The sequence below is a fragment of the Prinia subflava genome, chromosome 1 (assembly GCF_021018805.1).
Source record: "Prinia subflava isolate CZ2003 ecotype Zambia chromosome 1, Cam_Psub_1.2, whole genome shotgun sequence".
NCBI lineage: Eukaryota > Metazoa > Chordata > Aves > Passeriformes > Cisticolidae > Prinia > Prinia subflava.
This window is the reverse complement of record NC_086247.1, coordinates 67,085,958-67,200,634: the sequence shown is the minus strand read 5'-3', so window position 1 is coordinate 67,200,634 and position 114,677 is coordinate 67,085,958. Positions and strand designations below refer to the sequence as shown.

Here is a 114,677-nt window from a genome sequence, read left to right as displayed (position 1 = left end):
GAACAGGTTTGAAACAGCAAAGAGAAAGCATTTTTGCACATGATCTTGTCAGTGAATAGTGGAATTCTGTCACATGATAGCGTTAATGCCAGAAATCAAAAATAAAAGAGACAGCTTTTAGAAATGACACCAGACACTTTTGTGGTGTATGTGTCTACCTGCAAATATGAAATACCATACACCCAGTGTCACAGTAAGGGCCTAGGAGAAACAACCCCAAGTACCAGCACTGGAGAGCAGCTCTGCTGGGAAGGACCTGGGAGTCTTGGTGGGTGGCAGGTTGATAAGGCAGCACCAAAGCACCAGTGGTGTCCTGGGCTGCACTGGGAAGAGTGTGACCAGCAGGTCAAGGGAGGGGATCCTGCCCCTCTACTTGGCCCTAGTGAGCCACCTCTGGAGTGCTGTGTCCAGTTTTGGGCTCCTCAAGCACAAGGAAGATGAGGAGCTGGAGAGGGTGCAGTGGAAGCTACAAAGATGATTTGGGGCCTGGAGCATCTCTCTAACAAGGAGAGACTGACGGAGCTGGGGATGTTTAGACTGGACAAGAGAAGACTGAGAGGGGATTGCATTAATACATATAAATATTTCAAAAGCAGGCACAAAGAGGATGGTGTCAAATCCTTTTTGGTGGCCCTAAGTGACAGGACAAGGAGCAATGGCCATAAACTAAAACACAAGAAGTTCCACCCCAACCTCAGAGGAACTGCCTTTTGTTGAGCGTGACAGACCACTGCAACAGGCTGCCCCAGGAGATTTCTGGAGACATTCCAAACCCACCTGGCCACATCCCTGTCTAACTTGCTCCAGGTGGCCCTGCCTGGGCAGGGGGGGTTGGACTGGATGATCTCCAGAGGCCTTTTCCAACCATAACGATTCTGTTTGTCCCAGCTTGCCGGGTGGAAGAAACCCATAGGCCTGGGTTGTTTTGTGGAGGGGGCTCTTATTTGCGTGTGCGTTTTCGTGCTATTTCCCAGGGCACGATGCTGACGGACTGATCACATCCCCCAAGGGACGCCATCCCCGAGAGACCCCATCCCCCGAGGAATCCCACCTCCGACGGATCCCCTCCCTGACGGATCCCTGACGGATCCCTGACGGATCCCTGACGGATCCCCTCCCCTGCCCTCCCCTGCCCTCCCCTGCCCTCCCCTCCCCGCGCGGCCCCGCCCCGCGGCTCGCGCCGGCCGGAAGTGAGGGCAGGCGGGGAGAGGGGCGGGGCCGCGCGGCACCCACGGGCCTCGGCCGCCGCCATTTTGTTGGCGCCGGGCGCTGCCGCCGAGGCGGGAAGGGCTGGGAATCGTTCGTCGGCTCCTCCCTCGTCGAGGCCGAGAGGCGGAGACTGAGCGCGGCCGGCCGGGACCGAGCGGCGGGGCCCAACGCGGCGCAGCGATGTCGGCATTCTCGGAGGCGGCGCTGGAGCGGAAGCTGTCGGAGCTGAGCAACTCGCAGCAGAGCGTGCAGACCCTGAGCCTGTGGCTCATCCACCACCGCAAGCACTCGGCGCTCATCGTCAGCGTGTGGGAGCGGGAGCTGCGCAAAGGTGAGGCCGGGGCCGGGCAGGGCCCGCCGGAGGGTCCGGGGGGGAGGCGGAGGCGGCCGCTGCGGAGTGCGGCTGCCCGGGGAGGGAGGGAGGGCGGCGGGGCGGCTCGGCCTGCGGGGCCGGGGAGCGGGCGGGGAGAGAGGGAGGGTAGGCCTGAGCGCCGGGGGAGCGGAGCTGTTGGGCCAGCGTTAAACGTCGGGTCTCCGTTTCTCGATGGCCGTGCACTAGCAGGTGCTTCTTCTTCCTCTTTTCTTCTTTCATTCCGCTCCCTCCTCTGTTTTCCTTCCCATTCTCCTTTCTCCCCATAATGAGATGTCTCTGATAAGGCCGCCCCTTGTGTTTTGTCTCTCTTTTTTTAAGGAGAAAGGAAGGTGGGAAACCGGAAGGAATCCGGCGATGCAGGGGATAGGGCTTTTTGTTGTTAATATTATTTACAGGTCTTTCAAGACGGAACCTTTTTAGGTACTATTTTTCATCGTCTGTAGTGATGGTTAGATATAATACCATTCGAATTCCTTGTCCACTCAGGTTTTCTTGCCAGAAACTGTTCTTGAAGTGGGCATACGCGGAGGGAAGAGCAGTGTAATGTGTCCAAAGTGGTTTTTGCTTCCTGGTTTTGCCAGGTGGTTAATACCAATGTTAGCATATTAAAAATGTGAGTTTCTTTACCTGTGTTCAGTGTGCAGACTTAAATGCTAACGGGGCTTTCCTTTTAACAGGAAGGAACTTGCAGTTATAGGCAGTAGTTCAGGGAGTGAAAGGGAGAAATGGCATATGAAGGTTTATTTGACCCGACTGGATAATAACTTGACCTTAAGATGGTTAATTTAAGAAAAAGAAAACTCACTTGCTAGAACTCTGCTTTGGTCTGTGAAATGATGCTGTTTTCCAGTAGCTTCCTTTGGAGCCTCACTAATATGTGAATCTTTAATGGGAAAAATAGAAGATTCAATCTTTCAGACTGAGAAGAAAAACAGCACTAAGCCATTACAGGACTTATGAAAGAGTGAGGAACCACAGAGTTTCGTGTAATATGGCTGCTGTGGTTTAGTTAAAATACTCTTTTTGTGGGATTTATTAATTTTAACTTTGAGGCATGAGTTCAATTCTTTTCTGTATTGACTGAAGAAAGTCTGACTTGGTGGCATATTCCATCTTAGGAAGCAAACACATTTTCACTCTATGTTAGTTGCAGGCTTGCTTTGCTTTTTGTGTTCCAGGAGCAAATGAATGAATCTCCCACCTGTGTCTGAAACATTTCACATTTCTGGGTCTTCTAATCAAGCAACACAAATGTTCAGGATTTTGAATGATACCAGGAAGATATCTTAAACTAATTGAAATAGATGCAGAGTTTTGGTCGCCCTTAATTAACATGCACAATAGTAGTTCATAGTAATCTGTGATGTTAGTGATCAGTCCTTAACTTTAATTTTAATTTTCCTGTTGTGCTGGTTGACTAACTGGAGAAATTAAATCTTTGAAACCTGGGCTACGTATCTGGCATCAAGAGGCAAGGATAACAACCTTCTTTTGAGCTTTTGGTGAGAATAGCTGCCATAATTGGGTCTGTTTTGTTTGTCAAAGTTGTCCTGCTTTTGCTGCTTCATAGTAAGATTTTATTGTGACCTCTCTTTGGATGCCAACCTTCAAGGGTCTGTGGAAGCCCTACATGTGCTAGGAGTAGCTTTGTTGCTTTCAGGGCCCCGACCCTTCTAAGCTTTTAGGCCTATTGAAGTGTTTTGTATTGGAAAATAGGAGGCTTCATTTGAAGCTGCCATAGTTAATATACACAGGGTGTGTTTTAACTTTCCATCTCTTACAGTATCCAAGCTCCATAAATGCTAGCTTGCATTTACGTGATGCTAACTTCTGGCTAATTGCTGCACAGATTTGCGAGATGGTGCCTAATCTCTAAAGGTGGAAGTAGTGATCTAAACAGACAGCATGGGAAAGATGAGAGCAAAACAGCTGTCCTTGGTAAAGTGAGTGCATAAAACACCACGAAGGAGGATATTAGCAATGAGGCTGTAACTGGAGTAAGTTTAGGGTCCTGACTTGCCTGTCATCCAAGCCATAGAAACATGATTTCTCTGCTACCTGAGAGGAAAATTACCTCTCTTTGGGGATAGGTATCAAAATTATTAACATTGTCAGCTGCTATTGCTAGCCAGTAGTGTCCTGGAACTGAAAATTGAACCTTCTCTCTCTAGGTTTTATTTCCTTTCATTGTATCCTCTTATTTATTGTCACCCCCCCATCTCCAGATCTTCCTTCCAGCCTACTGCCTTTCAGGAACATTGTATAACTAGTTGGCTTGAACACAGTACAACGATAACACGTTTTTTCTGGATGCTTTCAGTTTTGGTAAAAGATCACTTGCATCAGATGAGCTTGCATGAGCCTTTCTGAACATGTCTGTAGCTATTCATAAGGACAAGTCCTAAGATCAGAGCTCTTACTTTCCTAATTGTTTGGTTCTGATTCTTTTTATTTTTAAAAGAGTAGAGGTGAAAAGACAGCTTTTCAAATCTACATGTAATTTACACAGCATAAAATGTTAGTGCCTTTCTGTTTAGTTGGATTAATTGGCAGTGGTCAGGTCCCATATTCTGGCATCCCTGTGGATCATCAGTTCATGTACAGGTTTTCTTGAAAAGTGTGTACTGAGGAAAGTGATCCTGCAGCAGCTAGATTTCAGAGGTATGAAATGTAACTCTTGAAGTTAAATAGTTAATTACTTGGTAGTCATAAGCTTAGTGTTTAAGTAGTTAAGTAGTTAATTAACTTGTGGTTACCTCATTTAAAAAGGCAGCCGGTGGGCCCATTTAAACCCATGTAATATTGTGTATCCATAAAGGAAATTACTTACAGGGTTCTTTTTGAACTGAGTAGTGGCATAACAGATACAAATTTGTTGTGTAAGCTTGCAGTCACTGAGTGGCTGCTGGGAAACCCCTTAGGAAGGAACACCTTTGAATGGGCTCTTCTGAGATGGAGTCTGTTGAGAATTATTTTTTGTTATTTGCAAGTCAGGTATGTTCTCTTGCATTCATCTCTTGCTCCCTGATTTCAGGATGCACTGCAACTGTACAGGTTTGCTACTTGTTTGTTCATTTTTTGAAACAAAAAGTTTCAGTTCCGTAATTCAAAGCATCCTCCTAGGGTGAACAATAACTGGTTGTTCAGTAGGCTCCATGTGCAATGGGCTCTACTTGGTTAAAATGTGTTCTTTTTCCAAAATTGCTAAAAGTTTGTATTTTGGGACTTGTTATTCTGAGTTCCAACTAGTTGTTCATAATAAACTTTTCCTGTCATCTCATTTTCTATTAGCTTTTCCAGGTCTAGCTCTGTCACTTGCCAAGTATTTATTTCTTAGTGGTATTTAGTAAGCACAGAATATTCTGAGTTGGAAGGGACCCACAGGGATCATCATGTCCATGTCTTGGCTCTGCATGGGACACTGTTGTGTAGGATCTTTAAACCTAATTTCAGATTCAAGTATCTGTTTCTTCAGAGCCCAACGTGGCATCTCAATGATAAGTCAATAACAAACTGATGCTGATCATCCCACATCCTCCTTAATCACTTGACCTCTTGTTAGGCTGTCATCTGTCACCCACTTGTGTCACACTGATCATTTTCTTCCCTGCACAGCTTATCTAGGTCAGTAGAGCCATTGTGTATTGCCTTTACGACAGCCACAGTTGTTTAGGTACATCTGGGCTGCTGCAGGGAATGGATTTGTAGTGCCTGACTCAGCCACTTCACCTGCTGTTCCAGTTTATTATGCCTGTTTTGTTGTGGTTTTTTGGTTGTAGGTGTTTTTTTTTTTTGTTGTTTTTGTTTTGAGGTTTTTTTAGTATTGAAGTCATTCAGTGGTATAAGAAGCTACTCTTTTTTTTTTGCTTATTTATGATTTGTCTACAGTTTCTGCTAGTGGGACCTATGCTGGTGCTTGGGTCCTCCTCCAGTATAGCTGTGGGCATTGGTGCAATGTGTTTTTCTGAAGCTAGTGGCTGTTGTGGCAGCTGCTGAAATTTGGAAGATAGAGGATTTTAGTAAGCAAATTGAGGAGGCCTAGCAACACTTAAAGCAGATTTGAAAGTTGTACTACATCTGAATTACTCTAATATTTAGCTGCTTTGGAGCACAAATGTAGCCAAAAGTGGTTGCAATGTATTGCCTTGCAGATGGGAAGTGGTTCACAGGAAACAAGTTCCTGGTTTAAAGCAATTATTTCCTGTACCATGTAGTGTAGTTTTTTCTTCCAGGAGAAGGAATCTTTCCTTTCTGCTGGTTGTAGGATTATTTTACTTAGTGGTGGTATGGTGTCATTGGGCAATGTGAGAGTATAAATAATTTTGGATTATTTTATCTAAGAGAAGCAAAACTGTGGCTTTTGGATTTCACTGGTTATGGCCACATGAATCTTCTCATCCACACCAAAAGGTCTGGAGAGCAACAAACAGGCAAAACTTCAGGGGAATGGGCGTTTTTGAGTCTAGTCAGGGAAATTTATTTGCTGTGTACATGATTTACAAAATGATCTGCAGTTAGAAGCAGCACAGTGGCAATATTAGAGCCTTTCATTTAAAACAGTTACGTTTGGGTTGTTTAGTCCAAACATGCGTGCACCTGTAGCTGCCTTTCACCGTTCTGGTTCTGGATAGTTAAGTGTAGGGCCTTTTTCCTGTCCTGAAACTGTTGTTGCTGTCGATTCATATCCATCTTGGCATTTTACCAGCCAGGCAAGGCAATGAAAGGAATTGGTTTGTTTCGTATGTTCAAGTAATTCAGGGTGCACTAAGTGCAGTGGGAAGCTTGTGCAGAGTAATTGTGTTGGAATGGTTTTCTTGGTCTGTGACCAGCTTTCTGGCATTCCCCTCGTAATTTGATGCTGATGACCTTATTACCAGCAGTAGCTATGTGCTGTGTTCCCTTTGTTACTAGTCTCCAAACTCAGTCAGAATACTTGGATCCTCAAACCTTGAACACATTCAGTGGGCAATCCCATTTCCCTCTTTCAGAAAAACCCACAGCAATTATCAGACCTTGATAAAGTTCACCAGGTGACTGCAGGGGGGAACATTTAGTTTAACCTTTTCTTAGTAGAAGGTTAATGAATTTTAAGGTTAAGTGCTTGTTGTAGAGCACGCCTTTTATGGATTATGTTATCTTTGAATTGTCTTTTCTGGTGGCAGCCTCTCAAGTGGCTTTTTAGAGTGATATTGCCAAAGATGCTCTGCTTAATCATCTTGCATAAAACAGGTAGCTCTCTGCAGTGTGAAGGATCAGTGATCATGCACTCAAGTTTCAGTGCTGCCCGACTTAACAATGTTTGGTCTTGTAATAAAAAGCTTGAAAGCTTGTCAGGTATTTACAGAGATGTCATGAACTCCTCTTGCAAAGGTGTGAAGCATGCGATGAGAAAGTGTCCCAGAGATTTTGGGAGAAGTGGTGACACTCATAAACTCTCCTGCATGTGTATAGATTAAAGTAAAAAGCAATTTAGCTAAGTCATGATTTGAATCCATACTATAGAACTTAAATATGCTAATGAAATGTTTAGGGCTGATAACTGTTGTAGGATTTTAACATATTGATGCTTATCTCAAACCCTTCTGTTAGGTGGTTTTTTTCAAGGTCAGTTGACACAGCAGAGCCAGCCTGTAGAAGGTCACAGCCTGATGTAACATTTTCAGATGGCTCAGTCAGTCTATACACTTGTAGTGGGGTGTAAGTGAAATCTCTTATGCTTGTGTGCTTTCCTGTAGTTTCTTCCAGTATATCTAAGACAGCAAATACCTCTTGGCTCTAGGTGTAAAACAGCATGAAACTAATGGACATGTTTCTAGCAATCTTCATGGGAGCCCAATTTCAAATGCAGGAGGTAAACCTGAAGAAGACAAATACAGGTGATTATGCTGACTTTGATTGCCAGGGCTAACCTTGGTGAAAATGACTGGTTTATTGCCTTTTAGGGTAAAATACTGGTTTCTTGCACTAAAGTGGTGGCTTGTCAGTGTTAAGAGTTCTGTGAGTCTTGTGGATTAAAGCTTATAATGTCAGGGCATTGATACTGAACTGAGAAGGATGGATTGCCAAAGACTAACACTTGATAATGTTGTCTCCACTGCAGATATCTCAGTACACTAGTTGTTGGTGAAATATCATTGTTATCTGAAGAATATTCATTGGCATTTGAAGATGTGAAATACATTTTTGGGACAGACAGTTTCATTTGCAAAGTGCCAATCCCATGTAGTCTCACTGTAGATGCTTTAGGAGTAATATGTGCAATATAGCTCTTAGACCAACCAGCACCGTTGACATGTTAAAATACTTCAAAATCCAGTGCTTCAGGGAACTGCTTTGGTGGCTAAATGAGGAATGTAGCTGCAACAAGCAGAGGAGTTCCGTGAACACTGCACAGAGCTTCTGAAAAGATGACTCAGTCCAACACGGGTGATTTCTTGGCAGTTTTGTGTTTGCAGATGCTACTGTTGGTGTACCAGAGATGCTGTGGGTTGGCCACTTCTAACACTCTACATTCTGGCAGCGTTTGCCTTTCTGATCCTTCTTCAGCTTAGGTTCTTACAGGCTTTTTCCCTTCATTTTCTTCTGACGCTAAGAAAGCTTTTGCTATTAGCCTTGCCATATGTTGAGGACCTTCAAAAAGGTTCTGAGGTTTGTCAATGCCCAGGGTTGGAAAGTTAGTGTTACTGCTGCTGAAGAGAGATGCTTTAAACATACTTTGTTCTCCAAACAGATCTGTTTGGTCCTGAATTTAATTTGTGTTTCAGACATCACTAGTTAATTTATACTCATGCTAGTAACAGAATGTTTTCAGCTCAGGTGTCAGCCTCAGTTGCCAGAAGTTGCATTGCACTTCAGTCTCATGTGCAAGGCAGAATGCCAGTAGACCAGTATGTAAGTGTTGAAGATTTGTGAAAGGAAAGGGAGCACTTCTCAATTTATAGACATAAATTTTACCTTTGAAATTTTATGCAGTACAATTCTTACAGCAAGAGGAATTAAATTTTACTTCACAATTTTCCTTGTGAATAATAAGGGTAGAACATTAACTGAATTTTCAGCCCAAGGCACAGATAGCTTAATAGTGGATTTAGGATTTTTGTTCATTCTGGACAGTTTATGTTGAATTGTAGTAGGAAGCTGAGAAGGTAATACTCGGGGAAATAAGCTTGAAAATGACTATCTGGGGTTTAGTATGCTTTACCAAATATGATACATCAATCTTTTACTGTAGTGAATAGATAAAGCCAAGACTTTGTGAGAGTCAGCATTACCTGATTTCCTGTTACTGTGTATCCATCTCATGTCTTTGCCAGCCCAATTGATTTGGCTTTTGTTTTTATTGGAAAGAGGAAGCTGGGGTCTGTCTCAAATGGGTTACAGCACTGAGGATTAAAACATGAGGGTTTTTTCTGGTGAAAGGGATGGACAAGGGCCTATCCTGCATGCAGTTCCAGAGGATATAGCATGGGGAACAGCTTACTTCATTAAATTTTGAGTCCTAATTCTGGGCTTATTTAAGAACTGAGAGAGGGGGCAGGGCCATCTTTCGTAAACACTAGTTACTTTTTGATTATGCTTATGAGACCACATGTGTTTTCTGACATTCGTTGAATAATTCAAAACTTGATAGGTATCAGAACTCTGATTTACATGAAGCATAGGTAGGAGATGTGTTGTTTTTTCATCAGTTGGGTTTTAATATAGAATTTGAGCAGCACAAGTTTATAAAACCTACATTATAGATTAGCCAGATTTTGACTGAAATAGATTAATTTCCTGGGTGCTTGCATGTAGAGGCTTCACTGTTTGGAGCAGAATCTTTACTGCATCCTCCTTGTGTCCAGCACTTCCAAGCTATTTTTTTTTTGTTTCCTACTTTTTAGTTTGCCTTGATTGTAAGAGAAGTGCATTTTTACATTTAACAGAGGGTTTTTCCCCAGTCAGTCCAGAACTCCCAACTTGTTAGAGATCTCTGTTCAAGAGACTGGAAAGAATTTGGTACTTCAAGGAGAAATCCTTCAGAGGAGTCTGTCTGTAGTGCAAAAATTATTCTCAAAAGCATTTCCCTGGAGGGAAAGCATGTTAACATTGAATTTTCTAATTATATGTGAGGGTGGTAGTTCTGCATTTTTGAGAGGATGGAATAGAAAGTAACAAAATCAAATCATATTTGCTTGCACAAATTATAAGAAATCCTGGATTATTGTTACCACAGTGCTACATTCCTCGAGAGAGCAGAAAAAACTTGTCTTTCAAGGGAAACCATTTTAAAATCAGAGTGTACATATTGAGACTATGTGGTAGTACTGGTATTCTACCATGGTGTTAACCAAGGGTAGAAATGTTACAATAAGAGTTTTAGCCCCAAGAAACTTGTAGGCTAATGAAGGTTAGATGAAGTGTAAATGAAAATACCCAGATAGGAGCACTTAGAAAACATGGAATAGATTTTGAGAAGCAACTTGTAAATTGGAAGCTTGTGGTCTAGTGTACATTAAGGGAGGTGGGATAAGATGTTTAAGATGTTTGTAGAAGAGATACACCACAGGAGTTTGCAAGTGGTTTTTGAAAATGTTTTTGAGCCATTACAGCTGCTGGCACATGAGTGTTTTAACAGTTGGGGATAGAGGAAGGGGAGTATCACGGTGATACAGGGACACTGACTAGGGATTGACTGTTCAGTTTGCTTAAATGTGAGAATGAGCAGTGGTTATGTAAGACTGAGTGAAATTCAGACTGAAGAGGAGGAGGTTCTTCACATGAATGATTGTGGATCTGTGAAGTGCCTCATCAGAAGACTTCATGAGTGTAAGAAATTTAAGCAGGCATAAAAGAAAGCTGAAGCACTTGGAAGACATCCACAAAGGCCACCAAACAGACATCATAAAAGGATTAAGAAAACACATAATAGTTTGGAGATGAAGAACACTTTAGAATATCTGGGTATTTTTTGTTTGTTCTTTGATATACCACTAAATGGAAGTCGTGTCATACTATGAGGGAGGAACTTGAATGGAGAGAAAACCCAATGGGTGACTGAAGTCTTTTCTGATGAAAATACTGAAAATATGAAATGGTGTAAACAGTAATGCAAATGGGAAAAACGCACTTGATTTCAGAGTGTGGGGAATTGGGTGTTTGTATTCAGTATAAACCTGGATATAGAGGTATTAGTTGAAGGAAATAAAATTTCTAATTACTCTTTATTTTTCTTTTTATTAGCAAAAGCAAATAGGAAGCTGACATTCCTGTACTTGGCCAATGATGTCATACAGAACAGCAAAAGGAAAGGACCAGAATTTACAAAAGACTTTGCTCCAGTAATAGTGGAGGCTTTTAAGCATGTTTCAAGGTACAGTAAACTTGTATGTGCAGTGTCCTTCATACTGCACTTGAGTCATCAGTTGATGTCTTCTGGCCCAGCTAGTCTTCGTGTGCTATTTCTGTACTTGAAATCTTGTTAGTTTAATTTATTCAGTGTTCTTTTGATCTTGGATAGTCTTACTACTGTTGAATGAAGTTTGATAGTAAATTCATCAGCATTCAGTCCCTTTTTACCTTGGAAGGCTGTTAGCTATTCCTGAAACAGAGACTTGCTTACTGACTGTGTTTATGTGCTAAAACAATTTGGCATTTTTCATTACTGGGTGTTGCATGATTTGTTTTTCCCCAGCAGCCTCTAATCTCATTGCATGAGGAAGCTAGAGTCTTTATACAGGATTACTTTCACGATGATATGCAGCTGCGGTTTATGTTGAAGCAACATAAACCTGTTTGTATTGTTTGCAGATTTATGGGTTGAATAAAAAACAGTTGGGCATTGGCCCTTCTTTTTTTCCTCGTCTGCTTGCTAGGACACATTGAACTGTTCTTTGCCTTCTTTAAAATTTATTTTCTGAGGTTCTTTGATTTCTGATGCTTGGATATTGCTAAGATCTCTGAAGGTGTTTCTGTGAAAAATAATTATACAGCAGTGCTGTACTTGTACCTAGTGCTGATACTTGCTTTTTTTCCTTGTAACAGTGAGTCTGATGAGAGTTGTAAGAAACACCTTGGCCGAGTGCTGTCTATCTGGGAAGAAAGGTCTGTTTATGAAAATGATGTATTAGAACAACTTAGGCAAGCTTTGTGTAAGTATTTTGTGAGTGTATGAAGGTTCAGTCTCCTGTTCAAAATAGTATTTCCCTGAGTGCTGTGTTTATTTTCATTTAGATGGAGACAGAAAGGTGAGGAAGCGCACGTATGAACAGATCAAAGTTGATGAAAATAACTGTTCACCTCGAAGTTCTCCCACTGATCCTCCTCAGGTAAAAGCATGTTATAAAATTCTCTATTTACAGGTGGTTTCATATAGAATTTTTCAGTTAGTCTTTTTTTTTGAATGGTCTCTGTTTTTCAGTGAGGTACTGTCTCTGGGCAAGGGTGGCTGCACCTGAAACTTTTCATAGTTTTCATGCTGTAACTTTATGTATTTGACACTAAACCGAAATGTATGAACTGTATGTCCAGCTTTGTTCATGCCAGGATTTCAGCAATAGTTCCTCCAATGTATTGAGTTCTCATGCAGTTTCCAGGGCTGTAGTGAGTACCATGTGTATTAGAACAAGATTGTTACGGATTTATCGATAAAATATTTCCTAGTTGTGATGGCTGTGAAAATTCTTGTCTACTTTGCACTGTTGCAACTTTTCTAATTCTTGTGGGATTTTGTTGCAATATTGTCCTATCTCAAAAGGATTTTTGTTACAGCAAGAAATGACTGTCCTCAAGTCATGACAATTTAGTATGTTTCTCTGTAGCAGATATCTGGGCTTCTGTGAACATCAGCCCTACTTCCAGAAGAAGTGCACTGATACTGTCTTTTGCAATAGTGAAGCAAAACAACAAGAAAAGTAATTTTAAAAAATGTATAATAAAATGAAAGGTACTGTAAAATAATCACTACTGTCAAGAAGGAAAGATTTATAGGTCTTCTTACACCAAGAATTTAAATGAAAAAGCTCTTGTAGAAAGGTGACCTTTAAAAGTAGAAACACTGCAATGTTGTGCTGAGAATTAAAGGTGTTGTTTTGTTTTGTTTGACTCTAAAGATGATACTGTAAATGCTGTTAAAAATACCATCAAATCAATACTACAAGCTTGTGGTAAAATACTTTTTTGTTCTAGATTCTGTATATTTAAACTAGTTCTCAATCTTGCATGCTTTTTTCAGACCACAGATCTCATTAGAGCATTACAAGAACTAGAAAACGCTGCCTCTGGGGATGCAGCAGTTCACCAGAGAATAGCTTCCTTGCCTATAGAGGTCCAGGATGTGTCCCTGTTAGACAGAATAACAGGTGAGGGTTGGGGGCCTGGTAACCAAAATGCTCCTCTAAGAACATAATGGTACATAACAAAATCACCTTTTATTTGTTTTTCTCTGCTTCCTTTTTAGATAAGGAATCTGGAGAGCAGCTTTCCAAAATGGTAGATGATGCATGTATGTTGCTGGCGGATTACAACGGCAGGTTGGCAGCTGAAATAGATGATAGAAAACAGCTAACTCGAATGTTATCAGACTTTCTCCGATGTCAAAAAGAGTTCCTTGCAGAGAAAGAACATAAACTGGAAGTGCGTAATGTTTTGTTTTAGTCCCTTCTTCACTAAAGCTTATTCTTGCAAATGTTTTTAGTTAGCCTAAACAACTTCTCTCCAAAGATAAATATTTTATTGCCACTGTTAAGTCTTTGTTTCCAGCACATTATTAACACATTGTTTGATTCTAGTGTTCTAAACCTAGTAAATCAACTCTTTCTGCTTTTTTAGCTATTCGGTCTTGGTTATATCTACAGACTTGTTTTAGTAGATAGAAAATCTTATCCCTGGTGTTACAAACTTGATTTTTCATAGTGTCATTTTCTTTCCATGCTCTTCTCAGTCATTGTTGTAAGTCTTAGTTATGTATTTGCTAAAGGATAAGAATTTGATTCCAGGTTTCAGCACAACTTCTTAACCTGGCTCAAACATCCATTAAACCCAGTAAAATGTAGTTGTAGCTTCTACGGCCTCTAACACAGCTGGTTATCAGCACTAGCACCAGTAGACCAGACAGATTATAATAAAAGAAGGATGCAGGGTGAGCAGCTCTTTATTAGCAAATGGTCCCTTAAGTTATTCTGTTCTTTGCTGTTGCCAGTCATCTGTTTTCCTTTTCTACCATGTACAACTGCAAAGCCTCTTAATGAACATTCCACATATTTAGAATATGTGCATAATTTCATGTCAATTGCTTCCCAGTGCTAACTTGGGTATTACAATAATGGAATTGAAGCTGCACCATTTTGCACGGGGAGATGTCTGAGTAATCCCAGTGCCCTGTAATTGCAGCATATGCGTACGTGGTCCCAAAATTAATTACTCTTCAGGTTTCATCATATACACTTACCAAGAACATTTTCTTTCCCTAGAGTTTTCTTTACCTTTTTATAACTTCATAGCTTGGATTCAGATCTTGTTGTGCTTTTGTTCCTGAAAATGCTGTTCATAATGTATTTGAAGTCATCATTCAGATCAGTTGTATTATTCCTAGCGTACTCTTTCTTCTTGACTTACTTCCTTTCCTCTGTGCCTCACAGAAAAGCAATTGATGAAGGTTCTTCCTATCAACCTATCACTGTGTTTATCCTGTGGGAAGAGTATCAACCAACTTCATGTGAGATAGATGGTATGCACGGTAGTGCTGCTTTCAGTAGCAACTGATCCAACTACATAATGGAGCCTGGAAGATTAAAGAACAGGAAGCCTTAAGCTTTTCATCGTATGCCCTACCTTCCCTCTGCCTGTGTCCTTTGAAGGGCAAGTTCCCACAGCTTCAGTGAAGGGCTGGTTGTCTAGAGGCACTGGCTTGTTTATGCAGCTCATTACCAGCAGTTATACCCTGTTCAGTTATAGTAGACTACTGGGATAGTGAGTTGCTCAGAAGGCAGTGACTTAGTCCTTCAGACAGATTTACACTTCTGTAAAACAAGAGAGCTCAGTTTAAAAGAAATGAAAAATGGTAGCTCAGCTGTGAACAGATTCCACCCTTGTTGGTTTTTTTTTGACAAATGTAAAGCAGTGTAATTTCCCAGTATTACTAGATCAGAGAATTCATAATTCTGAGAGAAAGCAATTGCATATTACTGGGCTGTTACGGTCCTTCACTTGGTTTCTTGGTGGCATTATTTAGACTGCTAAAGAATTTAATTCTAATATAGCACAGTTTCATTTCTGGACTAGTTTGAGGTCTTTAAAAAGTAGGAGACAGTCCTCAGTATCTGTAGCAGTCTGTTTTAAACAGGTGAAGTCCTAGGATGTTGAAACACATTGTAAGAATGTTTTTAGGCTGATTAGTGTGGCATAAATATGATTTCCTAATACAGAACTACGAGCCAGGATGGTATGAACCCAGTTACTAATAAAATAAAGGCCTATGAGCCAAGAGATTTCAAAAATCAAGAACCTTAATATGAAGTTTCTAAACTAGTGTTGAGTAAAGTGACTTCATGCTCATTACCAGTAGTGGTTTTTCGTTTGGCAAGTAGAGGCTGATAAACATTCTGAAGTTTTGAAATGTAGGATTAGGATGTCTTAGTGATATTGTCTGTAGGGCTTGCTGACTTAGCACATGTAGGATTTATTTTGGTGATTAAGAAGTGGAGATGAAGCAAGGAGTCTCTGTTTTTACAGATTTGGGAAATTGCATGGCTCAAGTTGACCCTTACTTCTTGGCTTCTCATTTGAAATAGCACTGGGAGAGGGCCTGTCACCTGATTATTTGAGAATGTATTTCCCTGAACTGTCTGTCCCCTAGCTTTTGCTGTTGAAGTTTCATTTCTGGTGAAATTAATTTATTCCAGACAAGCTTGTTTCTTGTGTTAGACTTCTGGCTATTGACTCTTTCCCGAGTATATCATGGTCTCTCAGTTGTAACAGAAAGTCTTTATTTCTTCCTGAATGACTATCACCAATCTGTGAGTATAATGTTGAGATCCTACCTTACTGATTCCTTACCATACCAAACAGGTGCAATAAGGAACAAGTGGATGTATTCTTAGTTGAATCTAAAAATGTTACCTGCTGTTAACCTTGTTTAGCAATTTGAATTGGAATTCCCAAAGAATTGTCTGTAGCTTTCATCATTAGATAGAAGCTTTAGGTCTAAATTTCTAGATCTTTTATCCTATAAAGATAATTTACAGGTAAGTAATTTTAAATAACCAATCTTTCCATGAGTAATTTTTTAAGAATAAGCCTCTCTCTAATAGTTATTTTTGAAACAGAAGTGCATGATTCCTATCAAAAGCAAGGTAATGTATGTGCTATATCTTGACAGGAAATTTTGATAACAGGTAAATAATGTCATGTCTGCATCAAAAGCTAACTGTACTGCTTGGTAGGTGACTTTCCTAAGTGTGTTTGGGGTAAGTAGTGTAATCTTTAACTCTTGAATTGTTTTCTTTAACGTCTGTCTAGCTTCTGTTGCAGGTGATGGACATGGACCTATCTTCTAATGATGTCACCATTCATTAGTATACACATCCTGCTAAAAATAAATTTAAGAATCAAAATCTTGTATTGTCTGTTGTTTTTGAAAACTTGAAGAGGAGGAATTCGTAACTACTCATACCAAAGCTCTATTTTCATCTATATTCTCACAAGCATTACTGAGTTTATGCCTGAGATGGATAAGCATTTATCCAGTGTCATTTCTTTTTCTTGAAGACTAAAATTTTCACATGGTTCCTAAAACTCTCACATTCTTTCAGTGAAATAATTCAAAATTCCCAATGCAGAAGTTTGGGGGTTGCTTGCATTGAAGCTGCCATTTCCAAAAGGAGAAAGCTGTGAAAACAAGACTTTTTCAGCCTTTTGATGCTGTTGAGTTTACGTGATCAGAAATGGGAAGTGATAAATGTAGGACTTTTCCTTCACAAGCACAATAAAAAAACTTTCACTTTATTAGGTAACAGAGAAGGTGTGCTGTATAATTTCACTTAGGCCCCTTTAGAACCCCCCTCAAATTTAGGATTGTGCTAAGGAGTCTTTTCCCTTCACTTTTGGTAGTTTTAAAGGAGTATAAATATTTAAGGTTCAATGTACCATGGCTCCAGCTGGGATTTCTAGCTAGATAGGATTCTGTCTATTAAAGAAAACGGAAATTTTTGCAGAAATATTTTTGTGGAACGCTTTTTTTCTGAAGCCTTTGATGACTAATACCATTCTCTGCTACCGTGGTTAACTCTTCCCCTCTTTCCTTCTGTGTCGTATCTCCCTCCTATCTCCCTGCCATCCCCTAGTTTTTGAACAAAAATATTGGTTGGTCTCTTGGTGTCACTGGAGAATAAAATGAGATTTTTATGTTATACAGGAAGAAGGAATTGGATGTACATAAATTGATACCCAGATGGCTCATGTCCTTTTGATAAGACTGTCCTGTTACTCTAGAAGTAATATGGCCATAGAAATGAAATGAACAAGAGAAGTACTTGATTTACTGTTCTCTGGTGTCTTTCTTTTTACCTCTCCCTCCCACAGACTCCTGGATTATGGAGTGATTAGTCTCTTACTACATTTCAAATAAAGGGCCTGGTAGTTGGAACTGTTATGTGACTCATGAGCAGGTGTGAGTAGGGGGTCACAAGACACCATCTCACCTTCATTTTGAAGTTATGGAAAGATGTAATATTGGTCCACTTGGTGTATAGTAGATACACAGTTTCTTGCACACTCCTTCTATCAATTTACCACTTCAAATTTGGGAATACCTTGTCAGTAGATCCAAAATTTTATGAGGGAAGTGCTACTCTGAGAAACCTGCCTCTGATTCAGCAGCTTGCATATAATTAAAACACTTGATGGTGCTGTCTTGCATTTCTGATTTTCTACAGCTCTCTAAGCAGTGTTCATACTCTTATGCTCTTACATCTGATTTTAACTGAGGTTTCTTAGAGAATACAATATGTTCAATGCACATTTATTTAATGATTGAACTTTTATGGCTTCATATAGTTTGACTTGTCTTCATAAAGGTTTTAGTTTTGTCTTGGAATTTTACAGGTAAATAGCAAGCAGTTAGTCAGCCTTGACTGTAGCTCTGGATTTGAAAGACTTTTTTTTCCTGCTCAGTTCACACTTAATAGTTTCAAACATAGACAAAAATATTAAGCAAACAGTTCAGGGCTGGCAGTGGTACAACAGGCCTCTTACCCATAAGTTTTGTTTTGCAATACCAAACTGGGTTGGTGCTATTTTCTTCTGTTGCCCTTCACCATGGCCTTCATGTTATCACAGGGTGTAGTACTTTCCTTGCTGGCTTTTTTTTTTTTTTTTTTCTTTAAACCCCTTATTCTTAGTGTCTTAGTATGTCAGCTTTTTTTGCTCAGTGACAGAGTACTTAGGGTAATATATTCCATTATGCTTCGTATTTTTCAAGCCCACTACAGATAGTAGGGATTCATTTATTCAAAACCTTGCAGCTGAGTACCTAAATTATTTTACTGAACTTTGGCTGAAGATTGATTTGTAGGATGAGCCCTACATTGCCTTTTGTTATGGGGTGGAGTTTGCAGCATTGAAGGTGATCTACAACCCCATAAATGTGGCAGCAGCACAGTAACTCAAGTTATTTTGAAGTTGGAGCTGAGCAGCTAATGGTGCAGTGATTACAGAACTGGTAACTGGAAGGTATCAGGACGTGGTCAGTAAGGTTCATCCAAACCCACTAGGACTGTTTTGAGTATTTAAGATCTTCTGATTCATGCTTGGTAACAGAAATAGTGGTGCCTAATAGTGGTACAGACAGATCATATTGTGTGATCTCTTGATGTGGTGAACAATTGTATTAATTTTATTCAAAATTGTATCTTCAAAAATTGAAACTGACTTGGCAGCGCTTCCAGTGCAGAAAATATATGACTTTTACTGAAAGAAGTCTTTTGAGTCGAGGCAGATATTCTTGGGCTGTGTGGAACGTGACTGTGGAGCTTTTTTTAATAATAAAGTGAGAAGACCCTTCACCAAAATTACTTTCTTTCTCTAGTGGCCCAGTTTCAAGTAACTTGCACTGTTTTTCAGAGAAATGTATGTAGCTCTTTACCATCAGGAAGGAAATGTAGGGTAAAGATCTCTAATGGGCATGTTCTTTATGTTCTACCTGTCCCCATCCTGCCATGTACGAAATGAAATGTGATTCTGTAACAGGCCACTGTGCTTTGATAATTGTGTATGTTGGTTGAAATCCCTTTCCTATAGGTTGGCCATTGGAATGGCCATTTGAGAGGCTTTGTGTAGTGCAAATGCTTTATTAGAATTGCAACAGTGCAAGTCATTTAGTGAATACCAGCATTGGGGTTGTGTTCTGTAAAGACCAATACTAAATTTCCATAAGACCAGTAGTTTGGATTATCGATCCAAAGGTGACTGGGGAGAATTAAGTGATCACTGAAATAGTAATTCCTCCTTAAGGTTTATTTAGTTAGAAGTTAAGGTGAGGGGATGTTTAAAATAAGACATAGGTTGCATCTCTTACCCGCAGTGAAAGTAGGCTTGCCAAGTGTTTTTACAGATTGCTGACCTGTCTTTTAGAGGTGGTTACTTTGTTTCCATAAGTGATTTTTTCAGTGTCAGGAGACAAACTTGCAGAGTTTTGTAGAAGTAATTGCAATAGTAGAGTGGAGAATAGCAGCCCTTATGTCAAACACAACAAAGCAAAGTCAAATGGTCAGTGCCTTTTGTTCCCTTGTGTTGTACCCATTTTGTGAGAGTAATGCTTATTTGACCCATTTTCATAACAAACTTACAACCTCCCTTGAGCAATAAATATACCTCTTTCATATAGTGACTTACCGACTGCAGCCTCAGATACCATAGTATAGAGTTACTCAGTTTGTACCTGAGAGAAGATCAGACTTCACAGCTCAGTGTTGTCATTTGGAGCAGCAGAAACAGTTGAAGGCTTCCACCTTTTAAATTGACTTATCGGATATTGAATATAAATCCTGGCTTTTCTAACAGGTTGAAAGGGTTGTAGGTTGTGCTTTGCTCATCCTTGTAAAATAAAGATAACCTTTTTCTTCAGTTCATCACATTTTAAAGCACTGTTTGTCATTCAGGATGTTCTGGTTTTGAAACAAGGTAATAAAAATGTTACAGCTGTTACTTTTTTTTTTTAATCCATTTCACCCTTGTTTGTTGTGAAGGGTGAGATTTTTAGCTTTCACTCAATTTACCAGTTAGTTTTTAATGAAAGGGGGGGAAAAAGGTATACATGTATGAGATACTGCAAGTTACCATGTACTTTAATACTCTTGAGATGCATACTCTTTAAATTCCTCATAAAAATACTGAGAGAAGATAACTGGACTTGCCTAGGTAGGACTTGCTGTTGTTTGTGAGACTTCTAGCCATAATGTTCCTGGCTATTGCCAGCCAAAAACTTCATACTGTAAATCAGAATGAATGGATCTATTTGTGTCATCCTCAGAAGAACAAGTTTTGCAGGTATGTAAAACCTTGTGCAAACATCTGAGATGATGAGAAATTGTAAAGGGAATAACTAGTGCTCTAAATTGAGTATTTTGAAGGTTAGCTGTAGATTGCCAAGTGACATTCCTGTACTGCATTCTGTAGTAGATATTTGCTTTGCTTTGATCCAGGAGTTTGCTGGAATAAAAAGAAAACCTGGATATAAGAAATGGATGTACTGATACTGTAGTGAGTGCCTATTTACATCAGTAGTAGCAGTGAGATTTTTCAAGTTCAAACTACCTTTTTTGCAAGCCTTAATTTCCAACAGTAATACTGTTACTATTTCACTTGTTTTTGGTTAAAAATCTGATGTTTGTGTTGCTGGACTTACTAAATTTAAATATTTTTTAAATCTGTATTTTGAATACACAGTCAGCAGAACTGCATACCCTGCTTGTATCCCTCCCACAATTAGAAGCTTTTGGAATTTTGTTGAAGCAGCTATAAACTCTAAATAGGAACATAAGACCACACTGAATGGTAGGTAGTCATTCTAGGCAGACTAAACATCAGTCTTTCTGTATAAGAGTTACTAAGGAAACATTCGTAATCTGCTTTCAAAAAACCCTCAATGTTGGAATGGATGGAAAGGGAGAAGGAAGAGAGGCTGTTGGAAAGCTCTGCTCCACAATTTGAGATGACTTGTATAAAAAAGCTGAATCAATATGTTGCTTTAGCTGATGTCTTCTGGTCATTTAATGTCATAGGAAAATAAGCCTGTGTGAATTTGAAGATAATTCAGTTTACTCAAAAGCTGTGCTCCTTAGAGTTTTCTGTAAGTAGTGTCCACATTAAAGCCTGTGTTGTTAGGCTGATATTTAAAAGTTGTTTTACAACTTCTGCAGTTTTAATTTTTTTTAATTTTAATTTTTCTGCTATCACTAAGATCTAGAAACTTTATTATAAATAAGGGGTTTTTTTGTCTAACAAGCATCTATATGAAGTTGAAGCACCATGCTCAAGTTATATTTTACTATGACCTATAAAAGTAGTTACAGTCTCTTGCTTCAGTTTTGATAATGGCATGCCTGGTTGATTGGAAGGGGTGATGGGAACTGCTTGTAGAAATCTCTGACGGAAGAAAGAAGAGAAATGGCTAGAACATTATCCTGCTTTTTCTCTCAGCCTTGCTGAAACAACACAAACCAGAATTTATTCTATGGCAGACTTCTAATGTTTTCACTCACAACTGCTCCAGTGTTATATAGAAGAAGAAATTTGTGTAAAATCTAATGTAGAACATACTGGCACTCATGGTGTTGTGAACAGAGCTGATACCTTTTGGAAAATTTGAATGTTCAGAGCAAGGAAACAATCTTCAGGTGGACAGCAGGTAGCTGTGAGATGGCATTTAAGGAAAATAGGCATCCATTTCCTGTAGATCTTGGAGACAAGTGCTCCTATTTACCACTGTTCTCACATCTACATAGGAAAATAATTAATCATCTTATATAGTGGTCTGAAGTGGCAAATGTCAGAGCCTGTTAATGAAATAATGTATGACCTTTTATGTTGTATTTAATGGCATAGGGGAAAGTAAGAAGTGTTAATTTGTGCAAAGTGATTAGTAAGTATAGGTGCCATCTTTATGACAAAAACCTGCTTGCATTTAAAAAAACATTATTAGGAGTGAAATATTCCTGGTTTTGAATTGCCATTTTGCAGTGTGTAAGAACATTGCACTTCTCCATGTGTGTGGTTTGGTTTGGTTTTTTTTTTTTTATTTCTTTGTTTCAAGTCCAGAGCTTTAATTGAAGTTTGTCTACTACTAAGCCCATCAGTTATGGGTCAAATATTACTGGAAATACAAACATTCAAGAAGATATGAATCTTTTATGGCAGATTAGAATAATTTTTAGTTCCAGTAATTTCATTGTCAAAATTATGAGCTGATGAATCAAAATGAAGGAGCTAGTAGTCAAATTGCTTTAACCAGGAACCAAAGCTATTCTGTTTTCCTAGTTTAAATTCATTATGATCTTTTGTATTGATGCTACTAAACTAGTCACAAGGTTTGTGATTGTTGCAGACAACATCCATCTCTTAAGCTAAGGCTAAATATAGAGAGCTGAAATACTCTTCAGTAGGACTTACAGTGAAACAGAATTTTACAAATCAAACCACCAAACCACCACAGTTGCGCTAATGTCTTCGTATAGTAAACCTGGAGAATTTACGTCAAAATATCCAGACTTTTAAAATAAAACCAGCTAATCCTCATTCCTCAAAAGCTTAGGGAATAGTTGGCCACTCCATGGTGCAGTAGGTCAAGAGCCTCAGCTGAGAAAAGATGTAAACTGTTAGGTAACATAGCTGAACTGTGCTGAAAAATACAGTTCTTGAAAGCTCTCAGTCTTTCTGTTAAAGCTCGTTGATAGAGAACTTCGGGTAATATTGCCTTCCTTTCAGCTAGTAGCAACAGTAGTTTAGTTAATACTGGCCTGATTCTGAAAATTAATCTCTAAGATTAATGATAGCCTTTTTTCCTAGAGACTTCAGTCTTGAAGGCTTGCCTCCATACTGAAACACATGATGAGGTGTGAATCAAAAGAGAGGGAATGGGAGGAGAACTCCAGAACTTTCACACAATGGTACAGCTATCTGGCAGATGTGTTTATTCTTGGCATTGATTAGAAGCTGAGATTTTATGATCATGTATATGTTTAGACACATGCCCATTGGGGGTTTGTTGTTGTTGTTTTGTTTGTGTTTTTGGAGGGGTTATTTGGGTTTGGTTTGGTTTTTTTCCTTTTTTTCCCCTGACACCTTATTTCAAAACGTTTTAAGCTGGGTTATTTTCTTCTTATCTGGATTTCTCTCATTGACTGAGGTATGGTAGTAAATGTGTCTGCAGAGTGGAGAGAACAGCTTGGAAAGTGTGAGTTGAGGCTGAGGACAGTGTTGAAACTCTTTGTCCTGTGGAGCTGTCTCAGTAGTTGTTCTGGGGGTTGTGGTGTAAAAGCAGTTGATGCTGTTTTAGCAGCAGTGAGGAAACAATATATCCCACAGCTGTTGTGCTTGCTGAGAGTGTTTCTTAACCAGGAAGAAATGGAAGTTGTCAAAGGAGTACTCACCATCATCTGATAAGTGTGTGTAGTGGTTCTTACACTTGCCTTAAAACTTTATTCTAAACTAAAGGAATAGCCAAAGTACATTTACTTTTGCATTCGACTGAAGCAGTTATGATATTTTTCAGTTCTGCCAAAAGTAAAGAATATTGTATTAGTCTAATATGTAGTTGGTAAAGTTTTTTCACTGCCAAAGTTTGAAATGCTGTTGACTAAAACTGATGGAAATAAGGAGAAGCAGAATGCAGGGAAACAACTCAGGATGATGTATAAATCCTGTAAATCAACTCTGTGTTGTGCTGGAATGTCATTTTATTTGTATAGTATGAAGATGTATCTCTGGCATTAAAAGTGCATAAAGTTGACTTTATTAGGGCAAAACAGTTTTGTAATATTTCTCAGTTATTGCTGGCAGTGATTGGCAGAAGAGGAGAGAGTGAATTGCTGTTACATAAGGCTTACAGGTATTGTCCATTTTCCTGGGAGACGGTTGCAGTTATGATGCCAGTCATATCAATTCTTTTGTTTGGCAGGGAAACAGTCCTAATTGAGCTCTTAAAACTTTGGTAAAATTACTTTTGTGAATACGTAAAGAGAAGAGAGGCCCAGAGGAATGCTTCAGTAGTTTTTCTCCCCTTAGTCTATCCTAGGCAGCCTATGGAGCATGGAACTAGCCATAATTTCCACTACTCTTTGCCACAACAATAGTTAGGTGATGTAGAACACATCAAGGAATATTGGAGTGGAAAGGGGAGAGTTAGAGGGCACACACTGGCTTGGAGCTACTGTGGGATGAAGAATTGGACTAACTGGGATGAAGTTAGAACATTTGGCACTACTGTAGGTGTAACATAGTTGTAATAGTAGCATTGAAATGATGTTTCTCTGAAAGTAAGGAATCTAAGGAGCCAGTATTTGAGGTGTTTTTTTCAAATACCACTAGTTTTTTTTTATTTTCTTGCCTGATTCAGTATTAAATTCTTTTCTTCACAAAAAGATATTTATTTCATTTTCTTCATCTGTGAAACTGCCATCACAGCATGTTCTTATATTCTGACTGGGCTGGTAATTTAGAAATGTGTTATGAATTCAAATTGATTATAAACCCCCCCCAACCTTATGCACACTAGGATGATAATAACAACCCTATTATCTAATAGGGTACACCTCTCCATCACAAAAAAAAAAAAGAAAAATCTGCTGTTACAACTTCCTGAAATTGAATAAGATGTTCAGAATTTGAATTTAGATGGTACATATTTAAATGAAAACATTTGAAACATTTCGTTAGTGTCAAAAAGGAATTTTGGTTACTTCTTTTTCCACACTTCTGCACTACCAAACTGAAAAGGATGCACTTTAAGTCAATGCAGTGAGGATGGTATTTTTGAGGACCATAGGTAGGAGAGGAATATATTGTAAAGTTTTAGGCAGAGACAAGTCTTACAGTTCAGTTAGCAGAGAAAATAAGGACTCTAATGAGATAAAGTACTGTTAAGAACATTATCTGGCCCACGCCTTCTCTCTGAATCAGGCTTATTTCTAAGTTCAAAAGAGATGCTCTCTCTATAGTTGAGTTTGTTTTCCATAGTATACACATAATTTTTAAATGGAGGTAAGAGAGGAAGCTGAGAAGTAGGAGAAATGCCACATGCTTTCTAAAATAATTGTAGACGTTACTGTAGCTGTGTTCCAAAGGGGCTGGAATATAAATCAGTATTTTGTGATCCAGCACAAATACTGAAGTATTTAAAACTATTTTGTGAGTCTCTAATTTAAGTGTAGGCTGATGTTAACAAATAGTTAAAAATCACTGCAAAATTTAACTTTTGATCTTCCCAAAAGTTAGACATTTCCCTCTGAATTTTGGTGGGTTTTTTTCCTTCCTCCCCATGAATCCAAACCAGAATTTTTATGTTGCTCTGTGAAGGTGTGGAGAATTGGTTTTGTAGTCAGCACATGCAACAGTTTTAAAGCTTGGCTGCAAGCAGAATTTAGATTAGAAAATGTGTAGTGGCTACTTAATATGTTGAAAGACAGAATTGAAGAACAGAACTTGAAAGTTGGAGATAAGCATTGAGCTTTGAGTTCTGCCCTTCGAAAGACCTTTATTTTAAGGTCAGTTCTGAAAATGGAACTTGAACAACATGTCAGAAGTAGGAATAGAATATGAAGAAGCCTAGAGAATCAAGATTTACATCTGACTCTGGTCCTACAGGTTAAGTAGATGCTTATTGCGCTCTGTTTCCTCAGATGTTAGGTTGTCATGACCATTTTCCATTCCTAATTATGTATTTCTTCCTTTGTTTTTCTTCAGTTAATAGCAAAGGTTCATTTTACTCCAGCCCAAATACTTCCTTGGACAGCAAAGGAGGTAGAAGAACATCATTATTTTTACCACAGTTATTTGTGCCATTAAACAGTTCTCAGATTTTATGTGGAACACTGAGCTCCTTATAACTTCTTTAAAGACAAGCCTCAGAACTGTCATGTTCTCAGTAAATGTGAGCCCTTTGATCCTGAAGAAGGCAGAAAGCCGGAGACAGCAGACGGTGTAACTCCCCCGAGTGTTACACTTGGCAGTGTTTCAAACACAGAAGTTTTGATGTAATTTATTTCTAGGTTGCTAGTAGCTACCAGAGTAGGAGGAATGATTCTGCAAAGACAGTAGATATGAAATCAGTAATTTTCTGTCACATCCCGATTTGCTAGTTGTAACGACCCATTGCTTTATTTCTTCTTTTGCGCACTGTCATTTTTTCTGCATTCTCCTCAAACCATGGTCACCAAACCAGAGACCATTGACAACATTACATTCATAGAGAATTTCCTTTTTCTTTGCATCCCTCCACCTTGTCTTTGCCTTGCTACACATCCAGACTCAACAGTGAAAGCTGGAGCTCTTCAATGCCCAAGATTTCAGAGTATAAAGGTGAAGCCAAGTTTAAATTCTTGATGTGTTCTAGAAATATAACATTTCCCATACTAAGTTACCTGTTTTCTGGTGGAGATAATTGACATCCTTCAGCTGTAGTAAACCATGGGGCAAAAAGGTGTTAGCTGTAGCTCATAAGGCCAGCATATTTGATAGATAAATTTGGTGAGCTGTGCCATCATTGACTTTATTTTGGAGTATTTGTTATCCAGAGAAAATCAGGGGTTTTGTTACAATGATACTCAGCACATAGCTTCCAGACATATCTTTTTAGTCTTACACGTCTATGATTCCATAATAACCAGTGTGAGAGATGCTGGATGAATGCCAGTAGATCATGGTTTCCTCTTCCCTCATTTTCTGTTGTCCACTGACAACTTCTGTAGTGGTGAATTTTTGTCGTGGCAATTTTTGTTGCTGCTGTTGTTTTTTAAAATGGTGGTACATTAAACAGTCTTTAGTTTTACATGATTTAAATCTAGGAGCTGTACCACTGTAATAAGTATTTTATACGCTGACGATTTAAGCAAAACAGTGTAGCATGCCATCTTGAAACCCAGACATTTCTTGTCTTGTGACATCTGCTGTCACAGGTCATGTAGTGAATACAGCGCCATTTCCAGTAGAGAAACACGCCATTTGGCATAGGATGATATTAGATGCAATTTCTGTAAAGAGAAATTGTCTGTGTGTATACCTGTTGTTTGCGTTCTCGGTGATAACACAACTACTATGCTTAGATTATCTGAAAATTTTAGGAATGGAAAGTCCCTATTTTTAATATTCTTACCTATGGAAGAAATCAAGCATTCTTGCTCAAGCAGTGTTATTTCAAAGACGTTTTATCCTCACACTGAAAGACTATGCAATAAAGTAGGTGATCCAGGTGCAAACCCAAAGCAGAAAATAAAATATAGTCACTATGCACAAGTTTGGTTTTGAGAACCTGCCTGAACTTTTTCAGGCAACACATTCTTCTTAAGAACCAGTAATTCCTGGTTTTCTGGATTTCTTCTTGTACAATAGTGTTGTCTTAGAACACAGCAGCAAGAAATTTAACATGCCTAGGCTATCCTTTAGACAATGGTGTTTAAAACACTGCTTCTTTGGTTTCCTGGCTAGCTTCTCACCTGTAATTTGTATGGATTGTTATATGGATTGTTAATGCATTCCGTTGCTGCAGTGCTTGTAAGGGGAGGTCATCCTAATATCATTGAAAATGTAATGGGCAGCCTTCTGCAGCTGTATTATACCCATGTTCTCAACTTCTAGAAAAGAGCACCTTGAAACTTTACCTTCTGGCTGATTCGTATCTTCTGCTTTATGCAAAGAGAAGAATCCAGTTTCCTGGAATACCAAGATCTTCCTTTTTTTCCCAACCAACACTCCAGTAGAGTTGTTGTGTTTGTCCTTACTCCTTGAGTCTCAGATGGATGCTGCTTTATTATTTGGCTAATCAGTGTTACTAATATTGGATCATGCAACTGCTTTTAAGCCAGTTGAAAATTATTGTGTTGATCCCTATGTAAACCACAAAGTTATAATTTGTTAAAATATAATTTTTTTCGACTCTAACAGTTTCAGATAGAGATGATTCCTGTCACTGCTGACTAGGAGCATCTCACTTATTTCATTAGTGTCCTCTGTGCTCTGTATGTGCATACAACTCAGCAAAAATCCCAGCCCCAAATCCTGCTCAACAGTAACTGCTGTAGTCAGTGGAAAATTAATGTCCTCATGCCTCATGATCAGAAAAATTATACATGTTCAATGGCAGCTGTAGGTTTCAACCTTGTGTTTCTGTTAAATAGTAAAAAATAATTCTTAGACTTCTCAGGGTAAGTCCATATGTGGGCTCTAGAATAATCTTGGTAACTTGAACTTCAGGTTTGGATTTACCTGAAAGTATTCATTGTCTTCTGGAGTCTGAATAGCTAACATCCAGTTAGGATATATCTATATAGATATCTATATATCTATATCTATAGATACATAATTAGAAGAGCAAGAGAGTTTACAGGAGCTGCTCTTAAAAATACCAAGAGTAATAAAGACTGGTGTTCATAATGTAGGTTTTACAATCTTCATTTATAAAATGGTGAGTACGCACTCCAGACTTGCATCTTTCAATGTCATTGATAAAGGCTTACCATTTAAATGTATGTTTTCTAATTTTAGAAGTCATAAATGTATTATGTGATTTAAGATTTAGAGCATATTTATTTTCTGCATGCGAGCCAGTGCCAAAATTTCAGTAGGAGGAGGTTGCTGGAAAATACTGAATTTCATTAGAGCTCCAGGAAAAACAAAGCTGCTGGTGGAAAACATACATGCACAGACAGACTGTTGTGAGGGTCAGCAGGCAGGCTTAGTGCTGCAGTGGGAGGGAGGAATACTGTGCAATTCTGAGAATGCTGTGAGGTCCAGAGTCTTACTGAAATAATTTCCTCAGGAGACATGTTCTTCATGTCCCTCAAAATATTTAATTTTAAGGGACGTGAAGACACGCTTTCTCTTACATTGCTGCATACGGACATACTTGTTAAAGCATGTTGCTTCCTTTTTCATGGTGCATGTGTGATTAGCAGTGCTTTTTCTTCCAACATTGGGGTATCTAGCATGCTTTTAGGTAAGACAGCTTTTGCCATGTTGCACCATGAGTTTTCTCCTCCAAACTTCAGTTCATTTGGAAACATAATGAAATATGCCCTACACAGTTGCAGCTTTCTGCCTATAGATGAATGAATGTGGGGGGAGATTTTTTGCTGGTTTTATTTAATCCTGTGGTCTTGACTCTTCTTGATAAAGTAGCTATGAGCAAGTCACTTTCCCTGGACAGCAGCAAAAAGATGATTTTGGGGTTTTTTTTTATAGCTGTGGAAGTGAGAGACAGATGTCCTTTCTGCTCCATCTGCAGGTACTTGCCCTCTTAGCAGGGAATTCTCTTGCTATGATATTGCATAGATAGAGATGTCTGGGACTCACTGAGGGACTCGTTTGAGTCACTGAGGGACTCATGTTGAGCCCTTCAGCCTGTGGTACTTGGCTAGCCTGGATTTGGGGGGGATGTCAGTAGAGAAACTACCTTTTACTTTACAAGGCAAGCCCTTAAAAAAATCATTTAAAACTTTGAAATGCATGATGACTTGTATGGTTACTCTTTAAGGGTATCTTAAGTTTCTGTGCAAGTCTTTATATTTTACTTTAAGTCATAGCCAAAAAGTAAATAGTTTTGTCATGTTTCCCACCCTACCTGGGGAAGTGTTGCCATTTTCCATGACATTGCACTGCAGAGTGACAGAAAAGTGCCACAGCCAGGCCTGATACTCAGTCCTTCTACCTCATGGCGGGCTGGAAACATTCACCCAGATGGCATTTGTGTAGTTCTTCATAAACACTCTAGCCTGCCGCGGATCATGTCCAGCACACCAGAAATCTTAAACAGGTCCTGACAGGTGGGTTTTGCTGTGCCAGCCGGTCAGTCATGCTCTTGGCTGAACATCAGCTGCAGGTTCAGACCTGCTGGTTTTGTTTCCCTTGTCATCAGATGCTGGGTGTACTTTATTTTTCTTTCAACCTTCACATTTACAAGAGATCTGGAAACATGAGTCTATGGAGAGACCAGGCTTAAAGGTCTTAAGAGCAAGTAGGGATAGACAATTAAAAAAAAAAAAGTTTTTAATCTGCTGTACTAGCCATAAATATATATGGATTTGTATTTGTATACTGGATTTGTATTCTATTCAGTTTGCCACCATGGTAAACCCTTCTCTTCAGCAAGACTTCAGGTCTTGTTTTTCTGATGGAATTTGAAGCAGCTCACCAGTGAAATGAGACAGATGTCATTACTTCACAATTTGGACAGCAAATCTACTAAAACCCTGCTTTTCTAAGACATTGTCAGGAAGACCACCTTTTTAAAAGAGAGGTGGTACAGGTTCTTATTTTAGGCTGTACAACTGGAAGCAGAGCTTGAGGTTTTCTCTAGAACCCTTGGTACAAATTTAAAGCACTATCAAGTTTGTGAGAGGAGGTTTAGTGTGAATAAGAGAGATGATTGGAATGTCTGTCATACAAGAAAGCCAGGATAATGAACTTGGTGAAAATATACCGAAGTGACTTGCATTCTGACATGCAAGAAGCACGTGCCAAAGAAGGGAATTAAGGTGATTTACTATTTTGTATAATTCTATTTCTTTTGACACTATGTAAACAGGAAGAATGAAGGAATTTCTTGCATCATTTGCCTTTTTCCCCCCAGTAACAAATCTGAATTACTCATAATTTCGTTTGCAAATATCTTAGTAGTAAATTACTGTAACAACATTTAACTTAGTATGTTTGCCTCATGACCTGATCTTCCAAGGTCGTATCATCCACAAATGGATAGGAATACAGACATACATAATTGAAAACTGCACAGATACTCTCAGAGTATATAAACCAGAATAGCGATTATTTAAGAATTATTTATTATTATTAAAGATTATTTTAGTGAACTATAGGTAGCTTGAATGGATGAAAGGTACTTTAAAAAGCTAAGACATTTTAGATTGAAATTATGTCATAGCACTAAGCCTGACAAGTTCAAGAAGTGTTTGGACAATCTCTCAGGCACAATGGTGTGACTCTTGGGGATGGTCCTGGGCAAGGGCAGGCATTGGACTCAGTGATCCCTGTGGGTCCTTCCCAACTCACCATATTCTGTAATTTGTGATTGCTAACCTCTGATACATGTTTTATCAGTAGAACACAGAAAGATGTGCATTAGTAGGGTTATTGCAATCAGTAGGCTTTTGGGAGCAATATAGTTCATAATGGGAAAGAAGAGTTGCAAGAAACACTGTAAATGTCTTGTTCTTTTTAATGTTGTTTACTTGTTCTATGTTCTGCTTTCTAGACTTCTTTTTTCTTCTGGTTGCTCATAATTTCTTCCCTGACAACCTCTTTTTACACCTTTTTAATTATAAAATAAAATAGCTATTTGAGCAATTTTGAATTGGGTAAATAATGTAAAAAACGTGCCAAATTTGCTGCCTGAAATTGGTTGATTGATAAGGGACTTTTCCATTGTGAATTTTTTTTGGACTTGTTCTGTACTCTCTATTGGTATCACTTTGTTAAGGCAGATTTTTCTAGTCATAATATTTTAATACTAAAGCTTGAGGGCAAGCACTTTCTTTAAAATCCCTTTTTTCCTATGATTTTTAAATTACAGAACTTGATACATCTATGTGCTTTTTTGGAAAATTTAGATTATGATTCTTGTTGGTTGTGGAAGAGATGCAGTTGTTTGCTTGTTTCATGCATTGTAGAGCTTTCACTGGAGATACTCCCACAGGATGTATGAGGGGCAAGTAAATCAGAACATCTATTGCTGCTCTGTAGTTCTCCTTTCCAGCTTTACTTTTCTTATGCTCCCATCCCCATCGCTGAACAGAGCATTTGAAAGATCTATTTCACGCAAAATGAGATAAAAACACAAATATCACTGTGCAACATATCAACAATTTGTCTTAAAGAATTACTCTCATTATTCGCATAAATTATACTTTAATTTACCAGTTGACACTGAGCATATTCAACTGCCATTAAGCAAATCAAGCTTGGGAATGCTTACCTTTGAGCTATAGCTTAATGCTCCTCTTGAGAATCCATGTATCTAAAATTGATAGTTCAACCTACTTAATGAAGCTGTGAGAATGAGTTGACAAGTGTAATATGAAACAGTCTAGCTGATAAAATTAATTAGAATATACACATATTGGATAGCCCATGGCATTTCTTGACTTCTTCTGAGAACTATACTTGAAAAATCTTTAAAAACCACATGCTGTTCAAGTATAAGACTGTTTTGAAATTTAGGGTGGCTGTCTTTCACAGCTCTTTGTTTGGGTTGCATAGCAATAATTTGTGAAGTTAGAAAAGACAGACACGAATCATTAAAAAAAAAAAGTAGTTGGAAGAACTTCTTCAAAATGTCTGAGACCAGTTTTGTGCAGATAGACCCTACACTGATAGATTATTTAAATGAACAAGATCACCAGTGCGGGCTCACCTGTAGCAGAAATTTGAGGTCCTGTGTCTGCATTGCCTTTATTTATTTCACCCTAAATAAAGCTAATACCCAGTCTCAGGTCACTAGAATGCTTTCTCATTTTCTTTCTTGACCACAGGTTAACACTTTGTGATTCTATACTGCAGCTGCAACAGCTATGTATGTTACACTGCTTTAAGTTTGCTGCTTGGATTAGACTGCTACTAGTGCTTAGCCTTGCTGCAATAAAACTAGGTTTTATACTTCTACATTATGTAGATCTATCTTTAATAAAGATCTGAGAGAGTTGTAACCTGGGTAGCAATAGATAAATCCCTACCTAGTGACCTGCAGTGTTAACTTTCATTCTCAGATTCACTTTCATCTTCAAAGGAAGTACATGTAGTCTTAGCTTTATAGCAGTTTCATACTTTAGGATATCTGTATGTGTGTGCTAAATAATGAACTACACAGTCCACGTTTTTGTGGTTCAACACAGCATTAAGTTGAAAGAGTTGCACATGTGAAATCTGAAGTTGGAATTGAGATTGTTGTAATGACCTACAGGCAAGGGATGCATGAACTGAGGAATGGGCATGTGAATTTTTACAGTTCATCTGTTAGGTACAGTAAATATTTGAGCTTGAAGACTACACAATTGTTCTTAAATCCTTTGCTAAAGGCATGCTTTTCTAATAGACCACCAAAATTCTTCACTCATTTTAAATTTTTCTGAAATTAAACACTGATACCCTTTAATTTGAATTTCATGTAGGTCTTCTGTGAGTAGGTGAAACTTCAAGAAGCTATATATAAGCCTCCAGCCATTTAATTTTTTTTAATTTTCTTATTTACAGTACTGTTCTGCTTTATCCTTTGTGTGCCTGTGCAGAATAGCAACTTGAGTATTTGAGCAAAATTGCTTAGTATTGTTCTGAAGTAGTTGATTACTTATCATCAAAAGTTCTCCAGAGCTTCATTCTGTCACCCAGTGTTTGAAACTTAAGAATTCACTATAATTTAAGCATCTCTTGGAAGTATGTAGCTTTGAGTTTATTATAATGGCTAGAGAAATGTTGTATCAAGTAATAAAATACAAGTAGACCAAGTGTAACCTCAGGAAGTATCTTTCATTTCAGCTGCTGCTCATATCTGCCATTCTGGAATGCTTTAAATTAAATCATAGTCCCTTTGAGATTGTCTAATTAAATCAATGTCTTTATATAGTAATTTATTTTATAAATATGATATTCATCACCCTGGACCTTTTATGACTGAGGGGAGATAAATATGAACTAAGCCAGCCTAGTAATTAAGCCAGCCTGCTAATTAAGGTTACTCATAGAATCATCAAGGTTGGAAGAGACTTTCAAGCCAGTCCAGTCCAACGATTCACCCAGCACTACCACTGTAACCCCTAAACCACATCACCCCCTACCAGATCCAGGTGCCTCTTGAACAGCTCTGGGGATGGTGATTCCACCAGCTTCCTGAAGGCTTGCAAGTCTTGTTTTGTTTTCTTCTACTTTTCCAAACACTGAACAACCTTTTGGCAACACAGTCTTTAACAGAAAGGCTAAAGACAAGTTTATAATAAAATAATTTTAAAAATTAGCTCCAAGATTAAGTAAGTTATGTTTTTTTCTCAAATTATTATGAAATGGGGAAATTCTTTTTTTCTGAGGGGGCATGCATTTTGATATACTAATGAAACTGAATCTAAACTGAATGAATTTACAAGTCTTTGGAAAATAAATCTTAATATGCTCATCAGAGATTACTTAAAACATTGCTATCTTCTGTGAAGATCTCTGCCAGGGAGTTTTCCAGCCTGGGCTAAAGAAGACTTTTGCAATTGCAGCCATGTACAACTGTACCATGTGCTGCTTGGCCACTTTCTCTCTGGGATGTGAGAACAAAGAACTTCTTCTATGGGTAGGTTGTCCATGGCTCCCATGAGTCTAAATAATGGGAATATGGGACCTGATGGCTTTGAATGTAAAGCTTGGATAAGTTCATATGGAACTTAGCACCAGAGGCTGTGGAGATTAAGAAGGGATCCAGGACTAGACATTACAGTAAAGAATGGAATAGGAGATCAGCTGGCCGAGAAGGGAGTGACCAGCTAGAAGGATAAAATACCATGTAGGATTGAAATGAACTGGAATTTGTTTGGACTAAGACAATGGAAGCAAAAACTGATACGAGGTAATGGATCTGATGGAGATATCTAGGGGAAGAACAGGGACAGGCCAAGTATAGGACTGGGGAGAAACAGGTGTAACCGGAACCAAAACTGCAGAGAGAATGATAAATGGAGACCAGGATTGGAGAGGGAGAAATTTAGATCAGAATCAGAAAAGCTAGAAGTGTGAAGAGGTAGGCAAAAACCAGTTATGAGTGTTTGTATTATGTCTGAATGCAGCTGTGATAGGAGTCTGAGAGGCATTGAACATCATTCCTTCCAAAAGCTGGTTATAGGAGCAATGTTCCAGGAATGGAGATGGAGATCAGAAACTGAGATACTGTTTAAGGCTGGAAGGAGCTGGACAAAAATTGCATTTTCAAGAAATAGGAAGAATAATTTGTGGCCACGAAGAAGGACTTTGCATTTCTGATAGTCACACTTCAGATGGGAAATGTCCTGACAAAATGCTTTGTTTCCATCTGCTACTATTCCAGACAGGAATTTGTGATTTGAAGGTCTGCAGTGTATTCCAGTCTGTACCAGAGCATAACAGTTGATGGTGGACAAAGTCACATAATCAAGCTTTCCCCAGATGATTACTAATTTAGTTTGTGGGTTTCAAACTTCTGAGTTCATTGCTTCCTATTGCTTCATTTGCAGACAAGCTGAAGAGTCTCTAATACCTTAACTTAGCAAATTTCTTTGAAGTGTTAATTTTTTGGAAATTTTAAGTACTAAAAAACCCCTGATATCCAGAATTAGAGGATGCATTTCATTTTCATCTGTCAGCTCAACGGTTTCTGAAAGATAAATTGTGTTTTGTAATGGTGAAGCTTGCCGTTAGAAAACCTCTGAAAACATTAGTAAATCTATGCACAGAATAAATAATACAGTAAGAAATACATGAGACAGTGCATAGAACAAAATGGAATAAACAAAGCAGTCACCATGTAGTTGCTCATTTCTCCAGTGCTATTTACTGAGTTCAAAATCTGGCAAGACCAAATGCAAAAGAGTTAGATATTAAAACATTTAAAAAGTTGAAGCTTACTTCAGAAAAAGAAATATCTTTTCTAGCAAGTAGGCAATGTGCAATGGAAGGTTAGCCAAGTCTGTCCTTTCCTAAGTTTGTCATAACTGTTCTTAGTTCTTCTACCTTGTGTGTGAAGCTTATGGATGTTGGGTCAGTCTTTTAAAGTAATTTCAGGCTATCATTTATCCTAAATACTGGTAAATAGGTTGAGCTTTTAATCAAACTGCAGATGAGTGTGAGCCATGCCATATTTTTAAAGGCAGCGCAAAATTTAACTATGTTCATCTGTTTTCCAAGGTGATAGTGAGGCTTACCTGAGTCCTGTAAGTCTAGTTGTCAGTCTTCCTTGCAGAAAAAATATCCAGATTGAGAGAGGTAGAGTCTAGCAAGAGTCTGTGATTCTGAACTTTAGAATCTAGATATCAGGGTATCACATTTACTTCCATTTGAACCTTTGAAGAGTCCTAGTAGTTTCTGCACTGTTAGATACAGTACAAAAGAAGCCTTTGTTCTGTGACGCCGCTCTGACATCTGCACCTGAAACTGCAGGTTGGAATGGATCTAGAAAGTCAGAGATCTCAGTTTTAAATACTGTGTACTTAAAAGCCATCAATGCTGATATACACACACACCCTCAACACCTTAAAAGCCTTTTAAACATCTGAGTTTTGCTTTTCTGTGTTGAAGTGTTTATTTCCACCTTATCTTTCTGTAGCTAATGAGGGTGCAGATTAAATACTGCTCTTTCCTGCAAACCTTTTCTTCTCGCTTTGCTATACATGTTCTACCAGACAGTATTTTGGTGCATTCCATAGCCTCATTGATCAGATGAAGGTTCAAAGTCATATCAATGTTATAAAGGGAAAGCATACCCATGATGTTTTTTATCTGTACCACCTTCCTATTGCAGAACATCTATATAGAGATCTGTTTCACCTGGAAGGGAATATATTCTCTGCAGTGCACAGCTTGTTTGACCTGCCCACATTTTTATTATTGATGATGTCTGTAGTGTCTAATCAAAAATTATTTGGCTTTTTTGCCAGTACTTTTTGATAGAAAATCGCTATTAATTTAGATTCTGAATCCATCTGTTGTTAGGACTGCTTTCACAAAATATCCATCTACACTGTCAAATAATGGAAATTGTAGTAATCAGTGGGACTCTAATGAGTAAAATAAGTTCTAATTACCTCATAAACCTGCTTTTATGACTGGAAGTACAAACAAATATTGCCTGAAAGTAGTGTTAGCTTCAGCCACTTGAGAAATTGAAGAGACTTTAATTCCAAATATCAGGTTGCCCATATACCCAAGAGTAAGGTTCTCCATAGGTAGGAAGGAATGCAAATTAAGCTCAGTGTAATAAAAGAAAGCATCATACTTCTGCCTGTCCTTGACTCTTTGAAGTAAATATCTCAAATCTTGCCTCATTTATACATGAGTATAATTTGGGTAATTTGAAGTTTATCTTAAAATCAGCATAGTGACAATCAAATTGAAATTCTCCATGAGGATTTCTGCAGTTAAGAGTCTTAAAAATAGAATTAAATTGTTACTTGGTTGTATAATGTCCAGCATTTCTAATGGATACTAGAAATAACACCTAGATATCCTAGTTCCCACCTCTCTGCTTTCATTATCACACTCTTAACATGCATACTGAAGGAAAAGATTGTAGGTACATGTGCATGCTATTATGATAAAATAGTAAAGGCAGTATATACAGTGAGTATTGTTCATAATGAGTACTTAATACTTGTATTCCAGAAGTCCAGGATTGCTTAGGTCATGCCAGGACAATAATAACAGCTTTAAAAATACATAAGCAAACCTTTCAGAAGAGACTAGTGGTTTTAAATAGAACCAAACTCTGAACAGCAGCTGCATTGAAAATACCTCTAAACTGCCAAGTCACTGTACTTGAAAATCAGTCTTCTTTTGGACTTGCTCAACAGTCATAAAAACTGGATGTCTTCGGTGATTTCTAGAATAGTTTCAGGAGTGTTATGGGAAATTAGGTGCTCTGGATAGGTGAATAATTTTTCTGCTTGTGGAGGATTGCTGTAAACATCTAACCTGCAGTTTCAGATCTCACATATGCTTTGGATTACCAAAATTGGATTAAAATTGCATTCTCTACCTTAAACTGCATCAACAACACGATCAACTATAAAACCTTACTTATTTTTTTTTACTCTAGTTTTGCAGTAAAAACTTCGAGCAAATTTTCTCAGAGTTTCATATTTCTAAGAAGGCTTAAGGAAGAAGTTTTGACTCCCTAGAGTGCATTATGCCAGAGATGTTGGTGAGAGGAATATGACTGTGTTATGTGAGAGACAGAATTTATGAGAACATTTTTCTTAGTGAGGAAAATGAACCTACTGTTAGTAGTATTGATCAAGCTGATAGTCACTAGGCAACAAGTCCCAGGCAGAATTTATATGGAAAATGCTGGATGTCAGAAAGGCAGTGTTGTTATGGAAATGATTTATTATCAGCTAAAGGGAATTTTAAGGGAGTCAAACAACTGACAATCTAATATAAGGCACATTTCAGGTTTTGGAGTAAAGTCTAGCAAGAATATAGCTGCTGAGTCTGTTGCTAAGTGACTGTGTCTATTTGCCTAGCTTCAGGCTTCAAGCTTGTGAAGGGATACCGATTTCTTGCTTTACATTCCTCATTGATAGAGAATAAACTTGGACAGGATTCAGCTCTTTACAAGAATTAACTGCAGGAGGGATTTTATAGTTAATATATTTTATGATTTTTAGGCCGCTTGAGTGTATTGATTCTGCTTACAGTTCTGTTCATCCTGTTCTGTACAGCAGTACATCTTCCACAGTGGAGGCCAGATCACCTAGCTTCCTCAAAACCCGTGTGCCTCAGTGATCAATCTCCAGGCATCCTGCTTCTGAAGATAGGGATTCTAGTTGACTAGTATTCTGTATAGCACCAAATTGATTGTTTTAGTAAACAATGAAACCTGAAGCTGTTCTTGTCCTCTGGCATTAAAATCTATTCCCTACAATAATAGGAGTCTCTGCATCATGGACTAAAATGCATAGGGAGAATGCCTGTGATTGGCCTTTTACATGCTGGCAAAAGACTACGTGTCTTGCACAGTCCTCTTGGTGAGGCCTCTGGGTGCTGCTGTAAAGTCAGGTGTGAAACAGTGAAGTATTTGTAGCCTTTGGGCATTACTGTAGGAATACAATGTCAGGATACAGACCTTCATTTCCACAGCCATGTCCTGAAGTCACTTGCACCGAAGACAACATTCTAGACAAGTGTGAGCAAGTGATAGTTTTCACAGGACCAAGGGACTCACAGTTGTAAGATTTCTTTGGCCACCTGTATCCTAAAATAAATACTTTACCCTGTGTACTGTTACCAGGTGTTTACAGTTCCACTGACTGGGCATATGTAGTATTTTCACTGTGTTTAGTCTCTCATAAGAGTCTGCATGTAATATTTGATTTTAAAATATAAATGATACCAAGGCATTGATGATCGTTATTCTGGGACACATTTTCTTTCTTCTCTGTAAAGATTTGATAACTTTTTTTAGCTACCCATTACTATTTTCATTAAGTATTTAAGGTGTCTCATGGTTCTCTTACTGCCCTTGGTAAGAAGGTCATGCTGCTGTCTTAGTAGTTGTGAACTTTTTTAATGTGTGTTGTACCTGTAATCTTGATCATGTCCCAGTTATCTAACATTTTTTACCACATTTTGGTTCTACTCCCAAAAAGCCTTTTCATTCTTCTTCCTTGTTACTCCATGTTCTTAACAATATAGTAACATATTGAAAATTATGTTTAGAGCTTGTAAAGAAACAGCCCAATTGTTACCTTTTATAAATATTTGCGCAGTGGTTTCATACTTGCTGGAACTCTCAAGTGTTTGTATTTGTCACTGTTGCAGGATCATGTAGAATTTTCCCCTGTTGTTATTTAAAAGTTGTTATAGCCATGAGATCTTGGTTATCCATAGGCTGATTATCCAAGTTGTAGATGATCTATGTCTTGTTACTTACAGCCATTCCCAGGCTGCACCAAAACCTGCAGCCACACTAGAAAGCGTCTGAATTTGATGTGTTCTGAATTGTGCTATTTTTTCATGAAGCACTGCTTTGTCTGCTAGTGGTTAGTTTCTTCTGCTTTCCACAGTTTCCAAGTATTTGAAATTCAGATATTCCTGTGATTTATACATTAATCTTCTTATATTTTTGGAATAACTGTTTTCATTTTATAAAAGCTGTTATTCTTCTCCATGATGTCTCTTGTTCTTAAGAGGTGACCACTGGCTATAGTCTAGTGCACTGATTTACAGTGTTAAACTTCATTTATATAATGTTGTTTCAAGTGAAAAGTTCCTCATAATCATTAAATATATCAATTATGAGTGTCTTAACCTGTAGTCCAACACAATATGAAATACTAAGTTCCCAATTCAAAAAGTTTCTGAAAACCCAGGGTTAAATCCATAAATGTACTGAGGAAATATGTTTTTCATTGTAAAAGTTATTACAAAATACTTATTGTTGATCAGCTCAGTGGAGTCTGTTAGGCCTATTTAGGGAGTATTTGATTGGTTTTTATTATTTCAGCAGTATGAGATGAAAATAACTTCTTTAGCATCAGTAAGTTTATTCTTCCAGCCTCTGTTATTGTTAGTAGAATATATGTAACAACTATCCTTAATTAAATTTTAAGAATAATCCTGTTCTTCTAGTTACATAGAGAAAAGCCTGTGGTTGTGTTAGCTGGGATTGTCTTTGCTGTTTAGCATTTATGTTCTTAGAATTCAAAGCAATATAATCCCATGGCTATGCTTTTGAAGTCCATTGCTGGGAAAATGCTAGAACTGATACCTCTGCCTTCTAAATACCCAGATCTCTGGGTTCCCACCTGTTTACCTAACTTGCAGAAGGAATATTTAGTTTGTAAAATCGCATGTGCAGTAAATAGTAGGGATAGTAATAGCAAGAAAATCTCACATTGAATTCTTCTGCGTTACAGGAGTACAAACGCAAGTTAGCCAGAGTGTCCCAAGTACGGAAAGAACTCAAGTCACGCATCCAGAACCTGCCTGATCTCTCTCGACTTCCCAACGTCACGGGCAGCCACGTACACCTGCCGTTTGCAGGAGACATCTACAGCGATGACTGATTACCAAACATCCCCCATAACCTCTGCTTTTTTGTGAAATGAGGGGTAGGCCAGACCGAGCGGTACTCTTGTAGTATTATTTTTGTATATTGTTGCAGAGTGTCAGTAAAAATACTTTAATAATTTATAAAAAATGGTTTAAAAAGTTGATTTGTTTACTATTTTATTGGCGAGTGAACTTAAGGGTACATTTATAAAAGTGAGATCTGTGTCTGTTACATGGAAGAATGAATAATTATCTTTTGTAAAGATTTTAGTTGGTGCCCTTTAAACAAACATGCTAAGATTTTTCTTATGTACCCTGTATTTAATGTAGATCAACATATAATCAAAACATAATTCTAACTTGAGGCATTTCTGTTGCTAGTGAGAGACTGAAATGTGGAAATCACAAGCTTATGTTTGCAAGAAGGCCGATGCAATTTAATGCAAAGTTAAAAGTGATCTTACTGTCCATTACATTTAAATTACCCACTCCCAAAACAATATGGGGTTTTTTTAAGTAATTGCTAACAACCAGTTTTTTATTGGAAAATACTAATCACGTTACACTGAGCAGATCTTCAAATTACTCAAAATACTTCAATATTTTTGTATCATTTAGAAGTCAGCATGTAGAAACTATAAAATTGGCCAGTTTAATTATGTTTTGAAATTGTAGCTTTTTACAGCTGCTTAGTTTCTAAATCGAGGGACCATTCATTTGTAATCTAAGCCCTTTCTGGAACATCTGTTTCCATCTAAAAAGGTTAATCCCAGAAATGTGAATCCATTTTACAGTTTTAATTAAATTGAAAGGTCATTCTCTAAACTGTCTCAATTGCTAAGTGCCCATTATTAAAATTAGACAATGTACCATCCGTAGATAGAACAAGATGGTGATACAGCTGTACTGTATGTCCTCTTCCACTGAGAAACCCTGAAGGCCAGCATGGGCTACCACCTCCCCACCTTCACTTGCTCCAGCAAATATTTCTAAGTCTTAATTGCCTTTTTCTCACACAACAGGAGGCAACTGTTCAGGCCTGTGTATAAGTCAAACAGCAGATAACTATTGCCCAGTTAAGAAAGTCAGTTGTGTGGCATAAATGTGGTATTTGTCTGAGAACAGCTGAATTTGTGAAGAATCCTTGTTTCCAGACTCTGCATCAGCTTTTAAGTTCACTTAAAGATACAGACAGGCATTTAGCACATTGCCAGAAAGTTCTGTCTCTTCAATCCATCGGAATGAGCTGTGTAACCACTGAGGGATTTTAAAAGTTCCTACCTGTACCTTTGGCATTTCAATGACCTTAAAAACCTGGGCTGCAGGTGTTTTGAGTTGGATATATCATAGGAGTATGTAACGATTGCAGTTTGTTCATGGTTTTCCACTTGTCAGGCATTGTTTTGTACCAGTTAAGTTCACAGTCTACAAGTTTAATACACCTCACATGAAAGCAAATTTTTTTGCAGAAAGCTGTTCTTTCTTTTCAAAATCTACAACAATTTAAAATAGTACTGGAGTGAAATTGTTCAAGGGAGTTATCTGCTGCTTGTTACTGGCTTCTACAGGGCTAATCACTAGAATACTTGTAGGATGAGAATGGGAGAATAATCATTCTCTTTCAGGTAGATACATTTGGACATAAGCATCTCAGTCCAGTTACCTTTTCTCGTGGAAGTTGCCATGAGTTAGACCTCAGTTAAGTAGGGAAAAAACTTGAAAAGATAGAAACACAAGCTGGTGACATAGCAGTCCATAGCAATACGATGTAGAATACTGGTTTCCTAAAAAATTCTGACTGACAAATAGGAGTGCTCAAAATAGTTATGAGAGCTCACTAGGTGTCCAAAAATTTCAAAGTTTTGGGTGACACTTTTCCACTCCATAGGAAAAAAAAGCTCACTATACTGAATCCAGAGGGTTTAGTTTCTTTAGTTTAAGTGTAATATGCAAAATTAAATAACACTTACTGACATTTTTTCAGTGTTGATTCTTGATATGAAAATGTTCTGATACAATTTTAACGTTTTAAATATTTCTGTTCTTGTATGTTAAACTCATCACATAAATTCTTACACACAATGTTAGACACACAATGTTACAATGTGCATTGCAGTTATAGTTAAAGCTCAGTTTTGCTAAAGAATAGCACCAAATTTGTGGTAAATATTAAACCAGCTTAATCTATTAAGAATTCTAAAACGAATTATAAAACAAGAAGCATAAATAATGAGTTAATGGTTGAGTTCCATCCACAGAAAACTTAATTTGTGCCCAGAGGTGATTATAAGTGCAGTGACAAGGCTTATTAGACTGCACTGAAAGATCTGTCTTGGCTATTCAGAATCATAGGGAATTAAGCTTAAACAGTCTTTTGCTGCCTGAATTGAAATTAGTTGTAATATTAAAGTTGACTGCTGAATTTTCTGGATCTCTCACAGGTTTTAAAAAAGACATGACACTTATTTCACTGGATTTGTTTTTCCTGTTCATAACTCCTAGTAATAACACTGCTTATCTACAGGTAACGTAGAACTGATGAAAGAATGAGGAAAAAAACCTCAACTTCTTCTTGATGTATATAAGTTTTAATTTTGAGAGAGTGTTATTTTCTGGATATATTTTTCTTTATTTTACTGTGAAATTGTTTACTGAAAGGAGTTTTTCATAGCTGGGGTTTTGAAAATGATCCCTCAATATTTGTTTGGAAAAGAGGACTTGTGAAAGGCAAACGTCACTCTTAGAGCAAGTGTCATATATTAATGGCTGAGTGGTACGCTGGGATTTTTTTTTATTTATATGGGAAAGGCATCAGGTATCAAGTAGTTAGGAGATTTATATTGTAACTGTAATAGTATAGCAGGAGATAGCATGGTATGGTACAGATGCAGCCCTGTAGTGTCAAAAAATACCTCCAAACTCTCAGGTTCCAAAGCTTAACGTACGTACTTCAGACATCTCAGGAAGAAAGGAGGCTGGGTGGGGAAGGGCAGGGTGCTGAGGAGGCAAAAGGGAGAACATGCCTGGGTGGAAGGTAAAGCAAACCACATGTCAGCTTCCGTCAAAACAGAAATAACTGTGAGACTGGGCAGCACAGTGTTTTATCTGTAGGTGGGATTGTACCACAGAACTGCTTTGGGGTGTTGCCATCCTGGGAAAGAAAATGTGTGGGCATACCCTGCCTACCTCTTCTAACGCAGTCTGGCTCTAGGCAGACCAGAATGCCTGCCCTACAAAAGGCACAATTATAAAATATCTGAAATTTTTTCATCTAATAATAAAAGCATAATAATTAGATTATTTGCTTCACTATATTGCACTTTTATTAAGCATTCTCTGAAAAAAGGCAAAGAGATTCCTGCAGCACTTTGCCATGTAAGAATGCTTATCGTGGAGGTCACTGGGACTGCTTGTATATTCTAGCGTGTGCAGGCTCAAGCTGTGTTTTTTGCAGAATGTTTTGAAAGATATCAGGAATACTACCCCACTTTTGTAGTTTTAAAAATAAATGTGAAGTCCTTAGTTACAAAACTTACCATTCTTAGAAATTATGTTTCATGACTTCTTTTGGAAATTAGACTACAGCCTGCAGTAATATTAGCTTGTCTGATTCACTCTGTTAATGTTTGTATTAATATATTAAAGCACCTCTGTTAATCCCTAGCCAAACAACCCAAACCACATGCCTATTATGTATTTTATCCGAGTAGTCTTCTGCGTGTCAAACTGAGAGCTTTTGTTATGATGAAATTACATTCCTGTTTACCTGAAGTCTAAAAAACCATTGTGTTAGGACTTGCACAGACTAGTTCTGCTCTCACAAGTCAGTGGTAACTCAGTCTAGTGCCTCGATGACGACCCTAAACACGTACGTAGGATGCAGTAGCTGGCAGTGCAGATGACCATGGAGGATATATGTGGAAATCACACCTAGGCTTGGTTGGCCCTCTGCAGAAGAGCCTTTTGAAACGTAAGGAAATAGATCTGTGGGTGTGGGGTTTTTTCAGTGGGAAAATCAGTGAAAATCTGCACGTCTAAAAATTGATGGTTACATTTACAAATATTTAGGCCAGTTCTGCTCATTACATGTAATCACAGTGACTATTCCTGCAAGTAAAGAAAGCAGACTCAAATGTAGTGTCTGAAGTGGAATTTTTTTCTAATGAATGACCAATTTAGTCTCGGCTCCTATTTCAGTGTGTCATTTATCTTAAGTAGTAAATCCCTTTCATCGTGTTATTTAGGAATCTACTTCTGATTTCATATTTACAATAGTTAAAGTATCCTACTAAGCATGATGTTTTTGTGGGAATTTGCCGAAGTTCAATAGCACTCATTACTTGTTTGCAACAGAAATAGACTTATTTGTTAAAAGCTAACAAGAAAAGTTGGAAATGTAAAGTTGTTTCATTATTGTGCTTTTCTGACAGAACCTGTAATCCTGTGTAATTTATGTCCTCAGAATAATACCTGTATGTAAACTCTTTCATATTTAATAAAACATTGTAAAAACATCAATTTATGTCACGGTGCTGTGTTTCGAGACCTCAGCGTCTCCACGCACGGCCAGCCCGGGCACCGTGACACGGGACGAGGATCAGTTCGTACGCCGAGTGACGATCCTGATTCCTGTGGGTTCTTGTTAAGAGAGATCCTTGGCAGCGGTCTTAAAGTGACGAACAGAGGCAGGGTGGGAGGCAGCGAGGTAGCGATGTTTACTGTGCCGCAAGCGCGCTGTCACCTGCCTGCGCCTGCTCTCGCAACTGCCCCGAGGGCGGTTCTGCGTACACTTCTATACAGATGGTGTCAGGGAGGGGTAAAGGTGAAACAACCAATAGAGGGAATCCTAGGGACCGTTAGACAGGTGCAATATTCAACTTTTGCCAACCAGGGGACAGGGAGAAATACAAAAACTCGCGGGCTTTCTGACAGAAAACTGACAGTTATGTCACTTGCCTCAGGGGTACACGTGGATGGGGAGGAGACAAAGGAACATATAACAAACTTAATAAACTAAATTTCACACACGGCCACAAACGTCTTTGAAAATTATTGTTCATTGCTTGCCTTCTCAGTCTCATCGTGGGAAATGGCTTTAATATAAATTGCTCCCTCTGCTCAGGAGTCAGCCAAGATCTCATCTCAGTGATGATGCTGAGGAAATGCTTGATACAAATTTAGAAGTTTATTACTCACAGTATTTTGTGTGACAGTTTTTGGTGAGGAAGCAGTGCATTAAAGGGCCTGAGGTCCTATGTCTAGAACTGTAAATTTAGTTGCACCGGTTATTTTAAGACACACTCCTGTAACATTTTCAACATGCTATGATACAAGTAAAGCCAGTGATACCATTGCCCAGTAGAATTTGTGTGAGCTGGGAAATAACTCTCTCTAATCAAATGCCTCATTGCAGGGCTGTATGCTTAACAGAGACCTTCTTGCTCTTGCTTTACAAAGCATGGCTGAAGTTCTGCCCTCGCTGAAATCACTGAAGGCATTTCCTCTCTCAAGCTGTTCTTCCAGCTCTTCAAACACAAGGCAGTAATGTGGCCTGGCAGTGGTTTGGAGGGGAGCTCAGCAAGTCTCATAGCCAACAGCCTTCAGTGTTTCATCACGTACAGGAAGGTAATGTGTCCTGAAGGGAAGAGTGCATGACATGCATATATGTGTGTGATATATGTCTGCATATAAGCCTCTGATGTGTGGGTATGTATGTATATACCTATATCTATTATGTATAGAGATAGGTTTATACATACATGTGCCTTTCAATACACCAATTCTGTGGAAGACCAGTTAACAGAAAAAAGTCTCTATTAAAGACTTAGGAATAATATAAAAGCACTGGAGATTATTCCAGCATTTTGAAGCACACTTGTAAAACAAGAAAGGACACATACTGAATGACTTTTTTCCCTTTGTTCCCAGAATAAAGTCTAATATCTCACAATAACAATCCCTTTTAACAACACATCTGGACATACCTGACAACTCTGGTAATTCCAAAGAAAAAATGTTGTTTGGAGCATGACAAGGCTCTATCTCTGTTTACAAATAGTGTGCTGCAAAGGTAACACTGTGCAGAATGTCTGTAGCTCAGTGCCTACCACTCAGAACGTTTGGAAATGCAGAGTTTAGACAAGCTCTCCTATGACTGTGGATAGATCACCCATTAGCTTTCTCTGCACACTGGTTGTGTTCCCTCTTTATGTCTTTTATCCCTTATCTGTAGTTTTATCCAAAAGGAATGCACTCTTGAGACTGCAAGGTGTTGTGTAAGAAGCACTGTAAACAGGGATGACAGGGAAACGCGCTTTAATCTAACAAACACAGTGTTGGGGCACCTTGAAACACAGCAGATGCCTGTGCTGGTTTCACGCTGGCCTCATGGGAAGCACAGCAGTACCTAATGTGTGTACTTTTAATAAAAAAATTTATTGCAAAATTTGTATTTTCAAATATTTCTGTGCAACGCACATTTTCCGTCAACAAAATGAAGTCTTTTTCCAGAGACTGGATTGTAAGTACAGCAACAGGTGAATTAATGCCAGGTTCTACACTGGAAAAGGCAACATTTCAAGGTTTGTATTTTGATTAATGAATGGCAGTTCATTTTATCCTACACGTACATAAGAGACAAAGAGCAGTGAACCCTTCAGTTATTGTGCAAGTGTACAGGACATATAAAAAGGTTACATGCCAATCCCTGAGACTCCTAAGTACCGTTTACAACAAACTATTCTCCCCTGCCCTGGATTGCTTCCCAGTCCACCAAGTTATTTGCTGGTCCTATTTCTTAAGCAGTGTTCACTGAGTCTGAAGTCACTTAAAGTAAACTACTCATTAAACTAGCAAAAGAAAAGGAAAACACAGACCTTTAAATCCAAGAAAGTAAATGCTTATAACTGGCTCTGTTTTTCAGGGGGGAAATGTGAAGCACCATGTGTGGAACTATCCCTACAAATAGGCTGTAACCTCAGTCCTGAACAGTGACTTTATACTGTCCTCTCTCATCTCTGTGCCAAACATAAATTGTAACCTTTAATCTTGACAATTAAATGGCCCTCATGGGATCATCATCAGCTTCCTCAAAGGATAAATCCTCGCTTTTAATTCTTGGGGCAACAGAAACATCTTCACGATTCCCAGGCATATTAAACTGGCTATCTTCTCATCTCCCTCTGGCAATCACTCCCCTCAGAAACAGAGCTTCCTGCTGAAAACTATGGTCTATGCTTCCACAAGGTACATGATGTTAGCTTGAGTTTTAAAGAAATCACTTTGCTGATTTACTAAAACTGGAGGAATATTTATTACTGTAATCTTTATTACTTTGAAATAATATATAACTAAAGTGAAGTCAAGAAGGTTTTGAAATCTGCCTTCTGGCTTTTCTCTTGTTCTTCTAGGTCAAGCATCCGTTTTAGCTTAGAGAAGTGAAATTTGGAATTTCGGGGAGTCTTGGAACCAGAGCTGGTTGTTGCCTGTCCAGATTCACGTGTCCTGAAAAACAAAAGATTCAAATGTCTTAGAGGGGAGAAATCAGAACCAGCATAAAGTAACTGTGAAAGCACACATATATAATTTGAGTGAAAAATATCCAAGAGAAATAGTGCATTTCTATGCGCACGTGAGCAGTCAAAAGTGTCACTTTGTTACGCAAATTTTAGGACAGACGTTTTGCTACAAGGACACAAATGTAGCTGGGCATTCTTTGCACACAGAGGCTTTTCATGAGAATCTTTGATTTTAAAGGTTGGAAAGTTAAAATTAATCTCAAGCATACCAGCTGAGAAATACACTAAGTTATCAATTTAAAATTAAATGACTGATCTAAAATCAACAAGATGTATTACACTCTACTTGGCAAAGGGCTGCTTTAAATAGGAAAGGAACAGGTACCTGGAAAGTGATGAGGGACTTTTCCCTTTAGATCCCAACCTACTGCAGCTTACAGGTGTCATTTTCTTTGCAGACTGAATTTTCACATCTGGTGTCTTCAGGCTAGATTTGATACCTGGAGTGCCACAATTTTGTGTTTTGGTTGCCAGAAAATCCCTGCTTTTACCATAGTGTCTTGTTGTTTTGTTGCAAGATTTACAAGTAACCAGCTATGGAGAGAAGAAAGGAAATATCAAGCTGCTTTTCAGTCTTTCCAACTTTATATTACAAGCCATTAGAAGAATTATCCAAACTGTTCTCCAAATACCATTATACAAATTAAGTATTTGCTCAAGTAAAGCATGAGATACTAGAAAGTAACATACACTTTATAAATAGTATTTTAATTCGGGCTTCTTAAGTCGAACACATCCTCTGGGTTTATCTAGAAATTACTCCAATTCCCTACAAACTAATATCAGGAGACCTGTACTGCTGAATCTAATACTGTACAATGAAATACAGATAACAACTCTATCAAGACAGATGAAACAGCACCTGGACTGGGCAAATCATATTTTGAGTGTACAAGATACGCTGAGTACACTAAAATACTCCTATACATTAGGTATTTGGCTAAAAAATGTGATGCCCTGTGTCATCTACAGTCATTAGCATATTCTACCCCCTATAAAGTTATACTGCATACTTTTCAGGGAATCTCGGGATAAAATATTTAAACTACCAAACTCTCAAACCTAGACATCCATTTTACTAAAACCAGCAAGTCTTAATGAACAAAGACAATGCTTTGTATTAGGGCAAAAGTACTTGCTACAATAAGGAGGGTGTTCTAAACAAAGGGCGCTTTCCCCTCTCTCTGTGTACCTCTAGGCTGCAGGGAACTGCAGCAGCACACCAAGCTGAGAGAGGCATCAGAACCGATCATGTCACCCAGTCCCAGAGACTGTCAGGCATGCCTGATATCCCTTACTGCCATGGCAACTACTCACACTAAGAGATACAGAGTAATACAGCCAGACAACTTTCTGAGGCACCAATTAGACTGACAGAAAAACAGTTACGTGATGCTTCTGGTTAAAAATAACATACTCAAAAGACTGTCACAAAAATGTCTAAGCAGTTTTGAAAACATGTACACCAAATCATTCTTCATTTCAAAGTGCGTAAATTTAACTAAATTCAGATTGTTTAGTAAAAATTCTATTTAGAGATGCTGAAATGGAACATTTTTAGTTAAGTGTTTTGACTTCCTCTAGACATTCTATTTTGTCAGCCTAGCGAACAAAAAAAAAACTGCATTACCAATTTTAGCGCTTAGGTGTTGATGTATTTTTAGTTCTTCTAAATGAAATTCAGGTGGAAAACAAACTTAGCATCTCATGGTGACTTAGAACTGCGTGGAATATATATGGAGGTGACCACTTTACAATGCGGGAATTGCAGGATTAATCATAGAACTTCATAGCTAATTTCCATTCCCTGAAACAGATCAGCAGTTAACTCCAAAAATTTTTAAAGCCCTGAAACAGTTCCTATGTTATATGCCTTTTTGTGACAGAAGCAATCTAAAATCAAGTTCCACTTGCTAAGAAAGTTCTCAGAGGTTCAACCTGTCACATTGTTGCTTGCTTTAATTTCCAACCACATTGGCATTTTCATTTGCACAAGACTCAGGTATTGGATTACAGGGATCTAAATTGCTAATTTTGAAAGCTGCCAGTTGCTGACAGCATTTTAAAGACTTAAGACAAGAAACACTTAAATCATAATCCACAGGACAAATTCAAACTGAACAGAACACAAGTACAGCAAACTGCAATTACATGCCGAAATCAAAATATTACCCAGAGCTTAAACTGGACCTATTTAAACTGAATTTTAAACTACTCATATGAATGCACAGTGTGTCCCTACTAACACCCTCCAGCTACACAATAAGTCTAAGAGCCCATCATCATTTCACAGGACACTGCTCTGTTCATCAGTTGCTTAAGGAGATGTTCTTAATGTACCTTCAACATCTGTGATCTGAGAAAAATGAAGCAAAGAATTCAGCTTGCAGAATCACAGAACATCTTGAGTTGGAAGGGACCCACAAAGCATCATCAGATTCCAGCTCCTGGTCCAGCACAGGACATGCCAAGAATCACACCATGTGCCTGAGTGTTGTCCCCAAGGCTTCCTGAACTCTTGTCAGCCTTGGTGCTGTGACCCCTTCCCTGAGGAGCCTGTTCCAGTGCCCAACCACCCTCTGGGGGCAGAACCTCTTCAGATGTCCCTCCTGAAGCTCAACCGTGATCTACAATTTGGGGAGAGTGCCTTTATGAAGCAGCTTATTTTGCTCTGACAGCCAAGAACCTTGGTGGTATTTTCTCAGTTTAAGGTGTTTTTTAATGACTCTTTAATAATTATTGGTTTCCGAAAATTTACTCCTGAAACCACAAGACCCTCATCTAAGAAAATACCAAGTTTGCCAGCAACTCCTGGACCCAATAGGGTGCTGCCTCATTTATTATAAACAACCATTCACATTATCTGTTTTAAAAACAGTACACACCTTGGTAACAGTAGAAAAAATGTATACTATTATTCTTGTGATAGTAATTAAATGTCACATTCCTGAGTACTGTTAGGAAAAATAATTGAGGCCTCAAGAAAAACATCAACTTGTGGAAATTCCCTCCGTGGTTTAGTTTTGAAAGACTTCCTATAAAACAGTATTATTCAGACAAATGTAAAAAATTTTCTATTAACACAGATGGTAATAATAATCGGATGTAGCCAAGAGAGGCTAGTGAAATACATGAAGTAAGCTTGTGTCAGAACATATTTTCTCAACAACTGATGAACTGAAACAAAGGCAGTAAATGAGATGTTTCTGTAGCTTCTCTAACATGTGGGGTCACGAGGGGTTTTTTTTCAGAGAAAAGCTTACTGGTCTTGTCATTGTGTTCATGATCTATCTGTTGTGGAAGGTAGATTTTAAAAATGTCATTTATGCATAGAAGTTATTTCAAAAAGAAAGGATGAGTCTTATGCTCGTGAAAAAGAAATGTGTGGGCTCCTCTTCTAAGAGAAAGGTTTCTGTATCTTCTTTTTTATACCACTGAAATAGGAACATGAAATTTAGGGAAATATCATGTACTTGTCAGTTCCAAATAAATGTCCTTACCAGAATGCTTCTTGACTCCCTGTACTTTCTCAAAAGCTTTGTCTGCTTCATGTTAAGTTTATGATTCTTTGCCTCTCGTTTAAGAACTTTCTCTATCTGTGGAGTCACTTTCATCTTTGGTTTGAGGCGCACCCGGTAGCTGTCAGGAACCAGGAACTGGAAGCAGTAAGGACATATCCTTTCTAATCCATGTCCATCAACTAGAGATAAATAAAGGCAAAAGGATGAAAAAACTATGTTTTATAAGCAAACTTTAAAATGGTGTGTTTCAATTTTAACATTACCTAAGTACATGTGTTTGTGTTTAAGATAACACTAGAACATAAGAGGAAGCTGAGCACCAGAATGTGCTCTGCTTAGCACAATTCAGACTAAGTATGTCACAAGTTTCCACAATATGTAACTGTAGATTTTCTTGAAAAAATGCAATTCCTTGCTAAAAATCTTTAGCAATGGAGGCTCACAATTCTGCAACTAGGTCCATGTAGGCATAATCTTCTACCAGATCAGACACCAAAACCTTGTAAAGCCCTTTGCCCATTTGAAGTGTGAGGAAATGACACGACCTCAGGCTAGAACGAAAAAACGCTTTGAGATAAGTTTCAGACCCAATACAAGGCTCGCTCCTGGCATCTGCCCCATTAGCTCCTGCTGCCGGAGCTGGACTCGGGCACCTCTCCCTAAACCCCCGAGGGACACCTGGACCCGCATTGCTGGCGAGCTCGCCACTGCTGCCGGCAGCCCAAACACAGCCCTGCGGGGGCAGTGCAGGGAGAGGGGGAAAACGGAGCCAAAGGGCGAGCCGGCATTCCTCCCCACGCTCCCGTCCCTCCGCAGCCTCCGCGCTGCTCTCCTGGGCAGGAGCTCCGCTGGAGCCGTGAGCCTGGCTCCGGAGCCCTCGGCCGGCCCCGCTGCACCGCCTGGCCCGGGGCCCCTCACTCGCCTCGGCAGCTGCGGAGCCTCCACCTGCGCGGGAGAGAGGGAAAGCGTCAGGGCGCGCCACCGCCGGCTCCCCACCGCCCGTCCCGCCCCGCCGCCACTCCTTACAGCAGGAACCGCGCCTGGCCCGGGCAGGCCCCCGCCAGCTGCTCCGCCGCCTCCAAGAGCCGCCGCCGCCGCCCCATGCCGCCGAGCGCCCGCCCCGCCGGAAAGGAAGGGAAGGAAGGGAAGGCGGGCGATGTGCAGCGCTCGGCCGAGCCCCGGCGGCTCCGCGGCCGCAGCGCCAGGGTACCGGGCTGGGGCGGGCCCCGGCGAGGGGCAGGGCCGGGGCCGCGCTGGAGGCGGCGGGCCCCGCCTGTGCGCCCGGGGCTGCGGCGCGGGCGGGGGCCGGGCAGCGGCGCCAGCCCCGAGCGCCATGCCCGCCTCGGGGAGCCGCTGGCGGCCCCAGCCGTGCGGAAAGTTTTTTCCCATAGGAAAGGAAAGTTTTACCTTAGGGGAAAAAAAGAAAAGACAGCAAAAACAAAACCACGTGAGGAAGAATTGCTTTAGGTTGAGGTCGGCAGAGAACTTAGGCTGGCCTGGAGAGGTTATGGAATCTCCTTCTCTGGAGACATTCCAAACCCCCGGGGATGCGTTCCTGTGTCACCTGCTCCAGGGGACCCTGCCTTGACAGGAGGGCTGGACCGGATGATTTCCAGAGGTCCTTTCAAACCTTAGCAGGTTTGTGATTCTGTGGAAGAAAAAAGCCCCACAGATTTATTTCTCTGTGAGGGGTTGTAAGGTAAAGATCTGCGGCAGCAGCTCCAGAATACGCCTGATGCTCAGCAGTGCTGAACTTCATCTGTCACCCTCTCTATTTAAGGTGCCTTTTCCGTGGATTTTGGCGACTGCAGACCTTGCTTTATCACTCTGCAAATGTGCTCCCATTAAAAATAAATAAACAACAACAAAGAAAAAACCTTCCTCCCCATCCCCCAAAAAAGCCCCAAAACCAAACCTCAGCTTTTCATCGTTTGATGTGTGTTTTATTAATTCCCTCGGCCCTCTTCATTTGCTAGAAGTTTTTATCCTTTGATCTGTTGGTAATGGTGTTCATTTAGGAGATGTATTCAGCTGAGCAGGCTTCAAAATTCTGTCAAGGAATTTGAGCAAATATAATTATTTTTTATTTTCTGACATGGAATAGCCAATGACTTTGGAAATAGAAAAGCAAGGGGGAAAAGGAATTTCAAGGCTTTCTTTAAGAGACCTTTACTGCACAGTCAGTAAATCTGGACTTGTTAATGAAATGTTCGTAATAGGTACAATTAAGGCCTCTGCTGACTCCATTTTTTAATGAAACTAATTTTTTCAATTAACCTTTCAATATTACAATTTTGTTGCCATGCTGCTGACTTTTTTGATCCTAATTTTTGAGCGAACTCCTACCTTTTCTGAGTGGAAGAGCAGAGATGTCACTTAATATCTATACACAACACAACTAGTGTTCATCGGTCAGCATATTTTTTGGCAAATGAAACATTCCCATTTATTAATATTGGAGGGGGAAAATGAAAGTACTTTTTGAACGCAAGTAAGCAAAGATAATTTCAACACTTTTTTGAATGGTGGATGTGTGTTTATGATTTTTTAAGCACGTTTGTTCCCTGGGGAAGTTGGTTGTGGAGGATGAATGGTGAGGGCAAGATAGTGTCACATTCTCTCCTATCTTCTGCCTAGATAAAGGGAAATGTGCTAGGGATTTCTTCTTCTTCTACCTGGAGCTGGGACCTGACTCCTCCCTGCCCCTGGAGTGGTGCAGGTGGGGCAGAGCATCTGCAGCAACACCGTGGATTAACTTTTTCTTTTGAGAACAAGTGCCTGAGTGACCTGATTAACAGCATGTGCTGTGCTTATTAAGCAGTGACTAACACAATGCAAAGGATTCATTTATATCCCCCCACCTTCACTCTTACACTCTTTATATCCCTGTTTTTTTTCTCCCTCAGTCTCTTCCAGTCTGCCTGAAATACTTACACATTTTTTTTTCCTTCTGCACCCGAGACAACACTGGGTCATTCCTTTTTTATGTTAGTTTGCTGGATTCTCTTTGCACTATAGATCATCTTTGTCTGAAAAGCAAGGCAGACAGCCGCTCCCAGTGCCATCCACACTCAGGGTGATGTGCCCCGTGCCGTGTCCCGTCACACGAGGCTTTCCCATATTAGGTGTGGTGCTGAATGTGCTAAACAAAGCACTAGAGACAAAGGGGAAATGGCCAAAAACCAGGGCCTCAAATTCGTGGCTCTCTATCAGCCCCTTCCTGCAGAACTCCATCAAAAGGCGGTATTTCTGTGCATCCAGTGCTGGCAGGACCAAACCCTTAAACCCAGACAACTCTCAGATCCCTGGCACAGTATTTATAGCATCAGTGGGATGAATTCATCGGCATTTCAAGGCAGAACGCATTCGTCTCTACTTTTTCCTGGCTTTTGTTCACCAAAAAAAGCCCACGTTAGCAGAGCCATGTTACGAACTGCTTCCTGCTTCTGTTGTTCAGCGTTTTGAGCTACCGCGGCTGGCCAACAGGCTGTAAATCTTGCCTGGTGTTTTGTAACAAAGGAAAAAATGGAATGATTTGTGTTGACTTTTGGTCATCGTGTATCATTATCGATCCGGGGGAGGGCGGCGCGGAGCGCGCACCGCGGATCTGTTGCTCGCCACCTCTCCGGGAAGGCGGCGTGAGCCAGCAGTCAGTAGAGGGCAATAGAGAAATACAGTTTGTGATGCCTAAAGGATTTGAAGCCCTGATTATGTGTTTACAGAAAAGAAAAAGAAGAAAAGAAGAGCCAGGAGGATAGGTTGTTCAGTTTACTACCGGAGACCTGACTGTGACAGACCACCAAGAAAACAAAATTTTCAAAGGGAGTAAAGGGGACCTTCTGCAGCATCTGCAAGTCTCTCCTTTTTTCTTCAGAGTTACGTAGGATAACTTAGCCAGAACTTATTGATGTCTGCATGTTCAGTGGACTCGGGAATGGACTGGGAGATGCGGAAACGTACTCTGGAAGAAACAGAAGAGGAGGCATTTCAAAGATCATGCAGGTGACAAAGGTGAGCAAACTCACAGCTTCTCTTTCACGTGAGATAATAAATGTTCAGTCAGCTGTATAAAAGTCATGAACAAACTGAGTGAGTGATAGAAATTATGTGAGAATTTTGCTTTTTCAGGCATGCTTCTGCAAGATTCATTCTCTCATGGAAAAAAAAAAAAAAGAGGATAGTGATGCTACAAGGATAAGCATTTCCAAGCATATGTTATTTCGGAGACATGCTAAAACCAGTGACCTGTTTTATGTGTCATATTTTGTATTGGAACTGTTTGAAATGTGCACATCATTTTACAAGGTTTATATGCTATAGTTCCTAGACTCTAGTTTACAGAGAAATATGTAAAAAAGATGTGACTATTGTTGTTCCTTTTAGAGGGGATTTTTAGACAAATGTGCCTTGAAGGTTTGGAGAAATTTATTAAGAGATTTCTGGATGCATAGTGGGAATGCCCTCAGGTTTTTCAAAGGCTTTTTAATCAGAAAGATATTGAGAAGTGATAACTAAGAATATAGTAATAACAAAAGGCGTTAAGCCGTAGAAATCAAGGGGCTGGCAGAGGGTTGGGAAAGCAGAAAAAACCACAAGAGACTAAGTTAGAAAATAAACATGTTAAACACTTTTCTATTGCCAAGATCTCAGCTGGTGTCACCATAACACTTGGAAAATATCCTCAGGATGCCAGGAACCATTAAAGCAGTACAGATTATCAGAGGATAAACTTCCACTTCAGCTGCCACTGCTACCAGAAGTGACCAATGAGAAATGTTTGGGAAATGAAAGATGAAGAATCAAAGCATTGACATTCTGGGGATATCACAGAGCAAATGCAAGGGTATCTAGAGGTCAGTCAGCACCCATTTGAAACAAGGCAGGCTGATAAGTAAAAGAAATAAATCATATTCTGAAACAAACTATCACCTTTTAAAAGCTAATTAAAGGACAAGTTATCTGGTGTTCCTCCTGAGCCTGGATTTATTTTGTAAGTGGTGTGATAGGTAAGGCTATGACATAGTGATTTATCTATGCTTTGAGTGCCAAAACATGTAAAAGATTAGTGTGGTTTTTGTTAGTTTATGCCTTGTTTAGAGCACAGCTTCCTTGCAGTATGTACCTGAGGGAGGTGAAAGATAACATATACAAAGCATGCCACTATTTCCTGTGGGTTGGCAACATCCATCCAATAGGGAATAGTACCGATGACTATCAGAATTCACCTGATCTTGAAAGCTACAAGTTCCAGTTTCCAGTTTTTTCATCCTTTCATTCAGTTTCCAGTACTCTACATCTTCTTGTATACTTGTAACTCCATTCTCTCAAGCGATAATAGAAATTAAAGATGGTATTGAACAAAAAACTCAGAAATATTCATGCAGCTTAATAGTGTCAACTCTCCTTTAAAGTGGTCTCTGGTAGAAATTATTAAGTCTATATCTAAGATATGAAGCTCTGGAGCAGTAAATATTCTCTTATAGCTGATTCCTGTTTTCAGTGAAATTAGCAGGGTTGCTTTTTGGTGTTATGTCTCTACAAATACAACCAAAGAGATTTTTGTAGTGGGGAGCCTCAGCGGCTGGGGCTGTGGAATGGGAGCTCCTTGAAGTCCAGGCCTTGCTTTGTCCCTATGACTTTGTGGTACATTAGGCTTGTTTATGGTCAGCTCATGAAGTGGCCAGCCTGGCACCTTGCCCATGCCAAGGGCTGGGCTTTGAATGGCAGGGTGCAGGTTGTACAGGAGGAAGGAGGCCCTCCTTCCAAGCAAGTTATGGGAAAGGCCATCACTGGGTTGCAGTGTCCTCCAGCACACAGACAAGGATACTCCTGTGCCAGTTCTGCCTGTAAGTCCTTGTCACCTTGGGTCATAATAAACTGTTCCTTAACTTCCACTCACAGAACAGTTGCCTAAAAATGTTGAAATCTCAAGCCAAAGTTTCACCTGTGAAAAAGATGCTGCTAATTAATGTGTTAATTATCATGTAAACCCCTTTGCTTTCATGTAAACCCCTTTGCTTAATGAGATGTGAAGCAGCCCCTGCTGTTAGGAATATCAGTGTGCCCAGGAGTTTGTCCCGGGCACTTAAAGTAATTTATTGCTGTGCTGCAGCACAACCCAGGGCTGCTATTTCAGCCTCTTGCCAAAATAGAAACGTTTTACTTTCTGATGAGTCATCGGGGTTTCGCTGAGATCTTGCAAGGTTCCCCCACCCTATTCTTCTTTGCTGTGCAGTCCAGGCCCTGCCCTGGAGGCCTTGCTTTCCCAGGAAAAGATGGGGTGGAACCCGCTTCAGCAGCTGTCAGCTCCATTCCTTAATTAACTTGGAGCAGACTGCTAATGAATGATATGGAGCATTTTCCCTGTCACTGGAGCTGAACACGCAGCTTTCCCAGCCTTTTCTGGCCAGCAGTGTGGCAAGGCAGTGCTGGCAACTGAGTCAGAGCTTGCCACACGTTGTGCTAAATGTTACCTGCATCGAGGGAGAAAGGGAACTTGGTCAACCAAAGGTGGCAGCTTTCATCTCTTTTGCCAGGTTGGTCATACTCACAGACAACACAGAACAACTCTATGTTTCAAGAAAATATTTTCTTGCATTTTTTTCCTTCTGATGCAAAAGGGGGTAGAGGAAGACCTATTTTTTTCCTTCTTTTTGCTTTAAATTATTTTCTTTCCCTTTTAATTCTGAATGATCTGTTCTAAGGTGGCACTGGGTTGAGCATGAGGATGAACTAGATGACCTCTAGAGGTTTCCAAACTTACCCTGTAATTTTCAACAGTCATGCCATTATTTTGGATTCCTCCTGACTCTAAATTATCTGTGAGAGAAAAAAACAACCCACCACTATTTAAAGATAGTTTTCTTTCCCCTTAAGTTATTATTTTAATTCATTTGAAAATGCACCAGGGAAAATAAAAGCCTGGTACTTCTAATAAATAACTGTTATGGAATAGTTCTTTGCAGTTGTTGGTTTCTGAGTTTTGTCATAAAATGCTTTAATTACCACGTTCAAGCTGCTTTGCAGAAACGCTGTTAGGCAGAAGTGTAGTCAGCTGGGGGATAAACTGTTTGAGGGCTGTGCTCCCTCCTGCAATCAAAATGTGGCTTTTCACACCTGTTTATTATAAGTTGGTCTTGTGTTTGAGGAGCTGGTGTCATTGCTGATTGTTCCAGTTCTATGCCTGGTGACTCAGACGTTAAGAGAGGGTGAAATATTTACTATTAAAGTATGTGAAATAATATGAATTTGAAAAATCCATATTGCTTTTTCAGTAATCCTTTTTGGCTAAATTCATTCCAAATTAAACTGTTTGCCCAGCTGACATCCCTAATTCATCACCCTGGCTGAAGCCAAGATCTTCAAAGCCATTTACAACAGCTAAACAAACATGTCTTTCATTAGCTTCGATTATAATGCCTGATGAAGTGCACAGAGGATCTGAATCTTTAGAGATGACAGTGATGGATATAATTTAGACCCAGGAGAGGTAACAGAATCAGGCTGATGCTTAGAGTGAGCTTTAATCCAGAGTTTCACAGTCAAATATAGGTGGGTGGTGCAGCGCTTCATATCTGCTTCCAAACTGCTGCTGCTGCTGAGGCACAGTGGTAGCACAACATACTGTAACTGCACTAGAAAGTGAACACTTGGATTTTCATTGCTGGTAATGGGGCCTTGTCCCCAAAACCTACTCCTGTTTTAAAGGATAAACTGGATGTAACTACCTCCTAACTGAAGCAGCTACAGCAAAGAGGAAAAACTCCACGTGACAGCAATTTAATTAGAATGCAGTATCATTGCCTTGATTAGTGATGGAAAACAGGAAACTCCTTCAGCAAGCGTTTTATTATAGCTGCACAATTCCCCAGTACTGAAAGGATTTAACCTTTGTCAAGTTGGCCTGCATGCAAGGCCCTCAGCTTTCCCGTGCCCCTCAGAGACTTTGTAGAGAAAACAAAACAGTGAGAGGTAGATAATTCAACAGACGATTTCTTTTTCTAAAATCCAGAGGCCTCTTCTTAAGCATCACAAGCCAGAAAAAGCTCACACTAGTTGTATGCACACGTTAAACTAACATCATCAGAGTTGTGTTAACTTATTGCTCATTTGCAGTGTGGAGAGGGGCTGATGCAATCTCTGATCTTTTTCAAGAGGGCACATAGCCATATGTTTTTATGTATTCTTTTCATTATTATTAGATAAAACTAACAGTGATGTTCAAGTATGGTCTGCATGAGTCTCTTGAAAGATCATTTCCTTAGTGAGCAAAGACTTGTTTTCTTTCTTCGGAACAGTAATTTTAAAGACTAGGTTGATAGCAGGGCAGACGTAACACAGTTTGTCAATTCATAATCAATTTATGGAAATGAAAATTATTTTTTCCTTACTCTGTGCTTAAACAGTGTTTTCCTGAGGAAAATATTTGTGTATTGGTTTTTGAAGTTTGTTTGTTGGGGGTCCTTCTTTCTCTTAAGCCAGTCAGATCTGTGTATCCCTTAGCACTGTTTGGAAAAAAAGATCTGGTTCTCCTAAGAGCAGGGAAGATAGACAGTGGAAAGCTTGCAGGAGTAGAAGTCTAGACAGAGATGCTGTGGGATACATGAGACCTGTGAAGAGCTTGTCACAGTGCCTTTTGGCTCTCAGCTTCTGTTTCATTTGCTCCGCTGGTTGATCATTGGCTTGAGTGCTCAGGTACCATGGTGATCGCCACACTACCAGTGCCACAAACCCAGCATGATGCATATTCATTGAAACACTATTTTTGAAAGAAAACCAAAAATATATGCAACTTTTGAAAATCCTCAGCATAGCTAACATTGCCGTGTACTTTCCTCTCTAACAACATAAATTAGGATGGTGGGGTATAGGCTTCTTCCTCCCATTTTAGATTTTTCCTTCTGCTGTTGGTATCCACAGATTTCTCATTAAGTGGTTTGAAAGGCTTCAGACTTCTTCCATATGTTGAGTATAGCACATTTGTGCATTGGCCTTTCTGTGCGGCGATTGAGATGTTTGTTCCACTGTCATCAATGTTAATATCAAGGAAAGGGCCTTGGAATAAGAGCCAAATGCATCCTTGGTCTGTTAAGCCCTAACAGTTTGCTAAGTGTGACCTTTGTGAAGCTACGGGCATAAAGTTCAACCTTGAAAATCTTGGCCAGCAACTAACTGCTGGAATGCCAATTGGCAAGCTCTTCTTGCTTCTCCAAATGTGGAGCCTTCTGCCTGAATAGCTCCAGTGCAGCATCTCTTCCGCAGTGTCACGTTTCGAGGTCTGATCGTCACACAGACCTCTGGTGCTGTTGTTAATTTTTATAACACTGTGCTATCTATCTCTCTTCTTGAATATGTAAGGTGGCCAACACTGGGAAGTCAGCACTGAGCAGTAGTTTCCCACTGAGGACATTACTGTGCCAGCATCCCTCCAAGATAACTGCAGGGAATACAGAAAAAAATGTTACCTCTTTATCATGAGTACCTTAGGAGTTTGCTCCTGGTTTTGGTATCTTAAATTGCTTCACAGCACTGCTCTCTGAGCACCGATGCCTGGAGCAGATTGATAGCATGCTGTCAGTTGAGGAGCCCCCAGCACGTGGCATGCCCACGAGGCAAATAACCCATGGAGGAGGGAATTAGATGGAGCTAGATGCAAGGTATGCATCCACTGGAACTAGGTAATTATTCCTCAAACTCTGCTGATCATAAAAGCTTGCTTTAACTTTTGTTTCAGCCCTTGGAAAATGGAAAAGACATAATTTTCCTCTTACATTCCCCTCACATGAAATAAAGATGCCAAATATTTTTTTCAGGCATGTTTTACCAGCTGCTTTGACAGCAATTAGCTCACCAATTGGTGTGGGACAAGTTCCATTAATATATGGTGAAAACATGCAAAAACCCTCAAAACTTAAGGAGCGGTGCAGGGATGCTGTTTATGTTTCCCTAGCAAGAGGTAGGAAGGGCCTGTGATGCACTGCTTTGCAGGAGCTAGAGACACTTAAAAGAAGTATGAAGACAAACCAACATACTGAATCCCCCATATTACTTTTTTTTTTTTCTTTAAGTATGGTAAAGACACTAAATATGGCAATTGTATTAATATTCCTGAGCCAAAGAGTGAGTAGGATTTATACGACTTGTGGGTCAGGACAGTGGTCTCCTCCCTAGCCTGCTTCCTGTGAGATCTGAGCTGATGTTGCAGGGGTGGTAAGAAAGAAGCCAGGACTCACCCTCTAGGGATTTAATTTGAAAGGCATTGTAGTTGGGATCTCCTCCTCTCTATCTATTCTTCTGCAGTATGGGACTTTCCAGCTTGGCTCTAACCAGTCCTTGAACTCACTATGATCCACAAATCCTTGTACAGGTACAGCTGCTCTGCTCTGGTGTTTTGTTGCTGAGAAAGAACAGACCTTGAGGAAAGTGGAAAATAAGCACTGCTTGCTTCCTCTGCCTCTCCAGACTCCAGGGCTAATGCAGGTAGAAAGTGCAAGGTGGAAGATGGGCCAGACTACAGAGAAAGGCACCAAACAGGGTGTGGACTAGTATTGTGGGATGTGGGTGCAGTACCTGAACAATCCTGGTGCCTGTAGCACGATTGCAAAACTGGGCTGTGGCGTCAGAACACGAGTTTTCCCGTAAAATGATTTTGTTGCCATCATATTGCCAGTCTTACAGACAACCCTTCCTACCAACCATTTCCTTCTTTTCATTGATCAGTCATTTTTTGGTTACTTTTTTGATTACTTTGAATACTTTTGGGTTTTTTGCTTACTTTGAATTATTTTTTGGTGTTCCTTTGCATTAAAGTTGAGGGGTATTCATGACATTCTCAGGTAGGGTTCAATTAATTCCTTTGTACTTCTTTTCCCAAGGTTGTTCCATTTTTGAGAACCACCCTAGAACATGTGCAAATTGAGCGTGGATAGAGGCATCTCTTGCCAATAATTCTGTGCACTTGGTTTTTTCCATGGAATATAGCCTAGAACTTGGCAAGCCTTTGGAATCTTTTCTGGATGAGCAGTTGTGGATTATTCACCAATTTTTTTTTGGACCTGGAGTGAAAATAAACATGAGCTTGGAATGCTGGATGCCAGCTCAAACCCAGACTTCCCCAACGTGAGCCCAGAACTGAGAGATTTAATTTGGCCCCTTTTTGATTATAATCGTGTGTCAGAATGAGGTTTTGAATCTGAATGGCATGCAGTGTGATACTCATGTAAATATAAATACAGCAGCTTAGTGCTTGCAATATATTTACAGCCTCCTATTCATTCCTGACGAGTGTAATTTTCCTTTTCAGCTACACTGAGAGAAGCTGTGGGCTTTAGTTTTGGAATTGGGTTTGGTACCTACCGATGGCAACAAAATATGCAGATATAGAAGCATGATAAGTGCTCAGACATGAGGGTCAGAAATTAGTCCATTTCTGAGCAATCTTAACATCTGCTTGAATGAGCAAAGACAGAGTTTATATAGGCTGCACAATTGCAGCCATTGACCGTTCACTTTCATAAAAGCAGATCCATGTTTTTTCTGTCCTCAAATGCTTGATAGTTTTGGCTAAAAAGAGTAGGCCTGATGCCAAACAGTGTTCAAGTTTTCAAAGTGCCTAATTAACAACAGGGATTGGTTATACTTAGAATGAAAAGTATGTAAGGCAAGGAAAGCAGTCACCTGGTCTGGTGTTGAAAGGGTTAATGAGAAATTAAGCAGAAGGAAAAAATAAAGGCTTCTAGAGTTGTGTTTAATTTTTCAGTCTCTTTGCTGTCTGCCAGTCCTTTATGTGAGTGCTAAAAATTTCATAAAAAAATTAAAAATGTATTTTAAAAACCATTTTAAGAAACTGAGCATGCAATTCTAACTTTGGAAAATTGCAGCTCTATTTTCTGACAGAATTTTACATTTGTGACTAAGGGAAAACTTGATTATTTCAGTGGATTGCAGGAGAAGTAGATGTGAATCTCAATCCATTCTCACCGTGACAGATTGACTTGGAAACCTTCAGTTTCAAAGAAGGTAAAGGTATCAGATGAGTTCATAGGCAACAGCTGGGTTTTCTGGAAAAAGCTTCAGATTTGATAAACTCAGAAAAATTGTTCATGACTCGCTAGGGAAGAAGTACCTTTCTTGTGAATGTTTGCTGGTCCCACCAAAGTCGATGCTACTTTGGGAATTCACTTCAGCTGAAATTAGGGCTTTGTTTACAGACCTTGTGAGCATTGAAGATGAAGACACCAATCATTAAAGCTGTGTCAGCATCTCAGCAATGAATTTGTGTTCTTTTTGGCTAAAGTTCAATATTCTTTGAATGAAAATCCTTGATTTACATTTCTCAACTATTCTTGTGGGGATATTAAGCTGATGTCTTGCTACTGTTTGTGGAGCCACAGATGAAACAAGCAAAAAGGAAACAAAATGCTCTCCAAACAACGACTCACAGAAAATACTGATTTAGGTTTGGTGGCTGCTGTTGGATGTGCTTGTCCTTCCCTCGTGCAGCCACGGAACATATTGGCATTGCAGGTAGGCTGTCTGACAGCTTCCTTTCAAAGCATTGCCAAATCTGCTTCGTGGATTAGTCAACAACTGCTTCCTGAATTGTGCTTGCACCTGTTTCCTCTTCTTCTGGAATAAACAGTTTTATCTGAAAAAAGCATTGACAAAGGCCAAAGTTGCACCGCCAGCCTGGCCCACTGCTATAAAGGAAATCACATTTTCTTGGTGTTTATAGAATGAAAGTAGCAGCTGTTACCATGGGAATAGTCAATTTATGAAAGAAGAAGTTTTGAGGAGGCTGAACATTACCACTAATCGAAGTGATTGCAGTCAAGACAAAAGGTTAATATTCAAGATCTGCTAATTAGGAGAGAGTTACTTTTCTTGTAATGTGAGGATGGATACAAATGAATTCTGTTTGATAAAAAATGCTGTTGTCCTGGCTAATCCCTTGAATTTATTACTTTGGATACAAGGATTGGATTTATCCTTAGTCTAGTATCCACTGATTTGTTTTCAAGTAAGTATGATGGGTATAAATAGGCACCATTTCCTGGAAAGGTTCTTTCAAATATGTTATTACATTGTATTTTAAGGATTATTACTTCACATTCCTTTTTTGGAGACTTTTGTTTTGTTTTGTTTTGTATTTTGCAACTCCTGATGTCCTCTCTGTCCTTTTCTCTCTGCTCAACACATTTTCTAGGGTGCAGAAATTACTATGATTCTTCAGATTTCTCCTTAAATGTGCTAAAAATGTTACCAGCAAATAGAGAAAGGGCTTTTTTATTCTGTTGCACTCCCTCTATTGACTGACTGTGCCAAGACAAAGTGAGTAATATAGTAGTCATCATTTGCAAACAAGAATGTTTGGGACAGATCATCTCTGCTCATATGAAATGCCAAATCTTCACTCTCTTCAGGAGAAATGCATCTCTCCACAAGTTCTAAAAATACAGTTTCTGTTATATTTCTCTTTAGAGCACCCATCTGACAAACTTCTTCTAAGCAGCTAATAATTTAGGAACAATTCTCCAGTTTGCCCTGAATTATTTCACAGAGTAATTATTATTAATTAATTATTTCACAAAGCACTTAATTATTATTAAAGTTTTATTTGTGTGAGCTCTAGCCTAGCTGTTCCAATCATCTTGGGCTCTACATTCTTCTATTTATTTTCACTTGCAAGTAGCCTGCATTATCGCAAAGACCTTTATCTGTGTAATTAGTTTTACATGGATTTTGTAATGAAAAGTGTACGTGAAAAACTGAATGGTGTGTTGGATATGTCCCCCAAAATGAAACCACGGACATACCACACTAATAATGGAAGAGCTAGAGGACACTCTGTGACCAGTGGGTGCAAGCATTGGGTCCAGGCAGTTGTAGAGGGTGTTGCAGCATGTGATACTTCCAGTTGTGTGTCTCACTCCAACTCCAAGGCTGTAATTTTGCCTCCAGTCTTCTGTCTGAGAGACTAATTGAGAAGCTCATAGGCTTATAGCTGCTTCCCTTCTGTACAGCCTAGATGAGTGTGTGGCATGTACGCTGCCTTCCCTCGACATGCTCTTGTTGCTCCTTGAATTAGATAATACTACTTCTACCTGGAGGCTAGAATCTTCCTCAAGGCGTTTCAAGGCAGCAGTTATATGCCTAGTTAGCTCTTCCCTTGCTGTGCAAATCACCTCAGCTCTGTTAGTGTCTTTGGATGGGAAATCTCCTTGTCTCCCAGGTTCTACTGGAAATACCCATTCTCATATCCTACAGCCTCACTTGCCTTTTTCATCATGTTACCTGTTTAGTCACTCTCTCATTGACAACTATGGTCCTCATTTGTCATTACGGGGTCATCTCCCAGGTTAAGTTTTCACTTTCTGCCCTGGGCCTTGTTGGTTACCCCATTTCTTTGGCTCACATCTTCAAGCCACTCCATTTGGATAATTTCACAACTCTATTGACATTAGAGTGCGTAGGTACTCTTCTACCTTGGTCACAGTGATCAAGAGCTGTGGGAGGACAACTGTAACCTCCAGAATGGATCCTGAAGACCCACTGCTAATCTTAATTGATTCAATACATCCCTTCTTAATGGCACTTACTTGCTCTTACTTCTCCTTTAGCTGTTTTTTAACTATGCAAAAACTCTCAGTCCTCCGATTCCTTAATAGCGTATAAAACAATGTCAAATGCATTGCTAAAGTCCTGAAAGATGAGATCTATTACACTTCATTTGTTCACAAAATCTTTTACCTCATTTAACAAAACTATATGGATGATTTGTATGGTATCCTCTTGCTAAATTCCTGTTGCACTTTATCCCATTTTTCATTTACCTCTCTGTTTTTATATATTGTCTTTCTCTAAGTGTGTTTTAAAGCCTTTCATACCAATGAGATCCAATGAAATCACTTGTAATTTCCCAACTGCCGTCTCCTCTTATTTTTCTTCACAGATTTTTTTGTAAGTAAAGAAACAATATCTACTATTTTTTAGCTTCACTCTCCCAACTAGATGGTGCCATTAAAAATATTTGTCACTGAACCAGCATTACACGTGAGAGAAATTTTTAAAAGTGTTGAGATGATGATTAATCAGATTTCAAGCATTTAACTTTTTGAATCGAGTTTTTTGCTAGCTGTGGTAGTTTCTATTTGCATATCCACATTGTTATTATTCACCCCATCTTTGTTTGTATATTTAACTGAAAAATTTCTAGTTGAAAACTGGGGGGAAAATACTTAGTTGAGGCCTTCCTTGTGTTGTCTTTTATCTCTTTTCCATACTTCCTCCACAGTGGCACACAATTTTTTCTTGTGGGATGTTTTTTTTTCTGTTTATACTACCAAAGAGCTTTTTACTCTGTGCTTTCAATTTGCAGGACAGAAGTCAGTTCATGGGAGTTCAAACTTTATCTTTGTACTTCCTGACTTCTTCGATGTTTCTAGCTTGTGGACAGTACTTTTGGCATTGTGTGAACTCTGCTTATTTCCAGTACCTCCATTTTACAAGGTCCTGCTTGGTTGCTGGCTGCAGCTTTGTAAAAGGTACTTGTCCAATTTACTGTCCCTTTTCTGTACTGCAGAACAGGGATAACTCAAGAGAGTTTAAATACCATTTTTATTGTCATTTTACAATGCTTTACTATGTTAGTGCAATTCTTAAGTTCCCATGCCTACTTCTCTCTTATATGAATAATCCTTCCTACTCCTGCAGAATCAAAGCTATGAAGATTATTTGTGAGAGAAAGGGGTTGCAGATTAGGGTTCCTACATTCCTTGAAGTACTTTCACCACGTGCAGCATTTTTTCACAGTGGTGGCTTTTTTAGCTGTGCTGTAAAAGCTGTTTAAGAGATACACATGCAGTATCAAAAGACATGCAAAACATTTTGGAAGATGAAACTGCTTGGAAACTGAAGAATGCAGGGATTTGTTCAGGTGCCCAGTATTTCTCTAATAGCCTTTTTGCCAATCAACTCATGTTTTATTTCTGTCTTTTAAGTAATATTAGATTTTCTTTTGGCATGATGGTGATTTGCAAATGTACAAGTACTGTTGTGAGTGCTTGGGAAAATGGTCTTTCACAGAACTAAATTGTTGCATGGAAAAAATTCCTTGGTAACAAGTTATTACTTGGATTTTTTGTTAGGTCTCAAGATGTGTCATGGCTGTGTTGCACTAACAGTAGAAAAGCATATTTAGCAGCTGACTGTGCCCCAAAGAGCTTGCAACTGAAATATGTAAAATAGATTCAGCGCCAAAGGAAGCAAACATCGTTTTCATGGTTACTGTGAAAGGTGGGAAAAAAGCCAGTGTCACTCATCTGGGGCACAACCAGTAGCTGCACCCAGTCCCCTTGACTTTTAAGTTTCTCAGTTACAGGAAGGTTTTTTTTCTTATTTTCATCCACTACAGTAGTTAGTAGGAGTAGGAAATTTCAGTAGGATACTGGGAATGAAAGGAGACAAAATTTCATTTATCTTCCTGCTGTTTCACTTTAACAATCTGTCACCATACACAAAGGAATTGGTAAAAGGAGAAAGTGTGGTGTGATCTCTACTGCAGCCATTGCATTTTATAGCCAATCTAGTGGGATTATGCATTAGCCATTAATCTGTCACAGGGAGGAGGGAGTAGATGGGTCAAAACCAAATTTTTTAGTTAATTTGCAAATATTAAGCAAAAGAGATGAACAGACTGAACAAAGAAATAGATGACAATGCAGAAAATATTTTTTTGTATTTTAGAAGCTTTCTTTTGAGTTGAGTCTATTCATAAGTAATATGACACACAGTTCTGAGAAGATATCAGAAAGTCTCAGTAGATTTAGATTTTCAGATTAGCTGGTAAGCTGCACAAATGTGACCTGAATTTTGACTCTCCTGTGGTTTCTACTTATAAATCCTTTTTCCACTACAAATAAATTATGAAATATATTTAAAACAATGAGCTAGTGAAAATAATAATTTTTTGTTTCTAATGGACACAATTACTTTGAATAGTGTAACTTTTTGCTGTGAGAATGAAAAAACCCTCTTCAAATCTCTTTCACGTGTAACTACACACATTTACTTCAACAGCATCATGAATCTAAGTTTGACTGATGAAAGTCAGCTGGAATGTCACTTCTGTGTGTGTCAGAAAGATGCAGGAAAGGTTAGTGAGGAATCTGTTTATGTTTCAGTACTTACCTGCTATGTCATCTTCACATCAAAGCAGGGAAGAAATGGAAGCAGAATTCTGTTTTGAAGTGTGTCATTTCATGTATATACAGAGCTATTACTTCCCTCTCAGGCTATGTATTCTATTTAGAAAGAAATAGTTCTTAGTATAATTGTAATTATGAAGAAATTCCTTACTGTCAGGGTGATGAAACACTGGAACAGTTGTCCAGGGAGGTACAAACCTGGCAGTGTTCGAGGCTTTCAGCAGCCTTGTCTAGTGAGAGGTGTCCCTGTCCAGGGCAGGGGGGGTTGGGACTAGATGATCTTCAAGATCCCTTCCAACACAAACCCTTCTATGAGTCATTCTTTGAGCCTATGATTCACAAAAAGAACAACAAATCTCGTAGAAGTGCTTGCATAATGTTATATTAAGGAATTTCAAGGAAAATCTGATCAAGATGGTGCTCAGACTATGAACAGAATTCCAGGTACCACCACAGTGTTGCAAAGAGTCCTACAAGAAGGTCTCCCCTGGCACCAGTGTTGCAGTTTTGCAGTTACTCACCCAACAAATCTTGTGCTCAGTAATTCATTTCAATAGCAACAAAAAAATCCAAACAATTTTGTCACTGATAATGTTTTTTTCCTCAGTTTCTTTTCTAAAACAATCAACACAAATCTTTGTTCTCTTATCCCGATTGTTCTGAGTTTGTGTGGGTTTGTTGTTTTGTTGTTTTTTTCCCCAAGGAAGAGGGAGGTATTCAAATAATTAGAAACTTTTCGATCAAGAATGTGGAGATAATAGGTTAAATAGGACTAATAAATCAAAGCGAGGGAAATCTGCTCCTTCCCGTATCTGTGCTTGTTTTCTGAGCAAGATTTTCAGAAAACAGGATCTTAACCTTAGAATCTGTAGTCCTGCATGAACTATTCAGGAAGATGATTCTGCTGCATCAGGGACAATCCATTTGTTAACAGGCTGTAAAATCATTGGTGTCGATTTAAAATCCAGAGACACAAAAATAACCGATTTAATTTTTGAATGTGTAAAATGTACAGATTGCTAGTTGAAAAAAACATACCATTTCTTTCAATGCTTATCTGTTAAAAATAAAGCATATTTTTGACTTGGCTTATATGTCTATGTTAATTTTTCCTGGAGCAGGAGTTGCAATACAAAGGAAATGGCATAGCTATTTACCTAGCAGTCATCTAGACAAACTGACCTGATTAAGGTGAAAATTTTTCTTTGCAGCAGTTTTCTATGGGTGTGTTTGGATATTTGTAGTGAAAGGGCATGGGGTTTTTTGCAAGTTTATTTTAATAACCGCCACCCCCTCCCCAGATGCCAAATAGTCAACTTAAAAATTTATACATTTTTTAATTTTAATAAGGCTCTATAATGCCTTCTGAGTATTACAATTTAGATGCTTACTGCTCCTGTTGTACTTAGGGGCCTGTTTTCCTCTTTGGACCTAGTGTTCCATGACATGCCACTATGTCTGCTTTATAGCTGTGGACATAGCCTATTCTGTGATGAATTGAGGGAAATACAGTCTAGTAATGTAGCTTCACAAGGGAATGAGAATATGAGTCACTCAAAATTTAATATCTGTGAGTGCCAAAACTTGTATTTAAAGCTCCCCTGGAAAATTTAATTCTTTTCTGCAAGGGGAGAAAAAACTGCAAATATTTTTAATTACCTCTAGATAGCTAGTTTTTATTTACTGTTAAAAATGTAAGGTGAGTTCCATAAAATTATTCCACAGGATATGAGTTTAGAATTTTAGCTGTGCAGAAACCTAATATTGTGAGTGAAATGCTCAATCTGAATTTTTGTACAAATGATTTCATCTGACAGGTGCAAGAGAATGGTGATTTTGAGTCAGTAGCATGTTGGGCTATTGGTATTCTTCAGCCATACTCTATTTGCGCAGAGAACTTTTTTTGTTGATATCTCTATTAATCCTTTCTCTCAGTTCGTAGCATTTGAGACAGAAAGCATTTTTTCACACAAGTGTTGAGCCCACACAACTGAAATTCATCTGTGAACTACAGTGTCAGCTTGACATCAATTATTGTCTGTGGCTCCAGGATAGGAATCTTTAAGCATCAAGCAACAAGCAGAAGTTGTATTTCAAAGCCTTGAAACCCAGTCTGAAGCTGATGGTCTGAAAGCTCGCATCCAATTTGGATGGAATTTTCTCAGTTTGGATTGCTTAATCAATGCTCTGTTTTCACTCCATTGGCAAAAAATAATACAAAAAGAAGGCTTTTTTATTAACAAATCATTTGTCATTTCCAAGCTGACAGCTGAAGTCTGTGCAGTCATGTCTACTGAGTCACTAAATCTTTATGACTTCTCCTCTTTGGAGAGCCATTAAGTTTAGAAGCACTCGCCTCTACAGGGGTGATCAGGATGGCTTATTTTAAAACATGTCAAAAATGTTGGGCATCAGCTTGTTAAAAACTTCCACATTATGGATCATTCTGATTGACTGGGCATAATTTCATGCAAGTTTTGTTATTGTTTTTCACACAGGTTGCAAAGATGCTTACACATCCTAATTGAGACTTTAGTCTGGGTTTGGTGCAAGGATGTAGTGCATCCAAACTCTTCCAATTTTTCTTCATATTAATCCAAAATATTTTTGTTGTTCGTCTATTAATTCGAAGTCTGAGTAACTATTGCTCAGTGCTATTACAAGACCTTGTCCAGAGAAGTTTTTAATGCCCCATCCCTGGAAATGTTCAAAGCCAGGTTAGATGGGGCTTAGAGAAACCTGGTCTAGTGGAAGAGGTCTCTGTCAGAGGGATTGGAATTCCATGATTTTAAGGTCCTTTCCAACCCAAACCATTCTATGGTTCTATGACTCTGACTGTTGAGAAACTGGTTTTCAGAAAGGCTGTATGCCCACATCTTCGTTGTCTTCAGCTCAAGTCAAGTGTCACTGTTTCTAAACACCAGAACTGCACAGTCAACTTGAATCTCTGCAAGAGACTGTGAACTGCAGCCCAGCCCTCAGCCCAGCACTTCAGACCAAATCTGTTTGCCAAGGGTTTGTGTCCAGACATGGAACAAGTGATGTGTGGGCATATTCCTGTGCCCGCTCTGACTTCCATCAGGTAACATCATAATTGTATCCTGGTATCTCATCTGCTCTAAGACAGTGAGTGACCTTGACTTGGAGCAGGTACAGAACAGGCACTCATTTCAGCTGCCAAGGCCTCTGGCAAAGGGGCAGGTTGTACAGCCTGTGGTAAATCTCTGTGCCAGAGTTAATTTGAACTTGTTCCTTTGGTGACTGCAAGGTGGACAGGAGATGGAGGAGAGGGGAGCAACCCTCCTTTACTCTCTTTGCATTTCAAGGGGGTTAGTCCCTGTCAGGGAGAAAGAAGAGCAGTCCCTGTCCACAGGAAAAGTTTTTTGAGTCTCTGCCTTTGTATACACCATGTGAGGGTGTGAACTACGACTTTCCTCTCATCCCCTCCACTATGCCACCAAGACAAACTCTCCTCCCCTCCTATAACCAGGTCTTCAGAACTCAGCAGCAAAAGTGCAGACCTTGTTCTTCCAGAAATTTACATGACATTTTGTTAGTGCCAGAGAGAATTTGGGCTCTAGTATCCAAAGAGTGAATTTAGGTCTTTTTTTTGAACACTACATTTCAAGTTAAATCATTTTGTTTTCTGACCAATTCATAGTGAAGAACTACATCTCTGTTTCCTGTCTTGTATGCTATAAATGCAATTAGATTAGATTATATTTATTGTGCTTTGAATTGTGCTAGTATTTCCTGTGATTTACAGAAAAAGAAAGGAAGGAAAAGTAGGAGGAAAATTGTGACATAAATGACTTTGGTGTAATTTGTGACTTTCAGATTTTGAGCATTTTCTAATTTGATTTGCAGGTGATGATCTGCTGACAGAATAAATAAATTGTAGAAAGTGCTGAGACTGCACAGGCCTTTGCTGTGGTATCACTCCCTCATGAGGAACCTTCATTGCAGTCTTTCTTCAAGTAGGTTCTCTCCTGTGGTAAGTTTTTCAGACATATCGTCTTCTCCTGTGTCAAGAGTTTTCAGCAGATGGAGTGAGATAAGCTCTGAAGAGTCCAGCCCTGGTCCTAGATTTTGTTGTCAGAAATGGCTATTGTCAGTAAACCTAGCTGTACTCATGTAAAACACATGCAAGGTTTGGTATGGCTGTGGAGTGTAGTAAATACCACAGAACTAAATTACAGGTGTCACTAACTTTACTTTGTGTTTCCTTTGTCCCCATGAAGTGGGGGACATTTGCACAGTGTGTAGTTTTTTTTTACTTGTCTGTTTACCTGAAATTAATTTTTTAAATACTGGCATCTGTATTTGCAACTTATGGCTTTCCAAATTATGTCAGTTCCTCTAAATAATTAAAAAAGACCCTCTTGTCCAATATTAAAAACAAACAAACAAACCAAAAAAATCCATTAAAATTCTGACAACTAACCTTTGGAATGGAGACCTAATTAGTTCTTATTGAGCTTGGTCCAAAGATCATTGAAGCAATTTGGAGTCTTTCCATTAAAGTTAATTGACTTTAGAGCAAAATCCTTGGACACGCTGGTTTAGCAGCATAGGATAGCAAGCAGTCTCTCTGTCACCCATCGGCAACATCACCTCCAGACAGACAGGCTGTGTTAGCTGTTCTGTTTGACGTTGTTTCTGGTAAAGATGTCGCCGAAGTTGATTATGTCCCTGTGGGCAAATAGAGGACCTAGAAAAAACTTTGTGCCCTGGGTACCTGTTTATGTGGCAGTCACCAAAGCCTGCAGGTTTTCACACATTCCGGCGTCAATGTGGAGCTTTCGTCAGAAGTGTCAACATTAACAAGATTTTAAACTGCAGGCGAATATAGAGGATTATTTGATCCTGGCAAGGAACTGTTTGCCTCAGCACTTGTGGGATAATGTAGAGTAAGCAGCAAATCATTGATGAATCTGTAATGCAACACCAGTCCCAGGAGTACTCAGGCAAAATTGCTGCAAAGAAGAAGGAAAGACAACAAAAGTGATTAAATGCAGTGAGTGATTCAGACCTTGGGAGACCTTTAGGGAGACAGTTCTTATTTTAAGCATAAAAGAAAAAATGGTACAGAATTACGTGCATAAACCTTTCATTCTGGCTTAATAAAAACCATAAGGAACCCACAGATGCTGAATGTTTACTGAACCTTAATTGGCCTGGAATCATTCTTGCAGTTACTCTGGTTTTATGCTTGTAATGTTGACTTCTGGCCATTAGCCACGAGTTTCTAGTGAACCTTTTGCACATTCCACCAGGCCATTAATTTTCATCACTGTTAAACACCTTACATGCTTTTGCTGTCAAGAGACATAATTTAAAAAACAGGTATAAATTTGCATTGATAGAGCAAGGTGCTTGATCATTCTTTGTACATTTAAAACATGTGGAAAATTCACTAACAATATCCAACAATACTTAAATGGAGATTAGAGAACTTCAGTGGAATTGCATTGTCAAAATGGTGCATCACATCTGTCAACACGGAGAGGTGGTTCTTAGCCTCACATTTCAGTGGATGCATACTTGCTCCCCATCTCTGTTTTGTCTTGTTTCTGGCTGCCATAGTTCTAACCCAGTGGGTCCATGCAGGTTCTTCCATAGCAATGGCTGGGACTGGTACTAAAGACCTTGGTACTTGGGAGATCACTGCTCGTTTTCCATCTCTGTGGTGCATTTGCTGTAGGAACACAGTTCAGTCACTCTGGCCAATTTTAATAGGGTTGACACAAGTACTTTCTTTGGGTAGTCTGCTTCGTGGCACAGCTTTGTTTCCTACTATATTGCTGTACCTGGAAGAAAGGTTCAAATTCCATATGGTGCCCCACGTTGCTTAATGTAAGTCAGTTTCAAGCAATGACATCGAGATTAAAAAAAACCTCCTTATCACGTTAATTATCCTCAGAGTAATCCACTCCCTTTGCAAATTTATTTTGGAAACTAAGCAAGGTTATACTGCAGTATTAAATACAGTCATCTGTTTGGATGAAAGCACTTGCAAAGCTCTGGCTAATATTCTTACTAAGTTTAGATTAAAGTATGCATTCCACCTACTGACACCAAAAATACTGAGTTAATGTACCAAAAATAAACATTAATTTAAAGAAAACAAAGAGGCTTTTAAGTGATCATTCTGAAAATTTCAATGCCATTTTACAGTAATTTGTGTTTCATGCTTCATGCTTGAAATACTGTTTTCTACTTTCTCTTAAATATGGTTCTCTATTGCTGGAAATTAAGACACCTTTTACTTTGCACCAGCTGATTTTGGAGGTAGATGAAGATGGTTGTTAGTCTTTCATCAGCTGCAGCAGTGGGGATGTTCTTTAGACTATACTGACCGAGAATGATGTAAGGATCTTTAGCTTCATGTTTATATCCAGGCCAGTGGACATCCAAAGAGGTTTGTCTGCCAGGTACCATCAGAACAGTGGCAGGCAGTGTAGATGGGCTTGGCAATGAGGCCCTGCCTGTACCATGACAAAAGGGCCCCACAAGGCTTTTCAAGTCTGCAGTAAAGCACATGCTCAAGGGATTAGGCAGGAGGGGAGAAGAGAATCAACTTTTTTTAAAATCTGAACTCACAAAAAAAAAAAAAAAAAGAACATTTTCTCTCAGGCATAACCAAAATGGAAGACAATGTCTTACTGACAGAGGAACATATATTTAGCACCATGATTTATTGAGAGTGTTTGTGCTTGTTTCCTGAGAAATACGTAGAGCTTTTTGATAATGCTGTATGATAGCAATCTGCTCTGTGGGCAGATGTGCACATAATAGATGGTGCCTGAGGCGTATTTCCCACATTTGGTGAATTCTCATGTATCTTACTACATGGTTTAGTTTTATTATATTGACTGTTGAGAACAGCATCTTCTTCATGTCAAAAATCACTACCTTATTTATAAGTATGCAGATTTTAATAATGCAGTAACAGTAATGATTTTTTTCTAAGTGTATGATAAAAATAGTGTCACTCTTTTCCTGTGGTTGAAGATGCTTTAAAATTGGTGGACTGGTCATACTGATTTTGAAATAATCTATTTTGCTGTTGTTCCAGATGATGTAAATTAATGGAAAATGGTCTCAGAGTCTGGCTAGACAATGCCTTCGCTTTTTTGAGAGTTTATGCACTATGTTTAAAAGTCTTGGGCTATCCTCTCAGCTGGGATTTAGATGGGATCATTTCCTTTGAAGTTTTGTTGTTAAGGTCCTAGATCAATACAGGATTTATGTTTGCATGTTTTCAAGTACACAAGTAGTCCTTCTGAAATCACAGAAGAAAATTCTGGCTTAATTGATGTCAGTACCAGAACTCCCACTCACTTCAGAAAGGCCAGACCTAATCACATTTTTCAATCGAGTTGTTTTGGGGCAGGAAAAGGGAAGCTTATTCTGTTTATTATCAGTGAATGAAGGGTAGTCATATGTTAAGATTTTATAACAGATACAGTGGAGATATCCATGGAGAACTGTCAGAAATAATTATTTCAGTTCCATAAAAATCTTCTGGTTTAGTAATTCCATTTCTCTATTTTGTCCTTTTACATTATATGTTAATGTTAACCATGTTACTGTGATGACGTCAAATGTAATCTCAATGGTTTAGACAGCATTTAGATACAATTGATGCAAAGCTTTTTACCATATCAAACTAAAACCATTAATCATATCAAAATAAATTGTTTTGTCATTACCAAAATGCTTTTGTTTTAGATTCCTGAATCTCTTTTCTTCCCATTTGTTTAATGGGAAATTCAGAAGTAGTGACATTCTTTCTGATTTAGGGCATCATCAAATTTTGAAGGGTCAGAGTTTCCTGCAGAACAGAAATTCCAGTTTTGACCATCTCTCAGTGCAGTGAGTACTTCATTCACTGTGACTGTTTGCCAACTCAATGAAAAGCTGGGTACTAAAGTGCTGTTCAAATTTGGAGCTTAGCTGGCTAATGTTACTGCTGATCAAAAGAACGTGAACGTATAATCATACTGCTGGGCAAATACATTGTCTGTGAAGCCTTGGTTTTTCAGAAGATAATGAGACTTGTTACAGTTGTTCTTCCTCAGATACTCCATTTCTGGCTGACCAAATTTTTTAAATAGAAGCCAAGCTTTTGTAGAACACAGAATGTTTCTTCTACCTTCCTTCTGCACTCAGAAAATAACTTCACAACCTACAGAATAAGCCAGAGTCACAAATAAGTAATAGTTTTACTATTAAAACTTTTGCAATAGATTGATGCTCAATATAGCCACTTTTACTGAGCCTTTTATTAAATTCTACTTATTTCTTAATTTCTTGTTAGTCATGATTTCTTGGCAGAGCACTATATACTAACAATAACTCTTTATCCACTTACCTGGTAACTTTATCTACAGAACCACATTGTTATTTTCTTTTACTGTAATTATGATGGGCTGGGATTGAGGCTGTCTTAACACTTTTATAGAAATATAGTTTCCTCTGTTTAAGCAGAATGCATCCCATTCTTTACACCTGGTTGCAAAAAAAGTACTTTTGGACATTTCATCACATATTGAAAGTGTTGAAAGCTTGGATAATACGAGTTCCTGGCTGGTGGTAATATCCTCAAAATATTTCTGCTTGTTTCCTAAAATATCTACGTCGTCAGAAATTTTGTTCAGGCAGAATCATGGAGCCCTTTGTTCAAACAGTGCTGACTGTGGTGTAATAAATGTCCCCAGCTGTTTCATGGAAACCTTTAACATACAGGTTGAGTGACAAGTAGTCAGATAAATCTTTTTCCACTGTTGTAATGGACCTTGAAAATCTGCTAAGCCTTGGAGGACTAGGGAGGTCAAGGAAAGGCAGGATATAAAAAATAATATTAACACATCGTTAGTGTAAGCAAACATAATGAGATTTTGCATTTAAATGAAATTTTATATACTCACGGGAAGCATCATCTAGCAGGTAAAGTATAGAATTGGGAACTGAATGATGCTGCTTCTATTCTTGGCTGTGATGCTGTAGGTTTTGTTCCAAATAGAGAAGAGCAGAGGTCAAAAATATACCTGAATAAAAGAGCTTCCCGTTTTTAATAATGGCATGAGATAAGGCCTTATCACAAAGCATTACAGAGAAACAGAGCTTTGATTTCAGATAAGATTTCTATGAAAACCAGCTCAGAATTTCAAGAAAGGGACAGATCAGAGTTAAATGAAAATGGATATGAGAGGAAAGTTATACTCAGTCTGAAATCATGTGAAGAGAGGTGTGTTAGTTTAGTCTGAGGTCAGCAAATGTAGAAAGCAGCAAGGGTAATAATGGCACAATAATTAGTTAAAGGGTCATGAAATGTGTCCATCTCATACACCCATGAAATTTTGGCAGCTGTCTGGCAAAGGATATTAAAAGCCTCCTTTTGTATGAATGTAAGATTACTCACATAGAGAGATTTGTGTAAAGTCCAGGGTGTAATTCATGGCCTTCACAGGGTTTGTGCCTGCAGTTTGAATGGGAATGGATTCAAATGAAGTCATGCCCAGCTGTGCTCAGAAGCACAGGTAATGTGCACATGTGAAACTGCCATACAGAGAAACCAGAACTTATCTGAGACTGCTTGGAAAGTTTGACCCCAGGTATGCAGAGCTTCATCCTCATTTTCTTGGTCCTAGGACACTTTCATAAGGTTTCTCTCTTTCTACAATATTCAGGCTCTTATTGAGCAGGTCCACTATTAATTAAAAAAGCTGGAATTATTGTACCATAGATGTATTTTCTGTTCATAGTCTGCTGCTCTGTGTTCTAGATTTGGAAGATGGTGGTGCTTGGGCATTCCTAAAGTGTGAAGATATTTATTTCCAAGATAAGAAAATATAGAGGTCTTGGAATCACGTATGGGCAGAACCACTTGTCTCTGGATATCAGGTATAGTCTAAACATCTAATGTTAAGATGTTCCTGATGTGCCTTATATCTTGCTCCTTGACATGCCCAGTGTGTCTCCAGCCTGGAGACTGCTGAGCACTTCAGCATGTCTTGTACCTCAGACTTGCTTCAAAGTTAGGATTTCAATCTTAGAAATGGATGCAAGATTCAATGTTGTGGTGCTGAAACACTCAGTTCTGGTCTAGTGGCATTCCTCCAGCTGTTGGGAGGTCCCACTTCAAATCTCACCTCTGCCTAAGTAGATATGAATTTGCATTTTCTGCCTCTCTGGGGAAGCACCTTAAACAACAAGTTCAGAGTAAGCTTTGAGAAAGGGTGATTGGACAGGGAGTCAAGATTGTCCTTCCCTTGTTTCAAGCTGTTCCAATTTCTATGAAGTGATTAAATGTTCGTTGGTTTGGGGCATGGCAGGAGAAGAATGAATGAACTGTACCAAGAAGTAGAGGAGAAGGGGCCGAACATTTTCAGATATTTAAAGGATTTGAAGCTGGAATCTGATATTCCAAGTGAGGGCTCCATGATGTTTGGAGAGAATGTTTATCTGTATTTTGTGAGTAAGGGATGGCTTAAGTATCTGTCTCCAGGAGATGGTACATAATGATGAATTGTGGAGGTCCCAGCTCAGGATAGCACCCGTGTTGGGGAGTGGGGGGAAAAAGAGGGGCACCTCCATCTCCAGCAGCATCACTGAACCAGCTTCATCAGATCAGCCTTCCAGATGTTCCATGCTGAGGCACCTGACTGTCCCTATCTAGTGGCACATCAGAGTCTCAGTCAGGATATGGAGCATCAAAGCACCCAGGACAGTCTCTGAGGATGTAGTCCATCGTACTTCATGCACCAAGAATCTCAGTGATACCTGTAAAACTCTTCATAAAGCTCTTTAAAATCTCCAAAGAAAAATGAAATAGCACAATTTTTTCCAATCAGAACTGATTAAAAATCAAAGAGAGGCAAGGTTTTAGAGGAGATACTATCTTTTATTAGATCAACTGCTATACTTGAAAGAAGCAGGACAGCTTTCAGGCATGAATCTCTTCTTTGTAATCTTGATCACTGTTCATTACAACAAGGTGTTGCAAAGTCAACCTCCCAGTTTGTCTCTGTCCTTGAATGACTTTCTCATTTTATTGCAGGAAGTTATATTTTCCTTTACATTGCTGATTTTCTGATTATTCCTATTAGTGATCTTTCCTGAAGTGTAGTTTACAGAGGCTGGACTGCATTACCTTGTACAGCTCCAAAGTCTTCTTTACAGCAGCAGAATACCCATCTGCCATGTTCCATTTGCTTTCCACTTCTGGCTCTACTACCTGAATGTAGAAAGCTAAAAAAGTGGGCCCAGCATTTTGCATTCTAGCAGGCACACATTCAGGAGGTATATTTAATGATGAAATATTTAATAGTTAATTAATCAATTTTTACAACTGGAATTCTAAAAGAAACAGCTGTTGCTTAATTTATTGAAGTTAAGTTACCCCAATGCTTTTGGATTCGTGGTTAAAAAATAAGTTATCTCCTTGAGGATTAAAAAGAAGAAAGTGCTGGGGGCAGAGAGGAAAAAGAATAACTTTTTTTTTCTATATTTCCAAAAGAACTGTCAGCTTTCTGTGGAAAGTCAGTCTTTGTGTCCGTTCACCTGCTCTTCTCTAACTTAAAAGCATCTAATCTGATATCTTTCTGCAAATGCTCTGCAGAGGCAATTTAACCTATTTCTTTTGTTTTGTTTTCTCTTTGAATTTCTCTTTAAAATATTAATTAGGCTTTTACAATTTATACATGGATATGCATTAACAAGAAAGCAGAAGCTGGGCAAAAAAATCACGTCGGTTTTCAATGAAATTTGTCTGTAACATTTGCCCCCAGTAAATGGAACACTCCGTTATGCTCTATTTAAAGATGTCTTCACAAACCTGTTAAGTTCTGCATCTGTCCAAATTCAAGGCATTCTGAGATGAGATTTCGTCTCGATCTGAATCCTGAGGCTGGAGTTCAGCAGCTGAAGCACTAATGTAACTGTGCATCTTTTCATTGTAAACAGTTTTCATAAAATTTTAGTCGACTTTTGTTATTTTCAGCTTCAAATGAAAAACAGGTCTTCTTCCAATCCCCAAATATTCATGAATATATTATTTATAGCCATCCATATGAGGCTAAACTCTGGCAAACTAACACCTGTACCATATGCTGTGAGTTCAGTGCCTTATTTATGGAGTAAAGCATTATTCATAGGTATAAAAAAGGGTAGTGACAGTCTGGCCTTTTGTTTTCCCTGTTTCTTCTTGGTCCTTCTAATAAACCTGCAAAATATAAGGAGGACTTCAGTGACATATATGGGAGGAGTCAAAGTTAAGGTTTGTGATGAGGAAACCTGACAACTGTAAAAATAACAGGGCATAAAAAGTCAATTGCTTGCAAGGTGTTGGGAGCTTGGCAAGAAAGTATCAAAGCAATATTGCATAATGTCTTCATTAGAAGACTATAGATGCTGTGCAGAGCAACATTAATGAGCTCCTCTAAAACTTTGGGGAAGGTTAATCCAGTCTGAACTCACTTTTTTGCTTTGGTCTAATTTGGGCATACATTAATGTCTCTAAAGTTTGATGCTGAGGAATAGATGGAAACCTGCTACAATCCACTAAATATGCTGTCATGTTGTGTTAACAAAACTATCAGAATTCATAAAATACTTTAAATATATCCCAAAATTGGTTAAAATTGCAAAATAAATTAGAATACAGTAAATCAAAATAAGAGCAAATGCACCTAAGGAAATAATAAAGTGAAATATTACATTTAAGTATAAAAGATTCTGAAACATTAACATTGGTTTGCATTTTAGAAATTACTAAAATGATGTTTTAGAATTGGATGCAACATTTATTGGCCAAGAATTTTTTCTGGAGCAAGGCAGCATTGCTTGTTCTAATATTGATGAATTCATTACAAAGAAGTATGAGTGTACAAAATTTCCTTCTCCACCCACTCTTCCATCTCTACTCCTTTCAGAATTGTAGGTATACTTTTGCATGTCACCAGGACATATTGAAATATAGCACATATCTTGAAAGCTGTTCAGTTCCTTCTCTTTTGTGCAGGAGCATGAAAAATTCTTTTGTTGGCTCAGGCATTGATAGAGTAATAGCAATTTCTGCAGGCATAACTATTCAATTTCATTATTTATTTGGAGAAATTCCATGGAATGGAGCAGGAGGAGTGAAATTGAGGGGATTTATTGCAATTTAAAGAAAAAAAAATGTTAATTACTGGGAAATGAGAAAGAGAAAACAAAAGTTTCCTATATTTAGTTACTGGTAAGGTTTTGGGATTTTTTTACATGAATATTGTTTCCTTCCCCTTAGCAGATGTTTCCAGTGCATGACCCATACCTGTCTGAGAGTCTGAGAACCACTCTTAGGGTGTCTGTAGAACTCCGCTAAGAAAATCAAGTCTATTGGGTAAATTTTAAGGAGCTACAAGTGAAACAAGGTTGAAAATTAATGCTATATGGTTAGTACCATTACAGAACTAGATAATTTTTTCCAGTTTTGTAACTAGGCTCTGAAGATATTATCCTAAAATACTTGGAGTCAACGAGAATACCATTACTGACTTTCAGGGACTTAGAGTGTCAGTTTATTGGAGTTTTGTTTATCTTTAGTGTCTTTATTGCACATAAGAAGATGCTCGAATAGCAGTGATTGGAATTTCCTAGCTTGGTCGTTTGGCAAGGGTAGTAGGCTAGAGATTGGTACTACTGGGTGTTGGATGCTTTTCCCCTGACTGGCTGGATGACCTTTGCACACTGACTTGCCTATTCAGCCCACAGTTAATTTATCATGAAGAGACAGAAAATAAGAAGAACCGTTTTTTTTCCCTTTCAGAATCCAGCAGCTGTGAAATTTAAAAGAAAGCATCTTCAGCGATTCTTGGACAGTGAAAGAGGCAAAATGCTTGAAGGCAGCAAAACAGAGGTTTCTATGCCTGCAGATACACAGTGGCTGGTAGTCAAAAAGATTTTTCCTCATAATAATAGTTTATTCTTCTGAGTACAATGGAATATAGAATAATTCCACAAAAGACAGTGTTGTTACTGCAAGAACAGAGCTGAGTTTGGCCCATGAGGAGCAGAACTCTTTTGCCTTTTCCCTTGTGGAAACTGGAAGAAAGAAGTATGATGTTAAGGAAAAAGAAAGTTTAGCAGTGAGAGACTGCTGTGGTGGTGACCAATATTCCACTGCTTTAAGTCTTTATGCTTATTATATTGTGTGTTCTGGATTTAATTACAGATCTGGAGTGGAGTGCTAATAAGGCTGCAGAGTTTTGTCTTCTTCCTCTCTCTGAGGCAGAGCTAATTAAAATAAGCATTAATTAATATGTGCTTTGAGGTCCTGGAACTTTAGGTGATTAAAATATTCTGAGTAATATATTATCACTTATAGCACATGGATCACTATGAAATAGTTTAATCTCCCTGACTGTAAAATGTGACCTATCTCAAATGCCACACATGATAGGGAACAGAGCAGTTTGAATTGACCAGCTCTGTGTCCCTGGGGGAGATCTGTTGAGCTGACAGTCCTGGACTCCCTTCTCAGGCCAGCCATAGTGGGACATTAATGGCAAAAACTTTGCATCTTTGATTTCATACCCTTCTCTGATGCAAAGACTTTGCTTTTTAGCCAGGTGCTTACAGCCTATTTCTACTTTTACATCTGCTCTAGAAAAGTTGCAGGTTTGAGTAAAGCTTTTTTTTTTTGTTTTTGTGTTTGTGCTTTTAAGGCTCTAATTAACCCACAACACCTTTGTTCTCTTCTTGTGGATAATGCATAGGAGATAATTACTTAAATATTGAAAACATATTTACTAGCTTCACAATTTCTCTTTGCATCCATTACTGATGGTTTGTGATGGTTATGATCAAGGCATATGCACTGTCAGCAAAGAAGACAAGCAGACCTTTTGGTCCAGAATACTTATTTAGATTATGAATTCTTTGAGCAGTAAATGTGGCAATGAATGTTAATAAATGTTAGAGTCAAGACTAGCCTAGTGCTAAATAGGGCAGTTCCTGATCAAATAGGACAGCTTTTAAAGGATCAGTACAGTGGTGCCACCCTTACAGCCACCTCAGGGATGATGATGCCTTCTCCTTCACACCCCTGACGAGAAGAGGATGCTCATTTCCCCGCTATGCTATCCTTCAGATCTCCTTCAGACGTATCATTAAGTCAGACAGTCCTCTGCTTTCAGGACAAGGGTTAAAGGCCTGCTTTTCAAAATTATCCCCATCCCCCTCAGACACACAGCAAAATCCTCCTGTTAGAAATTACTAAACCAAAATACCCTAGATTCTGAGAATTTTGAATTTGTATCTAGATTTCTAGGCTACTTTTTGGTGCTGATTTCTTCTTATGATCACCATGGCAGCAATCTCATTTTGTTAAAAAAGAAGCTTTTTCTACACTTTGTCTATGAAGAACTATGAAAAAAAAAAGATAATTTTTTTGTAATTTATTACATGACAACACAAAATTGGAAGCCTGCAATCGGTGGGAAGTAAAAGCTTTCAAAAATAAAACTACAGGGTGATAAGTTAAAATTGCTGGTTGTCACATCCATCCTACTGCTTTTATCCATAACTGCTCTGTTCCTTTTATAAAAGCCTGGATTTATTAGCAACCACTGGAGGCCTTCAGACACCACCAGCCCTTGTAGCTCCCAGGTTAATGACTGGTATTAATTACTATCAGTGTACAATTCCTAATGCCCTGTACCAGTTGCTATGCTTTTGTCTCAAATACATCTAAAAATCCAATTGCTGTCATGATTTAATGTCACCATCTTCGGCAATGGGAGTTACTCCAAGCTGAAACTATTTACAGGTCTCATGAATAGTCATGTTTGTATTTGACTGTAAAAAGGGTCAGTTGATTGCAGCAAAATGAACCTTCACACAGGTTCCAAGGGGGAAAGGGGAGCAGATGCTTTAGTCTAGTCTCTTAATGCAGTCATTCCATGTGAAGAAGGAAGGACCTTTATGATTGCTCAATTATATAATAGTTAAGGAACAAAGATACAGCTTTCTAGACTTCTTCCTGGCCTAGTGGTATGTGTCTTGTCTTGTATTTTACATGGAGTCTGACTCTATATTGCTCTTACGAGATCTTTGTCAGTACTATATTCCCAGAACGCCCCATTCTGGGGAAGTCTGAGGCTGCCCGAGTTCCAGCTCCCTCCAGGAATCCCATTATGTTGGTCCTTCCTACACGCCACCTAGGCACCCTCTTGCATGCTTTCTCCTCTGATGTCTCTCATGCTGAGGGACTGCCCTCTGCAAAGATCCATCAACATCTACTTCATCATCACACTTCAAAACTATTTTGCTTGGTAGATCCATTTACGAGTCCCCAGTGTAGTACATGACAACACTGACAGCCAGTGGGCTGACACTGTAACTTCCCACTGGCTAGGGCTGTCTCGTTCCCTTCTTCCCATGACAGGTAGATCACTTGTGAAAGTCCTTGCCAAAGGACTTGGTAGGTTCTAAAAATTAACAAGGGATAACTGAAGCTCATGAAAATAATTCCACTGAGCATTTCAAAACACTTGAAGTCCACATTCAGAGAAATAAGGTCCTGAGCTAAAATCATTAAAGGCAGAGAGATTATTAGCAAGTTTCACATATGATTGTCCTGTTCTTATGATTCCATAACCATCCACTTATGGCCATGCTCTGTGGAGTTTTTTTAATTGAAACACCAGAACAAGAGATTGTCAACAGCCGCAGGAGCAAACACTGTGCTCAGAGATCTCTTAATGTCAATTCTGTAAAAACAGGATGCTCTGCTGGAGTAGACAGACCTTTGGTCTAACCCCCTGTAGACATTCTTGGTTTTGCTTTTATGTATCTAAAATGGGAATCAAAATCGGAGTCTTTCACTCTTTGTTACTATTTTTTGTTGTTTTTCCAGCAGCACAACTGAATTAGACACACACACACAGGACAATATTAGAACGGTGGCACCTAAGGCAAAAACCCCCATATCTTAACCTTTACCCCCACATCCCAGTAACAACAGAGATGCTCTTATAAGATGGACATTGGAGGATGTCATTGATGTCTTGAGCCACAATATTCTCTTGGAAAGCTGTTGTTTCAATCTGAAGCAGGTAAAGCAGGTCCTAGTGAATCTTTTACAAAGAATTTTTTAATGCTTTCCCTATGATTTATCCAGTGGCACAGTGTGAGAGGCTAAAACCCACCATGGGTTTTAGATATTTTGTTAGTGCATTTTCTACCAGTAGAAATTTAATAGAATCATTTTCTGCCTTTGAAATACCAGATACCATATTGATCTTTCTCTTATAAACACTGTTACTATGGATTTTGATGCCTCCTTGCTTATAACAAGACACAGAGATTTGTTGTAGAGCATGTTCCCTGTATATGTTTTGTAAATGAGCATAATTTGGAGTGATAAAGATTGCTTTTCTTTTTCTTTTTCTTTTTCTTTTTCTTTTTCTTTTTCTTTTTCTTTTTCTTTTTCTTTTTCTTTTTCTTTTTCTTTTTCTTTTTCTTTTTCTTTTTCTTTTTCTTTTTCTTTTTCTTTTTCTTTTTCTTTTTCTTTTTCTTTTTCTTTTTCTTTTTCTTTTTCTTTTTCTTTTTCTTTTTCTTTTTCTTTTTCTTTTTCTTTTTCTTTTTCTTTTTCTTTTTCTTTTTCTTTTTCTTTTTCTTTTTTTTTAATTTTCTTTTTTATTTTTGACCTAGATTTGAGCTGCAAAAACTGTACTTACAAGAGGAAAAAATTTTGAACATTTGAGTAATAGAATAAATTTTTATTCAATACTTAATTTCTTCTTTACCTGCATTCTTTTATGCAGAACTACAAAGGTAATCTGTCTGAATACTAAAACATCTACAGGGGCTAATTCTACCCGTCTGTGCCCTCTTAAGGAGAAATAAACATCTTCTTAAGAATTGCAGAAAATTAATTTACTGAATACTAGTGTTCTTGGGTTTTTTTAATATATAAATATATTCTTTTACAAATTTCCCAGACCTCCACCTTCTCCCACCTCTGTTAATCAGTATTTCCCAAGCTGGAGATGAAGAATTCTCTGGGTGGACTGACAGATGACAATGGTAATACCATTTGATACACAAATCCTCAAAGATAATTTAAGCACATATTCTTTTGCTGAAGCTGACAAGAGGTGGGTGCTCAGTGGATTTTGGCACTGCAGAGCTGACAAAAACAAAGCCAGGTCACCACCAGGATCCATCACAAGGATCAGTTCTCAGCACCACATTGACCTCCTGTACCACATGTACCACAGCCTGCACTGGTCTTCTCATGCTGCTTTCCACAATCAGAGCCCAGACTGCTGCAAACATCTCATTGAAAACTGCCAGTGACTCTCATTGTCTGTTGTGTGTGCATACCTTTAAATCTTCTCCAGTCCTCTCACCTGACTGATTTTGGAAACTGTTCAGAGCTCCAAGTTTATGTCACGTCCCACCAAAACCTCCCTGCTGTCCCTTGGCATTCAACTGAACTGCGTTTGCTATCACTGGACAGCATCTCCTCTGAAGCTCGACCCACACTGGGCCAAGTATCCTTAGCATGCTCTGGTCACCATTTACTGTATTTAAATTAATTTATAGATGATTCACTTGAATTAAAAACAGACCACAGGCTCTAATCTAGATTTACTTGGAGATACTTTACCCAGATGGCACATGCACTCAGTGCAAATGTGTTTTACTGATCAATATAAACCATTTTAATTAAATACAAAATCCAGCCCAAGTACTTTTTATATGCTGCTTTTTATGAACATTATTGCAGAAGGGCTAAAGGCATCTGGAGTAACCAAAGGCTATACTACCAAATGATCCCTGTAAAGAATGTATAGATGCTTGATTCTTTTGTTTTCTGTTTTCCTCTTTCCATTTTCACCCCCACAGTTATATGTGGGAACCTTCTGTTCTGGTATCTCTTCATTTCATTTCCAGTGCTGAACATGATGGCCCCAAAGTCGTCAAAATTTGCAGTTCTCCCAAAGTACCTTTGCCCCTGGGGAAACGGGGAAAGCATTACATCATATTCAAGTCCCGTGTCTTGGATATATGTCGAGCCCTTTGAAGGGGTTGTCTACAGAGCAGTGCAAGGGTGATGTGCTTTGCCTCCTCCCTCATGTCCTTGCAGTGGCTGCCTTGGAGGCAGGCAGTGGAGGATGTGCGTGCACAGGCTGTGAAAGCTGTGCACTGACGTGCTGCTCTTGCAAGGGCACATGCTCTGGAGGGTGTTCCTCAGCTGTACCAGCTAATGTGCTTTCAGGCTCACCCCTGTACAGCAGACATGTTTAGTTTTGAGAATATTTAAGCTTTGATCCTACCCTTGCCAGACACTGTAGCCACAGTGTGTGTGACCTCAGACTAGTTACTTACTATTTTTGGGCATCTGTCCTTTTTCTTTTGCAGCTAGCTGCAAGAATAGTCATTGAAGTATATGAAATGCTCAAAAACTGTACTTCAATAGTCCGAACTTCAAAAAATGCCTTGCGTGTTATTCTTTCCTTAAGTGAAAGCACTTGTTCTCTGTGGAGGCTGGGTAGCAGAAGGGCATCTGTGGACAGGATGGTAACATAATCTTTTATGTTCTTTCATGTTTGTAAGAACTGGAATGGACATACATATGCTTGTTCAGAGTCAGAAGGACTTTGCTCAAAATTGTCCTGAATTTAAGAGTAATTGAAGACACACAGAACACAGCAGGATGATTCCCTGGTAGCCGGTTTCGTCAGGCTGTCTGTCTGCCTTCACTACCAGGCAAATGCAGCAAGAGCAGGAAGTCTGCTGTGCAGACAGGCACCAGGCTTGGTGAGTGCAGTTTCTTACTGACTTTGCTTCTTCACCAACGTGGTACAGTGGGACCCATTCAAAAGCAAATACTGTGGTGTAGATGCATTAGTGGATGGCTGTGCCATGGCTCAGTACAGTCATAGCTACAACCTAAGCAGCAACTAAGCTAGTGCTAACAAGTGCCCTGGAGGTAGGATTCTAGGTGCAATATTTGTGCAGTGCAATAATTTAGAATAAAATTTTATAATCTGTAGTTTGTTCCCACACAATTCAGCATAGCTGGTACTAATGGAAGAGAGAGGAACACAAACTAAGGGTGTGAGAGGCTTTTGCACTGAATTCAGTAGCAGGTATCCGCATGGTTTTGCAAAAGTTACCAGTGGAGGTGTTTTTCTTGAGTGTATGGATTGATGCACAGCTAAACACACAGCTTCAGCCAGAGCTGTAGCTGTACTGCTGCAGGGGAAGAGACTGGGAACACATCCACAACAGGCCCCACCTGGGTGGGGGGTTTCCACCTCATACATGTTTCACATCCTAATTGTACTCTCCAGACTGCTGGTGAATGGAGCAGAGCATAGAAAATGGAATAAGCTGCTTTTTTTTTTTCTGCCTTTTTTTTTTTCCCTAATAAATCTTCTCTTTTCCCCTTATTTGTGAATTTCTGCAAGAAAAGCAGCTGCAGTCCCAGCTTTTGGAGTGCATCCAGCTATCAAAGTTCAATGATGACAACTAAGTGCTTTAATTCAGTTTGAAGTTAGAGTAATTCAGTAAGAAGAGAATGTATGGCAAAGTACTATTCAAGCCCACACATACATTAGACAGCAAGAGGACTGTACATTATTATTATTTCATTTCAAATTTCTGTCAGTTGTGCCGTGGGAAAAATTTCTTCCTATAGAGTGTTTAATTCTGGAAGCAATAGTCAGTTCTTAATACTGGAAGGAAGTAGCAGTGGACCAAACCACCTACAGACTGGCAAATTTAGATCATCTCTAAATCCATCATCAGCTTCATTCTGCAGCATGTTTCTGTTACATACCTCAGACAACACTGATGGTGACTTAACAGTAAATACGGAAATCAGTTTCTGCAAAGTTGAAGTTTCAGGCTTTCCATCGGCTGGCTGAGAGGAGCTCTGTGGCAAGTGCTGTGTGTGCCTGGTGGTATCTGGGAGGCTGTTTCTGTGTCAGTGTGACACACCAGTCACTCTGTGTCCAATCCTATCTTCTGGTGCCCTCTGGACACCAGCTCTAAACCTGCCAAGGATTTTTACATACATTACCACATGCTTGTTAGTTCCACCTTTAAAATCTTGTTTTTACTGTTAATTCTGGCCCACACTTTCTATATAACTGTAGATAAGCCAGGGAGTGGTAGGGCTCCCAGATGTAAAATAGCTGCTCAGTTCTCCAGGAAACAACAATCGGTGGCACTGTCTCCAGCCCATGGAGACATTGGCCTGAGGGTCACTTTATCTGTGAAGGGTACCACTAGATGAAGTTTTTATATCAGTCCACATGCCCTCCCTTGCTGCTGTTTCTTTTAATTTATTAGGTCAGTTTTAATAACTGCTGTCTAAATTGGAACCTGAAAAGCAGTGAAAAGATGATGTTAAGTGCTCACACGCAGGACCCAAATGCTGATACACAAGCTCATTTCTATGGGAAAAGGACAGCTCAAATCACAGCTGAATAAGAAGTGGAAAAAAAAATTATGGCCTGTCATAATGATGATGACAGTCTCCTTGTGCATCCTTATCCTGCAGGGACAGGGAAGCAAAGGAACCTGAACTGTGCAAGCTGCAGCATCCCTACTGCAGGGTGTGCAGGCATGTGCCAGTGGCCATCCAGCAAGGGGAGCGTGGCTGTGCAGGCCATGGGAGGACAGCACTGCCTGACAACACAGAGCCTGTGCTGGTGGCCTTTCTCCCAAACTGGTGCCAGTCCTGTAAAGTAGGTTTTATTCTGTGCTGAGTGGAAGTGCTGGGCCAGCTTCCACTCTTTTCCTTGATTTGGGAAAAAAACACCTTTTCTTTAGGAATCAATGCCTGAATCAGTTTTGGATTTGTCTGTGGAGATGAGTTTTCCCTGTGCTACCCAAGCTTCTAGAGGATGATCTGCAGCCCCTTCACAGCATAAACTAGCTCTGCCTAAGGAGGGAATGCTTGCGCAGGGGTGGGGTTGCTAAGAACTGATGCCAGAGACTCATGGCACCAACATTTTTACCTTGACCCAGTGCTCCATCCTTCTGAGCTCCTGAAATAGCTGTGATCTTGATTGATTCATACATTTTATGCATGTTTGCTGTGCAGCTGGAAAATGAGCAAGAGAGCTTTAGGCCTTCCAGCTTTCTTTGGAGATTGATCCAGAATTTGGACAGATTCTCCAGAAACACAGGCCAGGGTGATTGAATCTATCAAGCATAACAATGTGAGGAGATATCATGGGAATATGATAGGAACTTTCTCAGTTCAGTGATGAGGACTGGCAGCAGAAACCTCAAAATAAATGCTTGATTTGTTGAGATTGTGCACTTTTTTGGGCCTCCTTCCAGAACTGAACATATATAATGGAAAAAGTTAAGCAACTTCTGAAACTTTGTGAAGTCACAATGTATGAACTGATGGTAAAAGAAAGTGAAGGCTGACTAATAGAAGACAAATTAAAATGTTTGGAGAATTCACAGAGGATATAGGGATAAAAGATATTTCCCAAGAGAGAAAGATGTCTAAATGAGCACAAAACAAGAACTAGCCTGTAGAATTTTTGTCTGGTGGTGCAACCCCAGCTCAATGGAGTGTGAAGCACGACCATCTCCATGGTTTGTATTCTCTGCTAGGAACAGGTACAATAGCTCCAAGTTACACAACTCTGGAATAATCTCGGTGCTCACTGCGAGACATGGAATATGAAGAATGAAGGAAAGCTCCTTAAAATAAAGGCCAGATGAGACACTGAGACACATAGCCTAGAGCTGAAAGAGCCATTGAAATAATTGCTAACTCCTTAACCTTTCAAGAAAAAATTAGCTGAACTGTAAAAAATGAAGGATTAAAAAGTGAGGAGGAGGGAGATATAGAAAACTAGTCAGAGGAAGACACTTCTAATTTGCAGCTTGCTCTCTTCATCAGATTGACTTTAAGATAATCAAGCAGATGCGGATGTTTCTTGGAAGGTAATGCTTGAGTGCTGAAGGTAGAATATGATGGTTGGATAAAACACGCTTGCAAATTTGACAGGTTACATTATCTTTTATTGACATCCAAACAGAACTGCCAGACTCTGGAGGCTTTATTTTTGCATCAGCCTCTTTTTTTATGACATGTGTCACCTTTAGAAATTAAACAAACTTTTTATTGCAGAGTTTTAGCAGATTATCTCAAGCAGCCTTGACTGCTTCTTGGTAAATTGTGTGATATGTGATGTGTTTCTGACTTTACCCTGCATTTTTTTTTCTCCTTTCCTTCTTTTTCTGTAAAATCATTCAAAATAATTTATGAAATTCACTCAGTGTTATAATCTAACTTTGATCTGGGAAGACAATACCAAGACGAAATAGAAAAAGATGGATTATAGTTCCTACATTAATAGACTTACAGAAAAAAAACCCTCATACACTTTATGAAATGAAAAAGATAAGAGCATGAATTAATAATACTTTAACAGCAGTGGCACAAAATCCTTGAACAGTAATGCTCCAAAACTACTCATATTGATTTAAAATCTATATTTAAGACAGTTAAGTTTAGAAGTCCCTCTTCAGCCACATCAGATATAGATTTTCAATTTACAGGATTATTTTAAATTGTGGTCTTTAATTCAGAAAATATCAGATAAAGCTTTCCACATTTAAAAGTAAATCCCTTTCTTTTGCTCTCTCAAATTATGCTAGTTAGAGTTTAACAGCCATCACTGATAAATGCTTCTGAATGACCATGTAAAAGCAGAACTGGTACATGACCCACAGAGGCCTTGTCCCAAGCTGCATGCTTGTAGGCTTTTCCTCATTCTGGAATGAGGAAAACCCCCAGTGGATATGAATCAGAAGGAGATGAGGCTCACAGAGCACTTAAGATCACTGAGGGCTAAATTCTGCCTGAGGTGATTTGTACCTATTGAGTAGCACAAGGGTTTGTGTTCATGCAAGGGCAGAGTTTGTCAAAATTGTTTTACTACTAATAAATAGAGATTGATCTACTTAAAAATAAAGTTAGCCAGTTCTTTGCTTTATATTGAAGTAGCAGCATAAGAGAATTGATTATTGCTTTCTTGAATTCCAAAACAGTTCTTGAGGACTTTGCTGTATGTACTGTTCATTCAATGGAAAATGATTACAGCCTGCAGCTACATTAATGTGCTGATATGTAATTAGTACAGTGTCACTTTAAACAGCAAATTAATTCACAGTGGTTAGGTAAATTGTAACACATACATCTATTTTTCAATAAAATTACAGAAATTTTTAGTATGCCCCAGCAAAACTGTCCTCTCCAAAGAAAAGGATGAATTGGTGTGGAAGAGATGTGAAATTTAATTAGAACTAAAGGGTATTTGTCAAAAACTCAAAAATTGTTACAAAGCATGGAGGCTGGGAAAAAAAATTGATTCCAACAGTGGCAAGAAATTTCTCCCTTAACTAATGATAGTAATGGGCAGAGAAGACAGTATCCAGATCCAAAGGAAAGTGCTAGTTTACGTTTAATGGGTTGAAGATGAGGAAAAATCACCCTGGCTTGAGTTCAAATTTGTATTATGTGGCTTCAGTACTCCTGTAATGAGTTTCTGAAACTGGAAAATAATTCTCTTCTCACTTTGGGTCCAGCCACACCACCGAATTTTATGTGTGGGCTTGGTGGTGGAAGTCGTAATTCCTCTCAGACCTCCAGTTTAGGGGTTTGATTTGATGACCAGCTATGGAATGGCATCTCCTCATCCTGGAGAAGGAACCGCTTGGACACCTCTGACGTCCTATGAACACATTATGTTCTTGCTCCTTGTGCAAACCACGGAAGTAATGACTGTCTGGCTAAAGACACCTGCCAGTGATGGTTCTTGAATGACTCACTGTGAGGATTACATTGGCCAGCTTAGCTGAGAGGCCAGATTTCAGTGATTGTTCACTGCAGCTTCCAGCTTCCTCTGACGCTAGGGAAGAGGGGGGTGAAACACCAGGCAAGAGGGGATTTGCAAATCTCTGCCTCCATTCCATCAGTATTCATCATGACTCAAAGTTTATAGCTGTGGAGTGAAAGATGATTGCACTGTCGGGCTAGGGAAATGAATCCTGAACAATGAGCAGCTTTCCCATTTATCCATAAATCAACTTATCCTTGTTGGTGGTATAAAACAGGTAAAAGGATGCTCTGTGTACAGCAGGTTGCTTGCTAATACATCCTGCTTCCTGTCTGAGGTGTCACACAGAACAGACAATGAGACCCTTCCACAGAGCCTTGTGAGCTCAGACTAACTTCTCTCAGAAATGCCTTCAGTGAACAAAAATAAGGAGACACAAAAGGAGGAAGTGCAAAATAATTAAGCAGAATCTTCTCTAACTCAAAATATTTTCATGCTTTTTCCACAGGGCACCAGCAAATCTTTAGGGATGCAATTTCAGCTCTAACCTTGAATTTCCTTGGTGTAGAAATGGGATGGAGTGAATCATTTAGTTTTATCTGAACATACTTTTTCTGTAAAAAGCAGATTAATTCTGGGTCCCAAGTTTCTAGTACTCTGTGTTTTGATTTCCTTTTAGTGCCTATATAGGCACAGTCTAGGGAATTGGTAAGACAGATGGAGCTTGGTTAGCATGATTTTTTTTCACACTGAATGTAAAAGTAGTTGGGTATTTTTTTTACTATACAGCTGAGATATGAAAGGCAGGTGGCTGGAAATAACTAATTTCTAGATAAACTGTATAATTCGTAGCAAAAGCCTTCGAATACATGCATGAAAAGATTTGGGGATTCTTTAAGTTGCAAACTAATAGATAAAAACTGTTGGTGCAACCATCATTAGGCAGCCTTGAGGGCCATGTTACTGTCAAAAATACTAATGGCATTCCTTTTGATGCCCTCCTAGGGAAAGACCTTTTAATTCATAGCTTTGTCCTTTGCCTAATCTGAGGTTGGACCAGTTGAACTGCATTTTATTCTGTGCGAGATAAATCTGGAAATGAACACGCTGATAGCTGTGACTTTTATACTTTTATTTGAAGTAGATAGGAAAGCTTAAAAAAAATAAAATCTTTTGAACAGAAGTTTGACATTTTAGAGCAAACAGCTTATGTAATTTGCTTAATTCTGTTAATGTGAGTACTTATCAACAGAGTGCCTGAGCAGGCATTCAGTCGGTCATCTTCATAAAAATAGCAGCTAAGTGCACTTCATTTCCTCGTCTGCTTCTTTGAGTTTGTTTGGAGAAGCGAAAGTACCAAACAAAGTAGTGACAGCGTAAAAGTAATATGTGGAGAGTCAGAGACACAAAACCCCAATAAATCTGCCAAAGATTTTTTGAACTGAGATAGCAATAATCTTGTCTTGTGCACCTGGCTTCAAAGTGCTGATCTTTATTATCATGCATAGCAATATATTGCACTGGATTGACATATATCTATATCTATCTATATTTATATAGATGCAGATATAAGTATATGAAGGGACTTTCAAGCTCTGCTTTTCAAACTGTTTCAGTTGGGAATGAAATGTAAGTCCACAGGGAAAAGAACACATAGAAGTAAATACTGTGCTCATAAGAAATTCAGCAACAGCCCTGGATATTTTCGTTAGCATTAATTTATGACTTGAGTTGAGCAAACAGTAAGAAAACATGCTGTCCTGTGAATATCCGCTTCGATTCACAAGTGAATTTCAATTTAACTCTTTGAACCATTTCAAGGGGCTGTTTTCTGTGGATATTTGGTGCAGAGCTTTATCAGCAGAAACTGCTCTCAGCAATGCCCCCTTTAAATTCACAAGTTTGGATGTTCACCAAAGTGGTGTCTTGAGCTGCATATCCACAGTGTCAGTTGGTTAATTAGACAACTAACCTCATCAGGAATAACTTTTACAAGGCTTGTATAATTAAGAAATTCAGTGTGATTTACAAATGTTCACAACTCCTTATGAGTGATCTGCAGACCTGGAATTATTAATTATGAAGGCATTCATAAATAATTCTGCATAACAAATTTGGAAATGTTGTGATCCATGTAAGGGCAATTTGCAAACAAGAAACAAAAGGAAGCATTTGTTTTTCCATGATTAGTTGCTAGTTATTTGCTTCGTTTTATCTACAATTGAAAGAACAGGTCCTGGCAAAGTTGCCAAAGAAATGCTTTCAGCCACCAAGATCTGGAGAACATGCTACAAAGTCAGTAGTGCTGATTCCAACTGCTGTGAGCTGGGGTGTCTTTGCTGAGGTCAGCTAAATGGCAGTTTTAGGTTCCAGGTCAGAACTTGGCTTTTCTGCCCCAGGTTGGCAGCTACTCAGGTGCTTTTTCCATTTGCTGTGTTGACAGTACCAATAGCACACAGTGTTATCTGTGCACCTGATTTCCATTCTTCTCCACTTCTCTTTCGCAGATTGACACATAGGTTGAATTCAAAAGTGCAGGAAAAGAGCTTTGCCTGCGAAGGGAACCTGCACACCAGAGGGTTTGCTCTAAACTATTGTGAGACCTCCGGCTACAACACAGGACATGGGAGCTTTTCTGAACCCTCGTGTCTTGTGTTGCAGCCAGAGGGGCACATCTTTTCAACCGAGTCTGAGATAAGGAGAAGAAACCAACGAGAAAGAGATGTAAAGAGAAAGTGAGAGACGGGTACAGGCGTGGGACTTCACTGAACATCTAAAGAAGCAGACTCGGGAATGTGATCCTTGGCATTAGCCTTTGAAGCTTTCTCCTAGATCCAGAGGAGATGTCAGATTTCTGCCTGATCTTGAACACAGATTGAAAGTTCTGAATCAGGTAGCAAAAGTTACTGTACTTGCAATGCCACTGGCATTGCTATTTTTGTTTTTTTTTTTTTCTGCAAATTCAACTAGAATTGCTGAATTAAACACTAAACAGTTTGCAATTATCTCATGATCTGTCCTTTTGAAACTCAGCTGTTTTGTCTCTGTACTTCAGCAGTTGTAGGTATGAGCTTTCCATAAGAATAGAACTAGAACAACTATTCTCACATGTTTTAAGCAGACAGCATGCCTATGATTAGCACTGAAATTTTTGTTTCTCACTGGGACAAAGTTTTCACTTTTTTTCAGCAGCTGACTTCAGAGTGTGCTTCATCTTGGGTAGGAGCTGCAACACAATTTCTTTGTTTTGGCTTAACCTTACCACTTGTTTAAAACATTGCATGCTTTTTTGTCCTATCCAGTAAAGTGTACTCAACTGAAATCTTCCTTTTCAATGCTGCATTATATTGGACACACTGGGATATAATGTTTTAAATATATGGATTAAAAATATATTGAAATACTGAAATACTCAGATGAGGATTATGGATTTGTATTTTGAGTTGTTAAAATAACATAATAATGGTGATTAAAAATATTCATGTTCCAGTCCTTCCATTTTGACATCTTTTAGGAAGCTGTAGAGACATGTCTCCTCATGTGTCAAGAGACACATTTAGATTTTGGTGTAAAAGCTGAATTATTTAGAATACGTTTCCAGACTGTCTCTGATCACTCAGACTTTGCCCGATTCTCTATTGATTGATTTCAGTGGCAAGACACATGAAACAAAGCTCCAATCAAGGAGTTAAGAATAGCAGGAACTAAACCTTGGGTCATCATAAGACAGAGTTTTTGAACACTGCATACCAGGCAAATACTCTATTTTTGTACTTCATTTTGGATTACTATTTCTGAGGGAAACGAAAAAAGGTACTTTTAAGAAATGTAAATAAATATTCTCACCTTCACTTCTCTGATCAGGCTCAGTTTCCTATACACTTTGTGTAGTTATCATTTAAATGAGAGAGAGTGCTTTCATTAAGAAAGTGGCCTCCTGGGTCACTGGCTGACTTTTCAATGGCATTTATACTTTTCTGTTAGATCTCTTGAGCTTTGGTGCAAGTCAGTAGAATGAATTAGCAAAATAGCCCACAAGAGACTGACAGTCCAATGCCATCTATTATCCCATTGATTCCCATTGGGTTGAAAAGCCCAGTTGTTGCATCTCTGTGTGTGCAGGTCTCTGTCTCCAGCACTTCTTTCAGTCCTGAAGGATAAAACCTGATAATATTGAAAAATTTTGCTAGAGGAGCTCCATCTCTCAGCATTCTCAAATACAGGTCATGTTTGGACATCTTCTGAGGGGAAAAGGAGTGAGAAAAACTTTTCCGTCCCAGTGGAAAGCCTTGGAGGTGTCAACACTTTAGGAGAGAACAAGAACTCCTGTACTGGGATAGAACAGCAGAATTCTGGGTGTAAATTTTTGCAGTTGCAAAATTTACTACAGCTTAGACATTTTTCTTAATGTTTTTTCCGTTTTCTAAAATATCCCGTATGGGCTTGCAAAAAATCCAAGAGCTTCCTAAAATACTCAAAATGAAGGATGTACTTCAGTTTTTTTCAGTGATCTTGATTCAAATACTTTGCTTCCTATTGCATATATTACATTTTGCACTTGAATTACAAAGCAAATGGTTTGACAGAAAAATATGCCTATACTGTGAGAGAGATGTAGTTTTTTCCTCTGGAATCTGCCAGCTAGACTGTACCAGTGGAGTAGAGTTTTGCAAGTTAGCCATCAGACTGTGGCCAAACCCATAGTTTAAAGAAAAAAAACCCCAGCAGTTAAGTATAGTTTAATTTTTTTTCCCCAGGAGGTATTGTTATTATAAACTGTAATTAGTGGTTTTAACTCAGCAATATTTCATTTCTCTTACTGGAGAAAAAGCTTCCTAGCTGAGCATCTTTGTTAGAGCTGTCAGTGTCTGCATTTAGAAAATGAAAAGAGCTGTGTTCGAAAACGGGTAATCTCTTGGCAGTTTAGAGGCACACCCTGCCAATCAAGAAACCTGAGACCTCCTAATGATATTAAAATAACAGAAAAAGAAATTTTGACAAACATTCAGGTGTTTTTCAGAGAACCTATTTGCTCAAGTCAGAAGTTTTATTTGTTGGCAGTGGCTGAATGCTTGATTACAGTAGCTGTGCTAAATATCACTGCTGGCGCTTGAGATATATTTAGATTCAGCTCCCTCTGTCTCAGAAAAACCAGCAATTAAAATGCAGCACTGTAACATAACATAACTGATAATAGGTATAGGGCTGAGGAAGCTTTGAGATGTTGCCAAATCTGCTATGGAAACCATGGATGAAGCATGAAAATGGTGGGAGATATCTCTTCCTGTACTAGTCAGAGCCTGTACCCGGTTCCGTCAGTGCAATATGCAGCAGTTCAGGGATTTTCCAGGGAATCTGAAGGAGTTAGGTGCCTTTGACAGTAATAATCACTACAGCATTAGTCTTAGTCTCTATAGCTTATCTGCTTCACAAGATTTGCTTCAAATCATGAAGCAAAGCCTAGTCCTGAACATCCCATTTAAAAGTCTCTCCTCTCCTCTCCTCTCCTCTCCTCTCCTCTCCTCTCCTCTCCTCTCCTCTCCTCTCCTCTCCTCTCCTCTCCTCTCCTCTCCTCTCCTCTCCTCTCCTCTCCTCTCCTCTCCTCTCCTCTCCTCTCCTCTCCTCTCCTCTCCTCTCCTCTCCTCTCCTCTCCTCTCCTCTCCTCTCCTCTCCTCTCCTCTCCTCTCCTCTCCTCTCCTCTCCTCTCCTCTCCTCTCCTCTCCTCTCCTCTCCTCTCCTCTCCTCTCCTCTCCTCTCCTCTCCTCTCCTCTCCTCTCCTCTCCTCTCCTCTCCTCTCCTCTCCTCTCCTCTCCTTTGGGTCCTGAATTACTGCATGTGATTCCCATCTGATCTGACTCCTTGCACAAATCACCGCAAGTCAATAAGATCATCCCTGTTCTCCCCCAATGGGTCATATTTCATCTTGTGTTCTTAGGCAGTGAGAGAGAAGGAGGCTGAGAGTGGGATATAAAACCTAAAGGTTTATCCTATCCTATTCATGCCTGAACCTTTTGTGATTTCATCTGTTCTCTGCTTCCTGTTCTCCTCCTCCCCCTTCTCTGAATACTCTCAGCCCTCTCTGATTTAATGAGCACTAAAGTCATTAAGCTCTATTAAGGCTCAGACACCCTCAGACAGTCCCAGGACAGAGGACGTAGCAGAATGCAGGCTCTAGTACATAATTCTTGACTGTATTTTTAACTGGCATCCATGTGCAGGAAATCCAGCACAGTACATCTTGAAAGACAAAGTGGGAAGGCATTGTCTCCTTGGCACATACTGTTTGACTTTGCTGGCAGAAACCAGCTTTGCAACATACGTGGAAAAGGCTTGGGATCTTACAGACTCTGAACTTTCCAGGGGTTGCATTTACTGTGAAAAAGTGATACAATAAAAAGCCACCCTTGTCTTCATTTGAGCTCTACTTATGCTTTGAAAGTCACATGCACATTCACTGAGAGTTTCTCCATCTGTCTTTAAAACGTGGAACTTAGTGATTGTCAGAGTTCCATACTGACAGGATAAGGAGCTGACTCTAGCCTGTTTATCTGTGAAACGGCACTGTATAAGTTACTTTAGCCAGTGACTTTCCTGGAAAGCAAAGGAGATGTTTATATTTTCACTCTGTGATCACTATATAGAGCAAGAGAACAAAAGTGGCAGTTCACTCAAACCACAAAAAAAAAATCTTATCTGTCATTTACAGTGCCATTCTTTAAAGCTCCTCTCAGTATTTTTAAATTGAATTATCATATGTATGATCTACATGTCTTTGATTCACTGAGTATTTAATTGACAAAAACCTCATTTTCAACTGAAAAAGGCAGCTTTGCTGGAAACATAATAATCCATGCACCATTAGCCTTCGTTATAGTCAAAAAGGAACAGTAAAATGTCACCTTCTGGCTCAGGTCAGCTTCCTGAGTGGTTCACAGGTGGTGTTTGTTCACTTTACTGACTAAAATAAATCTTATTTCTCTCGGCTGCAAGAACAATGCAGCTAATGGAGATTGAGGTGGGCTTCAGGCTGCATCTCATATATTCAGCAGAGATTAATTTAGTACTTTAATGAAGAATGTTTATCAGTAGTCATGATTCAGGGGAAACATCCATTAAGAGCCTTGGGTGAACTTGCAGTAGTCAGAAAAGAGATTGTCCCTGTAAATTAAGCCTCACCAAAGAGGCATGACAATCATGTGGGTCCCCACAGTGCTGCTTGAATGGGGCCAGGGGGGCAAGGCAGGCCCCTTGTGGGTACGTGCCTCCTCCCTGCAGGCAAGGGAAGGGAGCAAGGCAGGATCTGCCAGAGCAATCCTCTAAATCCGACAGAGGGTTGACACAGAATCCCGGTGGGAGTGATGGGGTGAGTGATTGGTGCCTGTGGCAGCAGGAAAATGAGGAGGGTATTTTTTCCTCTTCACACTGGCCTGCAAAGCCAGCTAGCTGTGAGAGGACATTTTTCAAAGTTGTCTACCTTTCTAAAGGCTGAGTGGTTTCCGTGGCAGTACAGGCCGTGTCCTGAACCCTCATGCATCCTGCCTCTGGCTGACACCGTGACCCTGTGGCAGCATTGCCAATCTTCATGCACGTGGTACCAGGCCATGCCAATGGCTGGGTTCTCCCACCTCAAGCACAGACTTCTGTCTGGCCCCAGTGCTTTTCTCCCTTGGTTCTGCTCTCCAAAGAGACAGAAACTGCTGGTGGAGCCAGCCAGAAGAGAGAATGGGATTTCCTACACAATGCCATTGGTACGTTTTCCTCACCATCACTGCTGGGAAGAGCTCTGAGCTATATGGACTCAGAGGGGGTCTGTAGGTTATGGGGTGCAGCTGGAGCAGGACGGAATCAGCCTGGGATCAGGGTGCCCCATTAGGGCAGGATGTGAATGAGCAAAGGCCACCAGTGTCAGTCATTCTGTTCTAAGGGGGCTGGGAGGGAAGGAGAAAGAGTCAGGGGCTGAGGGAGGGAGAGAGGAAGAAGAGGAGATCCAGACCCACATCCTGCAGGACTGCACTGCCTCCTTTTCCAGGAGACTTTGCAGTGTGTACTTGTAGTGACCTCCTATTTCAACTTTATGGATGTTTGGAATGCCATTGGCCCTCAGCATTTGACACAGAAATGCAAAGCCACAATCTCTGCTTTATTTGCAGGAGGAGTCTGGGACTATTTTGAATTTTGAAGCCATGACAATCAGAAAAGGTTTGAAATGGAGAGTGGTGCAGAAAAGGAGACAAAAACAGAGCATGTGTGGGTTTGTGCAGGTGTGCTCTCCAGATCATGGGCTGAGGAGAGAAGAGGTGCAAATGTCTCGGAGTGGATGTCAGAGACACCTATTTCCCATGTGTTCCTCCAGAGCAACTCCATCAAATTCTGCTGAGCCACCTGGCTTCTCTTTAAAGTAATGGGTCATGAAACTTTGCTCACTGTCTTTGCTGCAGGAGTCATTTCAGTTTTTGAGAAGAGTTGCAAACCTGCAAGCTGAACCTGAATGTCATTCACAAAAGTCGTTCTCTTTACCTCTCCCCCCTGTGTGGGTGTATCACACCAGGTTACTCAGGCAGTGCTACAGTTCAGTGTTTTCTGTTTGAATTTGATAATAAACATTGCAAAAGGCAAACACATTTCCTTCTACTATGCCAGCAGGGGAAAAGCAAGGAGTGGGAAAGGCACTGACATGAAAGGCATAACTACAGGTGGAAGGCATCCAGCAGCTAATGAACAAACAATACCCAGAATAGCAAGAAAATACTTCTGACACTGTGGCAGGGCAGGCCAGGCCAGGCTTCCCTGTGCCCACACACGGTGTGCAGTGACAACTATGGCTGTCATGGGCATCCTAAAGAAACACCAAATCCAGCTGGCAGAAGGTTCCAAATTTTCCATGGTGTCCTCCTCCCCAGAATGTCTCCCCTCTGTGTGCTGGGGCAGTTCCAGGCAGGGAGCTGCAGGGTTCCCGTGGCAGCTCTCCAGCTGCACGCATGCTGGAATTGAGCTGAGTGTCCCTCGGGGACTGCCTCACTGCAGCGCACTGACCTGCAAGGGAGCAGATTTCAGGGCCCAGTCGGTGGTGGCAATGTCCTCCCTTCTCACTCCCTGCCGGCAGAAGCCGCTGTGTGCTGGGGACTGCAGCTCAGTCACTCTGCAACCTGCATCCCGTGTCCTCTGGAGGACAGGGGAGAAGGGAGAAAGGATGAGAAATTGGTGTCACCACCTAAACCACTGCCCCCAGAGGGCTGCACTTCTGCGTGGGTGCCTGTGCCCTCTGTGCCTTCTGTGGGAATCACACTGAGGCTGGGGATGTTGGGTGAAATTATCTGCCTTTGAAAGGTTCATGAGAAATTTAAATGCTGTGTGTCTCTGCCTGGCTGTCCTCAAAGACTTTTTTACTAATGGATTACCCTTCCTCCTCCAAAAGTATGTTTGCTCAAGCAAGAAAATTAACATCAATGTGGCCATTGTTAATCTAATATCTTCCTTTTGCTTAATTTTGCCAATGTTATAAAAAGAAAAACAAAATTCTCTTTTTTCCCTGGCCTCGTGTGGTCTCTATCCATAGCAGAGGCCAGTGCTGAGGAAGCATCTGGGGCGCTCCAGGTCTTTTGCTCTTTTTTCAGCAGTGGGCTCCAATATAACCAAGTTAATTGGCCAAAACCTTTTATTAGCAGTGCACAGGCTAGGTGATATAGTAAGGGCTGAATATAGTAAGTGCTAAGAAAGTCCTTGCAAACTATTTAAAGGGAGAGTCGATAATTCTTGTGTGCTGCCTTCATCTCTGCCATGGAACCATCCACACAGATTATCAGAAGAGCTGAATCACTGCATTATAAATAGACTCACCACGTATTTTTTCTCCCTGAAAATAATTTCGAATCGAACATGCCTACTCTATTCACTTTGAATTACTGCTCCTAAGGAAAGAGAAGATGATGACGTTTTCTAACTCTTTCTACTTTCCCCATTAGTAGTCTGACTGTTAAAAGCCTTGACTGTTAGCCTTTGGGATGCAAACCTGCTCCCATTTAAGTCAATGTGAGTTCTATCATTGACTTAATTGGAAGTGAGATTGAGCCATTGGGCATGTGAGTGGCTTTGTACAGAACTTTGAAAAACATAATAAAGGAGACTGAGGCAAAATGTAGTGCCAGTTTTTTCATCACAGTGATATCCCAGCTTTGCCCAGCCTGCCGAGAGTCATGCTAAGAGGAAAGCCTAGCCTCAAAGGAAGTGCTCATAATATTATAGCCTAATTAGTTTATGGGAGAAAAATGCTGAAGGGGAGAGCTGCTCCCCTTGTTAAATATTTCAGCATTGCAACGCTGGCTAATGTCTGCTCAACACTAAGTTGGCCAGAGTCCTTGCCCTGTTCCACTGCTGCCTGCCTAGGATTCTGTGCTCTCTCCTCAAGCCTTGGTTTTGGTTTAATGACAGTAATGCTGGGTGTCTCTAAAAGTACAGAAAACATTGTTTTTCTGTGTATCTAATTTGCCCATTATTAATATTATCCACAATCTTTTAAGTAGGTGATTATTAAGCAAAGAAATAGCAATGAAGCAAGGAAAGAATGTGATAGGGAGATTTACTGTGTGGGAGGCAGAGATAAAATTAGATTTCTTTAAGCTATGTAGTACAGTTATTAGGAAGTTAGGCTAATTTTTCAAGGAGCAGTCGCTTAAATAACCTCATCTTATTATTCATGCTGAGGTATTTACTACAAAAATTCCTTCCCCCAGGTCATCGTTTTTTCCAGCAGAAGAAGTTGGGAACTCAACAATTGTTTGCAGACCAGAATAATGCAATGACATGTTACGGTAATGTGAATGGTAGATTATTAAAGGACATGATTTAAAACCACTCTGTTGGTTCTAGTGGGATTTGTTTGTTTGGCCCCTTTTAGCATTTTCACCAGCTCTCTCCAAGTTTTCCATTTACAGTCTCAGTGGAGACAGCAGTAAATTTTACCCACCTCAATTTGTTCTTAATGCTATTTCCTATTATCTGCTGACTTTTCTAAAGGTGCCCCGGTATCAATCCCACTGACTGTTAATAGCACCGAGTATCTCCACCACCGCAGAACTCCTAAGTGTATTTTGCCTTAATTAGTTTCTTTTTTCCCCCATGTCTATTCTGTTGCTCCCACCTAGCCAGTGTGTGAATTAATCAGACTGACTTTTGGGCTAAACTATGGGCTTCTGGGAGCACATGTACCTCTTAACACAGAATACATTTTCCAAGCCCTGAAGTGGGAGGGAGTCTCAGATCATTTGTGAGTTTGGCAGTCCCACACAGCTTGGAAAGTATTTCCACTTACACTTCTTTCAACTAAGTGACTCCAGTTCTGCTTCTGTTTTGTTTTGCTTTACAGGATTGCTTACAGGACTACCTCAGCATGTAGTTCTCAGCTCCAGCTTGCTGGCACACCACCCTGAGCCACATGGGTTTATACACATCTCTCCTCCTGACCTTTCCAGTGAGCCAGGAGAGGTCTGCATAAACCCCTGTGGCTCTTTACTGTGAAGTCAACCTCTCAAAATTCAGGGGAGAACTCTAGCTCTTCTATAAACTATAAACGATACGCTATAAACTATAGCTCTTCTATGCTTTCATTACTTGCAGTCTTAACTTAATCTCTTGCTGCTGGTGATTTGCCAATTAAATGGGTCCTTCTTGTTTTAGAGAGGACACTTTCGAATCATTGACCTCTGCTATGTTGTTGGCTGAGTGAGACCTCACATGCCCAAGGCTCCAGTTTAGAAAAAGAGTCAGCACATCATGCAGAGCTCTGCTTCTTGTGTTAGGATGCTCAATACACATGATTTAATTGGAGGGCAGAGGTACTAGAGATCATCTAAAGTCCCTTAAAAATGGCTAGGATTGGAAAGTCTCCTTAGGGCTGCAAATCCATATGTGCCCAGGACCTCTCAAGAAGGTGAGGCAGTGAAGAGACACTTTCACTTCCACAATTATTGGCTGCTGATCTCCTGTGCCAGAGCACATGTAGCTGTTCATCTAGGACAAATTTGGAGAGGTTGGCACTACCAAAAATTTCATTTTTTCAAAAGAAATGTTTTCTTGTTTAAAATGAGCTAAATATGAGCATGATAATGAGAGAAGTGTGTCCTTAAAACACAGATTCAATTCTAGCATGTGAAAGGGAAAATCCTAACCAGATCCTGAGGTTACCTCCAAAGCAGCAGCATATGGGAAAAATCAGCTTTGAAAGCTGAAAACAACCACTTTGATTCCTGTAAATCGGTATAAAAATTCCTGAGGAAGCTGGGAAAAGGTCAATGTGACTGTGTACTGGTTTTGCATTAATTGATTTGTGGTGAAAAGGGAAGAAGAGATTGGCTGGGATGGGAGGTGGTGCATTTTTGAAAATACTGAGCAGAAGATGAAAATAGGGTTATTGGGAGATGTTTTTGTCTCTGAAACTTCAGCAGCTACAGTAATTAAGCAGCACCAAGGAATGTATTTTCAAGGCAGGCTCAGACTGGTGTGATGCTAACAGAGACAGTGTACAAGTGATGTACAAACAGCTCTTCTCACCTCTGCTGCTAACTCCTCATACTCTTATAGGTCCACGTTTCACTCCGTCCTCCTTCCTCCCTGCATGTTTCTCTTTCTCTTGTTTCTTTCTTTTTCTTCAGACAAGATCAATGCACATTCTTTTTACTAACGATGATAGGAAGGGAACAAAGGCTGAATCTGCCTGGCAAATTTGCATGCCAAATTCATAAGACTGTCAGGCTCCTCTCATTCCCAGAAGTATTTGTCCTTAAAACACTTGTAACAGAAGTGACATTGTAAACAAGACAAGTATCCCCAATGAGCAAATGAAGCTTTTCAGAATTAAGTTTTTAGTAATATACATCAGCATTCAGTCAATTGTTTTCTTAACCTGATTATGGCATTGCATTCCTTGCAAAAATAAACATTACATTTATCTTTTACAGGGAAAGAAAAATGGAGGTAAGGAATGTGCAGACAGTCAGGAAGACTGTAACTGGGACATGGATTCAGGTCAGGATGCCTTGAAAATCCTCTTTCAGATTTGTTTTTCTCTTTTGGTGACCTTGTCCAGCTCTTTCAGGTTTCCTTTGCTGCAGTATATATGGCTGTAGGACAGCAGTACAAACTCCCTTCTTCATCATGTAAGAACAAGAGACAGTTCCCCCCAGTCTCCAGTGCTCACATGCATGCATCCCTGCCCTGGGCTCCGTGTTGCACTGTCACCAACATAAAGGCATGCAAGAGAGGCACAGGCCTGTTGTCCCTTGGTTTCCTCACTGCGTGCAGGTGACATGGGTTGCATTTGCCCATAGGGTTTCCACAGGGCTTTGCACCCTGCCAGAGGTGACACATGCTGATGGGTTTTTCTAAGAGGAAAGAAGGACCTTAAAGTGGATCAGAAACAATATATATTGTCACAGTATCCCAGAGCCCTTGGCTCCCTGAAGACACCCAGCTGCAGGGCAGGGTGGCTGTGCTTTTTCTGCAGCAACCCCAGCCTCAAGAGCCTTGGGAGCACACCAAAAGCTTGGTGCAGCACATAGATTGGTGTTCTGTGCGAGGATTCATTTCCGGTCACCACCTCCTCCTCCTTTACCCAACTCCCATGGTCCCACAGATGCTGTGGAATTCATTCCTTCACCCAGATTTTCCTTGGGGTTCCTACACAACTTCCAAGGCCAGACGTTCAAAACTTTGGGTTTAACTGTTCTGTCTCTGTCTGAACCCTTCAGTGAAATGCAATTAGCATGTATTTACCTAGCTGAGAGGCACACTGTAAGGCCTAATGAATGGCCTCACAGTACCTGGTGTGCTGTTAAAGTCTACAAGAGCCTGATAAGGAGGTGAGCTTTACTTAATTAAGTTAACCTTCAGATTAATTGAGCTGTGTGTTAAAAAAAAAAAGCAACTTGAGAGCACACAGCTCCTGCAACTCTGTAGTCTTTTTTCTGGGACTGCCCTCATAAGAGCAACCCAAACACAGTATCTGTCAGAGGGTGTGTACATTGCTGGGGTGCACGCTGATCCTCCCTGCTTATTTATGCTTTACAAAGTGTAAATTTCAGAAATAAATTGTTGATCTACTCTGCATGCAGTGAAACTTTGCCCAAGGCTGCACTGGGGATTTTTTTTGTGTGTGTCTACTTGCTCCTTTGGACGATGCCCACATGCTGCTATTTCAGTTCCTAACCAAGCAATTATCCAGCTACATGAATGTGCAGCAAGCACACCGAGCACAGCTGCCTCCCTGGTGACTTCAAGGAAACTCAGGTGTCTCTCTCACTCCTTTTATTGCATTGACCCTTTGTACATTATCCTGTAATTCTTCTTCTTTGGCAATTTATGGCTATAAAGGTATATCCTTTTAAAGCCCTCTCTCCTCTCTTGGCAGATTGTAATTATTTTTCTTTTTTTTAAATTTTATTTTTTAATGACTAATTACCTAGGGGCTTTGTGGATAGGCTGTTGGTTTTAGTGCCTTGCTGCTGGGCCCCTTCCCGCTCAAGTGTAAAAGACAGAGAGGTCACAATAGCAGTGCTCAGCATAATTTCCCCCCTCCTCCACTGGAAATCTGTCACCCACCTCTTTAGCTCTTGACGTGAAAAAAGGAAGAAAGAAGCAATATGTGGGAGAATATCTGTGGTGTGTTGTCTGGCAGTCTGACATGCTAATGTTTCTTTTGCTGGGAAACAGCTGAAAAGGGAAAGGGCTTGCTGACTGGCTTCTCTTGCCATCCACAGTCAAGCAGAAGAAGATGCTGAGTGGGAAACCAGAGCTGGTACAGCCAGTAAGCCATGCAGAAGCAGCCATAAATCCCCTGTCAATGTGCAGGAAACTCAGCAGAATGTTCTCAGATGCTGGATACAAGTCTAGGTGGAAGAAGACAAAGGACAAACTAAAGTGTCACCCAGTGGAGCTGGAGCAGAGGGGAAGGGAGCCCTCAGCAATGGGGAGGTGTGATGCAGGGCCTCAAAGGGCCTCAGCACAAGGCCAAGAGAGGCCAAACAAGGGCCTCTGCCAAATCTCTGCTAACTGTGTGCAGTGGAAAATCTTTCCAACTGAGTAGCACTGTCTCTTGGAGGGGGTTATTTTTTCTTCCTGGGGTGAAAAAGGTGAACAGAGCCAGTACGACTCTAGACAGTGGTACCTGGTACCACCAGGAGCTGCGTCATATCTAGTGGAGTCTTAACAGTGTAAACCTTTTGGGTGATCAGTAGTTTAAATGTAGTTGAGCATAATAGGCAAAAATTTTTGGTTTGGCTTTTTTCTTGGGAAAAAGTAAAATTCCAAGGAATGATGAAGATTTGTGTGGGAGTTGATGTGAGTATCTGCAGCTTTGAATGATCTATCAAATCTCAGAAAATATTCTGTATTGTATAAAGTAAAATGTAAAATTAAATGGCTTACTTTTAATGGAAAGGTCTGTAGTCCAATCTGGAATAGGACTGATTTATAATATATATGCCTTTCTTTATGAATTTAAAGATTATATCTTTTAGTTCATACTCCTAATGCTTGTAAGATACTTTTCAGGAGACAGAACACCTGTAAGCAAGGAACCAAACTGAAGACATGTTGTATTTGTTGCTTTTGATCATGTCAGCTTGGAGAAAGAATCCTCAGGAAGAGATCTTACAGAAATATTTACAGTGACACAGATGACAATACACCCCATGGGCTTTGGCTCAGGCAAGTGTGATATCCAGGGAAATCACTTTTTCTTACTAGAGAAGAAAAAAAATGTGTTAAAAAGTGTCATTTCATGCATACCATAGTTATAGAAAGGTATTTTTTTATATGAGGAACCACTGGTGTATTCCTTTACAGACAATATACATCACTGTAAGCCAGCCAGCCTGTTTTATTTTGTGTATCTGTCTATCCATGTACCTCCTATTCTAATTTAATTCCAAGAAACTGAAGGGATTTGTTATGGGTGTAATGATTTCGGACTTTACAAGTGAGCCATGATGATTTTAAAAGATTATATAAACATTCAAATACATCAAATGTCTCATTGATAAAAGATTAAGATGATCTTGGTTTTATCTGGGTTATCTTTAAATACCCCAATTAGTTTTCCCATTGTCTAAAGGGGTGTAGGGATGTGGGTTTGCCTTTGTCAATCTGACGGCTGAGGCTGACTCTCACTTGGTGTCTGAATGGGAAACTGGATTTTTTGGCTTAGGATACAGCCCACATTTCTCTAAGATATATGCTCTTTGTCCATTTGGAAATTTTGCCCAGACAGAGTTTGAAGACTTTTAATGTTTGTCAGGAGTTTCTGAGTGTTAAACAAAGCTTGCCAGGAGGGCAACACTGTACCTTGTAGTGTTTCACAGGTGGGATATGGATCTGTGTCTTGTCTTTTTGCTGCACATGTGCCTAGGCAGCAGTGAGCCCCAGCATAACCTCTGCTTGGAAACTGTCTCCTGAAGCCATGATAGCTGGGGCTGGACCCAGTTTCCCACTGCTTCTTCAAATCCGTGGATGGCTGAGAATGCCTGCATGGGACCTATCCATGCTCCCCACAAAAAGAGAAACCATCAATTCCCATTTCTAGTCAAGATGAAGTGACAGCATCACATGCAACTACAAAAGGAAAGTATCCAGGAGGGAGTGTGTGATCTGTCCTCACACGTCAGTTCTCTGCTGCTAGATCAAAGCTACCAGGAACTTAAAGGGGCAGGTCCAGGGAAAACCTAATCCCTCACTTGTTAGCGCTTGCAAGGTTTGTGATAGCTGGTGTTTTCCCCAGTGCCCCAGTTCCTTGAGTCACACAGCTTGGTGAGAATTGTTTTCTTAAATGCTAATTTCTAGAAGAAAGGCCTGAAGACACGACCAAAGTCCTCCTTTGTCAATGAGAAGTGAAAAGAAAAAGGGTCAAACTTATTGTTTTAAGCAATACGTTTTAAGCTTTCCTGTGATCCAGCTTGTGGGGATTTTTTTAAGTGTAGCTGTGACAACACTGCATTGCAATCATGCAGCACAGTAGAACAATGCTTCCTAATGCCATCAATACCTCCTCACTTTGCTAATTCTTTCGGCTTCTCCATTTCCACCTTCCTGGGGTTACTCCAGCCCCCATCTCCCCTTACTGCCTTTCTCAGACTTTCCTCGCTTCCCACCACCTCCCTGTGCTCCTCCTGGTCATGCAAGCATCCAGTGAGTATGGGGAGGGTTTTAGTCCCTTGGTCCCATTCTCATGTCCCTTCCATCAGTGGCACTTTTTCACCCCAGGCTCCTGTCTTTAAGGGACGCAATCACTCGGAGCTTGCTGCCTCCTTCCACACCTGGCAGAGGAGAGTTTTGGTGCTGGGTTCGCAGGGCTCCCTGGCACTTCTGTAGCAGCTGAGGTTTGCCACCACAGGAGATGTGCAGCTGCATCGAGAGGTACCAGAGGGTCACAGCTCCCAGGACTGATCTTCTCAAGATGACAGCACCTCATGTGACCTACCTGAGCAAGGAGAAGGATACAGGAGAAGGAGATGATGATGATGGTTGTATAAAAGGTGCAGAAATGGGGAGGGAAAAGAAGATTGGATTTCAGACTAATGTTTTAGTGGTTTACAATTTAGGTTTTGTTTTCATCCAGTTGAAGTTTAGTCGGTGGGGCTGTGATTACTGCCTGTGGAAGGGAAGGCAAGGGAGGCAGCTGCAGAAGGAAACGTCTGTCCGTGGTGTCCTCTGTCCCTGGTCTCTTCCGACACTCACTGGAAAAAGCTAAACTCCTCTGCAGGGCAATTCAAAGCAGAAAATTAACTCCATGCTCTCCTTTTTCTGTCCAAGGCCAAAGTTCCCTTTTCTGAATAATGCCTTCCATGCTTTTCTTAACACGTTGCTTTGTTGAATTAGATGGGGCTCAGTGTGTGAGTTGACCTGAGCAACCATTAGCAAACACATATAAAAGCTACACCTGTGAGGAACAATTGCAGAGAGGGCTGTCATGCAGCTCCACAGGCTGCTCTGGCTCAGAGCAGAGGAGAATTGGCAGCAAAGAATGATGGCTTTATTTGTACTCCAGTTTCAGGTGTAAACAACAACTGCTTCATGCAAACCCTTCTGTTCATAAAGCTTCTTGCTTGACGATGGAGCCATTTAGCAACTACTAAACCCTGTTCAAGTGCAGATGCTCATTTTTTTATTCTGAAAAGATATATATGTGTGTTTCCTTTTGATAACTTAGTGTTGCTACCAACGTCTATCACCCACATCTGCTTGAAATAACTCTTCTGACCCATTTCTCTCCCCTGCTATAGGGCATTCTCAGTCCTACTGGATTTTCGTGTAACTGCAGGCAGTGTTGGCTTGTAGCACTGGACTAACTGTGAGTCAAGTGTGAAAATGTGCACATACTCAGCAAATGACAATCACATGTGCCAGCTGTACAGGAAAATGAGCTCTATGTGTCACCACTGCAGGAGAATGTCTGCTGGTAGTCAGGTTAAGTCCCAGAGGTTGCTGAGACAAGGTGCTGATCATCTTCAGTTCCCAGGAATTGCATTTCCTGGTGAGACCAGGAGGCTTCATTCCCTGTGGAGGCTTTGCCTCTTGTAGTAACCTGTCCTTTCCACTCAAACCTCCTCTTTGTAACTTTGGCAAATGCTGGCTGGATGTGCAAGCCCTGCAGGACTTAATGGTGCTATTATGGTTGGCAGGAGTTTGCATTTCCCTGATGCATGCAAAAAGTGCCACCTCCACCAAGGCCTCTTAAGGTGTTCCTGTCTCCAGCTGATGCTAAATATACCATTTAGAGTCCTTATGACCCTCTCAAAAATACAGCTTGCCTCCTGAGCAATTTCCACAAGTATCCAGGACTCACCAGAGATAAATTCCCACAGGCAGCATGAAGCCTTGGAAGCACAGATGCAGAGTTGCTTGCAAATCTAGCTCAGAGCAAAACATAACAAGCCCAGAAAGAAGATGCCCAGGTTCTGCAGAGATATGCCCATGCTGACAGACATTTCCAAATGATACCAAAACCAGGCACAGGCTACATGAATGACTGTGGGAGAATGAGAGCAACCTGGCTGAGTGTGGGGAGCCATGCATCCAGCTACCAACAGAGAGCTGAGTTCAGTTAGCTTTGGAGAAGGATCTGAACCCACCTCTAGAGCAAGACATCTCACCCCCAGCCTATTTAAGAATGTCCAGCTCAGACTGATTCACACTGTCTTCCTGTGAGCACATGAGGAAAAGCTTGCCAGAGCATTTCTACTTATCCAGAGAGTGAGATGGTTATCTAGTTGGCTTCTATTTCTAGCTATCCCAGAGAAGCAGAGGAAGAGTCTGGGCCCATTTAGCTCTAAGCAGCATAGCACTGCCCCATAGCACTTCACTCTCCCTTGAGTTAGAGCTCTAACCCAGAGCTTTGCTTTCCCATGCATTGGCTGTTCATGTAAGAGTTGGACTTGATGATCCTTGTGGGTCCCTACCAACCCAGAATATTCTGTGATTCTGTGTCCCATGTCTGTGTGTGATCAGTGGCCACTACATGGAGTGGAGGCCTGTCCAGACAGTGATGCCAGAGACTCATTCAGAAAACCCTCACTGTGAGAGGCCATTAACAGCCTTCTCCCCTTCCTGCTTTCTCCTCCTGGCCCTGCTCCCAAAGAAAATAGCCTTTTGCTGTTACCAGGCTGCTGTTGTGCCTGCAGCAAGATCAGCATGATGCATCTGAGCACTTCTCAGGGCCAGGGTGGCTTCTTGTAAACGGTAGAGTTCAAGCCATGGTGTAAGTACCAGCATGGGCAGGGAGTGGGTGCCCCAAACCTTTGTCTTGGTTCTGTGGAAGTGAAGGTAACCACTAGCTGGGCTTGGATGGGGGAAGATACCATCTTACAGAAACACAATATTAAACTAAGGAAATTGGAGGCAAAGCCCTACATATCTCTCAAGTTTAAGCTTAAAGCACTTTACGGGCTCCTGAGAAACAAATTTCATGGTGCTGTTGGCAAGTTTTATAGGTAAGTGCTTAATCCTTGTTCTGTTAATAAGGCAGCTAATGCGTGATGTTTTCCTCAGTCATATAATGTACCATCAACCATGGAAAATATCTCCAGCCTAGAATGGCAGGGTCTTGTCTGCACCTCTGGGCATGACACACATACAGCAGGACACCTGTAAAACCAGAGAGGTGCAAAGCCTCCAGGGATCACAGAAATTCTTGCTTATTTTGTTTGGCATGGGGTGCATTCAGGAGCGATCTGCCTGGGGCCGCAGCACAGTCTGTGGAGCTCTGTCTGAAAGCCATGGCCTGAACTCTGGTCTCTCTCTGCACTTGGGCTGGGCTCTGCTTCCCTTGGCACAAACAAGGAATGTCAACAGGCTCCATCATTTCCCTAAGCACCAAAAAAAGTGAATGCTGGAAATGCTCTTTTTTGAAACATTAGTATTTGACAGCTACTGCCAAGCATTAGTAGGCCAGTAAAATCTCTCTACATAAATTGTGTTGTAATTAGTGTGATTTGTTTAATGTCACCTTGTCTGGCTGTCTGAGAAACTGTCTCAAAATATAAAAACATTGCGCTTCTCACTTGAGAGAGTGGACTCTGACTTCACAAAGACATTTTTATTTTTCACATTTTTTTTACCATGGCCTTTTCAAATCACTCAGGCTGGAGAACCTAAGCCAAGTTTGGTAAGAATTCCCTAATGAGGAAAATAAGATGTAGTAACAACAAGAGTAAAAATTTTCTTGATAAAAGTAATTAGATAATAATTAATGGATGTTGTATTTCATTGGCAGGACTACACAGTAAGAACATTCTGATAGCCCAAAATACCATGTTTGTGTGCAAACAAGCCATTTTAGGGGAAGCAATAGGTGAGAGGAGAAAGTAATTTGCTTTCTGGAAAGGTGTGTTAGGGTCTGACCTTTCTCTCCGACACCACTCAGCTCCTGTGCTGATCTCCCAGAGCTGCACACCCAGGTCTGAAGG

General features: G+C 39.8%; 2 protein-coding genes across 3 annotated transcripts; one reads left to right on the top strand and one right to left on the bottom strand.

The window, feature by feature from the left end:
- The first annotated feature begins 1,202 nt into the window (after positions 1-1,202).
- On the top strand, positions 1,203-45,066 carry RPRD1A (regulation of nuclear pre-mRNA domain containing 1A). Its single transcript, XM_063399055.1, has 7 exons — positions 1,203-1,540; positions 10,805-10,934; positions 11,606-11,712; positions 11,795-11,889; positions 12,795-12,921; positions 13,020-13,195; positions 40,417-45,066. Exons 1-7 carry the CDS (start codon positions 1,390-1,392, stop codon positions 40,564-40,566), a joined length of 936 nt encoding a protein of 311 aa, XP_063255125.1. The 5' UTR covers positions 1,203-1,389; the 3' UTR covers positions 40,567-45,066.
- Positions 45,067-47,861: 2,795 nt separating this feature from the next.
- On the bottom strand, positions 47,862-52,890 carry C1H18orf21 (chromosome 1 C18orf21 homolog). 2 transcript variants are annotated; one of them, XM_063399067.1, is made up of 5 exons: positions 52,677-52,885; positions 52,573-52,595; positions 51,630-51,829; positions 48,455-48,663; positions 47,862-48,055 (listed from the first exon to the last, which is right to left on the bottom strand). In XM_063399067.1, exons 1-5 carry the CDS (start codon positions 52,751-52,753, stop codon positions 47,902-47,904), a joined length of 663 nt encoding a protein of 220 aa, XP_063255137.1. In that variant the 5' UTR covers positions 52,754-52,885; the 3' UTR covers positions 47,862-47,901. The 2 variants fall into 2 exon arrangements, with proteins under 2 accessions (XP_063255137.1, XP_063255146.1); XM_063399076.1 differs by lacking the exon at positions 52,573-52,595 and having other exon boundaries at positions 52,677-52,890.
- Positions 52,891-114,677: the final 61,787 nt, after the last annotated feature.

Bases quoted from the DNA above. Each gene is read 5' to 3' on its own strand.
- RPRD1A (XM_063399055.1), top strand. From the start codon at position 1,390: ATGTCGGCATTCTCGGAGGCGGCGCTGGAGCGGAAGCTGTCGGAGCTG. The intron at 12,922-13,019 runs GTGAGGGTTGGG...CTTCCTTTTTAG, and splicing joins CCTGTTAGACAGAATAACAG to ATAAGGAATCTGGAGAGCAG. The intron at 13,196-40,416 runs GTGCGTAATGTT...TCTGCGTTACAG, and splicing joins AGAAAGAACATAAACTGGAA to GAGTACAAACGCAAGTTAGC.
- C1H18orf21 (XM_063399067.1), bottom strand. From the start codon at position 52,753: ATGGGGCGGCGGCGGCGGCTCTTGGAGGCGGCGGAGCAGCTGGCGGGG. The intron at 52,596-52,676 runs GTAAGGAGTGGC...TCTCCCGCGCAG, and splicing joins GGCCAGGCGCGGTTCCTGCT to GTGGAGGCTCCGCAGCTGCC. The intron at 51,830-52,572 runs GCGAGTGAGGGG...ATTTATCTCTAG, and splicing joins GAGGCTCCGCAGCTGCCGAG to TTGATGGACATGGATTAGAA.